At 44.1% G+C, this 144,179-nt stretch overlaps 2 protein-coding genes and 2 long non-coding RNA genes across 6 annotated transcripts in view; all 4 read right to left on the bottom strand.

Annotated features, from left to right (window-relative positions):
- Positions 1–37,781: 37,781 nt before the first annotated feature.
- Positions 37,782–46,461, bottom strand: LOC135051109 (uncharacterized). Of its 2 annotated transcripts, none has more exons than XR_010242042.1 (3): positions 46,294–46,461; positions 41,170–41,343; positions 37,782–37,988 (listed from the first exon to the last, which is right to left on the bottom strand). It is a non-coding gene; the product is annotated as an uncharacterized LOC135051109 (long non-coding RNA). The 2 variants fall into 2 exon arrangements; XR_010242041.1 differs by lacking the exon at positions 46,294–46,461 and adding an exon at positions 44,316–44,701.
- Positions 46,462–52,131: 5,670 nt separating this feature from the next.
- On the bottom strand, positions 52,132–56,704 carry LOC135051108 (uncharacterized). Its single transcript, XR_010242040.1, has 3 exons — positions 56,536–56,704; positions 53,109–53,282; positions 52,132–52,341 (listed from the first exon to the last, which is right to left on the bottom strand). It is a non-coding gene; the product is annotated as an uncharacterized LOC135051108 (long non-coding RNA).
- A 1,507-nt stretch (positions 56,705–58,211) lies between these two features.
- LOC135009370 (mucin-2-like) lies at positions 58,212–115,434 on the bottom strand. The gene is made up of 15 exons (XM_063952269.1): positions 115,410–115,434; positions 115,163–115,192; positions 110,646–110,847; positions 109,430–109,486; positions 109,176–109,341; positions 88,947–89,071; positions 87,472–87,595; positions 86,640–86,825; positions 85,090–85,209; positions 79,403–79,544; positions 78,736–79,086; positions 74,161–74,346; positions 69,600–73,634; positions 62,493–62,672; positions 58,212–59,269 (listed from the first exon to the last, which is right to left on the bottom strand). Exons 1-15 carry the CDS (start codon positions 115,432–115,434, stop codon positions 58,212–58,214), a joined length of 6,987 nt encoding a protein of 2,328 aa, XP_063808339.1.
- A 14,863-nt stretch (positions 115,435–130,297) lies between these two features.
- LOC135051107 (acidic mammalian chitinase-like) overlaps positions 130,298–144,179 on the bottom strand; it is a 16,839-nt gene continuing 2,957 nt past the window's right edge. For both annotated transcript variants that reach the window (XM_063957275.1, XM_063957274.1), the window contains 8 exons: positions 144,094–144,150; positions 143,793–143,964; positions 140,915–141,039; positions 139,446–139,569; positions 139,170–139,355; positions 138,290–138,406; positions 131,091–131,232; positions 130,298–130,553 (listed from right to left, as the gene is read on the bottom strand). In XM_063957275.1, the coding sequence (XP_063813345.1) occupies positions 130,306–130,553; positions 131,091–131,232; positions 138,290–138,406; positions 139,170–139,355; positions 139,446–139,569; positions 140,915–141,039; positions 143,793–143,964; positions 144,094–144,150 (1,171 nt within the window). In that variant the 3' untranslated portion in view covers positions 130,298–130,305. The remainder of the gene's footprint in view (positions 130,554–131,090; positions 131,233–138,289; positions 138,407–139,169; positions 139,356–139,445; positions 139,570–140,914; positions 141,040–143,792; positions 143,965–144,093; positions 144,151–144,179) is intronic.

Raw genomic sequence — 144,179 nt, 5'->3', positions numbered from 1 at the left:
GGTGGTCATTCCGAGTTGTTCGCTCGCTGCTATTTTTAGCAGAATTGCTAATAGGCTCAAATCCGGCAGTTCTGCGCATTCGTATGCACTGCAGGGCGCACGCGCTAAGCAATTTTACACAAAACTATGCTATTTTACTCACGGGCAAACTAAGCTTTTCAGTCACTCTGTTGATCGGAGAATGATTGACAGGAAGTGGGTGTTTCTGGGTGGTAACTGAGCGTTTTCTGTGAGTGTGCTAAAAAACGCAGGCGTGCCAGCAGAAAACAGGAGTGGCTGGAGAAACGGGGGAGTGGCTGGCCGGACGCTGGGCGTGTTTGTGACGTCAAACCAGGAACTAAACTGACTGAGGTGATCGCAATCTAAGAGTAGGTCTGGAGCTACTCAGAAACTGCAAGGAAATACTTAATAGCAGAATTGCTAATCTTTCGTTAGCAATTCTGCTATGCTAAGATACACTCCCAGAGGGCAGCGGCTTTATGTTTGCATTTCTGCTAAAAGTAGCTAGCGAGCGAACAACTCGGAATGACCACCATAGCCTGTAGCATGAAATTTAGGAGTTGGTTGGTTTGTAGTTTAATCACCGTGCTATTTATCACTCTCCAAGGCTTGATAAATGGGGGCCTAAAGGGGGGTACTCACGGAGAGATCCATGCTTAAAATCTAAGCAATCTGACTAGATTGCTTAGATTTTAGGCACAGATCACTCGTGTGTAGCCCCTACAGCGATAGCGATGCGCGGCCCCGCACATCACTATCGCCGGTGCTAGATTGGCCTGCATGCAGGCCAATCTAGCACGTCGCTCATTTTACCCGCTGGGTGAAATGAGCGGCCCCCTGTCCTCCCCCGCATCGCTCAGCACACATCGCGCTGTGCTGAGCGGCGGGAGAGATGTGTGCTGAGTGGTTCGTTCAGCACACATCTCTCCGTGTATATTGGCCTTAAAGGGGGGTACACACTCAGAGATGTGTGCTGAGCAGAGGGGCGGGTGGGGGGGCACTCACTTCACACAGCAGTGAAGTGAGCGACTTGACTAGATTGTCCCTGGCACAATCTAGAACCAGTGATAGCATACTCACGGAGAGATCCGTGTTTAATTTCTAAGCAATCTAGTCAGATTGCTTAGAAATTAAGCATAATCTCTCCATGTGTACCCCCACAGCGATAGCAATGTGAAGCCCCGCGCATAGGTATCGCTGATGCTAAATTGGCTAGATTGGCTCAATCAGGCTCAATCTAGCAGGTTGCTCGTTTCACACGTATTCTCAGCACACATCGTGCTGTGAATACGGGCCTTTAAGGTTTCTATTCATGAAGCAGTGAAAACAGTTGAGAAGTGAACCAGTGGAGAAGTTGCAAACCCTAAGGGCAAATGGGTAACTGTGGTGAGCTATTGAAGGCTTGTTAATGCTGTCCATATTGCCTACTCCATAGGTTCTCATACTCGGTCCTCATTACCCCACACAGTGCATGTTTTGCAGGTAACCCAGCAGGTGCACAGGTGTATTAATTACTCACAAACACATTTTAAAAGGTCCACAGGTGGAGCTAATTATTTCACTTGTGATTCTGTGAGGAGACCTGCAAAACATGCACTGTGTGGGGTCCTGAGGACCGAGTTTGAGAACCTATGGCCTACTCCATGCAGCCTTTTTCCTCAGCTATGTGCGTCCCATAGTGGATGACTGGAACTTCTGTGCTGGTGATGCTCACTGGTTGTAATGCCAGGGAGCATGCTCTCATCAGCCTACTAGTGATATTTTCCTTCACTTTCTGAGCAGATACACCTAATTGTAAGATAGCTGTCTCTTTTACTGGCAACTGCTCTCTGGTGCGGTGCACAGGTTGAGCACTTAGAGCAGGGGTGGGGAACCTTTGGCCCTGCAGCTGTTGTTGAACTACACATACCAGCATGCCTTGCTACAGTTTTGCTATTTGGCCATGCTAAAACTGTTGCAAGGCATGCTGGGATGTGTAGTTCAACAACAGCTGGAGTGCCAAAGGTTTCCCCATCCCTGACTTAGTGCCATACATACAGCATACCTGGTAGTAGAATCTTTTGCCACTGGGCATATCAGCAGCTCTGTTCTGTTCCTTATCAAGTTATACTGTATTTACTACTGCTTCTGTCATGTTTTGAGAGAATTCCCAGGCAGGGACCCACAAAAACTTTGTCTTAAGCCTGAAGTTTTTTACAATGGGCCTAATTCAGACCTGATCGCTCCCCTGCGATTTTGCAGAGGGCTGCGATCAGAGAGACGCCGCCCATAGAGAGTAAAAACCTGCCTCATGCAAGTGTGCGAATGCATGCATATGCCGTGTGAAAACTTCGCCATACAGCGGACATCTGCAAATCTGTTCGCAACTCACTCACCATCAAATGATTTTTCCATTCTGTGCAGTCTGTGCATAGTCAAGGACTAACTCCTACACTGTGATACAAACAGGCTGATGGGGGCTGGAGCTGACGTCACACACCCTCCATGAAAATGCTTGAGAATGCCTGCGTTTTTCCTGACACTCCCAGAAAATGGCCAGTTACCACCAGCAAATGTCCACTTCCTGTCAATCACCTTGCGTACGCCTAGCAATTGAAAAAAAAAATCACAGGATTCTTTTGTAGTTTGTCATTGCGCGTGTGCACTACAATGCATACGCTGGTGCTATCTATCGATAATCGCCCGCTATGCGAATTCGCACAACAGCGATTAGTTCTGAATTAGGCCCAAAGTGTGGAAGGCTTCACAAAGACTGGACATGTAATTATGTAGCACTTCTGTTATGTAAATTATTATGCTGAGCACTTAACTATAATGGGAGGAATGAAGTACATGTGTACTTTTTGTTTTAGATTGTCAGACAGCGGTATGCTTGTTATGTGTTACCTGTTTAGAGTTTGTATCTGTTCTGTTCCAATAGTTACAATATTGTTACATTCTATTCTCCAATAAAGTGATACACAAAGCTGATCCAGTGTTGTACCAGTCTAGGGGGAGATGTACTAAGCAGTGAAAAGAGTGAAGAAGTGAGCCTGTGGAGAAGTTGCCCATGGCAACCAATCAGCATTGAAGTAACATTTATAATTTGCATACTAAAAAATTATACAGAGCAGCTGATTGATTGCCATGGGCAACTTCTCCACTGGCTCACTTCTCCACTCTTATCACTGCTTAGTACATTTCACCGGGTATGGGTCGTTGGGTCGACTCAACTTGGGTCGACAGTCATTAGGTCGACCACTGAGGGTCGACATGGGAATTAGGTCGATATGTACTAGGTCGACAGGTGAAAAGGTCGACATATGTTTTTGGACTGTTTTTGGTTTCGTTTTCTTTGTAAAGTGACGGGGAACCCCAATTAGTGCACCGTGTCCCCTCGCATGGCTTACTTCGCTCACCATGCTTCGAGGAAGGTGCCTCGCTCTGCTGCCACTTCACTCGGCACAGGTTACCGTTCCAATCGTAGTCCACGTGGATCGTCAAGTATGGAAAAATCAAAAAAAGGAAAAAAAAATGTGAAAGACTAAGCACATAGACCTAGCACATGTTGACCTAATGACCATGTCGACCTAATGCATGTTGACATTCAGTGGTTGACCTAATGACTGTCGACCTAAGCTGTGTCGACCTAACGACTGTATCCTATCTCACCTTAATTTAGGCGGTGTCATTGTTTGAAAAAGTGGATGTAAAAGTTACCTATAAGTTTAGGGATATTGGCCCTCACTCCGAGTTGATCGCTCGCTAGCTACTTTTAGCAAACGCATAGTCGCCACCCATGGGAGAGTGTATTTTCGCTTTGCAAGAGTGCGAACGCCTGTGCAGCCGAGCGGTACAAAAACATTTTGTGCAAAACAAGACCAGCCCTGTAGTTACTTATTCTGTGTGATGATTGCTGCGACGAAGGTCCCAGAATTGACGTCAGATACCCGCTCTGGAAACGAATGGACACGCCTGCGCTTTTCCAAACACTCCCTGAAAACGGTCAGTTGACACCCATAAACTCCCACTTCCTGTCAATCTCCTTGCGATCGGCTGTGTGAATGGAATCGTCGCTAAAAGCAGTGCAAAACAACCATGCTCTTTGTACCCGTACACTGTGCGTGCGCATTGCGGCTTATACGCATGCATAGTTTTGCTGTTTTTTAAAATGATCGCTATGCAGCGAACAACGGCAGCTAGCGATCAACTCAGAATGACCCCCATTGGCAGCAAAAAGGAGGTCACAGAAGCTGACTGGGAAGGTCCCAGGTATTTGTGATTTTCCTATTGCATTTATAATTCTCCTTCAGCTGGGAGAGGATGTGTAGAAGGAAGCAAGATCTAAGTCCTGTCTGAAGTGATCTTAAATGGGCATTTCTGGGTGGTAAGAGAACATGCAAACTTAAGGCATGCTGACATTTTGTGGGAGTGTCATGGGCGGGTAATCCACTTAAAAGTATGATCACAGCATCAGACAGAGGGGGTCATTCCGACCCGATCGCTCGCTGCAGTTTATCGTAGGCGCAGCGATCGAGTTGGAACTGCACATTAGCTGGCGCCGCATTGCCGTCATTGCCTAGCGATCGCCTCTGAGGCAGAGGCGGTCGCTGGGTGGGAGGGGGCTGGACGGCGGCTTTAAGCCGCCATTTAGTGGGCACGGTCCGGCCAATGCAGGCATGGCTGGACCATTGGGAGGGGCGGGCTGCGGCGGCTGCGCAACGTCACATGCAACCGATGCGACCCGGGGCAGCAAAGAGGATCTCCCGGCCAGCCGCAGGAGCTGCGCTGGCCGGGAGTAACTCCTGAGATGCAAAAGCATTGCCGCTGTGCGATGCTTTCGCATTTCTGCGGGGGGGGGGGGGGTATTGGCACTACATATGGGGCGGACTAGCCCTGTGCTGGGAGTCCCCCCCGCATGTCTGAGTGCCTGATCGTAGCTGTGCTAAATTTAGCACAGCTACGATCAACTCGGAATGACCACCCAGAAATAGGAAGTATTTTCTGATGGATCTTTTGATCTTTTGCACCTAGGGGGTTATTCAGAGTTGTTAGCAAACTGAACAAAAAGCACTCTAATGGGCAAAACCATGCTGCACTGCAGGTGGGACAGATATAACATGTGCAGATAGAGTTAAATTTGAGTGGGGTGTGTTCAAACTGAAATCTAAGTGGGTAATACAGTACTGATCGTACTAAATTTAGCTTGTCTACGATCAGTTTCTCTGACATGTGGGGGAACGCCCAGCACAGGCATAGTCTGCCCCGCATGTCAAGCCCTGCCCCCCCCCCCGGCACAGGTACAAAAGTATTGCATGGCGGAGATGCTTTTGTACCTGACAAGTAGCTCCCTGCCAGTGCAGCTCCTGTGTGCTAGCAGGGGGCTAACCGCCGTGTCCCAGGTCACAGTGGCTGCATGTGACGTCATGCAGCCGCCGCGGCCTGCACCCCAACGGTCCGGACACACCTCCATTGTCCGGACTGTGCCCTGCCAACGGTGTTCTAATGCCATTGCCACGCACCCTCCCGCCCTGCGACCGCAGATGCGTACGACTCCAGAGGCAAACGCAGGATTTAGTCGGCGGGGTTTCCGTGTGTATGTGTGAGTGTATGTATATATATATATATATATATATATATATGTGTGTGTGTGTGTGTGTGTATATATATATATATATATATATACATACACAGACACACACACACGCGTATATATGTGTATATATATATATATACATACACACACACACACACACACATTTGTGTGTATATATATATATATATATATATATATACACTTATGTATATACATACATATATATATATATATATATATATATATATGCGTGTGTGTGTATGTACATATATATATATATGTATGTATATATATACTGCACACACATTCATTCATACAGACACACGTATATACATGCAAACATACATACACAAGCACACATAGAAACACACATACATATATACTGTACATTCACACAAGCTTCCCATGCTGTATAGTGTATACACTACATATTTAAATATACTGTGCAGTACTGTACCATCCATCAGGGGCTGGGAAGCGGAAGCAGACTGTTGGCACTGTCTGGACGGAGGAAGCTGCTATGGCTGAGCATGCGCAGCCAGCAGCTCCCCCGGGACACTCTACAGAGAGCTACGTAGCTCTCTGCTGCAGCGGCTCCCGCATCGCGATCGCGGCTTTTACTGAGACGGAGACACTGCTGTCTCCATCTCAAAACGTACATGTTGGCTCATGAGGGGGGGTTTCCAGGTACTCGGAAACCCCCCCTGCGTTCGCCACTGGACTCAGATCTAGCTCCAAAGACTGTACGTCTAGGCCGATAGTCTTAAACATAAAGTGAACATTTTAGAGATAACATTATACGGGTTGGGCATGTTTTTTCTGGCAGCCGGGATCCCGCCTGTAGAATGCCGGCAGGGGGGAGGGGGGGCGCAATGAAACCCCTTGCGGGCTATGCTTGCCACAGGTTCTATTACCACTCTATGGGTGTCGTGGACACACACAAGTGGGAATAGTCCTTTTTAGTCAGTATGTCAACTGTCAGGTTTGTGAGGCTTTGGGGTGTAGGGGGAGGTACTGTGACTGGCGGTCTCCTAACCACCGGTCACATAACTGCAGTACATCCCCATTATCCATATATATCCACTATATAAAAGCGAAAATGTGTCCTTCTGTCTGTCTTTCTATACAAAACCACAGTTTACAAACGAAGATCATGAAGTTTTACATAGAAGTGTATTAAAACACTGCGGAGGCAACTAAAATAATTACAAATCCCTACCACCCCTAAGGAGGGGGGAGACAGCAGCACAGAGTATATCAGGAGACAGCATAAATTCGGAATTGCCGGAGCAATGTACTCAAAAATTGGTACACATATGCCTTACACTCTGGAAACAAACACTGTGGGAGGAAGACACCCCTAGCACCCCTAGCGGTGGGACAGCAACAAATAGTATTTCAGGAGACAGCATAACTCCCGAATGCCTGGACCAATTTACAACAAACTTGGTACACATATGACTTACAAGCTGACAACAAACACTGTGGGGGTAAGACACCCCTAGCACCCTTAGGGGTGAGGCAGCAGCACAGAGTTTTTCAGCAGACAGCATAACTCTGGAATGCCTGCAGCAATTTACACCAAACTTGCTACACATATGACTTACACTCTGGTAACAAACACTGTGGAGGTAACACACCACTATCACCCCTAGGGGTGAGCCAGCAGCACAGACTATGGGGGTCATTCCGAGTTGTTCGCTAGCTGCCGATTTTCGCAACGGAGCGATTAAGGCAAAAATGCGCATGCGCATGGTACACAGTGCGCATGCGCTAAGTATTTTAGCACAAAACTTAGATTAGTAGATTTACTCACGTCCGAACAAAGAATTTTCATCGTTGAAGTGATCGGAGTGTGATTGACAGGAAGTGGGTGTTTCTGGGCGGAAACTGACCGTTTTCTGGGAGTGTGCAGAAAAACACAGGCGTGCCAGGATAAAACGCTGGAGTATCTGGAGAAACAGGAGAGTGGCTGGCCAAACACAGGGCGTGTTTGTGACGTCAAAGCAGGAACGAAACGGGCTGAGCTGATCGCAGTGTAGGAGTAAGTCTCGAGCTACTCAGAAACTGCTAAGAAATTTCTATTCGCAATTCTGCTAATCTTTCGTTTGCAATTCTGCTAAGCTAAAATACACTCCCAGAGGGCGGCGGCCTAGCGTGTGCAATGCTGCTAAAATCTGCTAGCGAGCGAACGACTCGGAATGACTCCCTATATCAGGACATGCATGATATGTCAGTGATGGCAGGGCTGCATGTGACAGTGCCAGTGACATGATGTGAGGAGGGGAATGCAAGTAGCACAAACCAATACACTGAGAGTTATATAGTGGATGTAGCATGGACCCCAGCAGCACAGAGTATATCAGGAGATACATAATGTGCTGCGCTATATGAGAAACTATAAAAAAAAAATGATAATTTCACAGGGGCACTGACATGATGTGAGGAGGGGAATGGAGGCAGCAGGAAGCCACAGACTGAGAGTTGTACAGTGGGAAGAGCAGGGTCCCTTGCGTACCAAAAACGGGTCCGGCCACTACACAAAGTGCATCAGGGAAGCAAGATATGCCTATATACTAGATCTCCAACCAAAGTAAATTGACAAACAACCATCATTCTAATTTACCATCCTCATCCCGTATCAAATCATGGGTATTCAGCTATCTACAATGTTATTTATACTGTGTGTTTAATATTAAAATGTATTTTGTAAACAGACATTCTTAAAATCCCTGGCAACACCGGGTACTCCAGCTAGTGATCTATAAACACAGAAGAAACTGTCAGAATCTTTAAAAAAAAAAAAAGTGATGAGGTTATCATTCATTTCCCTAAGCTTCAACTTCTCAGTAGCAGAAATGTGGAGCATGAGCTACCCCCATTGTATGGCCTTCTCTACAGTTAGTAAATCATTTGGACTGCAGAACACAATTCTTAGTAGAAAGGTATCAGCAGGGTGAGTGTAAGGAAAGGTGGCGTCAGTGGCGTAACTACTGCCCCCGCAGTCCTCGTGGTGGCTTGGGGGCGAGGGGCTGCGGGGGCGCCACTGACTTAGAACAGATTGACATGCGGACGAGCGTCCGCATGTCAATCTGCAGGTCTCCTTCCCTCCGCCGCTGTAAGGAGGGACATGGAGCGCACAGCGCGCGCCCCCCTGTGTCCCTCCCTGGCTCTCCGGCTGTCTAATACAGAAAGTGCCGTTCGTGAGCTCTGATTGGCTCACGAACCGGCACTTCCTTTATTAGACAGCCGGAAAGCCAGGAGGGACACAGGGGGGCGCGCGCTGTGCGCTCCGTGTCCCTCCAACACAAAGGAGGGGGAGGGGAGCAGGCACTGTGGGGGACTATCTGGCACTGGGGGCATATACCTGGCACCGTGGGGGACTATCTGGCACTGGGGGCATATACCTGGCACTGTGGGGGACTATCTGGCACTGGGGGCATATACCTGGCACTGTGGGGGAATATCTGGCACTGGGGGCATATACCTGGCACCGTGGGGAACTATCTGGCACTGGGGGCATATACCTGGCACCGTGGGGGACTATCTGGCACTGGGGGCATATACCTGGCACAGTGGGGGACTATCTGGCACTGGGGGCATATACCTGGCACCGTGGGGGACTATCTGGCACTGGGGGCATATACCTGGCACCGTGGGGGACTATCTGGCACTGGGGGCATATACCTGGCACCGTGGGGGACTATCTGGCACTGGGGGCATATACCTGGCACTGTGGGGGAATATCTGGCACTGGGGGCATATACCTGGCACTGTGGGGGACTATCTGGCACTGGGGGCATATACCTGGCACCGTGGGGGAATATCTGGCACTGGGGGCATATACCTGGCACTGTGGGGGACTATCTGGCACTGGGGGCATATACCTGGCACTGTGGGGGACTATCTGGCACTGGGGGCATATACCTGGCACGGTGGGGGAATATCTGGCACTGGGGGCATATACCTGGCACTGTGGGGCACTATCTGGCACTGGGGGCATATATCTGGCACTGGGGGCATATACCTGGCACTGTGGGGGACTATCTGGCACTGGGGGCATACACCTGGCACTGTGGGGGAATATCTGGCACTGGGGGCATATACCTGGCACTGTGGGGGAATATCTGGCACTGGGGGGAGCAGGCACTGAGGGGGCATATGTGGCACTGTGGGGGAATATCTGGCACTGGGGGCATATACCTGGCACTGTGGGGGACTATCTGGCACTGGGGGCATATACCTGGCACTGTGGGGGACTATCTGGCACTGGGGGCATATACCTGGCACTGTGGGGGACTATCTGGCACTGGGGGCATATACCTGGCACTGTGGGGGAATATCTGGCACTGGGGGCATATACCTGGCACTGTGGGGGACTATCTGGCACTGGGGGCATAAATCTGGCACTGGGGGCATATACCTGGCACTATGGGGGACTATCTGGCACTGGGGGCATATAGCTGGCACTGTGGGGGAATATCTGGCACTGGGGGGCATATACCTGGCACTGTGGGGGAATATCTGGCACTGGGGGGAGCAGGCACTGAGGGGGCATATGTGGCACTGTGGGGGAATATCTGGCACTGGGGGCATATACCTGGCACTGTGGGGGAATATCTGGCACTGGGGGGCATATACCTGGCACTGTGGGGGAATATCTGGCACTGGGGGGGAGCAGGCACTGAGGGGGCATATGTGGCACTGTGGGGGAATATCTGGCACTGGGGGCATATACCTGGCACTGTGGGGGAATATCTGGCACTGGGGGCATATGGGGCATATGTGGCACTGGGAGCACAGCCCTAGCAACAAGCACTACCCCCTAGCAATGAGCATGACACCCAGTGCATGAAACCCCTGGCAACAAGCATGACACCCAGTGCATGAAACCCCTGGCAACGAGCATGACACCCAGTGCATGAAACCCCTGGCAACGAGCATGACACCCAGTGCATGAAACCCCTGGCAACGAGCATGACACCCTGAGCATGAAAACCCCTGGCACCGTGCATGGAACAAAGAGCATGAAACCCCTGGCAACGAGCAGGTAATTTTAAAGTAATTAGAAGCCTTACTGTAGAACTTAATGTGTAATGGGCATTACGGTGTGTGGCATAATGTATCACGGACATTGCGGTGTGTGTCATAATGTGTCAGGCATTACGGTGTGTTGTATACTATATCACGGGCATTGTGGTATAATGTCTCGGGGTCATTGCGGTGTGGCATAATGTATAACGGGCATTGCGGTATGTGTCATACTGTGTCACAGATATGGTGTGTAGCATAATGTATAACGGGCATTGCGATTCCTGTCATAATGTGTCGGGGGCATTACGGTGTGTGGCATAATGTGTCGGGGGCATTACAGTGTGTGCATATTGTGTCATGTGCATTGTTGTGTGTGGCATAATGGCTAAGGCCATTGCAGTATGTGGAATAATGTATACTGGGCATTACTATAAGGAGGAAAAATGACAAATAATGTAAGGGGCATGAATCAGTATTATTTTTCTTTCCTGTGGTGGCTAACGTCTGGGCATGCAGGTTGCAAAACTGGGGTATAAGGTAGTCTTTTCCTGCAATGCCACGCCCCTTTACGAGAAGCCACGCCCATTCCAATGAAGCCACACCCCTTTTTGGCGGCGCGCGCATATTTCTCCCTTTACTAGTGCCAATTATGGGGGGGGGGGGGCGCCGAAGAATTTTTTGGCTTGGGGGAAAAAAAATTCTAGTTACGCCATTTGACACATTACATAATAGATTCTCAGCCTGTGGATAAAATAACATGTTATTTTTTTTATTTTATTTTTGCATAAAAGGCTGTATGTTTTATATCCATGTGTTCTTATATGGGAAACTGGGAAAATATGGGTGCTCCTTGGTGTCAAGGCTCCTAGTCAGGGCAGCCAACAGGGGGGGACTGCAGGGACTGGAGTCCTGGGCCCTTATAGAGAGGGGGCCCACCCCTGGCTCCTGCCGCCAATACCTGGAGAGCTGCACAGGCTGCACAATAACAATGGGCTGATGAACATGGAGGACTTAAAACAAAACTTTCCTGGGGTGGAGCAGTGTGGCAGAATCTTTTATTTTTATTTTGGTGGGGGGGCCTTGTCTGTTTTGCCAGTCCCGGGCCCCACAATTTCTGATGGCAGTCCTGCTCCTAGTTATGTACTACACACATGTATGATGAGGTGGAAAGCAATGCTTGTCCTTTCATGTTTAGATATTTTAATAGGAAGACTATTACCCTCTCTAGGTACACCTTACATATGAAAACTAGTTTCTATTTACAATTGGAAATTCAAACACACTAAATTGACATGTGTAATACATACATCTTTCTGTCTCTTCTCAAGATAAATTAAAACATACTGTAAGTGAGGTCATAGGCAAATGCAGGGGGGGGGGGGTGTTCCGGTTGCCTGGAAACCCCCCTCCTCTTGGCAAATGGCTCAAATTATGACAATAGCAATGATATATAATATGATTACTAGAGCTGCAGCCACATTATGCAGTGTGAGGGACAGATCACAGCTGCTGCACATGCCCAGTGGTAGCAGCTTCTTCTACCAAGTTTGCTATGTATGTGGATCTGAGTGACTGGACCAGAGAGTAGCTACCAGGAAGAAGAGAAAGGAACCTTACGATGAGGTGGGAGAATGTGTGCTTAGAAAGTGTAGTACTGGTTCTATTATGTTAGTGTATTTATTTATTATGGGATGTTTAACCTTTTCCTGACACTTATCTTATTTATATGATCTAAATATGCTTGATACAACCTATACTAGTGTAGACAGTATATAGTGTTAAATATTAATACTGTATTCAGTACAATATCCTGTGTATGAAAAGACCATTGTTTACATTAATTTCCAGGGTCATTACTGGGTTCTTCTGCCGCTCCCCCAGACTCCCACACTTGCTCCACTGTTCTGGAGAGTGGGAGATAGTGGATTGCATTTGGAAACCCCCCTCTAGAAATCCTGCGTTTGCCACTGAGTGAGATTACATCAAGCAATAATTTAGGAGAACAGAGTGGAGGTGTTCCTAAGGAAGAATTAGGCTGGAACTGGGTGCAGTGCTTCCACAATGTACATGTCTAGCCAGTCCTCCATACTCACTAAAGGTTATGTATGGCTACTGGAGCGGGAATCTGACAGCACTCCTTGTTATGTGCAAAGCAATTCAGCGCATCGGAACAGAATGACAAGTGCTGAATATCTGCATTTTGGTGGTCATTCCGAGTTGTTCGCTAGCTGTTTTTGGACGCCGTGCAGCGATCAGACAAAAAATCTGCAATTCTGCGCATGCGTATGCAGCGCAATGCGCACGCGCAATGTACTTTCACAACAGCCGATGCAGTTTTACACAAGGTCTAGCGACGCTTTCAATCGCACTGCTGGCCACAGAGTTATTGACAGGAAGTGGGTGTTTATGGGAGGTAACTGACTGTTTTCGGGGATTATGTGTAAAAACGCAGGCGTGACACATACAAATGAAGGCGTGCCTGGGGAAACGCAGGTGTGGCTGGGGAAACGCAGGTGTGGCTGGCTGAACACAGGGCATGCTCGTGACGTCAAAACAGGAACTAAACAGTCTGAAGTGATCGCAAGCTAGGAGTAGTTCTCGAGCTGTTCAGAAACTGCACAATCTTTTTTTGTAGCAGCGCTGCGATCCTTTCGTTCGCACTTCTGCTAAGCTAAGATACACTCCCAGAGGGCGGCGGCTTAGCATTTGCACAGCTGCTAAAAGCTGCTAGCGAGCGAACAACTCGGAATGAGGGCCATTCTGCGGTTTGTTAATGACCTTTTCTGTATCCTCTAAAGCAGGCATTCCCAACCACGGTCCTCAAGGCACACCAACAGTGCAGGTTTTAGTGATATCCAGGCTTCAGCACAGATGGTTAAATCAAAATAACTGAGCTACTAATTAAGTCACCTGTGCTGAAGCCTGGATATCACTAAATCCTGCACTGTTATAGGCCCTACACACTAGCCGACATCAGCCAAAGATATGTACGAATTCGTTCATAAATGAACGAGAACTCGTTCATATCTTTCAGTGTGGAGGCTCCAGCGATGAACGATGCACGGCCCCGTGCTCGTTCATTGCTGGTCCCCCGTCGGCTGTACATGCAGGCCAATATGGACGATCTCGTCCATATTTGCCTGCACTTCAATGGAGCCGTGTGACGGGGGAGTGAAGAAACTTCACTCTACCCGTCACTGCCCCCCCCGCTGCCGGGTCGCCCGTCGCCCGTATCCGCCGTCGGGCAGCTCGGCGGCGGATCAGCCAATGTGTAGGGCCCTTTAGTGTGCCTTGAGGACCGTGGTTGGGAATGCCTGCTCTAAAGGCTCAGCAAACTCTTATTCACTTTTATATCTACTTGATATGCACAATGCTCTCTTTGTGAGCAGAAGAATGTGCCATGTTACAGTCTGTGTTTGATAAATAACAGTTATGAGCTGATTGGTTGGTACTTTATCACCGTGCAAGTTATCACTCTCCAAGGCTTGATAAATATGGGCCTAAGTACAACATCTGTGGATGAGAAATCTCTTTACCTGGCTGTAAAATGTGCATGGAACCTTCACAAATAAGTACATCTAATTGTACTTACATCTACAGGTAGCCTAATATTACTACAGGTTGAGTATCCCTTATCCAAAATGCTTGGGACCAGAGGTATTTTGGATATGGGATTTTTCTGTATTTTGGAATAATTCCATACCATAATGAGATATCATGGTGATGGGACCTAAATCTAAGCACAGAATGCATTTATGTTACATATACACCTTATACACACAGCCTGAAGGTAATTTTAGCCAATATTTTTTATAACTTCGTGCATTAAACAAAGTGTGTCTACATTCACACAATTCAGTTATGTTTCATATAGACCTAATACACACAGCCTGAAGGTCATTTAATACAATATTATTAATAACTTTGTGTATTAAACAAGTTTGTGTACATTGAGCCATCAAAAAACAAAGGTTTCACTATCTCACTCTCACTCAAAAAAGTCCGTATTTCGGAATATTCCGTATTTCGGAATATTTGGATATGGGATACTCAACCTGTATTATTATCATGTTTTATTTATAACAGCTGAGAAATTAATAACAGTACCATAGAGGGAATTGTGACACAAGTACAGTAACACACAATGGCGCAATGTACCGATGTTCAGGACTTTGCGCATGTACCAGACCCGTACTTGCTTGTTTCATAAAAGGGTGGGAAAGGGAATGTGGAAAGGGGAATGAAACTCTGCCCCAGTCCAATAATTTCTAATATATTGTAGATAAAGATAACACCGATTAATAACTGTAGACAGATTATACCTATTCCAATGGATTCTCGGGGGTGCTACCAGAGACCAGATAGATAGACACATATAGAGATCCAGGGCCGTAACCAGGTGTGTGAGAGGGGCCTCGCACACAGCGCAGAGCCCTGGGGAGCGCACAGTCACGGCCCTGTTTAACACTGTACGGAGCATCAGAGCAGGGCCGTAACTACGTGTGTGCCAAGTGGGCTTGGCACACAGCGCAGTTGCCCTGAGGGCGCACGGCCAGCGGCATGTAATGAGTCAAATTGACTCATTACATGCCGCCTCTGAAGTCCGCGCCGTGCGCCGCAGCCGCGCTGGAGGAGAGAGAAGCGCCGGAGGCAGCTGAGAAGGAGGAGGAGGAAGGGGGACTGGAGCCGCAGCAGCTTTATTTCATTGGTAGTAAACGCCGCTGCAGCATCCCCCTCTCCTTCCGTATAGGCTGCCCGGCGCTGCTGTGGATGCTGGGATGCGGTTCCTCCATCCCAGCATCCACAGCAGCGCCAGCCAACCAATACGGAAGGAGAGGGGGATGCTGCAGCGGCGCTTACTACCAATGACATAGCGCTGCTGCGGCTCCAGTCCCCCTCCCTCCTCCTCCTTGTCCGATGCCTGCACACTGCACAGAGGGAGATGCCAGCACGAGGAGCCTGTCAGCGGGGAGAAGGTAAGTATATCCCTCTCTCTCTCTCTCTCTCTCTCTCTTTCTCTCTCTCTCTCTCGCTCTGGGGGACACCATCTGCCATAATGTGTAAAAAGGGGTCCTGGCTGCCGCAATGTGTAAAAAGGGGGCCTGGCTGCTGCAATGTGTAAAAAGGGGGACTGGCTGCTGCAATGTGTAAAAAGGGGGCCTGGCTGCTGCAATGTGTAAAAAGGGGGACTGGCTGCCGCAATGTGTAAAAAGGGGGACTGGCTGCCGCAATGTGTAAAAAGGGGGCCTGGCTGCTGCAATGTGTAAAAAGGGGGACTGGCTGCCGCAATGTGTTAAAAGGGCGACTGGCTGCCGCAATGTGTAAAAAGGGGGACTGGCTGCCGCAATGTGTAAAAAGGGGTCCTGGCTGCCGCAATGTGTAAAAAGGGGGCCTGGCTGCTGCAATGTGTAAAAAGGGGGACTGGCTGCCGCAATGTGTAAAAAGGGGGACTGTCTGCCGCAATGTGTAAAAAGGGGGACTGTCTGCCGCAATGTGTAAAAAGAGGGACTGTCTGCTGTAATGTGTAAAAAGGGGGACGCTGTCTGCTGTAATGTATAAAAGGGGCTCTACCTGGTGTAGTGGCGCTACTGTGCAGCGTAATTTGAATAATGGAGACTACTGTGCACCGTAGTATGAATTGCTATTATTTTGTGGCCACGCCCCTTCCCCATGAAGCCACGCCCCTATAAATTTTTCACTGCCCCTATCTTGCATGGGGGGGGGGCGCCAATGTCGTTTCTTGCACACAGCGCTAAAATGCCTAGTTACGGCACTGCATCAGAGCTCCGTACAGCTGCATTGCCCAGCCGCAGCCCGCCCCAGCACAGCAAGCCGCCTCAACTCCACTGTGCGGACACCGTACAGTGGAGCTGAGGCAGCGGGTCCTCCCCGCTCCCGTACTATGGAGCATGGGACCGGGGAGGACCCGCCAACATGCCCCAGCCACAAGCCTCAGCTTCACTCAGTGGCAGAACTTTCAGAGTCCCTGGAGTCGGCTTCCGCCGTGCGCTAGCCCTTAAGTGGCACCTCCTCCATTTCTCCGGTGTCAGGGATTACCTGCAGCATGAGCCCCGCAGTACCCGTACTGTACTGCTGTGCTGTCCGTACAGGAGGAGGAAGCGGGTGCTTAGGGGGGAGCAGCTCTGTGTGCTTGAGGGAGGAGAGGAAAGTGGGTGAGCTGTGCAGGGATCTGTCTGTGTGAGTTTGATGGGAGGGGAACTGAGTGACGGAGGAGATCTGTGTTTGTGGGGGGAAAGGGGTCTGTGAGAGTAATGGACAGCCATGTGGGGGAGGGAGTCTCTGTAAGGGTGGAGAGCTGTGTGTGGGCAGAGGTCTGTGTAAAGGACATCCATATGGGGGTGGGGAACTCGGGTCTGTGTGAGAGGGGAGAGATGTGTGTAGGGGGTTCTGTGTAACTAAGGGACCACTATGTGGTGGTGGGGGGTCTCTGAGTCAGGGGAGGGGGTGAGAGCATTAAGGGGAGTCTGTATGAGGGTGGGAAAATTAGTTAGGGGTGAGAGCTTTATGTATTTGTATTTCTATATTGATTTGGGCCCTGTTGGTCCAGTTTCCACAAAAACCTGTAACAGTAGCCTTCAGAGCGGGGAAGACCCGCCAGGCACCAGCATTTCCCCGCTACAAGCCGTCTCAGCTCCATTGCCCAGCCGCAGCCCGCCACAGCACAGCACAGCAGCACCAGCCAGTGTCACAGAGGACAGCAGGGAGAGATGGTAAGTTTCTGTCTGTCTCTCTCTTTCTCTATCGACGCTGTCTGCCGTAATGTGTAAAAAGGGGGACTGGCTGCCGTAATGTGTAAAATGGGGATGCTGTCTGCCGTAATGTGTAAGAAGGGGGACGCCGTCTGCCGTAATGTGTAAGAAGGGGGACGCCGTCTGCCGTAATGTGTAAGAAGGGGGACGCCGTCTGCCGTAATGTGTAAAAAGGGGGACGCCATCTGCCGTAATGTGTAAAAAGGGGGACGCTGTCTTCCGTATTGTGTAAAAAGGGGATGCTGTATGCCATAATGTGTAAAAAGGGGGACGCCGTCTGCCGTAATGTGTAAAAAGGGGGACGCTGTCTTCCGTAATGTGTATAAAGGGGACGCTGTCTGCCATAATGTGTAAAAAGGGGACGCTGTCTGCCGTAACGTGTAAAAAGGGGACGCTGTCTGCCGTAACGTGTAAAAAGGAGACGCTGTCTGCCGTAATGTGTATAAAGGGGACGCTGTCTGCCATAATGTGTAAAAAGGGGACGCTGTCTGCCGTAACGTGTAAAAAGGAGACGCTGTCTGCCGTAATGTGTAAAAAGGGGGACACTGTCGTAATGTGTAAAAAGGGGACTCTGACTGCCGTAATGTGTAAAAGGGGCCCTACCTGGTGTAGTGGCGCTACTGTGTGGTGTAATTTGAATAATGGAGACTACTGTGCACCGTAGTATGAATTGGTATTATTTTGTGGCCACACCCTTTCCCCATGAAGCCATGCCCCTAATTTTTTGCGCGCGTCTACGGCGCGCACTGCCCCTACTTTACCTAAGGTGGGTGGGGGCGCCAATGCCGTTTCTTGCACACAGCACTAAAATGCCTAGTTACGGCACTGTATAGATCATATATGTGAAGGTTAAAAAGAATGCTGAATTGAATATAGAACACGGAGGGGAGAGAGCAATATATAGTGTGGCTCAGAAGTGTATGCGTATGAGACACTATAAATAACTATACACATCAAATATATTATTAATGGATATGTTGTGCTGAAAATATGTATATGATGTCAAGCTGCATTATAATATAATATATGGATCTATAACAGACCTGCATATAGAGCGGCTACAAAAAGAAATTGTGCAGTTTTAGAGTAGCTCCAGACCTACTCAGTGCTTACGATCTCTTCAGACCATTCAGTTCCGGATTTGACGTCACAAACACGCCCTGCGTTTTTCTTGACACGCCTGTGTTTTTTCGAGAACTCCCGGAAGACGGTCAGTTGACACCCACAAACGCCCACTTCATGTCAATCACTCTGCGGCGGCCATTGCGACTGAAAGCTTCGCTAGACCTTGTGTAAAACTACATCGGCCGTTGTGAAAGTACGTCACGTTTGCGCACTGCGCCGCATACGCACATGCAGAAGTGCCGTTTTTTAACTTAATCGCAGCACAGCGAACATTTTCAGCTAGTGATCAACTCGGAATGACCCCCATTGAGCTGACTGATTAGAGCAGCTCCTCCATACTACCACAGATTGCTACAAATGTTACCAGCTATTAGCTCAAAACTATAAAATTATACAAATGTATCATTCAACAACTGCATTTTACTTATGAATCAGGAGCAATACTGAGCTGATTGAACAAACAGCCCTTCTTTACTAACATATGGTGAAACTGAAAGTCCTCTCTATTCAGGGGACATAAGAGTGTATATGAGGGAGAGCATTACTACAACAGAGATATATGAAAAATTATGTTCGCTCAGTGTTATAATTATGAAGAATAGATATGAGTATTTTTACAACTCACTTTACGAATATTAAGTAATGGGTGTATTTAATTTATGAGCTATAAAGAACATTTGATAAAATAATACTTATATCATCTCAATATTGATATATTGTATAAATATTGGCCTATTAAGCTCAGCTAACACAATGAATAAGAGTTATTATTATAGCCCACAAACAACTTTACTCAATAGGATGTCATTGTATAATAAACAGCAGCATACCATGGGAACATATTAACGCTGCTTTGATCACAATAAATCCTTGAGGAGGCATCGACAATATACTCGTACTCACCTGCTTTGAACATATACATACTCATTGTCATTGTAGAAAACAAAATTACTCAATAGACCATTATTACCAACTACAGCATATTACGTGGACATATAAATGCTGGTTAAATTATAACAATCCCTTAAAGGGATACTAATAATCTATTTGCACTTACCTGTTTCAAACATACATATATACTTGCCGTAAACTGAATATCTACTTACATATTTACCGCAAATAGATGGTCAGGAAGTACCATATCTGGAATATCCAAGAGGGGATCAGGTCTCATGTATATTTATCATAAGCTGGTTCATTAAAAATAACTTGAATACTTACTTGGACATATTGAATTTGAATACCCACACTGTTCTTCTCCATTTACACCAATTATTGAATTAGTTAATAGGAGGTGGCCTTGATTTTAATATCACTTAATTCACCCTTTATATATGTTTAAATGTATTGTCCTCAATTTGGGATGGAATTTTAATAATAAGAATATAATAAAAGGTATATTTTAAAATCTAACTTCTCAATGTGCACCAACAAAGAGACAATCTTTTCTTTCGATTTTCCTTACACACTTGTGCAGTACAGGTCTACAATGTCAGTCGCACTATGGCATCAGTCTGTCAGTGATTGACAGTCTGATGCTGTTTGGAGGCAGAGAGGGGGTTGTGACGGGCTCCATTTCTCCAAACTGAGGTGTGTCACCACCGTTGCAGAGGGAGGGACAAGGCAAAGGACAGAGATTTCCTGGCCTTTTGTGGTGATCGGCTTGTGCTAACCCATCGGTCACACAGCTGGCCAGTGATATCACAGATGATCCGATACTGCATCCTATAACGCAGCTCAGATCAGTAAAACATTGCCATATTAGTGCAATCACTGCTGTCTGAGGGTGGGTTAGGTTTAGGCTGCGGCTGGGGGGTAGATTTAGGCACCACCTGGAGGGTTAGGGTTAAGCTGCAGGCGGGGTTAGGTTTAGGTTGCGGGAAGGGAGGGTTAGGGTTAGGGGTGCATTGGGGAAAGGTAAGTATACTTACCATGCCCACATCGGAATTCTCACCATTGGGATGCAGTGGTCAGTATTTTGACCGCCGGCATCCCATGCGCCGGCATATCAAACCCAACCCATCAGAACACCTATCAGTGAAGAAACACCTAATGGAGTGCTGCACAGTCCCATGTCCTTGCCAAACATTGAGACTACACTATTCCTGCTTCCAACACTTGTTACACAGTCTTACACCCAGGCACCTGTTCATTGCTCTTTATGTTTGAAAAGGGTATGTACTGTAGATGTCTGCTGTGATGCTTTTATGTGGATGTCGGACGTTGCATCACCATACACTTGCTATTCAGGAAGTTCCTATGCAGCCATTGTTCAGCATGACTGCAGTTAGTAAAGTCACACTTCTGGAGCTCTCCATAGACCCATACTGATTTGCACACAGACAATACAATGACTGCGTACAGTGATTTTCTAATAACTGAGAGTTTGAATATTCTAATGCATTTTTTATATTTTCATTTTGGTCATTATTTACCTATGTTTCAACTGTTATTCCACTTCCAGGTATATTATACACTGGGTGCAAAAGTAATAATGATATGGTTTAAGAAAGTGAAAATTTGTGAGGAATTGTCTTTAAAAGTACATGGGTAGATAGCTAAGGAAGGTAGATCTATGGATTAGATGGGAGATAAACACTCAAAAAGCATTTTTTTTGCGCAGCTGCTTCTGCGTCTTTATGCTAATGCCGCAGCTGATGGTCATACTACTGTGACACCTCAGTAGTGTGCTGTGCTAATCCACTGCTGTGCCTAGACAGCAGCATCGGTTGCACCATCAGAGATTGCACCATCCTTATGTAGGTGCAATGGCCACCAGTGTCAGCATCTGGTTACCCATGCCACAAATAACCACCCAGAAACAACCATTGAAATTGGATGCGTCTGTGTGCAATGTCGACCTTAGTCTTTGTGCTGTAATCATTGGAATGCATGCATAGTGCCTCTAACATGCATGCTCAGACTGAAAACACTGTCTGCTTGCGTCTGATGCTGCCATAGTGTCCAAGTCGGAATCAGGCCCAATATATGCCCATTAACTACCAGGATGATAATGTGCATTGTTTCAGCCCTTGCTGACCCTAACCAAATGACAGTGAAACTAGCGCAGATGTGTGTCAATATTTATAGAAGCAGAATGGAAATATAGTTATGTGACCGGCGGTTCAATCTACCACCCTCTACATCCCACCCCCTCACAATCACGATGGTCAGTATGCCTACCAACAGAGAGTATTCCCAATTGTGGGTGTCCGCAAGGGGCTTGTTGCGCTTGCTCCCTCCCCTGCCGGCATTCCGTTGCCGGGATCCCGGTGTCAGTATGCTGACCTCCGGTCACGCATACCACACCCGCAGAATGCTGTTGGGAGTGTACACTGGGTGCTAATATCTGCACTTCAGAGAGAGAGAAAAGAAAGGCAGAAAATGTGACCAGGTCAAACATCATCCATAATAGAGTCGAGCTCACCGGAGGTTGAGTATCCCATATCCGGAATGCTCGGGAGAGGAGCATTCCGGATATGGGTTTCTTCCGGATAACAGAATACCTGTTATCTGGATGGTTCCTGGGAGTCCGCAATGGGTCCAGAGTGTTTGCAGGGAGGTCCTGGGGGTCCGCAGCGGTTCTGGCACATTGACGGGGGGTTCCGGGGGGCTGTTGCAGGTCTGATGCATCGGCGGGGGATGGGGGGGGGGGGGGGTTTGGACTAGGTCAGGCACATCAGCTGTGGGGTCTGGTGTATCTGCGGTAGGTCCTGGCAGCAGCGATGGTGAAGGAATGGCTGCAAAGCAACTCCCCCACCTGCCTGTGATTGGCCGTGAACCCCAGTGATGTCATGACACTGGCCACGACATGATGTCACTACAGGGCCGAAATATTCCAGTTTTCGGAATATTTTGGATTTCGGGTATCCGTATAATGTATACACAACCTGTACTGTAATGAATAAATTGCTAATTAAAAAAAATTGTAAAACATAGAATGCAAAGAATAATAAATGTGTAAACTTAGAATAATAATTTAATGCATAGAATTTTAAGAAATAATTAAAGTGTATTGTGGAATTGTGCTGCAAACTAACAATTGCTTAGACTTGCATTTTGATCTTTATGCCATTTATTTTATATTGCTTAGAAAGCAAAACTAAATTTGCATTGCACTTAAATACAGTAGCTCTATCATTTTTACATCTATATATTAAATTAAATATGCAAATAGAAGAATATCTCCTAGCGCTAATTTCATCAAGTGTTCACTATAATATCAATCTATATAAATAATAGGTAGCTGAATAATTCTAATACCAATGTTTCTTTAAATAAAAATATATTTATTTCCTTTATTCAAGACAAGGAAGAGTGTCCCTCTTATATTCCATTTATGCAAGACAAGGAAGAGTGGCCCTCTTATATTCCATTTATATAAAAACTATAGTAAAAATTACTACTCGTGAATCCTAATACTGGTATACTCAAAACAAACAAGACAAAAACATACAACATACTGTATAAGCCCCGTGATACGCTCAATTCGCGAATTACTCACTGGGGTAATGTATTAGTAATACTCAAGTAGGTTCTGGTTAATCCCAGGCAGTGGTGTAAGTAGAAAAAATTTCTTATAGGTACTGTGTGTGCGCGCCAAAAATTGGGTGTGGCCACATGCCATATGGGGCGTGGCCAATGAAAATGTGGGCGTGATACACATATGGGGGAGGGGCAGATACACATATGACCCCCACAGTGCTAGATACACGTTGCCCCACAGTGCCAGATACACGAAAGCCCCCCACAGTGCCAGATACACGAAAGCCCCCCACAGTGCCAGATACACAAATGCCCCCCACAGTGCCAGGTACACGAATGCCCCCCACAGTGCCAGGTACACGAATGCCCCCCACAGTGCCAGGTACACGAATGCCCCCCACAGTGCCAGGTACACATTGCCCCCCACAGTGCCAGGTATACATTGCCCCCCACAGTGCCAGGTATACATTGCCCCCCCACAGTGCCAGGTATACGTTGCCCCCCACAGTGCCAGGTATACGTTGCCCCCCACAGTGCCAGGTGTACATTGCCCCCCACAGTGCCAGGTATACATTGCCCCCCACAGTGCCAGGTATACATTGCCCCCCACAGTGCTGCCTCCCCCCCCTTCCCCAGCTCACCGCTGCTGCTGTTGTGTTGTCTCCCGTGTGTGAGGGGAGGAGAGCGCAGCCTGCGCCTCTCCTTCCCCTCAGTCTCCAACGGGTGAGTTCAATATTCAGCGCCGATCCGTGAGCCAATCAGAGCTCCGCGAGCTCTGATTGGCTCACGGGCAGCGCTGGTTTGAACGAAGACACTGAGGGCAGGAGAGGCGCAGGCTGTGCTCTCCTCCCCTCACATCAGCGGTAGCAAGCGGCGGCCCGTCGGTGTGGGTACGGCGTACCCACAGCAAAATCCTTAAGGGTACGCCGTACCCACCCGTACCCGCATACTTGCACCGCTGATCCCAGGATACTGGAACAGCTGCTGTAATGTAATCCTGTATCAAGCAGGAAATTGTCCCATCAAGTTCCCTGGTTTGTACAAGCCAAAAAGCAGTCCTTCTGATATTTGTTCACACAGACATCTCCTTATATTTAGACCATGTCCTTAATTCATATGACCATAGAGCTCAAAAGACACTTACTTCAATGCCACAGGAAGTATGGGAACGGGTGTCTGCCGGCAGATAGTTGCCGATACCTCCGCTATCAACTAGTTTCGCCTGTCTAAGCAGGCTTCCTCAGGATGGCCGAGTGTATCTATTACCCCGTTCTTTATACTTCCCTTCCGCGTCTGCAGTCATGGTAACCGGATCTCCATACGCGTTGCTGTCCTCACGTCATGTTGGTAACCATAGTAACCGGATCTCCGTCTACGCCGCCATCGTGTTATTCCTGTAGTCATAGTGACCGACGTTGCTTAGTGCGCTGCTCGCATGTCACGTCACTTCCCTCTTCTCCGGCTACACATCCTATCTGTAGCCATGGTAACTTTGTTCTCTGTATACGATGTTATTATCGCGTCATGTCACTTCCGCCTTCCCTGGCTATTCTCCTTGGCGTCCGTTGTCTCGGTTATTTGGTACAATAGCTTCCGCCCTCTTCCTGGTTAAATATATCTATTTATACTGGGTGTCATGATCTTAAATAGATTGTCATTTTTAATTAGAGTCATAATTCTGATTCATTTGTAAAAAAAGTCGGAAAGTCCATACATAAAACGAAAATATACATATAAAACAACATAGAACAGTGCCCCTAAATACATGATAAAAAAACTTTTTTCCTCTTCTCTCCCCCTTAAACTATAAGAGTAATATAAATATAATCCCCCCTAATATTCTCCGGCTTCTCTTGACTAAAAGCTTTTAATCCCTTATATCCCAATGGTTAAAATGTATTCCTTTAAAAAAGGAAAGAGGTCCCAATCTATATTTAGGCCCTTTGGTAGCATGGTCTCCAATTCAAAGATTGTCCTCGCTTCCTCTTTCAACAATGCGTTATCCCAATCCCCTCCTCTCCATGATTTCTGCACTAATTTTATTCCAATAAATTCTAGAGCCGTCGGATCACTATTATGAACCTTAGTGAAGTGTTCTGGGATACTATATTTATCTTTATTTATCCGGATATTAATCAAATGTTCGTTTATTCTGGTATGTAAACAACGGTAGGTCTTCCCTACGTATTGGAGCCCACAAGGGCATGTTAACAAATAAATGACTCCTTTTGAGTTACAGGTAATTTTACCTTTTATTTTATATTCTTTCCCTGTACAGTTCGATTTGTATTTCTCAATATGTTTTGTTGAAATTCTTTTTGTTTTTCTACACACTACACAGTTGTTGCATCTGTAAAATCCAGACTCCATATACTTCAACCAAGTTGTTCCTCTTTTCTTGTCATTCTTACAATAACTCCTGACTAAACTAGTCTTTATAGTAGGTGCTCTTTTGTATATTATTCTGGGTTTTTCAGGTAGAATTTCTTTAAGATCATCGTCTGTAGTGAGGATATGCCAATGCTTGTATATGCTTTCTTCTAGAAGCCTCCGTTGGTTTGAGAAACCCGTCAGGAACATCACATCTTGTTTTCTCCCTTTGTTCTTCTCTTTATATTGGAGGAGGTTGATTCTATCCACTTCATCCACCTCATCTTTATTCTTCTCAAGGTCACTTTTTCTATAATTCTTTTCTTCAAATTGTTCCATTAGGTCTATAACTTGTGCATCATAGTCTACTTTCTTTGAACAATTTCTTCTTAATCTTTTCATCTGACCTTTAGGGATGTTGGACAGCCACTTAGGGTGATGATTACTTTTAAAGTCCAAAAAGCAGTTGCAGTCTACCTCCTTTCTATATGTTCTTGTTTCGATCTTATTATCTTCAATAAAGATGGTTTGATCCAAAAAATTGATGCTCCTATCACTCACCTCACTTGGCTAACAAATAGCCTTCTTTCCATGTCATCCTATTCAGTGTATCCAAAATTTGTATTGTGTCTTTGATATAGCTCTGTTGTGTACTAACCAGCTTCTTTAAAAAGACATTAATATAACATGATAGATGTGATGTTAATGATTGTATCCCTGCAACAATTGGAAGGCCAATTGGACAGTATCCATTGTGTTAAGTTTTGGAAGATTGTATAAAAGAGCCAGCTGCATGCCTGGTCACACACAGACTCTAAAGGTCATCTACCCTGATGACTGAGGACCAGACTGGGAAGCACAGGCGAAATCAAACAAGTATGTACCATTGATTGTAGCCATTATTCTATTGTATTGTATTGTTTATATTGTTACCCCCTGCAAGTAAAGAACTGTTGGTGGGTTAGACCCCAACCTAGTTTTGAATTACAATTGGTGTCGTGTTCCATTTCCTTGCTAAGGTTTAAAGTGTATTTACAGCCACTCGGGCTGCTGCATTGTGCTAACAGCGTATAGGCCTGTGTACACAACCTGTGTAGTCCCTACGCCCTTTCAGCGTACATATGCAGAGTGCGTACACTGTGCGATTTTGTGTATGTAAGGTTTGTAAATAATATAAAGGTGAAAGGTTAATTACTGCGGCCACAGCTGCTCAATAGTAAAGTGTATCAAGTGTGTTTAAGGTATATGCTTTTTAGTCCTGTAAGTAAACCAGCGTTTACAATTGGGGGCATCATCCAGTTTTCACATGCTCACAGCCTAACAGGTCATAGCAGACTTAATCTATCAGCAAAGGGTGGAAAGTTATCCTATGTAACCTTTTCCTGGTCGGTGGATATGCTGAAAACCCTATTTGTGTGCTGTTAGATTACATCTGCTCTGTAAGGTCTGCAGAGGTGCTGGTAGAACCCGTAAAACAGGAAAAAAGCTATTTACAAATTTGAATTTTTTTTGGCACCAAAAGCGTACACAAAGGGCACCGATACTTTGCATACCCTCTCACATTGTTGCCGCAAGACTCAGATTGCTAGATTCATTTAGATCTGTGTGAAATCGGATACATTTGTTGCTATATAGTTAAAACTGAAATAACATTGTTTAAGGAAGTAAATATAAAGCACAACAAGCAGGTCTGGCCCGGTCGTTAAAGGTTACACAGAACAAGCGGTTGTGCTTGTGAGCGAGAATAGTTAGTATTGCTCACATTTATAGAGTTGTGTGATTTGTTTTATTGCGTACGCACATTGGTACACGTGGTACGGAACGTGAGGACAGTGTACAAAAACATGCACGTGGCGCAAGGCCGCACACGTGGCATAGAGGTACGCATGGTTGCATAATTACGCAAGCTTGCATAGGGTTGTGTGCGCATAATAAAACCACACGATAGTTTCATTCAGTTAAAAGGTGGGACAGTAGCCATGCTACAATAGCACATAACTATCCGGATTCTAAAGCAGATTAGTATAAAACTTTTGTTTAAACTGTATTGCCTCTGGGGGTAAAGCTGCCAATCAGAACGAGTGAAAATTTTCTGTACAGAAAAACAAAGTATATTTGGATGAGTGAAAGCAAGAGCGAGTGAGTTGAACCCCGTGGAATTCGGGATCCCGTCATGTGGTACACCAAGTAAGTAGAGGCTTGGTGGCATGAGGCGGCTGACTCACGTTAGTATAGATTGAAATACGCAAATCGGGAGGAGATTTGCAAAGGAGCGTAATAGGGAATTGTGCATTGTGTAGCATTTGAAGAAAAAAGTTTTTTTTGTTACGCTCCGGCTGAGGGTCGCTGAAGACTTTTTGTCTGAATGGGTACGTATGACTGACAAAGATAGGGTACCATTCCCTAGGGTGGGCAGCTTTGAACCAGAGGTATTGCTGAGCTTAAGGATGAGGCTATGTCTGATAAAATCCAGAAAACTAAGGATTAGACATATGGATTGTTTAAATCTATGGCAGCAAGAGGGGGATGTGCAAAGGGAATAAGCTCGCGCAGCAGGTTCCAAACCTAGTGGGAAAACAATGGTGACCGCACCACCACCACCATATATTGATGGGGATAAAGTGGCTACAAGCAATGGTGCATTGGTACAGGATAGGAATGTGATTGATAAATGTACTAACGCTAACCCTTGCCAGCTGTATCCCATTTTAAATTTTTCCCAGGATTGTGAGCAGGAAGATGAGCCCAGCACGATATCGGCACTCTCTATAACAGCCACCATACAGGACACCCAGGTGGGCACGGCCCAACCACCAAGAGTTGTAGCAAGGCCCCATAGTGGAGGGATAAGTGAGGTCGTGTCCACAGATAAGTACGGTACCATACACTATGCAGAAACAATAGCCCCTCAAATCAGAGAGTCAAACCAGAATGACATAATTGAATTAAATCATGTCAGGGTGATTGCAGTTCCCAATGGGAGAACTGACAATCAGGGAGTAACTCCCATCAGGAACATTGCCATGCATTGTCCTTGGTCCCGAGCAGAGTTAAGGTCAATTATGTCTGAATTTCCCGATCCCAGAAAAGATCTAGTCGGATGCCAGAGGTTCATTAAAGAGTTAAATAACGCCCATGAGCCCACAAATAAAGATTGGTGAACAGTGCTATGAGTGTGTTTACCCTCAAATATTGACACCACGAAATTCATAACAGATTGTAAGTTAGACGCAGAGGTACCTCTCACTGATGAATACAATCAGGAGAACGCAAAGCAAATTAATCTGCAATTAGAAGTGTATTTCCCTACTGTTGTCAAATGGAATAAAATCTTCTCCATAAGGCAAAAGGAAGGTGAAATGGCATCCGAATATTTCCACCGAGCACTGCAGGAAATGGCTAGATACACTGGGATCGAGGACATTAAAGATAATGCACACCACAGGAGGTAGCTGTTACTGTATTAATGGATGGGTTAAAGGAGGCATTAACAACCAGAGTACAAACCTCTCTACCTAACTGGAGAGGTATCTCGGTGGCTGCATTGAGAGAGTCCGCTATCGAGCACGACCGGAACATCAGTAAGCACAGGGAGTCTCAGGGGGATAAGCTGATGACAGTAAGTATAAATGCTCTGACAACAAAACCACATCAGCCAAAACCCCAGACCCCTGATGGTAAGCCACGTGTAGTAGTATGTTATAATTGTCGGAAGGAAGGACATTACTCAAGGGAATGTAGGAATAAAGGTGCACATAACGTATACCGACCCCCTAGACCAGGATACGAACCACACTACAATTCACACAATTGGGATCAGGGACCACCTAGGAGGAATTACGAGCCACATGCAGGGGAAACAAGGAGGTACCCACCAAGGAAAGATTGGCTGACCTCTGAAAATTCTCAGCTACCCCACTCACATATTGTAGCTGCCAGTGCACTGCGGGAGGGTCCCAATACACAATAGGGGTTGGGCCACACCTGTAGTCTGCAGCCAGTGAAGTTGATTGCTAGCCTTGGTAGTGAACCTGAGGTCACGGTTGATGTAGCTGGTGTACCATTATCATTTCTTGTAGATACAGGGACGGCCAGGTCAGTGTTGAATTCCACATCACGTGTAAAGACCATGGGAAAAATGATTTCGGCAATGGGAGTAACAGGAACGGTGCAACAATACCCTTTGAGTAGACCTGCAGAGATTACGATAGGGCCCTTGCAAACCAAACATTCTTTGTGTTTGCATCAAAGGTAGAGGAAATTATCTCACAGATACCGGGTTCCCTTTGGACCAAAGATGGACAAGACACTGGATTGATGGCGAATGTAGCTCCAGTAGTAGTACAAGTAAAAGATGGTAGGATAGCTCCAAAAATCCCTCAGTATCCTCTGAAGCCAGAGGTAGAGTTAGGAGTGTACCCTGTCATAGAGCGGCTGCTACAGCAGTGCATCCTAGTTAGAACGTCCAGCACCGCCAATAGTCCCATCTTCCCTGTGAAAAAGAGTGGGGGGAGGGGTTACAGGCTAGTGCAGGATCTAAGGGGGATAAACAAAATAGCTGAGAGCCAATTCCCCGTAGTGCCCAATCCAGCTGTCATCCTCATGCAAATTCCCTCTACTGCAAAATGATTCACTGTCATTGACCTCTGTTCTGCTTTCTTTTCTGTCTCTCTTCACCCTGACAGCCAGTACCTTTTTGCCTTTACATACAGGGGAGTACAGTACACCTGGACTTGTCTTCCCCAAGGTTTCATTGACAACCCGAGTATTTTCTCCCAGGCTTTGCATGACTGTTTATAATCCTTTCAACCTGAGAGTGGATCAGTACTAATACAGTATGTTGATGACTTATTGTTGTGTTCTGACTCACTCGAATCGTCCTTGAAAGACATGAAACAGCTTCTGTTTCATCTTTCCCATACAAGACACAAGGTTTCAAAGGATAAGTTGCAGTTGTGCTGGACCAGGGTCAAATATTTGGGACATTGCTTGACTCAAGGACTTAGACACCTCACTGCTGATAGAATACAGGCGATTCGCGACATGACTCTGCCACAAACTCAGCAACAGATTCGCACTTTCCTTGGAATGTGTGGGTACTGTCAAAATTGGATTCGAGGGTTCTCTATACTCGCTTTACCTTTGCAAGAAATGGTCTCTTCGAATAAACCGGAACAGATCTCTCACACAGATGAGTCCGAACTGGCGTTTGAGAGACTCATACAGTGCCTATCACAGGCACCTGCATTAGGTATACCAGATTATGAGAAGCCTTTTGAATTGTACGGTACTGAAAGCGCTGGGTGCGCGGCAGGGGTCTTAACTCAGAGACATGGTGATGCCAGCAGACCGGTAGCTTACTACAGTGCACAGTTGGACACTGTAGCGCGGTCTCTCCCCACTTGCTTGCGAAGTGTTGCAGTGATAGCTTTCCTGGTAAGTAAAAGCGAGGACGTAGTGTTAGGACATGACCTGACCATTCATACACCTCATAAAGTATCAGCCTTACTAAACTCCGCCCAAACCAGACATGTCTCATCTGCTCGGTTTACAAAGTGGGAATTATCACTGATGGCCCTGGTAAACATCACCATTAAGAGATGCAGCTCACTAAATCCTGCAACTTACTTGCCAAGTGTGCCTGGACAGGCACAAAGGGTGGAGGATGAGAATGATGGTGAAGGAGGATTTAGTGCAGATACTGATACGCATGATTGTATGAAATACCTGAATCAGACTTTCACAGCGAGACCTGACATCAGTGACAACCCACTGGAAGGAGTAGCCTTTACCTTCTACACTGACGATAGTTGCCACAGACAGACAGAATCGGGAGACTTGTGCACTGGCTATGCAGTTGTAGATGACAACGGTATCATAGAAGCTGAACCCCTGGGCCCAAGTTGCTGAGTTGGTCTCCCTAACCAGAGCGTGTGAATTGGCCAAGGGTAAATCAGCTAATATATATACAGATTCTAGGTACGCCTTTGGAGTGGTGCATAATTTTGGGGCCCTATGGCGCCTCAGAAATTTCATGACGGCAGCTGGCACACCTGTAGCGCATGCGTCCCACATAAAAAGGCTTTTGACAGCAATACAGGAACCAGACAGAGTGGCTGTTATCAAGTGCAAAGCACACTCTTACAACCAAGACCCAATTTCACTTGGTAACAGCCGGGCAGACGAAGCTGCTAAATCAGCAGCAAGCACCCCCATACAAACAAACATCACATCACTGATGACCTTTAACATGATCAACACAAAACAATTAATTGAAATGCAAAATTTGTTCTCCCTACAGGAAAAGGCAGTCTGGAGGGCAAAGGGATATGGCCAGGAGTCCTCAGGACTTTGGACAGGTGGACACGGTAAGCCGATGGCCGCCAGAGCATATCTTCCAAGTCTAGCTGAGGCGGTACATGGTCTGACTCATCTGGGCAAAGAGGGTATGTACAAGTTGGTAAGAGCCTACGGGTCTGTGCCAGGATTCTCTTCTCATGCAGGTAAGAGAGCAATGACATGTTTTACTTGCTTGAGGAAGAATATTGGGAAGACAATACCAACAGAGCCATCCCATATCCCTCTGATAGACGGGCCTTTTCAGGTAATACAAATCGATTTCATACAGTTACCACCCTGTAGGAATTTAAAATATGTGTTACTTTGTATTGATGTATTTTCCATTTGGGTAGAAGCGTTCCCTGTTGCCACAAATACTGCTACATTCACTGCAAAGAAAATTGTACAGGAATGTGTGTGTAGATATGGTATCCCTAGAGTAATTGAAAGTGATAGGGGTACCCATTTTACAGGTGATGTCTTTCAGGTCATGTGCAAACTGATCGGAATTAATAGCAAGCAGCATACTCCGTACCATCCACAGGCGAGTGCAAAGGTAGAGAGAGTGAACAGCACTATTAAGAACAAGCTGAGCAAATTAATGGCTGAAACTGGATTGTTGTGGCCAGAAGCTTTGCCACTAGTGTTGTACAGCATCAGAACCACTCCCAGGTCTCCACTTAACTTATCACCCTTTGAAATTATTTTTGGTCGACAACCTCATGTAATGATAGACCCCCAGGATGATTTGAAATGTAATAATGAAGCGACTGTGAAATATTTGGTTGGCATGAGCTAGCAGCTGAGAAATCAACAAATAAATTTAAAGCTGGTGATTCCTGACCTACCGAACAGTAATTGTCATGACATTGAGCCTTGGGATTATGTGATGATTCAAAATTTCTTACGCTCAGGTTGCCTCATAGACATGTGGGAAGGACCATATCAGGTCTTGTTAACCAGCAAGAAGGTCGCTGACCCGGAGAGAACTCGTGACAAAGAGAAGAGTGTAGAGAATCTGGTATCACTGGAGTGTTTATTCCGGGAAAGTTGAGAGGCAGGACTGTTGAAGGGCATCTGAGCACAGAGAGCAACAAGATCTAGAACGGTTGTCGCACCATTTTCTTTTTCACTTCCCCCTGCATTTTCCTTTCTTTTCTCCTTCTTATTTTCCTTCTTTCCCCTAACGAAATGGATCGATCACAAGAGACTGCGTTTCGGGTTCTACTAGTAATTATGTATTTGATCAGGACAATTTGTTTTGGTGAGGGTCCCAGAGAGGTCGAGCGGGGATCTGGAATGAGTTCTGATGGCGAGTACGAATTTGTAGGATCTCAGGAGCAGCACATCACTCGAGTAAAGGCTGGTATCAGTAAGCGCTCTGGTAGTCATGGAGCTCGGAGGCACTGTGAAGGGTTATTGTCTGATGAATATTGTATTTGTAGGAATTGTGAGAACATAGTCGAGGATGGGTGCATCCAGAGATGTCAGTCCAACCTTAATATCGACATGGACCGCCATCCGTTGAGTGATTATCACTTACTAGTGGGTAAGGTCTTAAACCAGACAGAATGCTGGGTGTGCTCACAAGTACCTCAAGGTCAGAGTAAGCCAGGATTAGTACCATACCCTTTAGCAATAGATGAGGTACTCGAATTGCGGGGTGGGAGACCGGTGGACAAGAAATTCAGTATCTCTAGGCCCCCTAGTTTGAAGCTCCACTAGTATCATGTAGACAGGTCCTTATTGTGTTTTAATATTTCCAATTACCGAAAACCGGGAAATTGGGAAGTGACGTGGAACAACCAGACAATGACCTTTTCACACAGAGCTGATAGGATACCCATAGACTCTGAACTTGTACGCCAAATAGCCAACAGTGGGAGGTATTTTCGGTATAGGTATACCCGTGGAAGCAAGACCATGTGGGTTGGAAAAGTATCATCACGGTATTGTGCTCATATAATCCAGCCCGATACTTGTACTGAGCAGATGGGAGAACTAGGGATTGGTTTCTTTACTTGGAAAATTTGTAATATGGTGATGTTAGATTTTGTCCCCTATGTTCTCCCAGATGATGCCTATTTCATATGTGGGAGGAAAGCGTACAAGTGGCTTTCCCTGAGCTCAGAGGGATTGTGTTATATTGGGAGAGTACTACCGGAGGTCATGACCATAACCCATGATAAAATGAAAGACGTTCACTGCAGTGTTCAGGCTCCTTATACGCATACTCACTATGAACACATCATCAAGAGACACCTCATAGATAGGGCAGAGCACGCAGCCTCTGATTTGATCCACGAATCCACCGGGATTCAGTTCCTTCTCGCATTAGACATCACCCGTACTGCCAGAGGAACTATAAATTATAAGTATATCCATGCGCTAGCAAACTTGATAGATAATATCACTGAGATGTATGATGACACCTTCAGGTATACGGGAAGGGAGTTACAAGCCTACAAGAAGGAACTGATTCAGCACAGGATGGTCCTTAATTATGTCACAGCCATGACAGGTGGGTACTGTGTTACTCTGGCAACTCAATATGGTGTGAAGTGCTGTACGTATATTACAAACAGCACTGATGACCCAACGGAGATCATCAATCAGAAGATGGACGAGATCTTGCAGTTGAAGTGGAAGTTCAGGAGGAAGCACAACCTTACCTTAGCGACTGTGAGTAATGAACTGACCGGCTGGGTCTCATGGTTGAACCCACGCAAATGGTTCTCAGGTTTAGGAGAGTGGGCTCAAAATGTCATTATGAGTGTGGGGAAGTTTCTCCTTTGTATCCTGGGAGTCATCATAATTATTGGTTTGATATTTAGGTGTGTTCAAATTCTAACGCGGTGCAAGCACGGCACAAATTTGATGAGTCTAAGGAGTGAGGGCGCTGTTACAGCAGCAGATTTAATTTATGATCCATCCTTAGAGACAGCGTTATGATAATGATTGCAAATGAATTTCATGGACTGTTTCTTTCACCCGTTTTTCTTTGTCTCCCCCTCTGCCCAGATACATCCAACCGGAAAATATGTCAGCCCTACCCAAAATGTTTATGTGAATGTATTTTTATATATGTGTCTTATCTTCATCTCTTCAACCTCCAGTTAATGGCACACATAGTCGAAAGGTGATATCCACATATACTAGCACTCACTTATGTTCCCCCTCCATGTATCATCAACTAAATGTGCACCCCATTTGTTGGAACAAAAAGCTGAAATGAGCTCGGTATTGTTTGTTGGCCCATTTACAGACCCTTAATACGGGATGAGAAGGATTTAATGTATACTTCGTAATACCTCGAAGCTTATTTAGAACATATACGGCACGATGATACATGCCCCTCAGACATGGATTCATACATACATGCTTTTACTATCCCACTAGGTCATATATTTCCCACCTACAACTCTCCCCCGATCATTCAAGCATCTGTATATATATATATATTGTATAGATATTTTTCTGTTTATTGATTAGGTAGTGGCAGTTATTGGTGACTGCCAAATGGTGGACTGTCGAAGTCGAAAAATATTGCAATACACACATCACGTACAAACTACACACATATGGCCTCCGAGCGTGTACTTGTTCTGCTGTGCGTGCGCATATTCACAATTTGCGTATGGTCGCTCCCGCGGTCCTGCGCATTAGCGCGTGGTATGAGTATTTATGGTAGAGTTTGTGAACACATGGAAAAGCCATCAAAACACATTACATATTTAATCCAAATAGTGCACAATGTACACATAGTCTCCCTACATCACACCAGTAAGTTACAACAGTTTAAATGGTATCAGAACAAAGGGATTCACCTTTACAGGATAGGAGGTGACAGAACAAGGTTATAAGGTGGTGTTTGGTATCCAGCTGTAGGGTATTTTAAGGGTAATATTCCGGTGTTGGTTTGCAGAAGATCGCACGCTCCTGCGAATAGTTATGCGCAGGAGCAGAATATAAATATAATCTGTATTTACTGTACATTTGGTATGCAGCAGGAACCCAGAGGAGACCACCCACAAGTGCATCTGGAACAGACATCGCCCACCTATTCAAACCAACCTATGACCTCTCCTGTACTGCAAATGACCATCCCTGTGTCCAATGGACAAAGAGATTACAGTATCCATTGTGTTAAGTTTTGGAAAATTGTATAAAAGAGCCAGCTGCATGCCTGGTCACACACAGACTCTAAAGGTCATCTACCCTGATGACTGAGGACCAGACTGGGAAGCGCAGGCGAAATCAAACAAGTATGTACCATTGACTGTAGCCATTATTCTATTGTATTGTATTGTTTATATTGTTACCCCCTGCAAGTAAAGAACCGTTGGTGGGTTAGACCCCAACCTAGTTTTGAATTACAATTGGTGTCGTGTTCCATTTCCTTGCTAAGGTTTAAAGTGTATTTACAGCCACTCGGGCTGCTGCATTGTGCTAACAGCGTATAAGCCTGTGTACGCAAACTGTGTAGTCCCTACGCCCTTTCGGCGTACATACGCAGAGTGCATACACTGTGCGACTTTGTGTACGTAAGGTTTGTAAATAATATAAAGGTGAAAGGTTAATTACTGTGGCCACAGCAGCTCAATAGTAAAGTGTATCAAGTGTGTTTAAGGTATATGCTTTTTAGTCCTGTAAGTAAACCAGCGTTTACAAACGTGACGTGAGAACAGCAGCGTGTATGAAGATCAGTTTACCATGACTGCAGACGCGGAAGGGTAGTATAAAGAACGGGGTAATGGATACACTCGGCCAACCTGAGGAAGCCGGCTTAGACAGGCGAAACTAGTTGATAGCGGAGGTATCAGCAACTATCTGCCGGCAGACACCCGTTCCCATACATCCTGTGGCATTGAAGTAAGTGTCTTTTGAGCTCTATGGTCATCTGAATTAAGGACATGGCCTAAAATAAGGAGATGTCTGTGTGAACAAATATCAGAAGGACTGCTTTTTGGCTTGTATAAACCAGGGAACTTGATGGGACAATTTCCTGCTTGATACAGGATTACATTACAGCACCTGTTCCAGTATCCTGGGATTAACCAGAACCTACTTGAGGATTACTAATACATTACCCCAGTGAGTAATCCGCGAATTGAGCGTATCACGGGGCTTATATGTTGTATGTTTTTGTCTTGTTTGTTTTGAGTATACCAGTATTAGGATTGGGTCTGGGACTGAGTGTCGACAGCACAAAGGTCGACACACCTTAGGTCGACGCCAATTGGTCGACACACCTTAGGTCAACATGGACAAAAGGTCGACAGGAACAAGGTCGACATGGAAAAAGGTCTACATGAGTTTTTTATGTTTTTTTGGTGTTGTTTTCTTCGTAGAGTGACCGGGAACCCCAATGCACCGCGTCCCCTCGCATGGCTCGCTTCGCTCACCATGCTTTGGGCATGGTGCCTTCGCTCCGCTACCGCTTCGCTCGGCACACTTTACCGTTCCAATTATAGTCCACGTGGATCGTTAAGTATGAAAAGGTTCAAAAAAAGAAAAAAATCGTGAAAAACTCTTGTCGACCTTTTTCCATGCCGACCTTGATCCTGTCGACCTTTTGTCCATGTCGACCTAAGGTGTGTCGACCAATTGGCATCGACCTAAGGTGTGTCGACCTTTGTGCTGTCGACCTGGAGTCCGGATACCTTAGGATTCACGAGTAGTAATTTTTACTATAGTTTTTATATAAATGGAATATAAGAGGGCCACTCTTCCACAGGTTATTTTAGTACCTTGTCTTGAATAAAGGAAATAAATATATTTTTATTTAAAGAAACATTGGTATTAGAATTATTCAGCTACCTATTATTTATATAGATTGATATTATAGTGAACACTTGATGAAATTAGCGCTGGGAGATATTCTTCTATTTGCATTAACTGTGAGGATAGTGGAAATCCTTGTTACTTTTCCATAGCAGCATAAGTCTATCAAGTGATGCATACAAGCGCAATCCTCAACTCTTCCCTTCATTAAATTAAATATACTTAGATGCATTAATAAAAAAGACAACACATATCCATCTTATATTGATTAACTTTTTAATTCTTAAATTACTGTGGTAGCTGGGTTAATGCTGTAGTAGGAATAGCTCAGAGTTAATAAAGTCAATAGATTAAACAATATAAAGAGATTTGTAGGTGATTCCACTCCTTTGCACTTGGCCTATCAGTCTTGTTTCTGGCCAATCAATACAGGCCACAGGTTTTGCCAACTTAAAATACAAAATCACCTTCACCCCTACCATAGTCACTGGCTGGAGGGTAGTTGCCTGCAAAAGATAAAAATAATAATGTTTCAGGCACATTTTTCCTGGAATCCTTGGGGTATATTTACTAAGCTCCCGGTTTTGACCGAGATGCCGTTTTTTCTTCAAAGTGTCATGTCGGTAATTTACTAAGCAAAAATCTCGGCAGTGATGAGGGCATTCGTAATATTTTGGAAGTCCTAGGAAAAAATCACGAATCAATACACCATCGGTCAAATACGCCTGCAATTTGGTAGAAATCGGGAATTTACTAAAAAGTGCAAATTACAAACACTGCCGACAATAGCCAAACACTGCCGTGCAGAAATACAATTCGTGAAAAAGTGCTAAAAAAAAACAGACCTGCTTTTTTTTACCGTGTTTGATAGGCATGCACGGATCCATGAGATCCGTGCATGTTTATCAGTGGGAAGGGGATGGGAAAGTGTGTATTTTTTGAAAAAAAATTGCGTGGGGTCCCCCCTCCTAAGCAAAACCAGCCTCGGGCTCTTTGAGCCGGTCCTGGTTGCAAAAATATGGGGAAAAAAATGATAGAGGTTGGTCCTGGTTCCAAAAATATGGGGGACAAAAAGCGTAGGGGTCCCCCGTATTTCTGAAACCAGCACCAGGCTCCACTAGCCAGATACATAATGCCACAGCCGGGGGACACTTTTTTATGTAATCCATTTGTAATCCAGGTACTTGTCAAAATAAAAAAACGGACACCCGACCTCGCACTGAAAGGGGCCCCATGTTTTCACATGGGACCCCTTTCCCCTAATGCCAGAAACCCCCTCTGACTTATGTCTAAGTGGGTTCCATCAGCCAATCAGGGAACGCCACGTTGTGGCATCCTCTTGATCGGCTGTGTGCTCCTGTACTGTATGACAGGCGGCACCCGGCAGTGTTACAATGTAGCGCCTATGCGCTCCATTATAACCAATGGTGGGAACTTTGTGGTCAGCGGTGAGGTTACTTTCGGTCAGAGGGGGTTTCTGGCATTCGGGGAAAGGGGTCCCATGTGAAAACATGGGGCCCCTTTCAGTGCGAGGTCGGGTGTCCGTTTTTTTATTTTGACAAGTACCTGGATTACAAATGGATTACAAGAAGAAGAGGCTTCTACACTGGAGTATGTGAGTATAATTTTTTCCACAGGTACACCATGGATTCTACATGGAGAAGAGGACCGACCCTCGTGTGAACATAAGGTAAGTATGTGTATATGGAGGTGTGTATGTATGTATTAAAGTTATACTTTCAAGGTGTGTGTCTTATGTTTTTATTGGGGTATTTTTTAGTAGTAGTACTACAGGTACCAGCGGGCCCGGTTTTCCTCCGCATGCTGGTACTTGTGGTTCTCCAAGTACCAGCTTGCGGGGGAGGCTTGCTGGGACTTGTAGTACTGCTACTAAAAACAATATTCATTTTTTTACACAACGGCTATCAGCCTCCCATCCGCAGCCCATGGATGGGGGGGACAGCCTCGGGCTTCACCCCTGGTCCTTGGGTGGCTGGAGGGGGGGGACCCCTTGATGGAAGGGGTCCCCACTCCTCCAGGGTACCCCGGCCAGGGGTGACTGGTTGGTTATGTAATGCCAGGGCCGCCGGGAGCTATATAAAAGTGTCCCCCGGCTGTGGCATTATGTATCTGGCTAGTGGAGCCCGGTGCTGGTTTCAGAAATACGGGGGACCCCTACGCTTTTTGTCCCCCGTATTTTTGGAACCAGGACCAGGCGCAGAGCCCGGTGCTGGTTGTTGAAATATGGGGGAACCTCTATAATTTTTTCCCCTATATTTTTGCAACCAGGATCGGCTCAAAGAGCCCGAGGCTGGTTTTGCTTAGGAGGGGGGACCCCACGCATTTTTTTTTTGTAATTTAACACTGATTATTTTATTTTTTAAAAAGTGCACAATGAAGCCCAGCACGGATCTCTCAGATCCGGCCGAGATTCATTGTATTAAAGTCGGCAGTGTTTTACAAGTCACTCACGTAAAACACTGCCAAAAAAACCGAATGACATCGACATCGGAAAAACGGAAAATGCAGAATACGACAGCTTATTAAATTAGCCGTAATAAACTCAAAAAGTTGCAAATTTACACTTGCGATGTCATTCGTGATTGAACTTTGACCTCAAACCGGAAAATACGAATCTTAGTAAATTTACCCCCTTGAATGACAAACTTCATTATAGAGCAAGGCAATCTTATTATCATTATTTATTGTTATAACACCCTTGTTTTTTTCACTAGACAGTGAACCCTTACAACTGAAAAAACTAAACAAGAACAGGATGAGAGAAGATTTATATGGCTGCTGTGGCAACCACAGTCACATGGCATATAAAGTACAGTGCTAAACAGGGAAGCTTTAGAGTGTTCCTACAAACGCTCTCTTTTCACTGTGACATTCTCCCCTTCTTTCTTCTCCTTCTACTTAGAGCTGTGACCCTATGGTAGCTATGACTACAGTAGTTGAACTCTAGAGATGTATTGAATAGGAGATAATGATTTGTTTGCAATATAGCTAAGACAAAATCATATTTATATTTAAAAGGTTGTTAACTTTCTGTTTAAATACAACCAGAAACCTCCTGTGTCATTCTTGTTCTAAGCTGACTACACACAGGCTAAATGAGTTGCTTACCCCGTCTAGCTACAATAAAACTGTTCCCCACACATATGTATACCACATGTAGGTATGTCATTTTTTACCAAATTTTCCATCAATTGAAAAATGTATTGGCTCCCATGGAATAATATACAAGGGGAAAAAAGTTGCAGGTGCACTATCTCACACCAGCTCAACCTGTAATAACCAAAGGCATTTAGCATAATCCTGGCCAGGGCTATGAGCTTACCCACCGCGCCAAGGTAGCCTCTCATTGGGTAAGTCCCTAACACTAACTATAGGGGTTCAGGTCTGGGGGCAGGACACCCCAGAGCCACCCAGCCAGACAATCCCAGGGCACCGCAAGAGTGATACAAATAAAGGGTTAAAGAGGTAGGAGCAGCTGCTGCTGCATGTGTGAGTGATGTGAGGAGTGAAAGAAAATTATGTGAAAATGTCACATATATATAAAACAAACTATAAGGGCACTTTAAAATTAAATTTAAAATTAAAAAAAGAATTGCATCCCCCATCCATTTTTCATTTTTAAACGAGCATCCGACAGCCAAAAAGTCTAGAGTTTAAATTACGTACAGCATTCACAGTTCACATCAAAGAAAAGGTCGGCAGAGCAATATTGTTTGTAGGTGATTCCATTGTAGCAGTTCCAGTAAGCATTCTGTTCACCAGTCACTGGGTATAGGCCACTGGCTCTCCCGGCACAGAATCCTTTTAGGGTTTTGGCTGGAGATGCAGGAGGGTAGTTGCCTACAACAGTAAAATGCATATAATAATATTTTAGTTGATTACATCCTTAACGCGTAATAGAGGATTCAATACTTAAAATAAAAATATAGCTGAGGTTTCAATAATACAAATGCAGATACAAAGCCAGATTAAGGGCCACGTGGGCCTGTGACTGGAAATGAGTGAGAAGCAGAAGAACTATTACCAGTGCAGTGTGGGTGTGGCCAAAATCATGTGGGTGTATGTATACCCCCTACACTATCAGCCCCATTTTCTCGCCCTAAGGGAGTTATTCAGAGATGAACACAGATGGATGCATACATAGCCAGATCTGCGTTCATCTCGGCACATGCTGGGTGCTGTCCAACATGTGTGAGGCCGCCCCCTGATGCATCTGAAATTAGATTGCGGAAGCATTGGATCTAAGGTTGACCCCTGGCAGCACAGCCTGGCTGCGCTGTCAGGCGGTCAGCGAGCACTTTTTTTTCCGGAGCAGCTGCCTGTGACGTCAAAACACAGTCCTGTCTCCCAGTTTTTCCGGCAATGCCACCGTAACACCGTAAAACACCACTGCGATGCCGTAATTTCTCCCCGCAACAACATCGCCTATCAATCACATTGCAGTTGCATCCTTCAGGGATGCAACCACAATTTTTATGGCGGTGCAGACACTGTGCGGCCACTGCGCATGCGCAGTTTTCCGCCACATGCAAACGTCGCTGCGGGCCTCTAAATACATCAAAGCAGAAACACTGCATAATACTGTGAGGAAAATAGAAATACAATGTTAACATTATGATTTCTGCCCAACAGTATGGCCAGCTGGGTGGCTAATCATCATCTTGCCACCATAATGATGGGCATATCTTTATGTGGAGCCCATTGTTAATACGGCCCTCTGCAGATACATTTCCTGGGTAAACATAATGCTGTGTTAGATAATTTGATGCGCATGTGCAGTAGGAAAAAGTGAAAGTTACACCTGAAAATGGTGCAAAATGCTTTTGCACTAACTCTACCTGAGCAATTTTACTGTAAGTACAATACTCAAGATGTCTAGGTAATGCAGAATTATGTGGCAGCATAGTGTTATTGGAACCTCTCTTCTGTTTGTAACAATATCTGCCTTTTTATGCCACCTTGTCTGATTTCATTGGATCACACAAGAAATAATTCATTTTACCACGAGTGATTAGTTGCCCATGAGAGCGTATAGACCTAGTCAGAGAGGAACAAGGTGTTTTACTCACCAATGAAATTAGATTTTATTTTGCAACGTGATATACCTTAATGTTTTTCCCGATGACTGTATATTTTATTGTAAGATCCGTTTACAGTATCTGGAGTATGCAGAGCGTTTGAAGCGGCACAGAATGCAGAGGCTGCTATACTAAACCATCGTTACTGTAGATCATACTTGCCTACCTGACCCCCTCCATGAGGGAGAAAATACTCTGTTCCTGGACTTTCCTGGTAATGTATGATTGCCATCACCTGTGGTGAGCTAGTTAATTGATAAGAAAGGTGTTTCACCACAGGTGATGGCAATCATACATTACCAGGAAAGTCCAGGAACAGAGCTTTTTCTCCCTCATGGAGAGGGTCAGGTAGGCAAGTATGCTGTAGATAGTAGATACTACTATTGATGGGATATCTTTTGCACAGGCCAGTTTTTTCTTTTATATAGAATGCACATTAATATATGTTGGCAAAGCAATATAATAAAGAGTCAAATGGGCTATTTTATTTAAGCCTCACATTTTTTGCCTTGATAAATTAAACATTTTTATTGCAGCATATAGGGCAATTTATCAATACTTTCTTGCATGGATACATACCCAGACAAGAGGCAGATTAAAAAGTAAAGTGATCATTATGTGATCGTTTGACTTCCAGGTTTAGATAGACCCTGCCAAGCTATTTTGCATGTGCAAGTGTTAGTTAGTGAAGGGGGGTCTGATAATGCTGTTAACCTAAAATTGCAATTGCGTATCTTAGGCTACACAGCTACTGCCATATAATGGTGTTAGCTATCTGGGGTCTAGCTCTGGAAAGCTAAGCTTGATAAATTTGGCAATTTTGCAGTCCCCACAGAAAATGGAGGGACCACAGTAGATGTGTCTGCAGGGCCGAAACTAGGGTTGCTCTCACCCGGGGCAAGATAGTAAATTTGCGCCCCCCCCGCAAAGTAAAAAAAAAAAAGAAAAAAGTATAATTAAAATACAATTTTATATATATATATATATATATATATAAAATCCCACACGTTACACCACAGAGGAGCCTCTGCCACACTACAGCCGCTTATGCACGTTACACCACAGAGGAGCTGCGTATACACATTAGATAGATTATATAGGGGGCACACTATCACACATATGGTGCAGGTCCCAGGGGAACTCTGACACCCACACACAGACCAGGGGCACCCTGACACAAAAACAGATTGTATATGACCACATTGACACACACACGGTATAGGGACCAGATGTACACTGACACACACACAAAATATATAGGGACCAGATGTACACACACACACACACACACACACACACACACACACACACACACACACACACACACACACTGTATAGGGACCAGATGCACACTGACACACTGTATAGGGACAAGATGCACACTGACACACACACACACTGTATGGGGACCAGACGCACACTGACACACACTGTATAGGGACAAGATGTACACTGACACACACAAAATGTGTAGGGACCAGATACACACTGACACAACACACACACACACACACACACACACAAACACTGTATAGGGAATCGGATCAGACGCACACTAACACACACACACTGTATAGGGACCACAGGAACACTGACACACACACACACACACACACACACACACACACACACACACACACACACACACTGTATAGGGACCACAGGAACAATGACACACACACAAACACATACACATTGTAGAGGGGGAGCTGTCTGCCAGGTAGAGAAACATACCTCATAATAAATCTCTCTCTGTCACAGCTGCCCCTCGTTCACAGTCCACGCTGCTGCGTTGTGTGCCTCCCCCTGTTCCCAGGCATGGGGGAGGGCTGTGGGCTCAGGGCTGCTGGAGACATGCTGTCTCCGTGAAAGCTCCCCTGTCAGAGGAGCCTGCAGAGTCCAGTGCGGAATGCTGCAGCGTCAGTGACAGTGACTCATTCACTGTCACTGACTGACTGCAGCCGCCAGCCAGTGTGCTCTCATCAGTCCCAGGCTCGGCTCTGCTCAACCGCGCCGGCCAGACTACTGTCTCCGTCCTATCTCCCTCACCTCCGCGGCAACCAGAGATTTTGGCTGCAGAAACAGCCTCCCTAGCGCCCCCACATTCCAGCGCCCGGGGCGCGTGACCCCCTAGCCCCCCCTTAGTTACGGCCCTGGTGTCTGATATCTGCTACAGTGCCTAATTCAGATCTGATCGCAGCAGCAAATTTGTTAGCTAATGGGCAAAACCATGTGCACTGCAGGGAGGGGGGGGGGAGATATAACATGTGTAGAAAGAGTTAAATTTGGGTGTGGTGTGTTCAAACTGAAATCTAAATTGCAGTGTAAAAATAAAGCAGCCAGTATTTACCCTGCACAGAAACAAAATAACCCACCCAAATCTAACTCTCTCTACACATGTTATATCTGCCTCCCCTGCAGTGTAAAAATAAAGCAGCCAGTATTTACCCTGAACTGCTGAGTTGATCGCAGCAGGATTTTTGTTAGCAGTTGGGCAAAACCATGTGCACTGCAGGGGAGGCAGATATAACATGTGCAGAGAGAGTTAGATTTGGGTGGGTTATTTTGTTTCTGTGCAGGGTAAATACTGGCTGCTTTATTTTACACTGCAATTTTAGATTGCAGATTGAACACACCACACCCAAATCTAACTCTCTCTGCACATGTTATATCTGCCTCCCCTGCAGTGCACATGGTTTTGCCCAACTGCTAACAAAGATCCTGCTGCGATCAACTCAGAATTACCCCCTTGATCAGATCTGAATTAGGCCTAGGGTACCATCTCATTACATTTAGGGGAAACTTAATTAATGCAGACATATCCAGAAATACTGTCGTTTTTGGCTGTTTTTCACTAAAAGACTGTTTAATAAATATCCTCCCAAAAATTATTTTGCCTCAAATATATAAAGATGTTTATGATTTAATTGTTATTCCAAAAGGCAAGTAGTAATTTGTTTTATAATAAAAAAAATGTGCTCAAATTAATCAATCAATTGAAAAGTGATTGTAGGCAGTGGATTTACCACTAGGCATGTGAGCAATGGTATCAGGAGTGGGATGCGGGTGGTGCGGGCCGCACCCAGATGTCACTCTGGGAAGGGGTGACACCAAAATACCAGCTTCTCCATAGTGACAGGAGCCTGGTGCTGCAGTGTGACACTCTCCTGCAGCACCTGGCTTCTGTCATAGAAGAGGAGCCGATACTAGAGGCACTGGTCTCTGGCGGCAGCTCAGCATCTCCATGGGATACTGGGCTGCCCCTGAATGATGTCACCAGGATTCCAGGCTGACACCACACCCCTTAAATTTAGGCCAGCCTCCTTTTCAGATGCGCGCGCCTGAGGAGCATGAGGGGGGTATTAGGGTGCACACCTGGTGTTTAAAGACAACCAGAAACCTCCTGTATGATTGCGGCTCTGAGCTGACTACACACAGGCTAATTGAGTTGATTAGCAAATCTAGTTACAATAAAAACTGTTCCCCACACATATGTATACCATATGTATGTATGTATGTATGTATGTATGTATGTATGTATGTATGTATATATGTATGTATGACTTTTTGTTTTTGCACAAATGTCCATCAAAAGAAAAAGTTATTGGCTTCCATGGAATAATCCAATAATTAAACAAAAAGAATTGCATCCCTCTTCCATTTTTTAAATGAGCATACTACACACAGAAAGTCTATAAATCAAATTACGTACAGCATTCACAGTTCACGTCAAAGATAAGGTCGGCTGAGCAATATTGTTTGTAGGTGATTCCATTGTAGCAGTTCCAGTAAGCATTCTTTTCACCAGTCACTGGATATAGGCCACTGGCTCTCCCGGCACAGAATCCTTTGAGGGTTTTGGCTGGCGATGCAGGAGGGTAGTTGCCTACAACAGTAAAATGCAAATAATATGTTTTAGGATTCAATAGTTATCAAATCAAGAAGATTAGATTATTTCTAATGATTACATAATGATCCATAGTAAAGCATATGGAATATAGGATACTAGTACTTCCAAACTCTTAATGAAATAGGCTATATAAAAATACAGCACAATTAGTATGTTTCTATATACCACCCACTTCACTGGAGAAGTGAACGTGGCAGGGCCATGTTAGCGTGATTTGTTGTGCATCATATTATCATGCCCCTGTCCCTTGCTGCGTAACTCTGGAAATTACCCACCACCTCCCACCTGGACCTGCTGGCACCAATAAACTATAGCCAAGTATGCCCATCTGGGTGATCTTGGAGGGTAGTTTGTCGCAAGTGCAGGGCTCCAAACTTGCTACAGGCAGCTTATGATCATATCACATGCAAATATGTTTATGATTTCATTGTTAGTCCAAAAGGCAAGTAGTATTTAACAATAAAAAAGTGGTTCAAATTAATTAAAGGGACAATTGATTTGTGACTGTACAGTAGGTACAGTAGTGCATTGATGTGATATTTTCATTTCTGCTGGACAGGGGCATTTCAGTTACAGTATAAAGGTATATGGGCCTAATTCAAGGTTGATAGCAAAACAACATTTTCCTCTAATGGGCAAAACCATGTGCACTGCAGGTGGTGCAGATATAACGTGCAGAGAGTTACACTTGGGTGGGTTATATTGTTTCTGTGCAGGGTAAATACTGGCTGCTTTATTTGTACACTGTAATTTAGATTTCAGTTTGAACACACTCCATCCAAATCTAACTCTCTCTGCACATGTTATATCTGCTCCACCTGCAGTTCACATGGTTTTGTCCATTAGAGGAAAATGTTGTTTTGCAATCAACCTTGAATTAGGCCCTATATGTTGTGCAAAGTGTCCTTTCAGATGGTTATGAAAATTTTAAATGGATATACTGTATATACCTATGCACAACATAGTAAAACAGGTGCTATTATCCATGCAAAAATGTCTGGCAGCAACGCTTTCATTTATATGGCAAGTTGTACTAGATCAGCTAAAGGGGTATACACACATTGAGATTTGTGCTTAACTTTTGTGCTAGGCGATTTAGACTAGGCAAATTCCATTAAACTTCCTGGTGTCTAGATCGCCAATACACACATAGTGATGTGTATAAAGCGATATGTGCTAAGCCCCCCCCCCCCCCAAACAAAAGGTTATTTTAAAATGGTTCGGGTGATGTAGATAGCGATTGCTATCACTCATTCTATACACACAAAGCGATTTGAACTCACCTGCTAATCAATCTGACTAGATTTTGACTGCATGCACACAAGGTCTAAGTCTGCGATGGCAACGCATATCACCATTGCTACGAGGTGCCCAGATCGATTTGTGCTTAATTTCTAAGCGATCTGGAGAGATCACTTAGAAAAGAGGGACAAAATTGCACTGTGTGAATGCCTCTTTAGACTGATTGATATCGCAAACAGACAACAACCACTTCAAACTTCACTTTCTCTCCAGCCGTTAAGCCAGAGTAATGCAAGGTCAAAACACTAATTAGCTGTCCATCTAAATTCTCCCAACTTTTCAATGAAGAGACTCGGGACCCTTGCGACCAGGAAGGGGGACGTGGCCTTGTGTGAGAGGGGCGTGGCTGCTGCCTAGTGGGTGTAGCAATGCGGACCAATTTCCGTCATTTTGGTGGCATGCCCAGCAGCCGGGCAGCCCGCTGCTCACCTCCAGCAGCCGGGTAGCCCCCTGCTCACCTCCCAGAACTGAATACATGCCGCGGGCATGTGCACGGCATGTATTCAGAGATCACTCACTGCTTTGAAAAGCAGAGCAGTGGGTTATCAAATGTTCCCCCAACTGCCTCCCCACCCGCGGGACACTGCGACCCACAGGTGGGACAGCCAGATAGTGTCCATATAGCGGGACTTTCCGGCTGGAATCGGGACAGTAAGGAGGTATGGCTTGGGGATGATATCTCTGGGAAGAGACAAATATTGTTGGTGCTTCTAGAATTCTTAAACATTTGCATTAGGTCATGAGAGGTGTAGTTTACTACCATGACATACAAATTACAGATAGATTCAAAACTAATGCATCCCATACATTAGCTGGGCAGTTCCCTGATGCCAATCCAATCTGATGATCAGCGTTCAAAAATGCTGATTAGCGAACATCGGCAATCCATTGGGGAAAACACGGTTAAAAATCCCTAACTCGATTATAGCGATTATTATTTGGTTGGAATCATTGAATGAAGAATTTCCAACAAGTTAGATTTCCCCAGTCCCCCTGACACAGGCATTGGGAGAGCAGGAAACTGTCCCAATTCTCTCTTGATGTATGGGCCCCTTAAAACATAAAGAAAGATTCAGTTTGCAGCATCCAAACTTTTGATGGCTTTCAGATTTTCTCAACATTACTGTAACTCACAGGTTCTCAAACTCGGTCCTCAGGACCCCACACGGTCCATGTTTTGCAGGTCACCTGTAGATTTATAAAATATGACAGTTGGTGATATACAGTGCATTTGCTGGGTGACATGGAAAACGTGAACCCTGTGTGGTCCTGAGGACTGAGTTTGAGAACCACTGCTGTAACTGAATCATACCTGACTACAATCCCGGACCACAGGAGGCTCCTGAATTTTGGAGAGCTGTCCTAGGAGAGCAGGATACTCTCTCACATCCCACCAACGACCTAGTAATATGAGTGGGTTTGTGGCACAATGAGTCTCAGCAAATAATGTCTTCATTGTCCAACCTGCCATTCCCTTCCAGGATCTCTCCCAGAGGAAGTAGAAATATTGTAAATATGTACGGGCTAGACACAGACCAATTGCTACATTTTATTTTAGGTAAATTCACATTAAAAAAATATTTATCTTGATAATATTAATTTATCTTGATAATATTTTTTTTAACCTACATTCTACATAAAGACCAATTTAATTACTTAATAATATTAATTACTTATTTAGAAGGTACTGTGTGTGCAAAAAAAGCATGTTGTACATAGTACTACATGTTACAAAACACAAAGTCTTAACTCTGCATCCTCGGCTCGGGAGACAGTATATTGTATCAGTGCTCAAAATATATGTTTAATGTTATTTTTCCTCTTTGTTGGCTTTCTCCTCCATCACAACTTTCCTGTCTAGTGAGCACATAGAAACTATAAGAGGAAGCTCCCTGCCCTGGAGCTATTATTACATTGAAGCCAGGATGTAAAAAAATGATTGGACTTATTGCACTATGTAAAACTTTTCTTAGTCTTACAACCCCGATTGGTTCTGTTTTTTTCAAATGCTCAAGATGGTTCTGCTTTATGGAGGAAAACAGTCATCCCTGTTTTACTGAATTGTAGTTGAAATATAGGGTTTAGTTGAATGTTTATATACAGTGACAGTGGCAAACGCTGGATTTTTAGATGGGGTATCCAAATGAAGTCCACAATCTCCTACTCTACGGAACACTAGAGCAAGTGGAGGAGTCTTGGGGAGCAGTAGAAGAACCTAGTAACGGCCCTGGACATTAATTGGTCTTTTATACACTGGATACTGCATGGAAAACAGTATTAATATTTAAACGTATGGATGGTCTGCAGTATAGGCTGTATCTAACATTTAAATAATATAAATAAGTGGTCATGAATAGGTTAAACATACCATAATAAATAAATAAATACACAAACATACTAGAACCAGTACTGCACTTTCTAAGCACACATGCTCCCAGCTCATGGTAAGGCTCCTGACTCTTCTTCCTAGTAGCTACTCTCTGGTCCGGAGCACTGATTGAGGGCTCAGAACCACACACACCAAAATTGTTAGAAAAGGATGCTACCACTGGGCATGTCCAACAACTCTGCTCTGTCCAATAAACTTCAGGTCGTGGCAGCTGCTCTAGTAATCATATTACATACCATTACTATTGTTGTCGTAATTTGAGCCATTTCACAAGAGAAGAGGGGTTTCCGGGCAACCGGAACCCCCCCCCCCCCCCCCCCCCCCGCGCATATGCCTATGAGTGAATATGTTTTGAATTAGATTATTACATTTAGCATTCAAGATCACAATTACTTACAGCATTCACAGCTCACATCAAAGACAAGGCCAGCAGAGCAATACTGTTTGTAGGTGATTCCATCAGAGCAGTGCCAGAAAGCATTCTTGTCACTGGCCACAGGATACATTCCACTGGCTTTACCAATGCAAAAAGTATAGGTAATAGTTTTTGGACCAGTTTTTTTAGGACTGGTGCCAGACGGACTAATCTTAGGACGGATGCCAGAGGGGCTACTTTTAGGACTTGTGCTAGAAGGGCTACTCTTAGGACTGGTGTCAGGGCTACTGGCAGTGGATCCTCTCTTAGGGTTGCTACCAGTTGGGCTGCTGCCAGCAGGCCCACTCTTTTGGCTGTTTCCAGATGGGCTTATATTAGGGCTGCTATCAGAGTTACTAGATTTGTGGTCAGTACTGTGGGCAATTCCAGACTCTTTGCTCTTGGAATGGTTGTCAGAGCCACTGTGAGTATTAACTGTACTGTGAGAAGCAGATGAAGAACCTGTAATAAAAAAGGACTCCCATTACATCCCACTGCATATGTCGTTGCTGCAGTCACATTTGCAGGGTTTGGAAAACAAACAAAAGACAAATGGTTTTGTTGATGCTGAGATGCTAATACAACAAAGTGTTTGTAATTCTGAATGTTTACAAGCAGAAGTCAAAGTTAAAAATAACAGTGAGGAAATAACTCATATACTCGGAAACTCTGACATAAAGTTTTGGTTGTGTGTGAAAAATGAGTATAAGCAAGTGCACATTTTTTTTTTTTTTGCTCTCTTGTTCCTAAATGTATAATCATGTGTACAGGTTGAGTATCGGGACCAGGAGCATTCCGGATATGGTTCCGCAACGAGTCTGGAGCATCAGCAGGGGGGTCCTGGGGGTTCGAGGTAGGTCTGGTGTGTTGACGGGGCTGGGTGGTTCCGGGGTCTGCTGCAGGTCTGGTGCAACCAACGGCCGGAAGGGGGGTGGGGTGGGAAAGGGGTTTGGGAGATCAGGTCCAGCACATCAGCTGTGGGATCTGGTGAGTCTGCGGCGGGTCCTGGCAGCATAGACGGCGAGAGAATGGCTGCAGAGCCACTCCCCCAACTCTCTGTGATTGGCCGCAGACCCCAGTGATGTCAAGATGCTGGCCACATCATGATGTCACTACAGGGACGAAATATTCCGGTGTTTGGAATATCTCGGTTTTTGGGTATCTGGATAACGGATACCCAACCTTTACTGTAATAAATAGATTGCAGAGAAAAAAAATAGTAAAAGATAGGATTTTTAAAAAAAATTGCATAGAATTTTAAGAAATAATTAAAAAGTATTGTGGATTTTTGCAGCAAACTAACAATTGCTTTAACTTTGACTTGCATTTTGACCTTTATACCATTTACTGTATTTTATCTTGCTTAGAAAGCAAAACTAAATATGCATTGGACTTAAATACAGTAGCTCTATCATTTTTACATCTACATTTTAAATGAAATTAAATTAAATATACTTAGATGCATTAATAAAAAAGACAACACATATCCATCTTATATTGATGAACTTTTTAATTCTTAAATTACTGTGGTAGCTGGGTTACTGTAATGCTGTAGTGGAAATAGCTCAGAGTTAATAAAGTCAATTGGGTCAACAATATAAAGAGATTTGTAGATAATTCCACTCCTTTGCACTTGGCCTATCAGTCTTGTTTCTGGCCAATCAATACAGGCCACAGGTTTTGGCAACTTAAAATACAAAATCACCTTCACCCCTACCATAGTCACTGGCCGGAGGGTAGTTGCCTGCAAAAGATAAAAATAATAATGTGTCAGGCACATTTTTCTTGGAATCCTTGAATGACAAATTTCATTATAGAGCAAGGCAATCTTATTATCATTATTTATTATTATAACACCCTTGTTTTCTCACTAGACAGTGAACCCTTACAACTGAGAAAAACTAAACAAGAACAGGATGAGAGAAGATTTTTCACAGCTTTATATGGCTGCTATGGCAACCACAGTCACATGGCATATAAAGTACAGTGCTAAACAGGGAAGCTTTAGAGTGTTCCTACAAGCTCTCTTTTCACTGTGACATTCTCCCCTTCTTTCTTCTCCTTCTACTTAGAGCTGTGACCCTATGGTAGCTATGACTACAGTAGTTGAACTCTAGAGATGTATTGAATAGGAGATAATGATTTGTTTGCAAGATAGCTAAGACAAAATCATACATATACAGTATTTAAAAGGTTGTTAACTTGCTGTTTAAATACAACCAGAAACCTCCTGTGTCATTGCTGTTCTAAGCTGACAACACACAGGCCAAATGAGTTGCTTGGCCCAATTAGCTACAATAAAACTGTTCCCCACACATATGTATACCACATGTACAGTAGGTATGACATTTTTACTCATTTCTCCATCAAAAGAAAAATGTATTGGCTCCCATGGAATAATCTAATAATTAAAAAAAAGTCTTGCATCCCCCATCCATTTTTCATTTTTAAACCAGCATCTATTTTTCATTTTTAAATGAACATCCTACATTCAAAATTTAGATTACGCACAGCATTCACAGTTCACGTCAAAGATAAGGTCGGCAGAGCAATATTGTTTGTAGGTGATTCCATTGTAGCAGTTCCAGTAAGCATTCTGTTCACCAGTCACTGGGTATAGGCCACTGGCTCTCCCGGCACAGAATCCTTTTAGGGTTTTGGCTGGAGATGCAGGAGGGTAGTTGCCTACAACAGTAAAATGCAAATAATAATGTTTTAGTTGATTACATCCTTAGGGGTCTATTCATGAAGCAGAGAAAAGCCCTGTTTTGCGTTAAACAGGGCTTTTCTCTGCTTACCGCAATTCACAGAGCCGGTTACCGTGGAGAAGTCTCTGACTTCTCCAGCGGTACCCCCGCTCTGTGCCTGAATCGCATCACCATACCTTTGTATGGTGAGTGCGATTCATGAAGGTGCGGAAAGCTCTGCTTTCCGCTTCTCCATGGAGTTCAGGTTCGCCATCTCAGGACGGCGTAACCTGAACTGCGGTGCGGAGACATCAGGGAAGCTCAATGCTTCCCTGATCGCTGCTCTGCACCTCGCGCTGGCTCCGCCCCCCGACCTCCCAGCAACCACTGCGGCCTGCCGGGAGGTCATCATGCTGCGCATGCGCAAAGGGACCCGTCACTGGACCCCGCGCATCGCAGAGAGGGACCGCCGGAGAAGACGTCACCGTGGGAGCCCCAGACACCGCAGCGCATCGTCGGAAGGGTAAGTATACATGAATTGCTACTTATCACGGCTATACATCGCATCGAAGCGATGCGATGTATAGTGATAAGTAGCAATTCTGATTTCGTTTTCTACATGAATAGACCCCTTAATGCGTAATAGAGGATTCAATAGTTAAAAATAAAAATATACTGAGGTTTCAATAATACAAATGCAGATACAAAGCCAGATTAAGGGCCACGTGAGCCTGTGACTGGAAATGAGTGAGAAGCAGAAGAACTATTACCAGTGCAGTGTGGGTGTGGCCAAAATCATGTGGGTGTGTGTATACCCCCTACACTATCAGCCCCATTGTCTCGCCCTAAGGGAGTTATTCAGAGATGAACACAGATGACTGCATACACAGCCAGATCTGCGTTTAACTCTGCATATGCTGGGGGCTGTCCAACATGTGTGAGGCTGCCCCCTGATGCATCCGAGGCATTGTATCTAAGGTTGACCCTGGCAGCACAGCCTAGCTGCGCTGTCAGGTGGTCAGCGGACAGTTTTTTCCCTGAGCGGCTGCCTGTGACGTTTTGCAGCCGCCCTGAAAAAACAGTCCTGTCTCTGAGGTTTTCTGGTGCCGCCACCGTAAGACCATAACTTCTCGCCCGCAAAGACGTCGCCTGTCAATCACATTGCAGTTGCATCCATCGAGGATATAACCACAATTTGTATGGCCGCGTAGCCCCTTGCACCACTGGCAAACTGCGCTGCGGGCCTCTAAATACCAGGAAAATAGAAATACAATGTTAACATTATGATTTCTGCCCAACAGTATGGCCAGCTGGGTGACTAATCATCATCTTGCCACCATAATGATGGGCATATCTTTATGTGGAGCCCATTGTTAATATGGCCCTCTACAGATACATTTCCTGGGTAAACATAATGCTGTGTTAGGTAATTTGGTGCGCATGTGTAGTAGGAAAAAGTGAAAGTTACACCTGAAAATGGTGCAAAATGCTTTTGCCTCCAACTCTTCCTGAGCAATTTTACTGTAAGTAAGATGTCTAGGTAATGCAGAATTATGTGGCAGCATAGTGTTATTGGAACCTCTCTTCTGTTTGTAACATTATCTGCCTTTTTATGCCACTCTGATTTCATTGGATCACACAAGAAATAATTCATTTTACCACGAGTGATTAGTTGTTCATGAGAGCGTATAGCCCTAGTCAGAGAGGAACAAGGTGTTTTATTCACCAATGAAATTAGATTTTATCTTGCAATGCGAGATGCCTTAATGTTTTTCCCGGTGACTGTGTATTTTATTGTAAGATCCGTTTACATTATCTGGAGTATGCAGAGCATTTGGAGCGACACAGAATGCAGAGGCTGCTAAACCAGACCATCGTTACTGTAGATACTACTATTGATGGGATATCTTTTGCACAGGCCAGTTTTTACTATTATACAGAATGCACATTAATATGTGTTGGCAGAGCGATATAATAAAGGGTCAAATGGGCTATTTTATTTAAGCCTCACATTTGTTGCATTGATAAGTGCAAATTTTTTGTTGCAGCATATAGGGTAATTTATCAATACTTTCCTACACGGACACATGCCCAGACAAGAGGCAGATTAAAAAGTAAAGTGATCATTATGTGATCGTTTGACTCCCAGACCCTGCCAAGCTATTGTGCATGTGCAAGTGTTAGTTAGTGAAGGAGGGTCTGATAATGCCGTTAACCTAAAATTGCATTCATGTATCTTACAGGCTACACAGCTACTGCCATCTAATGGCGTTAGCTATCTGGGGACTAGCTCTGGAAAGCTAAGCTTGATACAATTGGCAATTTTGCAGTCTCCACAGAAAATGGAGGGACCACAGCTACAGTACCATTTTATTACATTCAAGGGAAACTTTAATTAATGCAGACATAGCCAGATATATTGTAGTTTTTGACTGTTTTTCCATAAAAGACTTTAATAAATATCCTCCCAAAAATTATTTTGCCTCAAATATATAAAGATGTTTATGATTTCATTGTTATTCCAAAAGGCAAGGAGTAATTTGTTTTATAATAAAAAAAAAATGTGCTCAAATTAATCAATCAATTGAAAAGTGATTGTAGGCAGTGGATTTACCACTAGGCATGTGAGCAATGGCTTCAGGAGTGGGATGCGGGTGGTGCGGCCCGCCCCCAGATGTCACCCTGGGAGGGGGTGACACCAAAATACCAGCTTCTCCATAGTGACAGGAGCCTGGTGCTGCAGTGTGACATTCTCCTGCAGCACCTGGCTTCTGTCATAGAAGAGGAGCCGATACTAGAGGCATTGGTCTCTGGGGGCAGCTCAGCATCTCCAGGGATACTGGGCTGCCCCTGAATGATGTCACCAGGATTCCCGCCGATTACACATCTCTTAAATTTAGGCCAGCCCCCTTTTCAGATGCGCGTGCCTGAGGAGCATGAGGGGGGTATTAGGGTGCACACCTGGTGTTCAAAGACAACCAGAAACCTAATGTATGATTGCGGCTCTAAGCTGACTACACACAGGCTAATTGAGTTGATTAGCAAATCTAGTTACAATAAAAACTGTTCCCCACACATATGTATACCATATGTATGTATGTATGACTCTTTTTTGCACAATTGTCCATCAATATAAAAAATGATTGGCTTCCATGGAATAATCCAATAATAAAACAAATAGAATAGCATCCCTCTTCCATTTTTTAAATGAGCATACTACACACAGAAAGTCTATAAATCAAATTACGTACAGCATTCACAGTTCACGTCAAAGATAAGGTCGGCTGAGCAATATTGTTTGTAGGTGATTCCATTGTAGCAGTTCCAGTAAGCATTCTTTTCACCAGTCACTGGGTATAGGCCACTGGCTCTCCCGGCACAGAATCCTTTGAGGGTTTTGGTTGGAGATGCAGGAGGGTAGTTGCCTACAACAGTAAAATGCAAATAATAATGTTTTAGAATTAAATAGTTATCAAATCAAGAAGATTAGATTATTTCTAATGATTACATAATGATCCATAGTAAAGCATATGGAATATAGGAGACTAGTACTTCCAAACTCTTAATGAAATAGGCTATATAAAAATACAGCACAATTAGTATGTTTCTCTATACCACCCACTTCACTGGAGAAGTGAACGTGGCAGGGCCATGTTAGCGTGATTTGCTGTGCATCATGTTATTACGGCCCTGTCCCTTGCTGCGTATCTCTGGAATTTGCGTTCATGTGATATTTTCATTTCTGCTGGACAGGGGCATTTCACTTACAGTATAAAGGTCTATATGTTGTGCAAAGTGTCTTTTCAGATGGTTATGAAAATGTTAATATATATAATGTATATGTTAATGTATATACTGTATATACCTATTTATGCAACAGGTGCTATTATTAACGCAAAAATGTCTTGTAGCAATGCTTTCATTTATACTGCAAGTTGTACTAGATCAGCTAAAACTGACTGCTAGATTTTTTATACATTCGCAATTTTTATATTATACAACTCGCAAACAGACAACAGCCACTTCAAACTTCACTTTCTCTACAGCCGTTAAGCTAGAGTAATGCAATGTTAAAACACTAATTAGCTGTCCATCCATGTTTCAGGCAGCTTGGTTATACCTCCCAATTTTTCAATGAAGAGACTCGGGACCCTTGAGACCCGGGAAGGGGCATGGTCTTGCATGGAAGGGTGCGGCTTTTGTGTAGTGGACGTGGCAATTCAGACCCATTTTCCATCATTTTGGGGGCATGCCCAGCGCTACCATAGCAGTATTCTTAGTTTTACAAACCCAACTAGTACTGTTTTTCCAAACTCTCAAGATTGTGCTACTTTATGGAGGAAATCAGTCAGCTCTGTTTTACTAACTTTTAGTTGACTGTTAGGGTTAAGGGCCTAATTCAGACTTGATCGTAGCCCTGCAAAATTTTGCACGGCTACGATCGGGCACACTGACATGCGGGGGGGGGCGGGGATGCCCAGCACAGGGCTAGTCCGTCCCGCATGTCAGACCCCCCCCTCCCCAAATGAAGTACAAAAGCATCGCGCAGCGGCGATGCTTTTGCACTTCAAGAGTAGCTCCCAACCAGTGCAGCTTTTGCGTGCTGGTCGGGAGCTACTCATCGCTGCCCGAGTCGCAGCGGCTGCGTGTGAAGTCACGCAGCCGCTGCGGCTGCCTCCCCGCACAGTTCGGCTACGCCTGCATTGGCCGAACCACGCCCACAAGACGCTGGCCTGTCAATCAGGCAGAGGCGATTGCTAGGCAACGACAGCTGTCCGCTGTCAGCCATGCTCTGCACTGCGATGAATGGCAGCGTGCGATCAGGTCTGAATGACACCCTAAGTCCAATGTTTGTGTATAATGATTTTTTTTTTTTAGATTGGCCGAAATTATTACAAATGATTACATTTAGCATTCAAGATCTCAACTACTTACAGCATTCACAGCTCACATCAAAGACAAGGCCAGCAGAGCAATATTGTTTGTAGGTGATTCCATCAGAGCAGTGCCAGAAAGCATTCTTGTCACTGGCCACAGGATACAATCCACTGGCTTTACCAATGCAAAAATTAGAGGTAATAGTTTTTGGACCAGTTTTTTTAGGACTGGTGCCAGACGGACTAATCTTAGGACTGCTACTAGAGGGACCACTCTTAGGACTGGTGTCAGAGGGGCTACTTTTAGGACTGCTGCCAGAGGTGCTACTCTTAGGACTTTTGCCAGAGGGACTACTTTCAGGACTGGTGCCAGAGGGACTTCTTTTAGGACTAGTGTCAGAGGGGCTACTTTTAGGACTGCTGCCAGAGGTGCTACTCTTAGGACTAGTGTCAGAGGGACTACTTTCAGGACTGGTGCCAGAGGGACTTCTTTTAGGACTGATGCCAGAGGGGCTACTCTTGGGACTGGTGCCAGAGGGGCTACTTTTAGGACTGGTTTCAGAGGGGCTTCTCTTAGGACTGGTGCCAGAGGGGCTACCTTTAGGACTGGTGCCAGAGGGGCTACTTTTAGGACTTGTGCTAGAAGGGCTACTCTTAGGACTAGTGTCAGTGGGTCTACTCTTAGGATTGATATCAGAGGGACCACTCTTAGGACTGGTGTCTGAGGGAGTTCTCTCAGAGTGACTTGCCTTATGGGTGCTACCAGAAGGACTGGCCTTGGGTCTGATACCAGAATGACTCATCTTAGGGCTGTTTCCTGACGGGCCCTTTTTTGTGCTGCTCTTGGGGATGCTGTCAGAGGGAATGCTCTCAGGGTGATTGGTCTTGGAGCTACTGTCAGAGGATCCACTCTTAGGGTTGCTGCCAGTTGGGCTGCTGCCAGCAGGCCCACTCTTTTGGCTGCTTCCAGATGGGCTGATCTTAGGGCTGCTATCAGAGTTACTAGCTTTGTGGTCAGTACTGTGGGCAATTCCAGACTCTTTGCTCTTAGAATGGTTGTCAGAGCCACTGCGAGTATTAACTGTACTGTGAGAAGTAGATGATGAACCTGTAATTAAAAAGGAACATATGAAGGGTTAATTATTAATGTTAAGCACCTACAGAATTTATAAGGAACCAACATTTTATTTAGTGCTGTACATTTTTTTATTTTACTTTGCGTAGTTACCCACCTCCTGCTCTGTAGAACAATTATAACCTTCTAAGTCTCTGTACTGTAAACATTAGCGTATTGGGGTTAACTGCAGGGAACTTCACAGTGTGGAAACACTCATAACAGAGAACAATAAAAGATAACGAATTGTGGAGCAAATATAACTAAATGTCATATATCTTTCAAGGTATGAAAAATTTCCATAAATGTATATGTATGTCAGTAGATGCCTCTCCATACCAAATCAACATGTGTTTCAGCTGCAGATACGGGTTGGGTTGGGAGGCAGGTACATTGTTGGTGTTTGGGCAGCAGCTAACTATACTTGTGCATAGCTTGTGGCAGGTGGGCAAGCAGAGTTTGTTCCAAGCCACTCTGATCCTTACTCTCACAGCCACTCTAAGGGTGGCCTCAGATGCAGAGATTCGGGGGCAGAGCAGTCAATTAAGAGTCACAGGTCTCTGATCTATTCAGCCACTGTCCGGGATATTGGGGCCAGACCCTTTTAGCTAGTGCTATGCTTTATTGGTGGTCGGTCCCTCCTCTAGGACCAGCAACCAATGGCATTAGCTCTTTTTCATGTTGGCCCCTCCTCTTCTGTCTTCCCTCCTGCTCCCTCCTGTTGTCCGTGGGATGAATAAACCCATTGTCATGCCTGGGCAAAATACCAAAAAAGCCTCCTCTTCAGTGTGGAATTATTTCCCCACAAATCCGGACAACATGTGTCAAGCCGTGTGTTGCCTTTGTCAATCCATAATAAGTAGGGGTAAGGACGTTAACCACCTAGGAACATCCTCCCTTATACGTCACCTGCAGCGCATTCATCAGAAGTCATTGTCAAGTTCAGAAACTTTGGGTAAGAGCGTAAGCAGTCCACTGACACCTAAATCCCTTCTTCCTCTTGTACCCAAGCTCCTGCAAGCCACACCACCAACTCCCTCAACGTCAATTTCCTCCTCAGTCAGGAACGTCAGTAGTCCTGCAGGCCATGTCACTGGCATGACTGACGAGTCCTCTCCTAACCGGGATTCCTCCGGAGGATCCTTGAGTGGTACGCCTACTACTGCCGCTGCCGCTGCTGTTGTTGCTGCCGTGAGTCGATCCTCATCCCAGAGGGGAAGTCGGTAGACCACTTGCACTTCTTTAACTAACCAAATGAATGTCCAACAGTCCTTTTCGAGGAAGATGAAATATGACAGCAGTCATCCTGTTGCAAAGCGGATAACTGAGGCCTAGACAGCTATGTTGGTGTTAGACATGCATCCAGTATCCGCCATTGGTACAGTGGGATTTAGATAATTGATGGAGGTAGTGTGTTCCCAGTACCAAATCCCATTTAGATTCCACTTCACTAGGAAAGCGATTCCCGGACTGTACAGGTCCATTAAGGGCCATTGGCAGGTCCAGACTGAAGGACCTGCCAACAATTACTGACATGTCTACTGTCACTGCATATGATGCTGTCACCATTGAATGAATGGTGGAGGATTATATGGGTGACAGCATCCAAGCAGGCATTTCAGACAGTCTGTATGTAAACTGGAATGAAAAAGAGGCAATTTTGATGCCCTTGCACAATCTGGCTTTATTTTACCTAGGTTGCCCCCCCTCCAGTGTGTACTCTGAAAGAGTGTTTAGTGCAGCCGGTCACCTTGTCAGCGATCGGCATAGGAGGTTACTTCCACAAAATGTGGAGAAGATGATGTTCATCAAAATGAATGATAAATTCCTCCAGTAAAATCTTGACCTCCAGAAAGTACACAGGAACCTGTGATGGTGGATTCCAGTGGGGACGAATTAATACTCTGTGAGGATAAGGATGTACACGCTAAAAGGGGTGAGAAATCGGAGGATGAGGACATATTGCCTCTGTAGACATTTTGTGCAAGGGGAGATGAATTGCTTCTTTTTTGGTGGAGGGAATAATTGCTTCTTTTTTTGTGGGGGCCCAAACAGACCAATAATTTCAGCCACAGTTGTGTGGCAGACCCTGTCACTAAAATGATTGGTTTGTTAAAGTGTGCATGTACTGATTATACATCATAAGGGTGGGTGGGAGTACCAAGGACAATTCCATCTTGCACCTCTTTTTCTTCTTTGCATTATGTGCTCTTTGGGGCCTAGTTTTTAATAGTGCCATCCTGTCTGCCACTGCAGTGCCACTCCTAGATGGGCCAGGTGTTTGTGCCACCCACTTGGGTTGCTTAGCTTAGTCATCCAGCGACCTCATTGCACCTTTTTTTCTTCTTTGCATGATGTGCTCTTTGGGGCCTAGTTGTTAAAACTGCCATCCTGTCTGACACTGCATTGCTACTCCTAGATGGGCCAGGTGTTTATGTCACCTACTTGGGTCGCTTAGCTTAGACATCCAGCTACCTTATTGCACATCTTTTTCTTCTTTGCATTATGTGCTCTTTGGGGCCTAGTTTTTAATAGTGCCATCCTGTCTGCCACTGCAGTGCCACTCCTAGATGGGCCAGGTGTTTGTGCCACCCACTTGGGTTGCTTAGCTTAGTCATCCAGCGACCTCATTGCACCTTTTTTTCTTCTTTGCATGATGTGCTCTTTGGGGCCTAGTTGTTAAAACTGCCATCCTGTCTGACACTGCATTGCTACTCCTAGATGGGCCAGGTGTTTATGTCACCTACTTGGGTCGCTTAGCTTAGACATCCAGCTACCTTATTGCACATCTTTTTCTTCTTTGCATTATGTGCTCTTTGGGCCTAGTTTTTAAAAGTGCCATCCTGTCTGCCACTGCAGTGCCACTCCTAGATGGGACAGATGTTTGTGCCGCCCTCTTGGGTCGCTTAGCTTAGTCATCCAGCGACCTCGGTGCAACCTTTTGGCCTAAAAACAATATTGTGAGGTGTGAGGTGTTCAGAATAGACTGGAAATGAATGCTATTGAGGTTAATAATACCGTAAGATCAAAATTACCCCCAAATTCTGTGATTTTAGCTGTTTTCATGTTTTTTTCAAAAATCATCCAGATCCAAAACCAAAACCAAAACCCGAAAGGGTGGTTTGGCAAAACCAATTCAGATCCAAAATACGAGCGTGGATCCAGATCCAAAACACTAAAAGTGCCCGCAACACATCTCTACTTTATAGTTACTTACAACACTGACAGCTCTGATCAAATATTAGGCCAATGGGGCAATCTTGCTCATAGGTGAGTCCTTTCCAACAATTCCAGAAGGCATTTTTGTTACCAGGCACTGGGTAAAGACCACTTGCCTTGCCGACACAAAACCCATTGTCAGCTGTGCTGCTCTTTGTTGAAGGAGCAGAAACGATGCCTGAAAAACAAATCAGATAAACAGCATTATTAGCCATGCACCTTTACTATGGTTGCTGCTGCATTCTATCTTTCTATCTATCTATCTATCTATCTATCTATCTATCTATCTATCTATCTATCTATCTATCTATCGTATCTATCTATCAATTTATCCATTCCATTGATCAGTCATCGTGCAGGTCATAGATGGCCGTGAGAGTGACCAATTTGTGGTGCATCATTTTGAGAGTTTAAACATCCTTTGTTAACCCTCAGGTACAAAATCATAGATGGGGTTTCCCCATCCATTAGAGGTGTGGACAGAGCTAAAAGTTTATGACAATTGTAAATCAAATGCATTTTCCGTCTAATTACAGATCATCTAACGGGTCTAAATAAAGTATTGTACTTTAATTGTTTTCTTTTATTTAGTAAGAATGTATTGTGATGGCTTAATAAATCTAACAGGTAAAAAATTCCCTAAGATTGCCATAATTTTTTGGAATACATTTTTAGAGAATTAAGTAATATTAAGTCTCTCTATCTGTCTGCTTCAGATACTATTAAGATAGGGCATCTATGTACGTAGTTTGTTTCCAGTATCTAAGTTCAGTAATTGTGGTTTTGTTTATTGCTTTGGATCTCTATGGTCTATGGATCCCCAATCTCTATATTTTGTTGATTAAGCTCCACCCAGTGAGATAAATGCTGAGATACAATGTTGTGACATAACAGACCAGTGCAATGAGAGCTATGGTCAGTGTCAGACTCAGACATGAACGAACCACTGGGGGAATGCAGTGGTAGGGGCTCCACATGGAATATGTCTCCTCATATCATCTGTCTGTCACCCCTTCCTACTAGATTGTAAGCTCCTCAGAGCAGGGCCCTCTTTCCTCTTGTTGTCAAAACCCTCTTCTCGACACATTTCACTCATAGCCCTCTCCTTCTCCGTGACCATATTTACCCGCTTTCTCTCCTGCTGGTAATGGCTCATCTCTATCTATGGCCACCAGCTCCTAGTAGTAAGCTGATCACTCACTCGCTACTTACATCTAAGCTGTATTATGTTTTGATAATTGTGGTGCTCTTTGTTACCTGTACTCTATTTTTGTTATTTATTTACTGTAATGTTAAGTTTTGTCTCCCTGTGCTGTCCTTTGTATGGCGCTGCAAAACACTTGTGGCGCCTTATAAATAAAATGTACTAATAATAATAATAATAATAATAATAATAATAATAATAATAATAATATGTATGCACTGTATAAATAATAAATATCTGGTACAGGTTGAGTATCCAATATCCAAAATAAAAAATCCCAAATTTGTGGGTCCCCTACTGAGATAATAACATAAATATTATATATATATATATATATATATATATATATATATATATTCTATATTTTATAAATATACATATTTAAAGATAATATATAATACATATGTCATTATCTCAGCAAGGGATCCAAAAATGTGGGATTTTGAATTTTGGATAAGGGATACTCAAACTGTAATAAGTTAATAAATAATAATGGCTCTTTGTAAACTAGTCATATGTGTGTCATAAGCTGCACATTAGTTCCCAAACTTTACACAACCTTATTTTGGCCTTATCAAGGCATGCAACAATTGTAGCAGAACCGTGCTGTAGCAGGGCAATAATGCGCCCCGGGCCAGCCACAGGCACTCAGCAAGCCAAATTCTGGTGTCATCATGAGGCAGCAAATGCCCATTTTTTTTTTAAAGAAGCAGTCATTTAAAAGGCAAAACCAGGTTGATTATGCACTGTAAATAATTGCTGCTTTAAAAAAACAGGCAAATTCACACAAAGTCCCTACCCCTCCGGAAACTTGGAGGCTATTACATTTAGCATGCTGTGCATGTACCAAATATATTGCACACAGTTCATGTGCTGGGGTTTTGGAATTGCAGAGAGAAAGTCCAATGAGCTGCAAAACAAAAGATACAGAAGAGTAATTCCACAGATGACATTCTTTCTGTTACAGCTACTCTCTCTCTACTTTTTGGTCCCGGAATTGACATGAGAGACCTGCACTGCAAACGCTTGGACACACCTGCATTTTCCCAAACACTCCCAGTTGACACCATAAATGCCCTCTTTCTGTCAATCACCTTGCAATCGACTCTGTGAATGGATTTTTCGTTAAATCCATCGCCCAGCGCCGACCCTCTTTGTACCTGTATGACATGCCTGCGCATTGCGGTGCATATGTATACACAGTTTTGCCGAGTTTTAACCTGATCGCAGCGCTGCAAAAAATTGCTAGTAAGCAATCAACTCGGAATGATCCCCCATGTGCAATTTTATTTGCCACAGGTACTTTGCAAATAGATCAGTAGTGATTCCCCGCTCATTCAGCCCAGTGTTTTCCCCTCCTACTGCTATCTCACTGCCCCCTTCCCATCCTGCCCAGTGCCCCACCATTCACAAAGTGTTTCCCCCACCCAGCCCAGTGTTTCCCACCATCTCACTGACCCCCCATCCCAGTTTCCAGCCCAGTGTCTCCTCCTTCCCTCTCCCAACTGGGTGTAGTATGGTATGCCGGCGGCCGTCTGTCAGGATTCCGGCGCCGGTATACTGTGCGCTGGGATCCCGACAGCCGGCAACTGAAGACCACCCCCACAATCAGACCACTGTTCCCATCTAACTGCCCCTCCGCAAGAACTCCCCACAGCTAGTCCAGTCACAGTCCCCCCCATCTACAGCCTATTGTGTCCCCCACCACCATTTTACTGCCCCCTTCCCATCCAGCCCAGTGTGCCCTCCTATATATTACCCACTCCATCACCATCACCCTCTCCCTGTCACCCTCTGCCTTTCACTCTCTCACTGGCATCACCCACTGTATCTAGTTGGCATCACCCACTGTATCTTCAAATCACCCTGTCCCTGTCACCCACTGCCTCTCCCTGTTGCCCTCTCCCACTGCCTTTCCCCATCAGCCTCTGCCTCACCATCTGCCTCTCCCCTGTGCCACTATCTCCCCATTACTCTCTCTCCTGTCACCCTCTGCCTCTCCAAGGCATCACGCTCTCCACTTCACCCTTTTCTTCTTCATCACCCACTGCCTCTCCCCGTCACCACTTCCTTGTTACTGCCTCTCCCTTTCCCCCACTGCCTCTCCCCATCATCCTTTCCTATGACCCCTTGCCTCTCCCTGTCACCCTGTCCTGTGACCCACTGCCTCTCCCTTTCACTGTCCTGTGACCCACTGCCTCTCCATCTCTCACTATCTCTCCCAGTCACATATTTCTCCTGCCACCCTTTCCCTGTCAAACAAACAACAATATGCAATATTAAAGCACTTCATGTAATCATTGTGGTTAAACAAAAAAGTAAAGGAAGAAATTGATAAAAAGAGGCGAGCATTCAAAGCCTTCAAATCAGATGGGAAGGCGGAGTAATTCCAGTACTACAAGGAATGTAACAAAAAAATGCAAAAAGGAAATCAGAGCAGCTACTGTAAATTCGAAAACGAGATGCAGATTGCTAAGGAGAGTAAAACATAACCATACAAAAATATTTAAGTACATAAATGGTATGAGGCTAAAAAAAGAGAATATAGGACCATTAAAAAGAAAACGGGGATTCCTGATAAATGATGACAAAGAAAAAGCTGAAATATTGAACAAATTCTTCTCGAGAGTTTACTATAGAGAACAAGATTGTGGGATTAGTGAGTAACAATAACAATAGCATTGATAAAGGCCCATTGCTTAATACCTATCTGTCTGAGGAAGTAGTCCATGAATGATTTAAAAAAAATTAAGACTAATAAATCTCCTGGTCTAGATGGCCTACATCCTAGGGTTTTGATGGAGCTAAATGCTGAAATAGCAAGGCCACTGTATCTGATTTTCACTGAGTCACTTAGATCAAGCATGGTACTAAAGGACTGGCGTATAGCAGATGTAGTACCAATATTTAAAAAGGGTATTAAACTTCATCCTGGTAACTATAGACCAGTTAGTCTGACATCAATAGTGAGGAAACTATTGGAAAGTATACTAAGGGATAGCATACAGGACTACTTGGAGAACTCCCATGCTATTAATAAGAACCAGCATGGTTTTGTGAGAAATAGATCATGCCAAACTAATTTGATTAGCTTCTATGAGATAGTAAGCAACAATCTCGACCAGGGTAATGCAGTAGATGTGGTTTATCTGGATTTTGTAAAAGCTTTCGACACAGTACCTCACAGGCGGCTGATTTTCAAATTAAGGGAGCTCGGTATAGGAAACACTATTTGTACATGGGTGAGTAATTGGCTTGATAACAGGGAACAGCGACTGGTGATTAATGGGATGTTTTCCACCTGGGCTAAAGTAATTAGTTGAATACTGCAGGGTTCTGTGCTGGAGCCACTATTGTTTAATATATTTATTAATGATTTAGGAGAAGGACTAGAAAGCACAGTGTAACTTTTTACAGATGATACTAAAATATGTAGGGTAATCAAGTCAGATGTGGATGTGGAGTCTCTTCAGAGCGATTTATTTAAACTGGAAGTTTGGGCCATTAAATGGTGTATGAGGTTTAATGTGGAAAAATTTAAAGTTATGCACTTTGGGACTACGAATAAACATGCAAACTACCAATTAAATGGGGGGGGGGGTAAAAGGGGAAACTGTATTAGAAAAGGATTTGGAGGTGTTCATTAATAGTATATTTAGCAGCAACACACAATGTCAAAGTGCAGCAACAAAGGCAAATAAGGTGTTAGCATGCATTAAAAGCGGAATTGAGACAAGGGATGAGAGGATAATCCTGCCACTGTACAAATCATTGGTACGGCCACATCTTGAGTATTATGTACAGTTTTGGGCACCACACTATAAAAGACACATATTAGAACTTCAAAAGGTTCAGAGGCGAGCTGCCAAATTGATTAAGGGGTTGGAGACACTGGACTATGAGGAGAGGCTTTCTAGGTTAGATATGTTTACACTAGAAATGAGACGACTAAGAGGAGATATGATTAATATTTACAAATATACTGTATAAAGGGGCAATATGTGGAGCTATCATGTGAGTTGTTTACTAAGAGACCTCTTCACAAAATGCGCGGACACCAGCTAAGGCATGAGGAGAGGAAATTTCATTCTCAGCGCAGAAGGGATTCTTCACTGTAAAGGCAATACGAATATGGAATACACTGCTGTAATGGCGGACTCAGTCAATGCGTTTAAAAATAGGTTAGACAAATTTCTAATGGAAAAAGATACACGAGGATGTAGCCTTTAACCTAAATAGAATAGGGAATGCAATATAATTCAGGTTGAACTCAACTATGTTACTATGTTACTATGTTCATAAAGGAAGCGCTTTAATATTGCAAATTGTTGGTTGGCTGTTCGATATATTCTGGTGTACCTGGATGAACATCTATTTATGCAAAGTTTTAGTTGCACACCTGTATTTCCCTCCGCACTATTTCTTAGACACCTTATCTTGTATCACCCACTGCCTCCCCCTGTCACAGATTTCCTGGCATCACCCGCTGCCTCTCCCTGTTGTCACCTACTACCTCTCCAACAAAGATGTGGCTCGTGGATACGACATTCCCTTTGAGGCCATGCCTCATGTTGTAAGGCTACACCCACTTTCCCAGGAGCGTGCACCAAAAAAAAGCACCCCTTCCCCTGTCATTTTGTTTTGGATTTACCCGATATATTGACACATGTAATAAAAACAGTTCTTTATTATTATGATTTATATAAGAGATATAAACAAATAATGATACTTTTTTTTAACTGAGTCATTAAAAATATTACATACAGTATTACATATTTGCCTTGATTTCATCACTGCATATGACTCAAAAACAACCTTTGATGTAATTTTCTAAAGTAAATTTTAAAATATTACGATACATATTCCACAAATGTATGAAGGATTGGTCACTGCAGATATACTGTATCTGATATCTGCTGTAGTCCCTCCAATTGTTGACAGCAGCCACAGCCCCCATAGGTTTCTAAAGGGGCTACAAAGCTGTAACATTCATTAAAAAGGTAGGAAGTGCATTTTTCAGTACACCTCCAGGCCAAATTAATTTTCAGTTTGCAGAAACTGCTTCCAAGTTTGAAGACGAAGTATGGATCTTGATGTATTCTGGGCAGAGCATCAGTGAATTCTGGGGCAAAACGAAGATGTTTTGTGAAGCTTTTGGGGTAAAAGACAGTGCCACTATGGTCCCAGTCTAAGTAAGGAAAACTATTCATACTAGTACACTCAATGTAGAAAAGTTGGATAAATGATGCAATGGACTTTAAAGGTCACCATACCTCTCAACTGTCCCGATTTTGGTAGGGCAGTCCCATTTTTTATGGTCTGTCCCACAGTTCCACACACGGGTCGCAGTGTCCCGTGGTGGGGGGGGCAATTTGGAGATCCCCCCCCTGCGCACAATGTCTATTCACGGCAGAGAGGGACAGGGGGCATGACCAGCAGCTCTCTGAGTGCTGTTTATGCCCCCATAATGACGAAAATGGAGGCGTAGCTTGCTATTGCGGCACTTGCCGTGAGGCCACACCCCCTTTATGATAGGCCACTCCTCCTAATTTTGGGTGTCCCTCCCTGGCCCGGACCAAAGTTGGGAGGTATGGGATACTTTTAAATTTAATTGGTGCAGCTACAATGGTTTCTCTATCAAACTAAACAATTACATCTACCCAATATAAGTTCAGCAGTTAAAGGTTGATCTACTGCAAAGAGTTGTTTTTCAGCCAATGCAGAAAAGGATGAGAATGAATGCCAATTGTCTTATTACTAATCGTGAATGATATACTGGAACATAAGTAAGAAATTTAACATTATATGACACCTTGCATCAAATATCTTAGTTCCACTGTACACATCATTTTAATTATTGATAGAACTGTAAATAAAATAAAACATTTTAGAATTACTTACAGCACTGGCAGCTCTGGCTGAAAATCAGACCAACAGGACAATCTTGCTGATAGGTGAGTCCTTTCCAACAGTTCCAAAAGGCATTTTTCTTCCCTGTTACAGGATACAAGCCACTTGTTTTGCCCACACAAAATCCAGAAATACTTTTAGAATGACTGTTTTTAGAGTCAATGTGTTTTGGTTGACTGCTAGACTTATTGTTGTTAGGATGGTATCCAGTGTCACTACTCTTTGATTTGTCACTGCTGCTTGGCTGCTCCTTAGAGCCACTACTCTTTCTGTGGTTGTCAGAATCACTGTTCTTTGTAGGGTCCTTACTTTCACTGCTCTTGGAGTGGTCCTTAGAGTCACTGCTTTTGGAGTGATTGTCAGAAACGATACTCTTTGGGTGGTCCTTAGAGTCACTGCCTTTGGGGTGATTGTCAGACACAGTACTCTTAGGGTGGTCCATAGATTCACTGCTCTTGGGGTGATTATCAGAGACAGTATTCTTTGGGTGGTCCTTAGATTCACTGCTCTTGGGTTGTTCCTTAGAGTCACTGCCTTTGGGATGATTGTCAGAGACAGTATTCTTTGGGTGGTCCTTAGATTCACTGCTCTTGGGTTGTTCCTTAGTGTCACTGCCTTTGGGGTGATTGTCAGACACAGTACTCTTAGGGTGGTCCTTAGAGTCACTGCTTTTGGGGTGATTGTCAGAGACAGTAGTCTTGGGGTGGTCCTTAGAGTCACTGCTTTTGGAGTGATTGTCAGAGACAGTATTCTTTGGATGTTCTGTGGATTCACTGCTCTTGGGTTGTTCCTTAGAGTCACTGCCTTTGGGATGATTGTTAGAGACAATACTCTTGGGGTGGTCTTTAGAGTTAATGCTTTTGGGGTGATTGTCAGACACAGTACTCTTAGGGTGGTCCGTAGATTCACTGCTCTTGGGTTGTTCCTTAGAGTCACTGCTTTTGGGATGATTGTCAGACACAGTACTTTTTGGGTGTTCCTTAGTGTCACTGCTTTTGGGGTGATTGTCAGACACAGTACTCTTAGGGTGGTCCTTAGACTCACTGCTTTTGGGGTGATTGTCAGAGACAGTAGTCTTAGGGTGGTCCTTAGAGTCACTGCTTTTGGAGTGATTGTCAGAGACAGTAGTCTTGGAGTGGTCCTTAGACTCACTGCTTTTGGAGTGATTGTCAGAGACAGTAGTCTTGGAGTGGTCCTTAGACTCACTGCTTTTGGGGTGATTGTCAGAGACACTGATCTTAGGGTGGTCCTTAGGTTCAATGCTCTTGGGTTGTTCCTTAGAGTCACTGCCTTTGAGATGATTGTCAGAGACAGTAGTTTTGGAATGGTCATTAGACTCACTGCTTTTGGGGTGATTATCAGAGACTGTAGTCTTGGAGTGGTCCTTAGAGTCACTGCTTTTGGGGTGATTGTCAGAGTTAATACTCTGGGGGTGGTCCTTAGAGTCACTGCTTTTGGGGTGATTGTCAGAGACAGTATTCTTTGGGTGGTCCTTAGATTCACTGCTCTTGGGTTGTTCTTTAGAGTCACTGCTTTTGGGATGATTGTCAGAGACAGTATTCTTTGGGTGGTCCTTAGATTCAATGCTCTTGGGTTGTTCTTTAGAGTCACTGCTTTTGGGGTGATTGTCAGAGACAGTACTCTTTGGGTGGTTATTAGATCCACTGCTCTTGGGTTGTTCTTTAGAGTCACTGCTTTTGGGGTGATTGTCAGAGCCAGTACTCTTTGGGTGGTCCTTAGAGTCACTGCTTTTGGAGTGATTGTCAGAGACAGTAGTCTTGGAGTGGTCCTTAGACTCACTGCTTTTGGGGTGATTGTCAGAGACACTGATCTTAGGGTGGTCCTTAGGTTCACTGCTCTTGGGTTGTTCCTTAGAGTCACTGCCTTTGGGATGATTGTCAGACACAGTAGTTTTGGAATGGTCAGTAGACTCACTGCTTTTGGGGTGATTGTCAGAGACTGTAGTCTTGGGGTGATCCTTAGAGTCACTGCTTTTGGGGTGATTGTCAGAGTTAATACTCTGGGGTTGGTCCTTAGAGTCACTGCTTTTGGGGTGATTGTCAGAGACAGTATTCTTTGGGTGGTCCTTAGATTCACTGCTCTTGGGTTGTTCTTTAGAGTCACTGCTTTTGGGATGATTGTCAGAGTCAGTATTCTTTGGGTGGTCCTTAGATTCACTGCTCTTGGGTTGTTCTTTAGAGTCACTGCTTTTGGGGTGATTGTCAGAGACAGTATTTTTTGGGTGGTCCTTAGAGTCACTGCTTTTGGAGTGATTGTCAGAGACAGTAGTCTTGGAGTGGTCCTTAGACTCACTGCTTTTGGGGTGATTGTCAGAGACACTGATCTTAGGGTGGTCCTTAGATTCACTGCTCTTGGGTTGTTCCTTAGAGTCAGTGCTTTTGGGGTGATTGTCAGAGACAGTATTCTTTGGGTGGTCCTTAGATTCGCTGCTCTTGGGTTGTTCTTTAGAGTCACTGCTTTTGGGATGATTGTCAGAGACAGTATTCTTTGGGTGGTCCTTAGATTCACTGCTCTTGGGTTGTTCTTTAGAGTCACTGCTTTTGGGGTGATTGTCAGAGACAGTACTCTTTGGGTGGCCCTTAGATTCACTGCTCTTGGGTTGTTCTTTAGAGTCACTACTTTTGGGGTGATTGTCAGAGACAGTACTCTTTGGGTGGTCCTTAGAGGCACTGCTTTTGGAGTGATTGTCAGAGACAATAGTCTTGGAGTGGTCCTTAGACTCACTGCTTTTGGGGTGATTGTCAGAGACACTGATCTTAGGGTGGTCCTTAGATTCACTGCTCTTGGGTTGTTCTTTAGAGTCACTGCTTTTGGGGTGATTGTCAGAGACAGTACTCTTTGGGTGGCCCTTAGATTCACTGCTCTTGGGTTGTTCTTTAGAGTCACTACTTTTGGGGTGATTGTCAGAGCCAGTACTCTTTGGGTGGTCCTTAGAGGCACTGCTTTTGGAGTGATTGTCAGAGACAGTAGTCTTGGAGTGGTCCTTAGACTCACTGCTTTTGGGGTGATTGTCAGAGACACCGATCTTAGGGTGTTCCTTAGATTCACTGCTCTTGGGTTGTTCCTTAGAGTCAGTGCTTTTGGGGTGATTATCAGAGATAGTATTCTTTGGGTGGTCCTTAGATTCACTGCTCTTGGGTTGTTCTTTAGAGTCACTGCTTTTGGGATGATTGTCAGAGACAGTATTCTTTGGGTGGTCCTTAGATTCACTGCTCTTGGGTTGTTCTTTAGAGTCACTGCTTTTGGAGTGATTGTCAGAGACAGTAGTCTTGGAGTGGTCCTTAGACTCACTGCTTTTGGGGTGATTGTCAGAGACACTGATCTTAGGGTGGTCCTTAGATTCACTGCTCCTGGGTTGTTCCTTAGAGTCACTGCTTTTGGAGTGATTGTCAGAGACAGTACTCTTGGTGTGATCCTTAGACTCACTGCTTTTGGGGTGATTGTCAGAGACAGTAGTCTTGGGGTGGTCCTTAGAGGCACTGCTTTTGGGGTGATTGTCAGAGACACTGATCTTAGGGTGGTCCTTAGATTCACTGCTCTTGGGTTGTTCCTTAGAGTCACTGCTTTTGGGGTGATTGTCAGAGACAATACTCTTGGTGTGGTCCTTAGACTCACTGTTTTTGGGGTGATTGTCAGAGATACTGATCTTAGGATGGTCCTTAGATTCACTGCTCTTGGGTTGTTCTTTAGAGTCGCTGCTTTTGGGGTGATTGTCAGAAACCGTACTCTTTGGGTGGTCCTTAGAGTCACTACTTTTATGATGACTATCAGAAACACTACTCTTGTGATTGTCAGAGCTAGTATTTTTTGAGTCACCTTTAGCTTCAGAAGTTTTACTCTTAGGGTGTGTATCTGAATCACTAGACTTGGGGTGCTCATCTGAGTGAGTGATCTTTGGGTGATCTTTAGAGTCAGTGTTCTTAGGATGATTTTTGGAGTCGCTGTGGCTGTGAATTTTAGATGGAGCTACTGTGACAGGAACATTAGAAGGAGGTGGCAAGGTACCTGTAGAAAAAATAAGTAAATATATATCTAAATCAGTAAAATACTATAGTAATATTCATTATTCACTTTTCAATATTTGTTTTTATTTGAAAAGAACTGTGATTTTCTCGCCATTTGGTATAAATGGGGAGTACAGACCAGGCCCCTATCCAGGGTTATGTGAGATGGGCAGCTGCTCTACACACAAAGCAGATTGGGGGTGCCCGGAATATAATAGTTTCAATTAATATTATTGCATCTGAAGACTTGCGCTAGGCAAGAATTAAGTAGCCACATCTATCAACTCATAAGGGTTTATCTCCGAAGCAAAACACATCTAGCAAAAGCTTTGCCCTTTTAAATATTGGACATAAAAACCATCAGAAGCGCTGGGTTTTTACAACCTGGCGCCTCGTGTATAGTCTGTACTGCAGGATCATAGGCTGGAAAATAAATATGCATTTCAAATATCATTATAAATATCATTATAAATAACAAAACACTGTTTTAAACTAAGTGATGAGTGAATATCTTTATAGCTACTTACAACACTGACAGTTCTGATCAAATATTAGGTCAATGGGGCAATCTTGCTCATAGGTGAGCCCTTTCCAACAGTTCCAGAAGGCATTTTTGTTTCCAGGCACTGGGTACAGACCACTTGCTTTGCCGACACAAAACGCATTACCACCTGAACTGCTGCTGCTCTTTGTTGTAGGAGCAGAACGAATGCCTAAAAGAGGGTCAGGTAAACAGCTTATTAGAAAGAAATCTACACTATGGCTGCTCTTATACATACAAATAAACAAAGCTCAGCACTCAGCATAACATACTTGTCAGTGTGACTACAAAATTTCATGTAATGACACACTGGGACTTGAATCAATGAAAGCTACACATTTCGGTCCCAGAATGGGATGTAATGTGCCATAAATAAAGTCCTCAATAAGACCGAATTGTTGGTTGTTCCCTTTTCTGGGATATGGTACTTATGGATTAAAGTATTGTCTCTTTTGATGATGACAATCTGGTGAGTGCGCTGTTTTCAAATCTATCTATCTATCTATCTATCTATCTATCTATCTATCTATCTATCTATCTATCTATCATATGAATATATATATATATATATATATATATATAAGGTGCACTCACCAGGGACTTCTTATTGCTGATGGAAAAATAGTTTATTACTTACAAATCACCACAATGTATCTACCAATAAATATTTAAGTTAGATTTGGTCTCTCTTTCCTACTGCTACTTGATGCATGGCTGCATTTGGACTTTTTCACTGTGAGTGCTGTAAATAAATTGTTGTATGTTCCATGGTTGAAGTGATGGTGCAACTTTGAAGGTCCTATGCATCTTGGCCACACATCTTTCTTGCTCAAAATATACATCTTATTTGCATAAAACATCTGGAAGCAACAAAACTACTTTGCTAGAATGTACTGATCCGTTTGATGTGTGACACTTGTACATCTGTGTACGTATGAGTAGTATGAGTAGTATGAGTAGAATCTGTATACAAAGTGCTGCAAAGCAGCGGCCAGGGCCGTATTAACAATGGGGCTGATGGAGCTGCAGCTCCAGGCCCACTGTCCAAATAGGCCCACAGCATCCACACATTGTTGTGCTGCATTAGACAGGTAAAAAAAATTCCTTCTACTACAGCACAGTCTCTCAGTGGCAGTCCGAGAACTCTCCCCCCCCCCCCCCCCCCCCCAACCGCAGCACAACCCACCCCTCCACCAGGCCATAGAATCAAACGCCGCTGCTGGCACTGCACTGGAATTTTATCTATAATGGTGGTGCAAGAAATAGCCCTCCCTCCGCCGAATATACACAGTACCTCAGCGTCTCCTCCAAGTCAGAGAGGTGCCGCCCCCAGGAGCGTCCCGGCCGTGGCTAAGTGTACTGCAGGTGCCACAGTGATACAGCGCAGCCAAGGCACTGTCGATCAGTGCACTGACCACAGCTCCCTGAAGGCAGGCCGGCAGGGGTGGCAGCAGGGTGCTTGATCTTCCGTCTAAGGTGAAGGGACAGACCTGCTAGCTGCTGATGTTATAATGGCCAGCACTCCTCCTTAAATTATACTGTCTGGGTGCACATGCTGGGATGGCTGGCAAGCCCCCTCACACAAGATACGTCTAATGGTGGCACTCCAAGGGCTTCAAAATATAGACTATAGATACAGCAAGATGCTTCCAACATTTCAGTTTACTGCAACTGATTCTTTCAAAAAGTTGGAGTAAACAACTGAAACATTGGAAGCATCATGCTGTGTCTATAGTCTATTTTTTGAAGCCCTTGGAGTGTCGCCATTAGGTGTATCTTGTGTGTGTAAATATATATTTATATAAGCATATTTATAGCTGTATGTATTATGAATATTATATTTTGACCCAGCATGTATAAAAATGTGTTGTTTGTGCAGAATATAACAGCAAACAAACAAGCAAAGGTACTGGAAGACTAAAAAATTCTTGTGTTAAAATGTCACTTACAAAGACCAACGGTTCGGGGGTATAGTAGGGTGTGCCGGCGGCCGGGCTCCCGGCGGCCAGCATACCGGCACCGGAATCCCGACTGCTGGGCGTACCGACGTTATCTATTCTCCCTCCAGGGGGGTCGTGGACCCCCAAGAGGGAGAAAAAGTGTCGGTATGCTGGGTGTCGGGATTCCCGCACCGGTATACTGTGCGTTGGGATCCCGACAGCCGGCAAATGGAAGACCACCCACGTTTCGGGGCTAACCTGCAACTTTTTCAAGGTTAAAACCTTTTCAGTATTTCAGTCCGACTGCCTGTTTGTTTGGATTTTGCAGGCAGCAGAGTCCTGCAGTGTTATTAATGAAAGCGCAGTATTTTTATCAGGGTGCTTACAGACATACTTACCAAGCTAAATACCCACACTGGACTGCCATGGTGCCGCAGGGTCTCAATCACATTCTTTATTTACAGTTCAGTTGTGGTGTGAATGCTCCGTAACGCTGAATCCTGCGAGACCTGTGATGTCATCATGTACGGTGAAGCGGCGCCATAGATGGTCCAATGTGTGTAATTACCTTCATAAGGATTATGTCCTTATGTACCATTTTGAAATGTTTATCTCGTACCTGCCCACACATATACTGCATACATATGGGTGTACAAGGTGTGGCTATTACATAATAAGAGTAATGCTTTAATTTACGTTTATTTATATTAAGAATGTTTTAACTCCCCTCCCTTTCTATGTACTCCCCTCCTGCATCAGCACACCGCTGCATTCTTATTTTCCATTGGTCAAAGCTGTACTGTAGCTCAACTGTCAGCTGTCTCAGCAGCACCGTCATTTTCTTCTTTACCTCAGTAACTGATGTAAACGTGTTCTTTGAGTACATTTTTGATATTAGGGAAAAGAAAGAAGTCACACGGTGCTAGGTCTGGCGAGTGTGGAGGGTGTTCTAGCACTGCAATCTGTTTTACAGCCAAAAACTGCTTCACAGAGAGAGCTATGTGGGCTGGTGCGCTGTTCTGATGGAGGATGGAACCATTTTTACACAACTTTGCCCACTTTCTTCTGATTCTTTCCCAAAAAGGTTTTAGAACATTTTGTAGTAATGTTGATTCAATGTTGCGCCCTCTGGGTGGTGGAAGGTGAGTAGCTATGCTGCCCATGGTGCTAGCCACACCCCAAAGCATAGACCACACCCCCACATCAATAGCCACACCATATATCAGTAGTCACACACCCACCATGCTGGTCATATCCCTTGCGGCGGCACATAATAGGCCCTTCATAAATTTCAGCTCCAGGCCCATGACGACCTTAATATGGCACTGGCAGCGGCTTCAGCTTTTTCTCACACCAAGTTCCATGCTTTACCTGTGACTCTGTATGTTTTTAAAACTAATTCCTATGTGGTTAAAGTCACAGCCCAGTATCTAGAACACTTTGTGTAGTGTTTTGCTGCATCTACGGTGCGAATAAGATGCAAAATGAAAAAGACTTTACACCTGTCGGAGCAGCTCAGTCACGTCAAGTGTCTCACAGTGTATGGCATATTGAGGCTAGATGTATGAGGACACATCTGAATACACAAACACACAGACACACAAACACTCACACAGACACACACGCACACACACTAATGTCGCTCATGCTGCCTGGGTTTTTATTTTTTATTTTATTTCTCTTTCCATCAGTCTCTTTCTTTCCGAATCTCTCTCTTTAGCACTCCCCCCTCTCTTTTCATCATCCTTTTTCTTCCTCTAACTCTTTTTTTCTCTGTTTCCCCTCCACCTGTCTACCTCTCTTATCAGCGCTTGATTTTATTAAAATAAATATATTATCATTAAGATTACCCTTTTTTCATCTTTGCTATAGTACTTTTTGGGCATGTTGTGGCTTTTTCTTCTCTGTATGTCTACATTATGATGTATACTGTACATGTCTGAGCATTTTTATATTTAGTGAGTTACAGTTGGTAATGATGATAGTTGCGGCACTCTATATATAAATACATTACTGTGATGCATACTGTGATATGGAGACTGTGTTGTGCAGTAGTAAGTGTAGCGTGTTTATTATACAGGGACAGCAGTGGTGTTACACATACTGGGAAGTGGTGGTGTTTGTATAGTATAAAGTTCATCAAGTAGGGGTTGTTCTACTGCAAAAAAAAGTATTTAAGCATATATTCCTAAGTAAAACTGCAATACCACCTAATAATTAGAGATGAGTGGGTACTGATTTACTCAGTTCTTTACGCCAGAATTATCGCCATTTCTTATTTTCTGGATTTTTCTTATTGGCTAACCAAAACACGTGACGTCCAATAGCCAATAAGGAGATTCAGGTAAATCCGAGTAAAACTGAACCCACTCATCTCTACTAATAATATATTTTATTAATGAACCACAACCCCTACCAAAACCTTGATCTAGCTATTGTTAATACTTACCTATTATACCGAAACAACTTGGAGACTCTCGAATTTTGGATAGTTGGTATCCTTCTGCACTCCATCCACTGTGTAACAATGTATGCCACCTTACATCAAATAGCTTAGTTCTATTCTACACATCATTTTGAATAAATATAAAATATAAATATATTGTTTCATAATTACTTACAGCACTGGCAGCTCTGGCTGAAAATCAGACCAAGAGGACAATCTTCCTGATAGGTGAGTCCTTTCCAACAGTTCCAAAAGGCATCTGTGTTCCCTATCACAGGGTACAAGCCACTTGCTTTGCCCACACAGAATCCAGAAATACTGTTAGAATGACTGCTTTTAGAGTCACTGTGTTTTGGATGGCTCGTAGATTCACTGCTCTTTGGGTTGCTATCAGAATTACTGTTCTTTGGGTGTTCATTGCTCTTTATATGGTCCTTTGAATCAATGGTCTTTTGATGGTCACTGCTTTTCGGAGAGTCAATGCTCTTTGGATTACTAGATGTGTGTGGATGTGAAGAAGTGCAATCTATAAGACAAAGCAAAAATATGATGCTCATATTTATGATAAATAGACAGACAGACAGACAGACAGATAGATAGATAGATAGATAGATAGATAGATAGATAGATAGATAGATAGCATATTTTCTTTTTGTTTTTAATTAAACTGTGGACAAATTAAAATATGATGTGTCTGTTACATGGCTGCTATTAGTTTTCACATTTTCTATAGTTGCCCTTTAAACCTTTCTTAAGAAATCACTGTAGTCTGTTTCAATTGTGTCTGTTTCAGGAGTGACCTGTATTTTATTTCTGCCTGCTCAATACAGAGAATGACTCACCAATGGACTGAATGCCAAGTGTTCTCTTCAATGTAGAGATCAGAGGGAATTTGCCCTGGTTACAGAATGTACCAGTAAAATCATCCATATCTAATGACCAAACCATAACACCTCCAAAGTCATTCTGCATCAGCCATTCAGCCTGCATTTAAGAAAAAGGACACAACCAAATAAGAAAACAAATAAGTGTAAATAGACTGGTACTTAGAACCACAATATTTTCTCTACCAAGAGACACACGCAGACCCCAACAAAGACAAAGTAAAACTGCTCTAACAATAATATATTTTTGTTCCCCATGGAGCAGCACCAGCGCCAGTCAGTGACCAAATGATTTAAAAAAAATGAATGGATCTATAGCACATACTGTTATGCATTACAGCACAGATCTGACATGGATTAAAGGGGGAAACACACGGGAGATTTCTCCTGGTGATGTGTTCTGAGCGATCTATCGCAGACAGCTCAGTACACATCTCTCCCCCCGCAATGTGTGCTGAGCAAGAGGGGGGGGGCGATCTCACTAGATTGGGCCTTCATGCATGCCCAATCTAGGGCCGGCTATAGCGACCCGCGGGGCCGCGCATCGCTGTAGCCGGCACCCCTGCACATGGAGCGATGTGTTGTTAAATTCTAAGCAATCTGGTCAGATTGCTTAGAAATGAAGTGATCATTGCTCGGTGTGTACCCCACTTTACTATTGCATTATTGTGGCTAATGAGAATCTAGGTCAGGTGTAACTGTTGTTCATGGTTGAGAAGCAGTTAATTACAGGCATCCGTAAGAGTGTGGTTAAAGGGTTTCAGACACAAGGGAACAATGTTTCTGATGGTGACTAGAATCCGGAAGGGAGTGCACTGGACCTGTACTAAGGGTGACCCTGTATCGCTATGAACTGGTACTGATGTGATCCTGTACTGCTATGAACTAGTACTGATGTGACCCTGTACTGCTATGAACTGGTACTGATGTGATCCTGTACTGCTATGAACTAGTACTGATGTGATCCTGTACTGCTATGAACTGGTACTGATGTGATCCTGTACTGCTATGAACTGGTACTGATGTGATCCTGTACTGCTATGAACTGGTACTAATGTGATCCTGTACTGCTATGAACTGGTACTAATGTGATCCTGTACTGCTATGAACTGGTACTGATGTGATCCTGTACTGCTATGAACTGGTACTGATGTGATCCTGTACTGCTATGAACTGGTACTGATGTGATCCTGTACTGCTATGAACTGGTACTGATGTGATCCTGTACTGCTATGAACTGGTATTGATGTGACCCTGTACTGCTATGAACTGGTACTGATGTGACCCTGTACTGCTATGAACTGGTACTGATGTGATCCTGTACTGCTATGAACTGGTACTGATGTGATCCTGTACTGCTATGAACTAGTACTGATGTGATCCTGTACTGCTATGAACTGGTACTGATGTGATCCTGTACTGCTATGAACTGGTACTGATGTGACCCTGTACTGCTATGAACTGGTACTGATGTGATCCTGTACTGCTATGAACTGGTACTGATGTGATCCTGTACTGCTATGAACTGGTATTGATGTGACCCTGTACTGCTATGAACTGGTACTGATGTGATCCTGTACTGCTATGAACTGGTACTGATGTGATCCTGTACTGCTATGAACTGGTACTGATGTGATCCTGTACTGCTATGAACTGGTACTGATGTGACCCTGTACTGCTATGAACTGGTATTGATGTGACCCTGTACTGCTATGAACTGGTACTAATGTGATCCTGTACTGCTATGAACTGGTACTGATGTGATCCTGTACTGCTATGAACTGGTACTGATGTGACCCTGTACTGCTATGAACTGGTACTGATGTGATCCTGTACTGCTATGAACTGGTACTGATGTGATCCTGTACTGCTATGAACTGGTACTGATGTGACCCTGTACTGCTATGAACTGGTATTGATGTGACCCTGTACTGCTATGAACTGGTACTAATGTGATCCTGTACTGCTATGAACTGGTACTAATGTGATCCTGTACTGCTATGAACTGGTACTGATGTGATCCTGTACTGCTATGAACTGGTATTGATGTGACCCTGTACTGCTATGAACTGGTACTGATGTGATCCTGTACTGCTATGAACTGGTACTGATGTGATCCTGTACTGCTATGAACTGGTACTGATGTGATCCTGTACTGCTATGAACTGGTACTGATGTGATCCTGTACTGCTATGAACTGGTACTGATGTGATCCTGTACTGCTATGAACTGGTACTGATGTGATCCTGTACTGCTATGAACTGGTACTGATGTGATCCTGTACTGCTATGAACTGGTACTGATGTGATCCTGTACTGCTATGAACTGGTACTGATGTGATCCTGTACTGCTATGAACTGGTACTGATGTGATCCTGTACTGCTATGAACTGGTACTGATGTGATCCTGTACTGCTATGAACTGGTACTGATGTGATCCTGTACTGCTATGAACTGGTACTGATGTGATCCTGTACTGCTATGAACTGGTACTGATGTGATCCTGTACTGCTATGAACTGGTACTGATGTGATCCTGTACTGCTATGAACTGGTACTGATGTGATCCTGTACTGCTATGAACTGGTACTGATGTGATCCTGTACTGCTATGAACTGGTACTGATGTGACCCTGTACTGCTATGAACTGGTATTGATGTGACCCTGTACTGCTATGAACTGGTACTAATGTGATCCTGTACTGCTATGAACTGGTACTGATGTGATCCTGTACTGCTATGAACTGGTACTGATGTGACCCTGTACTGCTATGAACTGGTACTGATGTGATCCTGTACTGCTATGAACTGGTACTGATGTGATCCTGTACTGCTATGAACTGGTACTGATGTGACCCTGTACTGCTATGAACTGGTACTGATGTGATCCTGTACTGCTATGAACTGGTACTGATGTGATCCTGTACTGCTATGAACTGGTACTGATGTGACCCTGTACTGCTATGAACTGGTATTGATGTGACCCTGTACTGCTATGAACTGGTACTAATGTGATCCTGTACTGCTATGAACTGGTACTAATGTGATCCTGTACTGCTATGAACTGGTACTGATGTGATCCTGTACTGCTATGAACTGGTATTGATGTGACCCTGTACTGCTATGAACTGGTACTGATGTGATCCTGTACTGCTATGAACTGGTACTGATGTGATCCTGTACTGCTATGAACTGGTACTGATGTGATCCTGTACTGCTATGAACTGGTACTGATGTGATCCTGTACTGCTATGAACTGGTACTGATGTGATCCTGTACTGCTATGAACTGGTACTGATGTGATCCTGTACTGCTATGAACTGGTACTGATGTGATCCTGTACTGCTATGAACTGGTACTGATGTGATCCTGTACTGCTATGAACTGGTACTGATGTGATCCTGTACTGCTATGAACTGGTACTGATGTGATCCTGTACTGCTATGAACTGGTACTGATGTGATCCTGTACTGCTATGAACTGGTACTGATGTGATCCTGTACTGCTATGAACTGGTACTGATGTGATCCTGTACTGCTATGAACTGGTACTGATGTGATCCTGTACTGCTATGAACTGGTACTGATGTGATCCTGTACTGCTATGAACTGGTACTGATGTGATCCTGTACTGCTATGAACTGGTACTGATGTGATCCTGTACTGCTATGAACTGGTACTGATGTGACCCTGTACTGCTATGAACTGGTATTGATGAGACCCTGTACTGCTATGAACTGGTACTAATGTGATCCTGTACTGCTATGAACTGGTACTGATGTGATCCTGTACTGCTATGAACTGGTACTGATGTGACCCTGTACTGCTATGAACTGGTACTGATGTGATCCTGTACTGCTATGAACTGGTACTGATGTGATCCTGTACTGCTATGAACTGGTACTGATGTGACCCTGTACTGCTATGAACTGGTATTGATGTGACCCTGTACTGCTATGAACTGGTACTAATGTGATCCTGTACTGCTATGAACTGGTACTAATGTGATCCTGTACTGCTATGAACTGGTACTGATGTGATCCTGTACTGCTATGAACTGGTATTGATGTGACCCTGTACTGCTATGAACTGGTACTGATGTGATCCTGTACTGCTATGAACTGGTACTGATGTGATCCTGTACTGCTATGAACTGGTACTGATGTGATCCTGTACTGCTATGAACTGGTACTGATGTGATCCTGTACTGCTATGAACTGGTACTGATGTGATCCTGTACTGCTATGAACTGGTACTGATGTGATCCTGTACTGCTATGAACTGGTACTGATGTGATCCTGTACTGCTATGAACTGGTACTGATGTGACCCTGTACTGCTATGAACTGGTACTAATGTGATCCTGTACTGCTATGAACTGGTACTAATGTGATCCTGTACTGCTATGAACTGGTACTGATGTGATCCTGTACTGCTATGAACTGGTATTGATGTGACCCTGTACTGCTATGAACTGGTACTGATGTGATCCTGTACTGCTATGAACTGGTACTGATGTGATCCTGTACTGCTATGAACTGGTACTGATGTGATCCTGTACTGCTATGAACTGGTACTGATGTGATCCTGTACTGCTATGAACTGGTACTGATGTGATCCTGTACTGCTATGAACTGGTACTGATGTGATCCTGTACTGCTATGAACTGGTACTGATGTGATCCTGTACTGCTATGAACTGGTACTGATGTGATCCTGTACTGCTATGAACTGGTACTGATGTGATCCTGTACTGCTATGAACTGGTACTGATGTGATCCTGTACTGCTATGAACTGGTACTGATGTGATCCTGTACTGCTATGAACTGGTATTGATGTGACCCTGTACTGCTATGCTAAAATATCCCTGTGCTGTTCTGCCTAACAAAGAAATAAAGAAACTGGTGATGTATATCCGGACTATGTGATTCCTGTCATATTAAGCATAAATACATTAACATCTCACCTATTATTTCTGCAGTTTATACAGTGTTCTCCTTCTTTCTCTTTCATTTCAAAATACTACTCAACCTCATACGTTATAAGAGACATATCGCTAGACAAAAGTTTTGGGGAGTGTTTGATACCAGATTCTTTCACCAACTATTCTTTTGAAGCATAACCCAGAAAGGGAGAGTCAAAACATACAAGTTTTATAGTCTAGAATCACCAATAGCAGCTTGTCTTTGATTGTGTTAAACTTAGGACATCCGTTTTGGAGGCCAAGAATAGTCAATAAAATGTGGCACTTACTTTGTGCACTATATAAACTGGCCAATACAGCATTTTTATGTTCTGCGCTTCATGACATGAAAACACGCAGCCTCTATGTGTCAAACATGTGTCACACCCCAGGAAAAGTATCATAAAGGTATTGAGCCCAGCATTTATGTTAACCATAACTTGTTAGTAGACAATTAAAAGCTGTTTCTATAAAGCAAAAGGCTCAATTTAGCATTTCACCAACTTTGAACAGAGCGTCAATAAATATCGTAGTGCATCTGTTCGCTGGGAAGAGCCATACAAAAGATCCATTTTTTAGGGATCTTTTTCCAGTTAAATTCACTAAAAAAACAATAAAAACTTACATGAACAAACAATAGTAATTTGAACTCATTGTTTGTTGTATAATTGTAATATTGAAATGTACCTTAATTTGGAAGCTGTTGGCATTGTCATATCCCACCCAATCACTGCCCTGGTAGGCATAAGGGACATCCTCCGCAAATGACCATTCACTAGTGGCTCCATTTTTCAGAAAAGTGCAAATCTGTTTATATGGGATAAAATATGTAAAAATAGATGAAATAGATAACAATATTGGTTTTACAAATGTGTCAGAAACCGATGTTTTCATACATTTTCATATGGAATTGATGTCATACCTATGTATATTTCCGTGGTATTAAATCCACACCATGCACACATATCAGAATAGTAATATTATATATGGTAATCAGTGGCGGTTCTTGCCACGGGCAAGCGGTACTTTTGCCCGGGGCGCCGCCTTCCGGAGGGCGCTGGCGCCATCCGGAGGGCGCCGCACCAGGGCAAGAACCGCCACTGTGCCCCCCGCAGTGCCCTGCTGTGCCCCCCGCTTGGAAGGGAACCAGACGCGTAGCGTCTAGTTTCCCTTCATTGAGAGGACCTTAGTTGTGCGGTGCGCGATGACGTCATCGCGCACCGCACAGCAAAGGTCCTCTCCATGAAGGGAAACTAGACGCTACGGTCTAGTTTCCCTTCGTCTAGCACAGTGGCACAGACACTAGGGGTCATAATTGACCTCTAGTGTCTATGCTGTTCTATGGGAGAGACGTAATAACGTCTCTCCCATAGATCGAAGAGGAGAGCAGAAGAGCGCCGCCGCCGGCGGAGGGGGTCTGGATCAGGAACGGGGATGGTAAGTATACTTTTTATTTCTTTTTCTTTTTTCTTTCAGAGCGTTGACCACGCCCCCAATTGAAGCCACGCCCCCCATATTTTGCCCGGGGCGCCACAAAACATAGAACCGGCCCTGATGGTAATAGTACTATTTAAAATAATGTCTTTTTATTCTTGATGTATATTGTATTGTAATTTGTGTAAAAGGGGCACATTAGTGAACTGGAGATGGAACAGCTATTTTGGGAGCAGTAAGTAAAGCTTCTTGAGTCCTGTTGGAGAAAGAGCGCTATATAAATACAATTATTATTAGTATTATTATTAAGCATGCAATCTGATGGCCTAATTCAGTAAGGATTGCTAATGAGACTGATATAGCTATTGTCTCAAAACTGGAAGGAAAAAGATGTCCACTGCTGAATTCGCAAATTTGAAATGGCCATGAAATGCCTGCGTTTTCCCAACCACTCCCAACAAACGCCATGTTGCCTCCCACAAATGGTCACTTCCTGTCAATCACTTTGTGGTCACATTTTACTGGGCATGCAATTGCAGAGTGATCGCACTTTGTTCTACTCACACACGCACTGCGTTCGCAGCGCATGCGCAGTCTGCCGATAATCTGTTGATTCGCATTTTTGCAATTTAGCGATCCTTACTGAATAAGGCCCTGAATTTACAATCCTAAATTTACTTCTGTGCCTAGCTAGCACAGAGCATATCTGATTGATGCACTAAATGTTTAAGATAGAATTAGGGCTATTGACAGAACTAGATGGGAGAGACCAACAAATGTCTTAAAATGATGTTGCCACCTACCTCATAATAAGCCCATAAACCAGGTTGCCCGGTATAAGGTCCAGCTGGTCCTGGCCCTGATGTTGGGGCACCAAGACCAGTATCAGATAGGTTTTTTAGATGAAAGGTACGTCCATAGGTTGGGAAACCAATAAGAAGTTTTGAAGCTGGTGCACCATGATTCCTCCAGTAGTTCATGGCATAATACTAGAAGAAAAGAACTTAACTGTCATTTGCTCAATACTATTGCCCATACTGTAAAGCCAAACAGCTGTATGGACAGACAGACAGACTGTTAGATAGACAGGAATCATGGTTATTTGTATCCCTAACCAATAACTGCAAATTTGCCCCATTAAATATAATTTCCTATCGCCGCATATTGCGGCAATAACAAATGATAAAAATATTGAATTTGCCAAATTATTCTAGCTTGAAAATTGACTCTGAAAAGAGCCCATCCTGGTAAAGCGTTAGAAGCAAAGACATAGATGTGTATTATTACTGGGGGAGTGTATTGTGCAGCCATTTGTATCATAAAAACTTGTGCTACAGTAGCTCCTCAGCTACTATGGGCTAATGCCATCTGAAGACAGCTTTAGCTACCGTGGCCAACCTCACATTTGGTAAATTCACAGTTTAGCCGTCCTCATGGAAGCTATTGAAAATGGGGACCTACTGTGCATTAATTCTGGGGATACTTAACATTTGTGCTTTGTCATGAAAATGTTTGTTTTCTGCGTCCCCGAAAATGTCCCAATAATGATTTTGATAAAAATGTCTCCTGGTTTGTCATTTACAATTGGAATGTTCCTCAGACATACAGTTTCGCCATATTTGTTTTAATACTCACAACATTAAGGTAGGAGCTGTATCTTGTTTCTCCAGGCCTGGCAAACAGAGGGCTATTCTCTCCAGTGTATCCTTCCCAAGAACCATGCAGGTCATAGGTCATAACATGGATGTAATCCAAAGCACTGTATAGTATGGAATGTTACCATTATATTTGCACTTTTAGATTTTGGATTTACACAAATAAACATTAAGAGGCTGATACAGAGTAAGGACTGCAGTTTGTGTTTCACAAATCACATAAAATCTTTCTGTATATGCCTATGTACACCTGTGCATGCACCAATTCTCTGTCAGGTTGGTTGGTCTCAGGTAGGCTAATTACAGTAAGTGACAGTTCATACACTTGCAAAACAGCTATAGACGCATACTGTATATGTCTGTGACAGGAATTATTATTTTATGGGTGTTTGAAGACAGGTGCAAATACACGCTAATAATGACAGTCATCATCACTAGCACAGCACTTCTGATTGGCTGATTCTGAATAGAAGTATACAGTAGAAACACAGAATTTGACGTAAGATAAAAACCTATATAGTCTGCCCCTTTGTCTTTTTTCCTTATGGTAACTTCAACCCTATTTGATCCTTAGTTCTTTGTAAAGATATTCTTATGTCTATCTCAAGCATGTTTAAATTGCTCCTCTGTCTTAGCCTCTACCACCTTTGATGAGAGGCTATCCATTTATCCACTACCCTTTCTGTGAAGTCATTTTTCCTCGAATTTCCCTTCCTCGAGTTCTGCACCATTGACACTGATAGGTGCTTCTGCGTGTCACTGATACATATATACTGTAGAGATGTGCGCCGACCCCCATGTTTTGATTTTGGATCTGGAACCATCTGCATGTTTTGGTTTGGTAAAACCACTCTCAAGTACTCTGGTTCAGATTGGGATTTCAGTTCAATTTAAAATCGATTACAACAACCTGCTAATCATTGTTAAAAAAAATTCAATAAAAATCAATAAAAACATCTAAAATAATGTAATTTTTGCAATCCAAAACCCCAAAAATGGATTTTAAATCCAAATTCCGAACGGCAGGTAAAATCGAAACCGGGTCTCAGTTCGGATTAGATCTCAGGGAGATCTGAACCTGGTTTTGGTTCAGTTTCACAAACTTAGGGTGAATTTGGATTTCTGGAGAACTAAACCGCACATCTCTACTATAAAGTTTGCTTACTTTAGCACTTTATTTTTTTCGTACACATATAGAGAATTGTACCTGCTGAAGTGAATATGCATATATATTGTAAGCAACATATATGGTTAAGTTTATGTCACGTATGCCCAACACAACCCTAGCACATATGCTACTAGTTTGCAAAACTGTATGTGTATGTAAGTGCAACTTTCTTAATGAACACAATTTAGCCCTGCAATTTGGGACAACACTGTATAGTATATATATGACGTGGTTGTGGAAATGAAGCTAAATAGATTGGGCAGATAGAGTAAATAAACTTTTCTTACTTAGCAAGTTGAGGAATCTCATAACTTGACTGGATTTTGGAGATGCTTGAAGCCACTGCAGCAGTCACCATGAGTCTTGGTCTTTTAGTTATTAAAGCTTCGGTTTCAAAAGCTGCTTTAATTTCCTGGAGTAACACAAAATGGTAAATAAGTCATGAATTTAGTAGCCTATTTATGTGGGCTTAATTGCACCTCCAGATGGAACCAATGAAGGAAATTAGTAAATACCAAAATTCTTCATGCATCCTGCCTGAGGGAGTTGCAAAAACATACCTCATTTTTTTTATATGATTGGTGCATTAGGATTTCTTTTCCCTAAATCTGGGTATATTCCTGCAGCAGATAATCGTCAGCCTGTTCTTTCGATTCTGAGCCGCTCAGTTAATATTGGAAAAATGTATATGCACACCCAATCATGTTTTGAAGAAAAAGGGTCGAACTCAGGGGCGCATCAGAGGAGGAGGCCCACGTGCAGTCTCTGTCTGGGCCCCCTCCTCTCTATCCGGCAGAGCAATAGACTCTGGGCACTAGGGTCACTAGGGGACCTAACGCTGTCTAGTGGCAGCCATTTTCCCAATGATTTTACTGCTGCATATGTGCAAAATTCTGGGAAAATGGCCACCGCACAATTTTCCCAGTGGTATCTGCTGCACTGCTTCTGCTGACACGGGACTCCGGAGGGTAATTATTGAAAAAAATGGGTGCAGGGTGTGTGGTGGGAGCACCCTTGGACCTTGGGGGCCCATGTGCACTGCATAGACTGCACTCATTATAGATATGCCAGTGGTTGAATTGAAGGATTGCATCTTTTATACTGTTTAATATTCGGCTGATTCAACAGGGTCAGGTTCGACCAAAAGTGCAGTGTGTTTGAACCTTCAGCCATTCTTGCGAACGCTGAAAGCAGGGCCACCTCTGTGGGTGAGCATAATGTGGCTTGCTGCATACTCTCGTGTAAACTGGTGCTCCAATTCATGTAAATATTTGCCCTTTTTTAATTTGCCTATCACTGTATTTGGCCCACAGACCCTTTCACCATAAACCTTTCCCCAGCACATGTACTCAAGTTCTGTTTATCCTATTGGCACACACTGTATGAGGGCTTGCTGGCATGTGTAGTCCCACAACTTGCTGGGATGCAAAGCTCAACAACAGCTGGCTGCCCTCTTATTTCCCAGCCCTACTCTGTTCTATAAAACCTATGCATACTCTAATAAATATATATATATATATATATATATATACTGTATATATATATATATATATATATATATATATACTGTATATACACTGCTCAAAAAATAAAGGGAACACTAAAATAACACATCCTAGATCTGAATGAATGAAATATTCTTATTAAATACTTTGTTCTTTACATAGTTGAATGCGCTGACAACAAAATCACACAAAAAATATCAATGGAAATCAAATTTATTAACCCATGGAGGTCTGGATTTGGAATCACCCTCAAAATTAAAGTGGAAAAACACACTACAGGCTGATCCAAACTTGATGTGATGTCCTTAAAACAAGTCAAAATGAGGCTCAGTAGTGTGTGTGGCCTCCACGTGCCTGTATGACCTCCCTACAACCCACACAAGTGGCTCAGGTAGTGCAGCTCATCCAGGATGGCACATCAATGCGAGCTGTGGCAAGAAGGTTTGCTGTGTCTGTCAGCGTAGTGTCCAGAGCATGGAGGCGCTACCAGGAGACAGGCCAGTACATCAGGAGACGTGGAGGAGGCTGTAGGAGGGCAACAACCCAGTAGCAGGACCACTACCTCCGCCTTTGTGCAAGGAGGAACAGGAGGAGCACTGCCAGAGCCCTGCAAAATGACCTCCAGCAAGCCACAAATGTGCATGTGTCTACTCAAACGATCAGAAACAGACTCCATGAGGGTGGTATGAGGGCCCGACGCCCACAGGTGGGGGTTGTGCTTACAGCCCAACACCGTGAAGGACGTTTGTCAATTGCCAGAGAACACCAAGATTGGCAAATTCGCCACTGGCGCCCTGTGCTCTTCACAGATGAAAGCAGGTTTTCACTGAGCATGTGACAGACGTGACAGAGTCTGGAGACGCCAAGGAGAACATTCTGCTGCCTGCAACATCCTCCAGCATGACCGGTTTGGCAGTGGGTCAGTAATGGTGTGGGGTGGCATTTCTTTGGGGGGCCGCACAGCCCTCCATGTGCTTGCCAGAGGTAGCCTGACTGAGATGAGATCCTCAGACCCCTTGTGAGACCATATGCTGGTGCGGTTGGCCCTGGGTTTCTCCTAATGCAAGACCATGCTAGACCTCATGTGGCTGGAGTGTGTCAGCAGTTCCTGCAAGACAAAGGCACTGATGCTATGGACTGGCCCGCCCGTTCCCCAGACCTGAATCCAATTGAGCACATCTGGGACATCATGTCTCGCTCCATCCACCAATGCCACGTTGCACCACAGACTGTCCAGGAGTTGGTGGATGCTTTAGTCCAGGTCTGGGAGGAGATCCCTCAGGAGACCATCCGCCACCTCATCAGAAGCATGCCCAGGCGTTGTAGGGAGGTCATACAGGCACAAGGAGGCCACACACACTACTGAGCCTCATTTTGACTTGTTTTAAGGACATTACATCAAAGTTGGATCAGCCTGTAGTGTGTTTTTCCACTTTAATTTTGAGGGTGACTCCAAATCCAGACCTCCATGGGTTAATTAATTTGATTTCCATTGATAATTTTTGTGTGATTTTGTTGTCAGCACATTCAACTATGTAAAGAACAAAGTATTTAATAAGAATATTTCATTCATTCAGATCTAGGATGTGTTATTTTAGTGTTCCCTTTATTTTTTTGAGCAGTGTATATATATATATCTATCCCAAGTCCGTCACTCAGATATTGTCCTATATAAGTTTACCTGCTGTTCTTGATAAAAGCGCTCATAGCACTGAAACGCTGACAAGCGAGATGCTGTTTTGAGTTTTCTTATTTAGAAGCTTCATAATAATTTACAACTTTTGTTGCTACATGAGCCAAATAACAATGAAAACTCCAGCCTATGGTGGTCATTCCGAGTTGATCGCTAGCTAAAAATGTTCGCCCTGTGCAGCAATGATACAAAAAAACGGCACTTCTGCGCATGCGTATGCGGCACAGTGCGCACGCGCGATGTAGTTTCACAACAGCCGATGTAGTTTTACACAAGGTCTAGCGAAGCATTTCTGTCGCACTGCTGGCCGCAGAGTGATTGACAGAAAGAGGGCGTTTCTGGGTGTCAACTGACCATTTTCAGGGAGTGTTCGAAAAAACGCAGGCGTGCCAGGAAAAATGCAGGCGTGGCTGGGAGTACGCAGGGCGTGTTTGTGACGTCAAAACAGGAACTGAACAGTCTGGAGTGCTCGCAAGTGCTGAGTAGGTCTGGAGTTACTCTAAAAATGCTAAAAAAAAATTTTTGTAGCCGCTCTGCGATCCTTTCGCTCGCACTTCTGCTAAGCTAAAATACAACCCAGTGGGAGGCGGCATAGTATTTGTACGGCTGCTAAAAACTGCTAGCGAGTGAACAAATCGGAATGCCCACCTGTGGGGGCTATTCAGCGTCCTTCTGTCTGCACATGCGCACTTGCATCACACACATGTTGGGCGGCCTTGTGCTTGGTGGCCCCCAGCATGTGAGTAGATGGACACAGATTTTGCTGTGGAAGCAAGATCTGCGTCTACATGCCTGTACACAATGCCATGTAAGAACCTGTGAACTTATAGTGGTATATAATACAAAACAAATGCAATACAAAAGCAATACAAAAAATATACGTCACAATCAGTGGCGGCTCCAGAGGTGGGGCTGCAGCACAAAAAAAAATTCAAACAGGGGAGCCACATTGCAGTAAGAGGATAAATGTCATCAGTAGAGATGTGCGGTGGGCACTTTTCGTGTTTTGTGTTTTGGATCTGGATTGGTTTTGCCAAAACCACCCTTTCGGGTTTTGGTTTTGGATCTGGATGATTTTTAAAAAAAACACAAAAACAGCTAAAAGCACATAATTTGGGGGTAATTTTGATTCTATGGTATTATTAACCTCAATAACATTAATTTCCACTCATTTCCAGTCTATTCTGAACACCTCACACCTCACAATATTATTTTTAGGTCAAAAGGTTGCACCGAGGTCACTGGATGACTAAGCTAAGCGACACAAGTGGGCGGCACAAACACCTGGCCCATCTAGGAATCACACTGCAGTGGCAGACAGGATGGCACTTTTAAAAAGTAGGCACCAAACAGCACATCATGCTAAGAAAAAAAGAGGTGCACCGAAGTGGCTGGGTGACTAAGCTAAGCAACACAAGTGTGCGGCACAAACACCTGGCCCATCTTAGGAGTGGCACTGCAGTGGCAGACAGGATGGCACTTTTAAAAAGTAGGCCCCAAACCGCACATCATGCATAGAAAAAATAGGAGGTGCAAGATGGAATTGTCCTTGGGCCCTCCCACCCACCCTTATGTTGTATAAACAGAACATGCACACTTTAACAAACCCATCATTTCAGCGACAGGGTCTGCCACACGACTGAGGCTGAAATGATTGGTTTGTTTGTGTCCCCACCAAAAAAGAAGCAATTAATCTCTACTTGCACAAACTGGCTCTACAGAGGCAAAATGTCGTCCTCATCCTCATCCTCCGATTCCTCACCCCTTTCAGTGTGCACATCCTCCTCCTCACAGAGTATTAATTCGACCCCACTGGAATCCACCACCACAGGTCCCTGTGTACTTTCTGGAGGCAATTGCTGGTAAATGTCTTCCTGGAGGAATTTATCATTTATTTTGATGAACATCATCTTCTTCACATTTTGTGGAAGTAACCTCCTACGCCAATCACTGACAAGGTTACCGGCTGCACTAAACACTCTTTCGGAGTACACACTATAGGGGGGGCAACTTAGGTAAAATAAAGCCAGTTTGTGCAAGGGCCTCCAAATTGCCTCTTTATCCTGCCAGTATACATATGGACTGTCTGACGTGCCTACTTGGATGCTGTCACCGATATAATCCTCCACCATTCTTTCAATGGTGACAGCATCATATGCAGTGACAGTAGACATGTCAGTAATCGTTGGCAGGTCCTTCAGTCTGGACCAGATGTCAGCACTTGCTCCTGACTGCCCTGCATCACCACCAGCGGGTGGGCTAGGAAATGTTATACTTTTCCTTGCAGCCCCAGTTGCGGGAGAAAATGAAGGAGGATTTGTTAACGGGTCATGTTCTGCATGAGTTGACAATTTTCTCACCAGCAGGTCTTTGCACCTCTGCAGACATGTGTCTGCCGGAAAGAGAGATTCAACATAGGGGGTCATTCCGAGTTGTTCGCTCGTTGCTGATTTTCGCAACGGAGCGATTAAGGCAAAAATGCGCATGCGCATGGTACGCAGCGCGCATGCGCTAAGTATTTTAGCACAAAACTTAGTAGATCTACTCACGACCGAACAAAGATTTTTCATTGTTGAAGTGATCGGAGTGTGATTGACAGGAAGTAGGTGTTTCTGGGCGGAAACTGACTGTTTTCTGGGAGTGTGCGGAAAAACGCAGGCGTGCCAGGATAAAATGCGGGAGTGTCTGGAGAAACGGGGGAGTGGCTGGCCGAATGCAGGGCGTGTTTGTGACGTCAAACCAGGAACGAAACAGGCTGAGCTGATCGCAGTATAGGAGTAAGTCTCGAGCTACTCAGAAACTGCTAAGAATTATTTATTCGCAATTCTGCTAATCTTTCGTTCGCTATTCTGCTATGCTAAGATCCACTCCCAGAGGGCGGCGGCCTAGCGTGTGCAATGCTGCTAAAAGCAGCTAGCGAGCGAACAACTCGGAATGACCCCCCATAGGCTTTAATCCTAGAGCACGGTGGCAAAAATGTAGTGCTCTGATTTCAACAGATTGACCACCCTTGAATCCTGGCAAAGCGAATGAAGGGCTCCATCCACAAGTCCCACATACTTAGCGGAATCGCTCCATCTTAGCTCCTCCTTCAATTTCTCCAGCTGCTTCTGAAAAAGCCTGATGAGGGGAATGACCTGACTCAAGAACCCTACACAACACGGAAATCATTCTCCACTGTGCTTGAGTCAGGTGCATTCCCCCTCCTTTGCCTATATAGTAGGTAGATGTATAGGCTTGAATGGCCTTTTGTTGCTCCTCCATCCTCTGAAGGATATAGAGTGTTGAATTCCACCTCATTACCACCTCTTTCTTCAGGTGATGGCAGGGCAGGTTCAGGAGTCTTTACTGGTGCTCCAGTCTTCAGCACGCAGTGTCTAAATGCTGAAAGTGGCCCGCAATTTTTCAGGCCACGACAGCATTTCCTGCATGCCCCTGTCATTTTTCAAAAAATTCTGCACCACCAAATTAATTGTATGTGCAAAACATGGGACGTGTTGAAATTTGCCCAGATGTAATGCACGCACACTATTGGTGGCGTTGTCCGATATCACAAAACCCCAGGAGAGTCCAAGTGGTGTAAGCCATTGTGCGATGATGTCCCTCAGTTTCCATAAGAGGTTGTCAGCAGTGTGCCTCTTACGGAAACCGGTGATACTGCCTAGGAATGAGCTGGTGTTTTTGAGATGCTGCTACTGGTGCCACTGCTGTTGTTGCTGCGGGAGGCAATATATCCACCCAGAGGGCTATCACAGTCATGTAGTTCTTAGTTTCCCCTGCTCCACTTGTCCACATGTCCGTGGTTAAGTGGACACTGGGTACAAACCGCATTTTTCAGGACACTGAGGACACTTTTCTTAATGTCCCTGTACAGGCCGGGAATCGCTTTCCTAGTGAAGTAGAATCTAGATGGGATTTGGTACTGGGGACACACTACCTCCATCAATTGTCTAAATCCCACTGCACCAATGGCGGATACCGGACGCACGTCTAACACCAACATAGCTGTCAAGGCCTCAGTTATCCGCAGTGCAACAGGATGACTGCTGTCATATTTCATCTTCCTCGCAAAGGACTGTTGGACAGTCAATTGCTTAGTTGAAGTAGTACAAGTGGTCTTCCGACTTCCCCTCTGGGATGACGGTCGACTCCCAGAAGCAACAACAGCAGCGACAGCAGCAACAGCAGTAGGCGTACCACTCAAGGATCCTCCGGAGGAATCCCAGTTAGGAGAGAACTCGTCAGTCATGCCAGTGACATGGCCTGCAGGACTACTGACGTTCCTGACTGAGGAAGAAATTGACGTTGAGGGAGTTGGTGGTGTGGCTTGCAATAGCTTGGGTACAAGCGGAAGAAGGGATTTAGGTGTCAGTGGACTGCTTACACTCTTCATCAAGTTCAGAAACTTTGGGTAATGCACTGCAGGTGACGTATAAGGGAGGATGTTCCTAGGTGGTTATCATCCTTACCCCTACTTATTACGGATTGACAAAGGCAACACATGGCTTGACACCTGTCGTCCGGATTTGTGGATAAATAATTCCACACAGAAGAGGTGGCTTTTTTGGTATTTTGCCCAGGCATGACAATAAGCTTTCTCATCCCACGGACAACAACTGTCTCCCCCAGTGCCTGATTTAAACAAACCACATCACCATCAGAATCCTCCTCGTCAACTTCCTCCTCATTGTCAGCAACACCCATATCCTCATCCTGGTGTACTTCAACAGTGACATCTTCAATTTGAATATCACAAACTGAACCGTTTGTACTCCTTCCAGCACTTGCAGAGGGCATGCAAATGGTGGAAGGAGCCACCTCTTCCCGTCTAGTGTTGGGAAGGTCAGGCCTAGACATCATAACCGTGGACACACTTGGACTCTCCTTGGGGATTTGTGATATCTCTGAACGCACAGTTGTTTTTTTTCCTGTGCTATAACAAGCTTAATTTTTTTTATTTTTTGAGAGGGAGTAGGGCTTACATCCTCATGAGAAGCTGAGCCACCAGTCATGAACATAGGCCAAGGCCTTAGCCTTTCCTTGCCATTTTGTGATGTGAATGGCATATTGCCAATATTACGTTTCTCATCAGATAATTTCTTTTTTTTCCCTGATTATTAATTTTTGCTTCTTGGATTTTACACACCCTCTATGACATTGGGCATTGGCCTTAGCAGATGACGTTGATAGAATTGCATTGTCAATGTCATGACTGGTGGCAGCAGCAGCAGCAGCAGCAGCAGCTTCAGCACTAGTACTAGGAACTGGAAGTGGTTTCTGATCTTCCATTATTTTTTCCTCCAAATTGTTGTTCTCTATTTCACAGGACAGCACCCCTTTTTATTACAGCACAGAGAACAGTGACCCTTTATTTTCACAGCGCCCCTGTATTCTTACAGCATACAGGAGCAGTGTGCTTTTAATTTTTAACTGCACCCAAACTTTTATAGCAGACAGGGTCAGTGTAATGTTATTAAGACATCAGCACCCCTATATTTCACAGCATACAGGAACAGTGTGCTTTTAATTTTTAACTGCACCCAAACTTTTATAGCAGACAGGGCCAGTGTAATGTTATTAAGACATCAGCACCCATATATATCACAGCATACAGGAACAGTGTGCTTTTAATTTTTAACTGCACCCAAACTTTTATAGCAGACAGGGTCAGTGTAATGTTATTAAGACATCAGCACCCCTATATTTCACAGCATACAGGAACAGTGTGCTTTTAATTTTTAACTGCACCCAAACTTTTATAGCAGACAGGGCCAGTGTAATGTTATTAAGACATCAGCACCCATATATTTCACAGCATACAGGAACAGTGTGCTTTTCATTTTTAACTGCACCCAAACTTTTATAGCAAATAGGGCCAGTGTAATGTTATTAAGACATCAGCAGCACCCCTATATTTCACAGCATACAGGAATAGTGTGCTATTAATTTGTAAGAAAGCACAACATTTTTTATAGCAGACAGGGCCAGTCTAATGTTATTAAGACATCAGTACCCCTATATTTCACAGTGCCCCTGCCCACTGTACAACACAGTGACAGCCAGGATAGCAACACACATGTACAGCAGCAGCACCCGGCAGAAACACCAGTGACAGCCAGGACAGCAGGGACAGCCCGGACAGCACCCTTAACACAGCACAGATAAACCACAGTGACTGCAGCAGCACCCCAACAGAGCACACACAAACCCCACACCAGCACCCACAGAGAGACAAAGGTCTGTCTCCCTCACTCTCCAAGTCTGGAGTGAAAATGGCGGCAATGCGTGGCTGTTTATATGGAATCCAAAGCCCACGAGAATCCAACAGTGTGATGATGACATTTTGCCTCGTTCTGGTTTCCAAGTCTGGTGGGAAAACCCAAGCCGGGCTCGGATCCGGGCTCAGGATGAGAATTTCGGGGGAATTCAGTTCTCAGGGAACCAAACCCGCTCATCTCTAGTCATCAGGTGGATAAATGTGGGACAAGCACTTCAGATATTTGAAATTGCTGGTTTTCAATCTTTCTATGTTGAGCAAATGCTGAGTCATTTATCTACAATGAATGAGACATGCCATTCTACACTATACCATACTATTCTATTCTACACCATACTATACTACAGGGGTAGGTAACATGCAGCACTCCAGCTGTTGTGGAACTACACATTCCAGCATGCTCTGCCACAGTTTTCCTTTTAGGGCATGCTAAAACTGTGGCAGAGCAGGCAAGGATGTGTAGTTCTTTGTCAGCTGGAGTGCCGGACGTTGCCTACCCCATCTATGCTACATTCATGCCAACATTGGATAGTCCCTCTCTAGGAGAGTGAGGTCCAAGTGGGCAGGCTGAGGGTGTGGTGCAGCAAATAGTATAATCACACCCCTGTAACAATGTGCTGAAAAGTTCTGCAAAATGGCCCTGGGGGTAGGCCGCTATGTTGTGATTCATAGCAAATCGTGTTATCAGTAGAGATGAGCGCCTGAAATTTTTCGGGTTTTGTGTTTTGGTTTTGGGTTCGGTTCCGCGGCCGTGTTTTGGGTTCGAACGCGTTTTGGCAAAACCTCACCGAATTTTTTTTGTCGGATTCGGGTGTGTTTTGGATTCGGGTGTTTTTTTCAAAAAACACTAAAAAACAGCTTAAATCATAGAATTTGGGGGTAATTTTGATCCCAAAGTATTATTAACCTCAAAAAACATAATTTACACTCATTTTCAGCCTATTCTGAACACATCACACCTCACAATATTATTTTTAGTCCTAAAATTTGCACCGAGGTCGCTGTGTGAGTAAGATAAGCGACCCTAGTGGCCGACACAAACACCGGGCCCATCTAGGAGTGGCACTGCAGTGTCACGCAGGATGGCCCTTCCAAAAAACCCTCCCCAAACAGCACATGACGCAAAGAAAAAAAGAGGCGCAATGAGGTAGCTGACTGTGTGAGTAAGATTAGCGACCCTAGTGGCCGACACAAACACCGGGCACATCTAGGAGTGGCACTGCAGTGTCACGCAGGATGTCCCTTCCAAAAAACCCTCCCCAAACAGCACATGACGCAAAGAAAAAAAGAGGCGCAATGAGGTAGCTGTGTGAGTAAGATTAGCGACCCTAGTGGCCGACACAAACACCGGGCCCATCTAGGAGTGGCACTGCAGTGTCACGCAGGATGTCCCTTCCAAAAAACCCTCCCCAATCAGCACATGATGCAAAGAAAAAGAAAAGAAAAAAGAGGTGCAAGATGGAATTATCCTTGGGCCCTCCCACCCACCCTTATGTTGTATAAACAAAACAGGACATGCACACTTTAACCAACCCATCATTTCAGTGACAGGGTCTGCCACACGACTGTGACTGATATGACGGGTTGGTTTGGACCCCCCCCAAAAAAGAAGCAATTAATCTCTCCTTGCACAAACTGGCTCTACAGAGGCAAGATGTCCACCTCATCTTCACCCTCCGATATATCACCGTGTACATCCCCCTCCTCACAGATTATCAATTCGTCCCCACTGGAATCCACCATCTCAGCTCCCTGTGTACTTTGTGGAGGCAATTGCTGCTGGTCAATGTCTCCGCGGAGGAATTGATTATAATTCATTTTAATGAACATCATCTTCTCCACATTTTCTGGATGTAACCTCGTACGCCGATTGCTGACAAGGTGAGCGGCGGCACTAAACACTCTTTCGGAGTACACACTTGTGGGAGGGCAACTTAGGTAGAATAAAGCCAGTTTGTGCAAGGGCCTCCAAATTGCCTCTTTTTCCTGCCAGTATAAGTACGGACTGTGTGACGTGCCTACTTGGATGCGGTCACTCATATAATCCTCCACCATTCTATCAATGTTGAGAGAATCATATGCAGTGACAGTAGACGACATGTCCGTAATCGTTGTCAGGTCCTTCAGTCCGGACCAGATGTCAGCATCAGCAGTCGCTCCAGACTGCCCTGCATCACCGCCAGCGGGTGGGCTCGGAATTCTGAGCCTTTTCCTCGCACCCCCAGTTGCGGGAGAATGTGAAGGAGGAGATGTTGACAGGTCGCGTTCCGCTTGACTTGACAATTTTGTCACCAGCAGGTCTTTCAACCCCAGCAGACCTGTGTCTGCCGGAAAGAGAGATCCAAGGTAGGCTTTAAATCTAGGATCGAGCACGGTGGCCAAAATGTAGTGCTCTGATTTCAACAGATTGACCACCCGTGAATCCTTGTTAAGCGAATTAAGGGCTGCATCCACAAGTCCCACATGCCTAGCGGAATCGCTCCGTGTTAGCTCCTTCTTCAATGCCTCCAGCTTCTTCTGCAAAAGCCTGATGAGGGGAATGACCTGACTCAGGCTGGCAGTGTCTGAACTGACTTCACGTGTGGCAAGTTCAAAGGGCATCAGAACCTTGCACAACGTTGAAATCATTCTCCACTGCACTTGAGACAGGTGCATTCCATCTCCTATATCGTGCTCAATTGTATAGGCTTGAATGGCCTTTTGCTGCTCCTCCAACCTCTGAAGCATATAGAGGGTTGAATTCCACCTCGTTACCACTTCTTGCTTCAGATGATGGCAGGGCAGGTTCAGTAGTTTTTGGTGGTGCTCCAGTCTTCTGTACGTGGTGCCTGTACGCCGAAAGTGTCCCGCAATTTTTCTGGCCACCGACAGCATCTCTTGCACGCCCCTGTCGTTTTTTAAAAAATTCTGCACCACCAAATTCAAGGTATGTGCAAAACATGGGACGTGCTGGAATTTGCCCATATTTAATGCACACACAATATTGCTGGCGTTGTCCGATGCCACAAATCCACAGGAGAGTCCAATTGGGGTAAGCCATTCCGCGATGATCTTCCTCAGTTGCCGTAAGAGGTTTTCAGCTGTGTGCGTATTCTGGAAAGCGGTGATACAAAGCGTAGCCTGCCTAGGAAAGAGTTGGCGTTTGCGAGATGCTGCTACTGGTGCCGCCGCTGCTGTTCTTGCGGCGGGAGTCCATACATCTACCCAGTGGGCTGTCACAGTCATATAGTCCTGACCCTGCCCTGCTCCACTTGTCCACATGTCCGTGGTTAAGTGGACATTGGGTACAACTGCATTTTTTAGGACACTGGTGAGTCTTTTTCTGACGTCCGTGTACATTCTCGGTATCGCCTGCCTAGAGAAGTGGAACCTAGATGGTATTTGGTAACGGGGGCACACTGCCTCAATAAATTGTCTAGTTCCCTGTGAACTAACGGCGGATACCGGACGCACGTCTAACACCAACATAGTTGTCAAGGACTCAGTTATCCGCTTTGCAGTAGGATGACTGCTGTGATATTTCATCTTCCTCGCAAAGGACTGTTGAACAGTCAATTGCTTACTGGAAGTAGTACAAGTGGGCTTACGACTTCCCCTCTGGGATGACCATCGACTCCCAGCGGCAACAACAGCAGCGCCAGCAGCAGTAGGCGTTACACGCAAGGATGCATCGGAGGAATCCCAGGCAGGAAAGGACTCGTCAGACTTGCCAGTGACATGGCCTGCAGGACTATTGGCATTCCTGGGGAAGGAGGAAATTGACACTGAGGGAGTTGGTGGGGTGGTTTGCGTGAGCTTGGTTACAAGAGGAAGGGATTTACTGGTCAGTGGACTGCTTCCGCTGTCACCCAAAGTTTTTGAACTTGTCACTGACTTATTATGAATGCGCTGCAGGTGACGTATAAGGGAGGATGTTCCGAGGTGGTTAACGTCCTTACCCCTACTTATTACAGCTTGACAAAGGGAACACACGGCTTGACACCTGTTGTCCGCATTTCTGGTGAAATACCTCCACACCGAAGAGCTGATTTTTTTGGTATTTTCACCTGGCATGTCAACGGCCATATTCCTCCCACGGACAACAGGTGTCTCCCCGGGTGCCTGACTTAAACAAACCACCTCACCATCAGAATCCTCCTGGTCAATTTCCTCCCCAGCGCCAGCAACACCCATATCCTCCTCATCCTGGTGTACTTCAACACTGACATCTTCAATCTGACTATCAGGAACTGGACTGCGGGTGCTCCTTCCAGCACTTGCAGGGGGCATGCAAATAGTGGAAGGCGCATGCTCTTCACGTCCAGTGTTGGGAAGGTCAGGCATCGCAAACGACACAATTGGACTCTCCTTGTGGATTTGGGATTTCAAAGAACGCACAGTTCTTTGCGGTGCTTTTGCCAGCTTGAGTCTTTTCAGTTTTCTAGCGAGAGGCTGAGTGCTTCCATCCTCATGTGAAGCTGAACCACTAGCCATGAACATAGGCCAGGGCCTCAGCCGTTCCTTGCCACTCCGTGTGGTAAATGGCATATTGGCAAGTTTACGCTTCTCCTCCGACAATTTTATTTTAGGTTTTGGAGTCCTTTTTTTTCTGATATTTGGTGTTTTGGATTTGACATGCTCTGTACTATGACATTGGGCATCGGCCTTGGCAGACGACGTTGCTGGCATTTCATCGTCTCGGCCATGACTAGTGGCAGCAGCTTCAGCACGAGGTGGAAGTGGATCTTGATCTTTCCCTAATTTTGGAACCTCAACTTTTTTGTTCTCCATATTTTATAGGCAGAACTAAAAGGCACCTCAGGTAAACAATGGAGATGGATGGATTGGATACTAGTATACAATTATGGACGGACTGCCACGGTTAGGTGGTATAAAAAAACCACGGTTAGGTGGTATATATTATAATAATAATACAATTATGGATGGACGGACTGCCTGCCGACTGCCGACACAGAGGTAGCCACAGCCGTGAACTACCGCACTGTACACTGGTTGATAAAGAGATAGTAGTATACTCGTAACAACTAGTATGACACTATGACGACGGTATAAAGAATGAAAAAAAAACCACGGTTAGGTGGTATATATTATAATAATAATACAATTATGGATGGACGGACTGCCTGCCGACTGCCGACACAGAGGTAGCCACAGCCGTGAACTACCGCACTGTACACTGGTTGATAAAGAGATAGTAGTATACTCGTAACAACTAGTATGACACTATGACGACGGTATAAAGAATGAAAAAAAAACCACGGTTAGGTGGTATATATTATAATAATAATACAATTATGGATGGACGGACTGCCTGCCGACTGCCGACACAGAGGTAGCCACAGCCGTGAACTACCGCACTGTACACTGGTTGATAAAGAGATAGTAGTATACTCGTAACAACTAGTATGACACTATGACGACGGTATAAAGAATGAAAAAAAAACCACGGTTAGGTGGTATATATTATAATAATAATACAATTATGGATGGACGGACTGCCTGCCGACTGCCGACACAGAGGTAGCCACAGCCGTGAACTACCGCACTGTACACTGGTTGATAAAGAGATAGTAGTATACTCGTAACAACTAGTATGACACTATGACGGTATAAAGAATGAAAAAAAAACCACGGTTAGGTGGTATATATTATAATAATAATACAATTATGGATGGACGGACTGCCTGCCGACTGCCGACACAGAGGTAGCCACAGCCGTGAACTACCGCACTGTACACTGGTTGATAAAGAGATAGTAGTATACTCGTAACAATTAGGATGACACTATGACGGTATAAAGAATGAAAAAAAAACCACGGTTAGGTGGTAGGTATATAATAATAAATAATACAATTCTGGTCGGACGGACTGCCTGCCGTGTGCCGACACAGAGGTAGCCACAGCCGTGAACTACCGCACTGTACACTGGTTGATAAAGAGATAGTAGTATACTCGTAACAATTAGGATGACACTATGACGGTATAAAGAATGAAAAAAAAACCACGGTTAGGTGGTAGGTATATAATAATAAATAATACAATTCTGGTCGGACGGACTGCCTGCCGTGTGCCGACACAGAGGTAGCCACAGCCGTGAACTACCGCACTGTACACTGGTTGATAAAGAGATAGTAGTATACTCGTAACAATTAGGATGACACTATGACGGTATAAAGAATGAAAAAAAAACCACGGTTAGGTGGTAGGTATATAATAATAAATAATACAATTCTGGTCGGACGGACTGCCTGCCGTGTGCCGACACAGAGGTAGCCACAGCCGTGAACTACCGCACTGTACACTGGTTGATAAAGAGATAGTAGTATACTCGTAACAATTAGGATGACACTATGACGGTATAAAGAATGAAAAAAAAACCACGGTTAGGTGGTAGGTATATAATAATAAATAATACAATTCTGGTCGGACGGACTGCCTGCCGTGTGCCGACACAGAGGTAGCCACAGCCGTGAACTACCGCACTGTACTGTGTCTGCTGCTAATATAGACTGGTTGATATTTAAAGAGATATTAGTAGTATACAACAATACTATACTGGTGGTCAGGCACTGGTCACCACTCCTGCAGCAAAAGGGTGCACTGTTAATTAATATAATTGTACTCCTGGCTCCTGCTAACAACCTGCAGTGCTCCCCAGTCTCCCCCACAATTAATTATAAGCTTTTAATTTATACATTGATGACTGTGCAGCACACTGGGCTGAGCTGAGTGCACACAGACTGAGTCACACTGTGTGACTGACTGTGCTGTGTATCGTTTTTTTTTTCAGGCAGAGAACGGATATAGCAGAGAGAAGTGAACGGATATATTATATTAAATAAAAGTTAACTAGCAACTGCACTGGTCACTGACTGTGGTAAACTAACTCTGTCTGCGACTCTGCACAATCTCTCTCTATCTAATCTATCTATCTCTATTCTAATGGAGAGGACGCCAGACACGTCCTCTCCCTATCAATCTCAATGCACGAGTGAAAATGGCGGCGACGCGCGGCTCCTTATATAGAATCCGAGTCTCGCGATAGAATCCGAGCCTCGCGAGAATCCGACAGCGTCATGATGACGTTCGGGCGCGCTCGGGTTAACCGAGCAAGGCGGGAAGATCCGAGTCGCTCGGACCCGTGGAAAAAAAAGTGAAGTTCGTGCGGGTTCGGATTCAAAGAAACCGAACCCGCTCATCTCTAGTTATCAGGCCCCTTTACCTACCCACTTTACTCAGAAAGTCCTAGGATGAGGCAGAATTGTCCACTTTAATGGGGATTCTAGACTCTCCTACAAATTTGGGAGTCTCCTGAAGAATGCTATAATTCCCTTGCACATGACCTATTCAGAATGAAAATTGCTCCATATTTCACAGCTGTTAATGGTAGGATCACTATGGCTAAATACCAAGTACATTCACCTTGTAGTCAGTCTGATCACTGTGTGTGCCAGTATAATAATAGAAAACAAAATGAAAACAAAATTATACACCTTGAACTCGCTTCAAATTGTAAGTGTTTCCTTACCAAGTTAATCTCCACTCTCCTTCCTTTCCCCACCTATCCATTCCTAGCAGGTCTTATACCTTTTATATATTTATGATTTTATCTACTACGGGCTAGAGTCTGTATCCCTGGTCATTGGATTATGGGCCTAATTCAGACCTGATCGTAGAGGTGCTAAATTTAGCACATCCTCGATCAGTCACAAAGACATGTGGGGGGACTCACAGCACAGGGCTAGTCCGCCCCGCATGTCAGCCCCGACCCCCGCCGCACAAGTACAAAAGCATCGCACAGCGGCGATGCTGTCATACTTTAGGAGTAGCTCCCTGTCAGCGAAGCTCCTGCACGCTGGCAGGAGCTACTCATTTCTGTGAGGGTCACAGCAGCTACGTGTAACGTCACGCAGCCGCCGCGGCCCACCACCCCAACGATCCGGGCATGCCTAAATGGCGGCCAAACGCCGCGTGCCCGTCCCCTCCCAGCGACCACCTCTGCCTGTCAATCAGACAGAGACGATGGCAGGGCTGAGACAGCCGTCGGCTGTCTGGCATGTAGCGGTGCACTGCGGCACCGGCGCATGCGCAGTTCAGACCTGATCGCTGCTGTGCAAAAATGTACAGCACCGATCGGGTCTGAATTAGGCCCATTGTCCTGTTTACAAACCCAACCTGCTTAAAAAAACACTATCGTTCCAGAAAATTTGGGACCCCTGGTATTCCTTCCCCGCTGCTTTAAATCCACATATTAAATCCATGGCCTCTCTCCACAATTTATATGAGTCACACAAGAAGATTTCCTTTCTCCTCCCCCCTCTTATTCTCATGGCCAGATTAACAATGGAGTGGATGGAGCTACAAAAAAATAGGCCTATCGTCATGGCAGCTTGATGATGACCAGCCATCAACTGGCCACATAGATGGCCATAAATCATAACTATTAAGATTATATCTCTATTTTTCTCACAAAATAATGGAATTTTTATATTTTGACATAATTAGGGAAACATTGGGGCTCATATTATAAGGGATATACACGCCCATGTGGCTCTGGCCACACCCACATAGCCTTTGTCACACCTGCCCGATTCTCACAATAGGCCCTTGAATTTTTTCAGCCCATGTGGCCCTTATTATGGCCCTGCATATTCTGTTCCTCTTCCCTTGTGTAATTGTTTTTTTTTGCATAATGTGTACTTATCATTCTACCATATGTGAATTGTATTTTAATCTGTGTTTGAATAAAACCATTCTTGAAAAGTAAAAATAAATAAATGCAAGAGGCTCCTTAAAAGAAAAAGAAAAAAAGACAAAGCACAACCTATATTGTGGTCTGATACGCTATAAGAGGGGTGGCCAACCAGTCAGAGACAAAGAGCCAAAAAATTCTAGTTAGGCACGTCACAGAGCCGACATTGAACCGAAAGCGTGCTTGCAAAAATGGGGTGTGGCCTTCTGCCTGCTAGACCACACACCTAACATAAAATAATTGATAAAGCAATATTCACATAATACACTTCAGCTGCAACATGTGTCACTCCAACCAACACCCTCCTGTCACTCCAGCTGGCTCCCCATGAGTCACTCCTGCCAGAAGCCTCCTGTGTTACTCTAGCTAGCTCTCCCATGTGTCACTCCCGCTACAGCCCTCCTATGTAACTCTAGCCAGATTCCCATGAGTCACTCCTGCCAGTACCCTCCTGTGTCACTCCAGTTAGCTCTCCCATGTCTCGCTACTGCCAGCACCCTCCTGTGTTACTCCAGCTAGCTCTGCCATGTGTCACTCCCGCTACAGCCCTCCTATGTAACTGTAGCCAGATTCCCATGATTCACTCCTGCCAGCACCCTCCTGTGTCACTCCAGTCAGCTCTCCCATGTCTCGCTACTGCCAGAACCCTCCTGTGTCACTACAGTCAGCTCTCCCATGTCTCACTACTGCCAGTACCCTCCTGTGTCACTCCAGTCAGCTCTCCCATGTCTCGCTACTGCCAGCACCCTCCTGTGTCATTCCAGTCAACTCTCCCATGTCTCGCTACTGCCAGGACCCTCCTGTGTCACTCCAGTCATCTCTCCTATGTCTCACTACTGCCAGCACCCTCCTGTGTCACTCCAGTCAACTCTCCCGTGTCTCGCTACTGCCAGCACCCTCCTGTGTCACTCCAGTCAGCTCTCCCGTGTCTCGCTACTGCCAGCACCCTCCTGTGTCACTCCAGTCAGCTCTCCCGTGTCTTGCTACTGCCAGCACCCTCCTGTGTCACTCCAGTCAGCTCTCCCATGTCTCGCTACTGCCAGGACCCTCCTGTGTCACTCCAGTCAGCTCTCCCGTGTCTCGCTACTGCCAGCACCCTCCTGTGTCACTCCAGTCAGCTCTCCCGTGTCTCGCTACTGCCAGCACCCTCCTGTGTCACTCCAGTCAGCTCTCCCGTGTCTCGCTACTGCCAGCACCCTCCTGTGTCACTCCAGTCAGCTCTCCCGTGTCTCGCTACTGCCAGCACCCTCCTGTGTCACTCCAGTCAGCTCTCCCGTGTCTCGCTACTGCCAGCACCCTCCTGTGTCACTCCAGTCAGTTCTCCCATGTCTCGCTACTGCCAGCACCCTCCTGTGTCACTCCAGTCAGCTCTCCCATGTCTCGCTACTGCCAGGACCCTCCTGTGTCACTCCAGTCAGCTCTCCTATGTCTCACTACTGCCAGCACTCTCCTGTGTCACTCCAGTCAGCTCTCCCATGTCTCGCTACTGCCAGCACCCTCCTGTGTCACTCCAGTCAGCTCTCCTATGTCTCACTACTGCCAATACCCTCCTGTGTCACTCCAGTCAGCTCTCCTATGTCTCACTACTGCCAGCACTCTCCTGTGTCACTCCAGTCAGCTCTCCCATGTCTCGCTACTGCCAGCACCCTCCTGTGTCACTCCAGTCAGCTCTCCCGTGTCTCGCTACTGCCAGCACCCTCCTGTGTCACTCCAGTCAGCTCTCCCGTGTCTCGCTACTGCCAGCACCCTCCTGTGTCACTCCAGTCAGCTCTCCCATGTCTCACTACTGCCAGCACTCTCCTGTGTCACTCCATTCAGCTCTCCCATGTCTCGCTACTGCCAGCACCCTCCTGTGTCACTCCAGTCAGCTCTCCCATGTGTCACTACTGCCAGCACCCTCCTGTGTCACTCCAGTCAGCTACCCCATGTGTCACTCCTGCCAGGACCCTCCTGTGTCACTCCAGCTAGCTCCCCCTTGTCACTCCAGCCTCCAGCCCATCCTCATGTGTCGCTAAAGCCCCCACAACTCATGCCATTGCAGCAGCCCCTTATGTGTCCTATGTTTGCCAGTGGGTGTCTCACCTCTAGTATCTGGCTTCCTCAGTTCTCAGTGCCTGTAGTGCTGCTGCATGTCTGGCTGAAGTGCAGAGTTTTCTGGATCTATTGTGGTCACGTGATTTTGAGTGTTGGGGAGCCACATTTGAATAAAGAAAGAGTCTCATGCGGCTCAAGAGCCACTGGTTGGTATTGCTGTAATAACTTAAAGGTCTCATAGCAAATGTTGTTTACCTGCACTAAGATGGTAAACAGATGCCTGTCCCTTGGGGGGTTTCCTCTGGCACCAGGATACTCCCAGTCAATATCAAGCCCATCAAAGTCATACTGCCGCAAGAATTTAATCACTGATGTTATAAATGTTTGACGGTTCTTGAGTGATGAGACCATGACAGTAAAGCTGCAGAGAGTAAGGACAGTGCATCATTTTAAAAAGCTATAGCAAAAGCAAAATGGCCTTGAGATATTTCTTAAAAAAACGTACTTACGGCTTGGTGCCAAAGTTCCATCCTCCAATGGATATTAGTGTTTTTAAGTTGCTATTCCTAAAAAAGTGACAATGGATGCTCTATTCAGTCATAACATGCAATAAATGTACATACATTCTGTAACTATTCTAACCTGTTCTGTTTTTTAGCCTCAAAGATCTAAGCTTAAAACAAAAATGACATGTAGTATGTACAACTACTTCTTTTTATTTGTATAATATAAAAATGACGTTGATAAAAACAATATGATAAATGTTTGTGCTCATTTCTCAGCTATGCGTGAGAAGTAACATTTTCCCTTCAGTATTCAGGTGTGAATAAAGGTGCATACACACTGGGCGTTTTTTCCCAGCGTGTATGTATAGCGATGATCGCTGACATAGCTGGGCTGAAAAGCACTCAGTGCATAAACACTGAGCGCTTTTCCCCACCGCACAGCGATGTCAGCGGGGGTGAGTGGCTTTTCATAGCAGAACGCTATGGAAAGCCGCTAACCCCGCCGCTCATCTACTGGTAATACCAGTAGATGAACGGCGGCCGCCAGCGATGAAGCGGGAGCGCACATCAGCGCTCATCGCCGGGGCATACACACTGGGCGGCTTTGAGCTGAAAGCAGCTCAATACACCAAAAGTGAGATGCTTGCAGCTCAAAATCGCCCAGTGTGTATGGGCCTTAACTATTTTATCTGTAACAGATGTTTGAAGCAAATGATATGTACTGTAGCTCTTATAACTCTGTGGCTGACAAGCAGTGTCGGTCTGGGGCATAAAGGGCCCACCGGGGAAATGCAGTGGTAGTGGCCCATGCTTACGGGTGTGGCCAGGCAATAGTGGAGGTGTGGCCAACCACCACAGAGGCTTGGCTAGACTTTATGACAATGTAACAGATTAATAACAGCAATGCACTGTAGAAAATACACCATAGTCCTGTGCAGTATAATGTAACATACAGTATGTATAATGTATAATTAAAGTATACTAGGATAGAGTTTGGAACCTAATCCCAAGTGGAGGTGGGCACACAGGTAGAGGAGGCGGGCCCCCAGGCAGTGGGGCCTACCGGTGGTTTCACCTGTTCCCCTATGGGCCAGTCCAAGCCTGCTGACAAGTAATGGCAAAAGCAAGTTTCCATACAGAGTTATGAGCCACAGACAATAAGGGCTATTGTTTTACATTTCATTACCCATGATGTGAACATTGTAGTAATGCTACATACTGTTTTTTTAGGTCCTGCAGAGCTTTGTATTGATGGACATCATTCCATTCTAAGGTGGAGATTTGGTTGTTAGACATTCCGGCAAAGGCATAGATCAGGTGAGTACACAGGCATGGGTCAATGTTATCAGGCTTAAATTTTCCGAGTCCATTTCTGTACTGGGCAGAGTTGCTGAAGTAACATGTCAGCTCATAGGCAGAGACTGTGTGCGACATCAGGAAAAAAGATCGTAACTATCATCTCTAGAGGTGGCATACTTTCATATCTATGGATATAACTGTAATCATACCTCCCTACTCAGACAGTACTTATGGGAGCTGTCATTTGGGGGAGTTTTTCTGTGATCTTAACAGAGTAGTTATTAACAGTTATTTATATATTTATTTATTATCAACATTTATTTATATAGTACCATCATATTTGTCCCTCTTTATAACTATGTGTATAGAGGGAGATGTACTAAGTATTGAGAGAGATAAAGTGGAGAGAGATAAACTACCAACCAATCAGCTCCTGTCATTTTTCAAACACATCCTGTAACATGGCAGGAAGAAGCTGATTGGCTGGTACTTTTAGGTAGATGTATGTTTATGGGGGTCATTCCAACCTGATTGGTGCTGTGCGTTTTCACACAGCAGCCGATCAGGTCGGAACTGCGCATGTGCCAGTGCACTGCGGTGCCGGCGCATGCGAGACAGCCGACGGCTGTTGTAGCTCAGCGATTGCCTCTGCCTGATTGACAGGCAGAGGCGTTTGCTGGGCGGGAGAGGGTGGCAAGGCGGCGTTTGGCCGCTGTTTTGTGGGCATGGTCCAGCCAATGCAGGCGTGGCTGGACCGTGTGGAGGCGCGGGCCGCAGCGGCTGCGTGACATCACAGGCAGCCGCTGCAACGTGGCCAGCGACGACTAAATCCCTGCCAACCACAGGAGCTGCGCTGGGTGGGAGTTACTCTAAAAGTACAAAAGCATCGCCGCTGTGCGATGCTTTTGTACTTGTGCGAGGGGGGGCGACCTGACATGCGGGGCTGACTATGACCGTAACTGTGCTAAATTTAGCACGACTACGATCAAGTCGGAATGACCCCCAATGTGCATTAATTTACGTTATTTGTCTGGACCTGCTATACCCATTTAGCATGGAAAAGCAGGTCCATAAACTAGTATAATGTATTAATAGTTGTTTTACAGAAGAGGGTGAGTGTTAACTCACCTCTTTGGCAAAGTGCACTCTTCCTCTTGTGGCTGTACCTGCTGTTGGGGACCGGCACTTGCATAGACTGTGCACATGCGCCAGTCAGTGAAACCCCAGCGGCACAAGTGTTTTTTTGAAAGAAAAAGTTATTATTTTTAGTGTGCACAATCTGTGGCTATTGGAGCCAACAGCCAGAGACAGTACTGTAGTGGAGCAACGACAGCTGCTGAAATCGATAGCTGCAACTGTCGGAACAGTCAGTGCCACTGACCATTCATACATTTGCTTGCAGATAGAAGTGCCGATCATGATGGGAGTGCATAGCCTCTTTATCACTCTCGAAGGCTTGCTTCATCTTCCCCATAGTAATAAAACAAAACTGGATTCATAGACAGAAAGAGGATCCTGCTTACAAGATTACATTCGACATGTAATTTGATGCATGAGGTAAAGTTTTTTTACCGTCTGCAGTACGGATGTTAAATGTGTGAGTGTATTATTTTTATGTGTTTTTTACGTATTTTATGATTTGTGCTGTTTGCTATTGGGTGCTATGTACTTTGTAATTTTGTCTGTCAGTTTGTTTTGTCTGATGACAATAAATGAAACTTTGAACTTTGAACTTAAAGTAGACTGTGAGAGGTTGCTGGAACACACAGAGGAAATTCACGTAAAAACAGAAAGAACATACAAAATCCACAAAGATTGGCCTTTGTTGGAATCAAACCTATGACCCCAGTGTGAGCGCGAGCAAGCTAACCATTGCACCACCATGTTGATCCACAGATGGTAGGCAACCCTCCGTAACCTTGCCCACTTCTGGTGTGGAGCAGAGGCAATGGTCACGCAGTTGATGTGATGCTGCATCTTTGGAAGCAGCAGCGGATCAAAGTAAGCTGGCAGTGGGCGACTTTTTCTATACGATGCCTCTTGTGGCATTTGCTAAATTTCTCTTGTTGTTGCAAAAACATTTATCCCTGAATCAGGCTCTAAGTGCATTTGTTGTTTACAGTATCATTAATAATGTGTGGACTAAAGGCCTTGTAGATGTGTTGGTGGGATTTGTTTTGGCTCCTTTGAAATTTGCACCAAGTTACACTATTAACTCAAATAGCCAGTGAAACTGTCTGAAAAATAGTATGCCCACTTCCCTATACAATTGTACATGCAAAATATAAAAAGTGTTCAATGCTGCTAAGTCCCCGATCACTAGACATTGGAAAGATCACAGCCCACCAGTGGCGGCTCCTACCTTTTAATTTGAGGGGGGCTGCAATATCATTGTTATAGTGTTATAAATATATTTCCTTTTCATATACTCATATAATCATAGTGGGTTACTATTCTAAAATTATTTTCCTTACCAATGCTATAGGATTTTCCACCTGTCGGCAACTGAACCTGAACATTATAAAAGGCTTAATTTATAATAATTATAAGCCTCTTATAGTGTTCAAAAGATAAAGCTTGGTCTCAGTTGCTGACAAGTGGAATATTAATACTAGAACATTAGTAAGGATAATCATTTTAGAACACTAACCCACTATGATTATATAAAAAATGAATGCATTTATAACACTACAATTTGCATTTTAATTGGATTTTACCATTTTGAATGTACTTGGTCGACAGTGTATGTCACTGACTGAGGCTACAGCTGACATTATACTATTTCCGGCATCTAAGACCGCTGCCATCATGCGCCTGCCAATCAATTATTGCACATGTGCAGCAGCACCAAAGGAGCTTCAAGGCAGGGACTGCACAGTCTGCAGCCCATAAAAAAACGGTAAGGCCAGAGAGTCAGCACATTGTGTGCTCCCTATTGGAAGCTCTTATTTCTTATCACACTTTGGATTGGTAGTCCCAGGGGGAGGAGTTTTCTCCCCCTGGATCTGCTAGCCCGGTGAAAGATTAGAATTAAGAGCTTATAACAGGAAGCTGTAAAGTCAGTACATGACCCCTCCTCCTCAGTTAGGAGTGGGCCAGTCTTTGCTCAGCTGCATGGTTGGGGATTGTCTCCTGCTGTACCTGTTGAGACGAGTAGTGTAACTGAGTGTGATCGTACACACTGGTGAGAACTCAGGAGTAGTGCTGTGGCTCAGTGTTGGTGGTGAGCGGTGGCGGATTTTACTGGGGAAGGGGGGGGGGCTACAGTCCTGCAGTCCCAAGCTAAAATCCGACACTGCCGCTAACCTTCGTTGTCCACCCTTGTAGTGAAAGTTAATTACACTGCTTCCACAGAATAAATCTTTAGTTTGCAAACTGATAGGGTTGCTAAATTTCAGACTATATGGTCCCCTTGGAGCCAACTGCAATTACTCTTCACTCCCGTTTTCTACTGACTTGAATTCCCTCCTCGCCCCCCTATCCCCCTTCTGAATCTTCTCATTTGTTTTCTTCTTCTTTTGTTCTTTTTATTTTTGTTAATAATAAAATGGGTGTAAGCTGCTAGTTTCTTATTTCCCCCTCAGTTGCACCTTCTTTTTTAATGTCTTAATAGAATTATTTTGGTAGAAACATTTGAACATTTGTATAGCGGAGATGTCATTGGCTTTGTTCCTAACTAAGACTAGCAATTATCTGTGTATTTCTGTTGTTTTTTTGCAAAACTCTGTAATTTACACTCAAATTTTATTCTTATATATTTGTTGGTTCATCCCAATAAAATACTATGTTTAGAAAAAAAAGGTGCACTAAACGGAATCAACCAATTACCAATTAGCTTACTATATTTCTTCTTTCTAATGCAAGTTTTAAATATCACATTGATGTGCTACAAATTAGCATCTAAATTAAATATTAGTAAAAAAAAAATGCTTCCACATTTCTAGGCAACAAGGGTTTTTTTTTTAACAGCAACTGGAAAAATATCGCAAAAATCATTTAGCAGCTTGATGTTGTTTCACGAGGATACGGTATGTTATCTTAATTGCTAATCTTAATAATTAATTGGTAGAGACAATATTGAAAAGTCAAAATTCAAAATGCTATTCAGTTTAATGGATATGGCTATGTAAACAGCAATGTCTGTTCAAGGTGCAAAATGTATTGAGGTTTTATAATATAACAAACATTGATGAAAAATGAATGAAAAATAAATTCTAACTTCATAGTAAAAATGCCAAGTTACAGTAGTTGTCATTTACAAATAGAATTGCCTGGGATATTAAATTAATTAAATTTGCTCCTACATTTATTGTCATTGAATGTTGCCAGCAGTTAAGAGTAAAACAATCTGTCTTGCTTTATTACATAAACCTGAAGGAAGTATAATATTTAAATGTAATGCTAGAAAAGATATACATAACTGTACCCATAACTCACCCAGCTGAGAGCCCAGAACCAGTGACAACCCTAAATAAAACAGAAATGAAATATTATTCCGCTATTCCTATAGATTATAACTTCTATAGAGCATTTTGTAAGAACGTTATAAGGTTGAAGGTTATGTTTCATTCAGATTTGTTCTCACTTTACATCATTTGGACTTTCATAACAGACCCATAAATACAAAGCTGCAATTGTTATTGGTAATATCAGTTATTTGTTGTTTTCTGTAATATGCACCTACCGATGAGGAGGAGAACCTTGGCCATCTCTGCCTCCACACTAAAGACAATGCACAACTCTTGCCTTTTTATACCTCATTCACTGCAAGGCACAAGCTATTTACGTGATACCAAATATGACAAATGCTGCATAATCTACTCATTACCTAACAAAGAGTACTGTTCCATATAGTAGCAGCTATCTATTGGTTTACTCACTAGTAAGGCATGACGGCTACTTTGAGCATGTCTACATAGACATAAGATATGATGTGTTCAATCGCACAACATGCATGGAAATATTTCTCTACACTTTTTTCTGGGGACGAAGAAGGACTGACTTATGTAATTCAGTCTGATAATTATGGTAACTTTTCTTTTTTTTAATCAAAACTGATAGTCAGTTTAGAATTGTTTTAAAGTGCAGCCAAATACAATATTAAACTATGAAAATCAAATAAGTAAATCAAATGTAGCAGATAAGTCATGGAAATCTGATACCATTAAGGTCACCTAGAGAACGGAAACACACATAGAACTCAGACCAGAAACATTCAGAAGATTCAACAGAGATGGAGAGACTGACAAATGTATTCTAGATTTCAAATCAATTATTTGAAGCAGATTTGTTAAAATGGTGGCTCACATATCAAATTCCATATCTGGCTTTCCCAAGGTCCTAAAAAAAGGCAATTACAAGCATTTATAAATAGGGTATAATCGTGTAAGTAACATCAATACATATGGCTTTCTTTATAGACTTCAAAAGTATGCCAAAGCACCTTGCATCTTGGATATCACACTATCACTATTGCTAAAGTGGAGGTACATTTTTTTTAAAGCTACTAATAGGAATATGCTACAAATCGCCCGATATTGGTGTGATTGAGCAACTCTTACAAATAGAAAAGGCTACAGGAATTGGGGAAGTGTTAGTTTTGGGGGATTCCAATTATCCCGAAATAAACTGGAGACACGAGTCATGTGATACAGCTAGAGGTTATAGGTTTTTAAAATATCACTACTTTTCCCAAGTAATTGAGGAACCAACCAGAAATAGGAATATACTGGACCTAGTAATAACAAATAATGTGGAGGTAATATCAAATATCCAGGTAATGGAGGCATTGGGTAACAGCAATCATAATATGGTCTCATTCAAAATAAGTTTCCAAAAGCAGCAAAGTAAGAGCTCAACTAAGACTTTTAATTTTAGAAAGGCAAATTTTAACAAGCTTAAGAATGCTCTAAAGGACATAGATTGGGATACTTTGTTTAAGGGCAAGAACACTGTTGAAATGTAGGACGTTTTTAAAAAGTTGGTAGAAAAATATGCACACAAGTTCATACCCATGGGCAACAAAGCAAGTGTACAAAGTATAAACCAATGTGGCTTAACAAGAAGTTAAGGGTAGAAATGGAAAATAAGAGGCGCGCTTTCAATGCATTCAAGTCTGTTGGGAAGGAGGGGTCATTCGTCTACTATAAATAAAATCAGAACTGCTAAAATAAATAGTTAAAAGCAAATAGCAAAGGAAAGCAAAACAAACCCCAAAAAGTTATTTAAGTATATCTATGGAAAAAGGCTGAAAAAGGATAATATGCTGTAGGAACATTAAAGAGCGAGTAATTGTTGGCGATAAGGAAATAGCAGAGAAATTGAATTCATTTTTTATGTTGGTATTTACTAGAGAGGACCAAATGGTGGGAATACTATTTAATAACGTAAATACCAATGCCCCGTTACTCAGTACTTGGTTGAGTGTAGTAGTAGTCCGTGAGAGACTTAATAAAATTAGACTAATAAATCTCCTGGCCCGGATGGAGTTTACCCTAGGGTTTTTAATGGAGCTAAATTCAGAAAAAGCAATGCCTTTATACTTAATCTTCAGTGATTCAATTAATTTTGGACTGGTACCAAGGGAAAATACAGAACAGAGAGTTGTGTTCTTTATTTCCCCAAGGGTCTGTAGTAGAGCCTTTTCTATTTAATATATATTTATAAATGACCTGGGGAACGGTCTTGAGAGCAAAGTGTCCATTTTCACAGATGACAGTAAACTGTGTAAAATAATAAAAACAGATAGAGATGTTGACTGTCTACAGAATGACTTAATTAAATTGGAAGTTTGGGCTGAGGTTTAATATAGAGAAAGTTATGCATTTTGGGACAAAGGACAAACATGCTATTTACAAATTAAATGCGGAAATGGTAGGCGGATCGGTGATGGAGAAGGATTTGGGGGTACTTATCGACAATAGACTTAGCACTAGTGCCCAGTGTGAGTGTGCAGTAGCAAAGGCAAATAAGGTATTAGCATGCATTTAACAGGGGATGGATACAAGACAAGAAATTGTAAACCTGCCGCTGTATAAATCGTTGGTACGGCCACATTTGGAATACTGTGTACAGCTCTGGGCTCCGCACTATAAAAAATACATATTGGATCTCGAAAAAGTTCAGAGAAGAGCTACTAAATTGATTAAGAGCATAGAGTAATTGGACTATAGTGAAAGGTTAACCAGGTTAGATACTGTATGTTTACATTACAAAAGAGACGACTAAGAGGAGATATGATTTATATTTGTAAATATAGTGTGATTTGTTTATCATGTGATCTGTACACAGAACATGTGGCCATCCCCTAAGGTTAGAAGAGAGGACTTTTCAAACCCAGCAAAGAAGGGTTTCTTCACAGAGAGGGCGGTAGAGATATGGAATTCTCTGCCGGCGAAGGTGGTCTTGGCTGACTCAATTGATACATTTTAAAAAGTGTTGGACAGAAAACGAAATCCAAGCATACAACATCTAATTAGATTAAATATAGGTTGAACTCGATGGACAAGCTGTCTTTTTTCAACCTTAACTATGTTACTATGTATGCTATCACTACTAACCAATTTGTGTAAGTTTGCTTCTTTCCTTGCTCCCTAAGGCAGTAGGTCCCAAACTTTCTTGAACCAATGCCCTAGTGTATCAACACTTTTTTAACAACACCCCTAGGCCAAAAGTTTATTATTGAGAAATTCAGAAAATATTATTAAGTAAATTGTGCTTACCCGCTATGCTGCTTAGGTGCAGTTATGTGGTGGCAGAAAGGTTTGCTCTTCTGTTTGACCACACATTTTATGATTGGCAGCTGCCAGAACTGGTTTTGCCTATCACATTGACCATAAATGATTTGATTTGGTACTGGACTACCAATCCTTGCCAGCATGCAAGTGCCTGGCAGCACCCAGTTTGGGAACCACTGCCATAAGGAGATTGATTGTCCCAATGAATTAGTATCCTTTGTCCTTCCTCATTTCAGAGAATGGATAGCTTATAATACCTATGGGCCATTTAAGGTTTGTCCATTCCATCATTGGGACACTTCAAATACACTTCAATATGTCATCCCTAATTTCAATGTGTATCTGAAAAAATGCTAACAAAATAGTGGATGTTGATTTCTGTCATGGAAAGTGATGCCCAAATAATTTCTCATGCCATTTTTGGAAATATATATAATATGATAAAAAAGTAGGGTCTTTTTGTTGAAAGTGGGGAGAGCTACAACACAGACTCCAAATTGTTCCTCCAGAGAGTCTTTATTACTGTACTAAGATGGCCACTGACTTAAGTACTGACCATTCACAGGACCATCTTTACACTGTGTTAGATTACCTGTCTTCCAACATGTTTCCAGTGATCCTGTACTGCTATCTGGCATCCGCATACACTCAGCGGCTGGTGAGCTGTTTGACACCCTGCTCTGCTCAAGCTGTACTCTTCCAGTGTGTATAACAATGAGTACAGCAATAACTGTTTAACCTTCAATAAAACCACTTCACTGGTTAAGCAATTGGACTATTCTTTATCTCAGCGCTCAGAAACTGCCATATCCCCAAACCTGTACACACATATTTCCAAAATATTATCTCTGGAGATTGCAAGGAAGGTGAATTTGGAAGCAGACAGGTACAACAGGTACAGCCAGGGATACTCCAGGGAATGGACACATACACGCAGGTCAGGCAATGGAGAAGGCAAATCCAGTAAACAATCCAAGGTATAAGCAGGAAGTGGGCAAGACATGTCAGGTAAACAATTTGAGGTAGGGCAGGCACCAGGCAAGGTACGTCAAATAAACAACATGTGCAAAACATTCTTGCATGTCTGGTGTTAGTTAGCTGTATTGATCCCTGGAACTCTAAGGTTAAGGTCAAGAGGCCACTGTCAGACTGAGGCATGAAGCGCCCACTGGTTGCATCCATGCTTAATGGTGCGGCCATCCACCATAGAGGCTTGGCTAACTATTAGAGAGTGTATAATCTGGGCCCCATTTATAAATACGTATATATGACGATTTTCGCAACGGAGCGATTAAGGCAAAAATGCGCATGCGCATGGTTCGCAGTGCGCATGCGGTTAGTATTTTAACACAAAACTTAGTAGATTTACTCACGCCCGAACGAAGATTTTTCATCGTTGAAGTGATCGTACTGTGATTGACAGGAAGTGGGTGTTTCTAGGCGGAAACTGGCCGTTTTCTGGGAGTGTGCGGAAAAACGCAGGCGTGCCAGGGAGAAACGCGGGAGTGTCTGGAGAAACGGGGGAGTGGCTGGCCGAACGCTGGGCGTGTGTGACGTCAAACCAGGAACGAAACTGACTGAACTGATCGCTATTTGTGAGTAAGTCTCGAGCTACTCAGAAACTGCTAAGAATTTTCTATTCGCAATTCTGCTAATCTTTCGTTCGCAATTCTGCTAAGCTAAGATACACTCCCAGAGGGTGGCGGCTTAGCGTGTGCAATGCTGCTAAAAGTAGCTAGCGAGCGAACAACCCGGAATCACCCCCTGTATAGTATTCAAATTATAAATGTTACTTCAATGCTGATTGGTTGCCATGGGCAACTTCTCCACTGGCTCACTTCTCCACTCTTTTCACTGCTTCATGAATAGTCCTCTAAGTCCACACTGGAATGGAGACTATAACTTGGACTGAATCAGAATCAGAATGTCTTGGCACAATGAGTAGCTTAGTATAATTGATCTGGGCTGGACCAGAATGGCTTAGTGCAATGCATCTGGGCTTGAACTGGAATTGCATGGCACTAAGGATATCTTGGAACAATGGATCTGGGCTGGACTGTAATAGCTTGGCAGAGTGAATAAGGGCTTGTACCCGAATGGCTCAGCACAATGAATAGCTTGGTACTATGGATCCGGGCTTGACTGGAATAGCTTAGTACAATCAGTTGCAGTAGCTGGAAAAATGCACTGGTAATATATGCAGATACACAGGGTGATCTGGTAAGAGACACAGGGGGTCATTCCGAGTTTATCGCTAGCTGAAAATGTTCGCTGCGCTGCGATTAACTAAAAAAATGGCACTTCTGCACATGCGTATGCGGCGCAGTGCGCACGCGTGACGTACTTTCACAACGACCGATGTAATTTTACACAAGGTCTAGCGAAGCTTTTCAGTCGCAATAGCCGCCGCAGAGTGATTGACCTGAAGTGGGCGTTTTTGGGTGTCAACTCACCGTTTTCAGGGAGTGCTAAAAAAAACGCAGGCGTGCCAAGAAAAATGCAGGCGTGGCTAGCCGAATGCAGGGCGTGTTTGTGACGTCAAATCCGGAACTGAATGGTCTGAAGAGATCGCAAGTGCTGAGTAGGTCTGGAGCTACTCTAAAACTGCACAATTTTTTTTTCTAGCCGCTCTGCGATCCTTTTGTTCGCACTTCTGCTAAGCTAAAATACACTCCCAGAGGGCGGCGGCTTAGCGTTTGCACGACTGCTAAAAACTGCTAGCAAGCGATCAACTCGGAATGACCCCCACAGTACTACAATATAGGAGCAAGGGTGCAGGTGCACTTCTATCCCTTTTCTGTGTGATGCCCTGGGGTGGTATGGCTGGGGTAGTTTGGGGGTTCTATGCGCCCCGGAGGCAAATCCCTATAGTGTTAGAGACCTGTCCTGCGACGTCACCATGAAGTAGGTGAGCAGGCTCATATACTGGCCAATATATGCCAAGAACCTTGAATATTACGGTTGTTATAGCTTTAATGGTGTATGGTGCACCTGCACCCTTGTTCCTGTATTGTAGTACTAAGTCCCAGCAAGGTATCACATCCCATTATAAGAAGCTAGGGTGTGCAGTCCAGGCCCCCTCTCCACAAGAGACACAGTACACCTGAAGACAACCATTGCTCTGGTGCCTTTTGATCATCAGAAGTCATCTTCTAACCCCCTGGCTCCTCAGCCGTTAGTGGATGTGGTCAGCTGGACTGGAAGAGCCGTTCGATTGGTCTGTCCGTGGTCAGCTGACTGGGACCAAGATGGCAGTGCCCAGAGACCAGAGCTGGCAGGATCTCCACGTGTGGACGCCGGGATGGGAGACAGACAGGAGCACTTGGGGGAGACATGACAGACACTGCTAAGTGGTGACAGAGGGACATGATGCTGAAATCTAGAAACCACCACTGTGCCCTTCGGGCTGGTAAGTGTTTACCACGCTGAATCCTGACAAATGTTAGTTATCATTCCATGTTATCAGTCTATTTGTGATAAATGTTGCCAAAAAGTACGACTGCAGTTATACCCATTTTGCTGGAAAATGGATTATCACTGCTTTTCCCTATTAACAGATTTCTCCTGAAATCCTTCCATTTTTCGTATTGTATTTCAGTCCCATAGCCTGCTCTGGTGAGTGAGGATTAGGGATCAATTTATCAAACTGTAGTTTGAGATAGTAACATAACCCCATCTCAGGGTTATATTATGCATATGTACTGTGCAGTAGGGTGTACAAAGTGTATGCAGAACCTTACTGCTTGCACATGCGCAGTACAGAGTAACTGTAAAGCAGTCAGATAGGTGGACCTATAATTGAAGATTCTGCTGTTATTTGCTGTGAATGTGTGACTTTTTCAATGCGTGCATGAGCAGTGCCTCAGTCAAGAAACCTTGGCTTGAAGACTTCACAGTCGCATTAGACAGACTACAGAAGCTAAAACTACGCTGTGCCAATTAAGTCATTTTTCACACCACCTTTCTGGAAGGTGTAACATTGAATTGCAGCTGTAAAATATTCTGCATCGCTGCAATATGCATACGTACAGAATGTTAAGTAACACAGCTAAAGATAAAAAAATAAATAAATAGACCCCTTTAACTGGTTTGTGTCTTAGATTGGAAGCATACCTACCTACCAGTCAAGGCCCAGACAGATTCTTAACACAAGGTCATCAATGACAAATAGCACATTATTGAGTAAAGACACACAATCAGATTTATAAAGTGAAATAGACAGCAGACAGCAATTTATTTAAAGAATAGCGTCTATTAAATATATACTCAGTTTTAGGTATTCTTCAAAGAAGTTCAAAGCAAAATCAACTTCTTAAGGTGCAATTCGGTGCACTCACTGACTGACTGACTGACTGACTGACTCAGCACTAATTCTTTTACTTCCCGATATGTTAGGAAGCTGAACTTTAACATAGGTTAATTTTAATAACCATAGAATTTTAATAAACCTCCCCTAAGGGGCTGAAAATGGTGCTGACGTCATTACCGATGCGTGGCTTGCGTTGTATGAACGATAATGCCCAAATGGACAAGCGGATCAAAATTTGGATTTTACCTCCAGTGTGTAGAATTTAATAAACTACAAAAATGGTCCTGTCACTTTTTACTGTATCTTCTATGGGTGCTCCTCGGGTAACTCCAAGAACCATGGATTAATATTTACTTGCATTAAGACATCTCAAATTTACAGCTCTATAGATTTACTATATTTTTTAACACATTTATATTTACAACTGAGAAAATCAGAAACTCCTGTGCGAAGAACGGGTAAAACAGCTAGTCTATATATAATACATAAAATTGTGCTTTGTTAGTTATTAACAGGGGCAGATATAGGGGTGAAGGCACCCCCAGGCACAACAGTAACGGCTGATCCCTGCCTGCCTAATTTTATTATTTTTGTTGATTTATTATAAGCCCTCATTTAATGATAGACAATTTAATAGAATAATTAAAAAAGTAGCAACAAACGATGACTTTTTATTTTTAATTATATATACAGTACATATTTACTAAGTTGGACAGCTTACAGGAGAAGTATGCGCATGTCCTACCCATTTACACTCCATTCAAGATGGCATATTGTCAGTACAGTGGAAGTATTTTGCAGTTACTGGTACTTTCTGTGCTGACAGTACCAACACAAGCATCCAAGTGCCGCTCCTAGGCATGTGCCTCACGTGCCTAATGGGAAATTCACCACTGACTATTAACAATTGGGAGGCGCATTGCCTAAGTTAATCATTATTAAATAAGAGATGCTGTTTCTTGTAAGGAAGCTACATAATTAGCAGCATCAGCGGATAACTCATATTAGTGTAATACAATGTATTATATTCCATGGCCTTCTGGCTTATGAGGGATCAACAGCACATTGGTCTTCAGTTACAAGTGGTTGGTCAACATGTGGTACAAATATCACATTAGAATATCCTTATCCCATACTGGTTACATTCGGTTTCACACATGTGTGAAAGGCATTCTTCTAATATGTAATAATGATATGTGAAAGACAGTACAAAATGGCTGAAATGTTCGATAATAGTCACATACTGTAACAGTTATTAACCCCTACTAAAACAAGGGTCTTAGATACAGTACCTACTGTACCTGCCAGTCGAGAGTTTGGGCTCACTGTAGTGAGCAGTATGTGGGGGATAGTCTTGTATGCTCTGTTGGGAAATCCTTGTTACATTTTTATGAATCATCTTAGAATATACATGGAACTCCATCAGTGCAACATTTGCCGTGGCATTACAGAAACTTTGCAAGTGAAGTGTCAGTCTGCCTGCTTTCTCTTATGTTATAGGAAAAGTCTCCATCTTGTAGTCCACGTATTTTGTATGATGCGATTATTAAATGGTTTGCATTGTATATTTCTACTCCAGAATAGGTCAAATATATTCCAAATTAAGCAGTATAAAAAAATAACAAAAATATGTTTTATAAAAAAGCTTATCTTTGCTGTAATGTGCAGTGATATGCAGTCAGGGTAGGCAGGGAAGGCAGTGCCCAACCTGTCATATACCAGTATACTCCAGAGTTTTGACTATAAAAATGGTTAGATCGATACAAAGAGGATATTTATAGCTTATATAGACAAAACTCACCAAATATTCAGCTCTCTGCTGGAAATGCATAGACTGTCAGGGAGAGAGACCAGATGTGAGGCAGCTCCAAGCTCAGCCTCCCCTCTATCATATTCAGAAACTGTCTGAAGCTGGGGCTGCACTGTGGCCCATTATACTGCAAAAAAGCACAATGCTCAGACTAGTCTGTCTCTTTTCATAAATTATAGGAAAAAAACCAATTGATTTATGTTCATACAGCAAGGTGTCTGCAATTTACTGCTTATTTACAATGGTCCCTGGGGCCCATTGTTCAGTTTGCATAAGGTATGAACTGTAGTTTCACCTTATCCCAGAAGTAATAAGGATTATCTCCATTGCAGAGCTTAGAAAGATCTTACTGGCTTCAGCATAGAAGGGCAGGGATGTACCTATAATGAGTACATTGTGTGCAGTGCATATGGGCCCCTGGGTCCAGGGAACTCACACTGCACACCCTGCACCTATTTCTGCCTGCATGACAGAGCTGCCTGTAATTCTGAGCTGGGAGTGTTTCACCCGAACGGCACACGGCACCCAGCGAAGAAGAAATCACAAGAGCCCACGGCACTATGCGGGTGTCACCCATCTAGTGTCATTCAGACAATGAGCGCCCGCACTCACCCAGTCCTGTACCCTGCTAGAGCTTTCTGAAGTGCAGATTCTGGCACTGCCACTAAATCCTGTGGAGCTCCCTCAGTCCCCAGCCAGAAGTCAGGGCGAAGCCGCAGACTCAACAGGTCGACCCCCACAGCCGCGCATGGTAACATTATAGCTTACTCATCCACTGTCACTGCTTGAGATCTGTCCCTCGGCCGCTGTTTCCTGCTCGCAGGCTCTGCAGTTAACAAGACTGTACACCCTTCTGAGGCCACGATACGGAACTCTGGAACTGCAGATGCTTCAGCCCGCTGTTTGGTATAAGCTCCAGAGCTAACTGCATATTCTCTCTCAGCAGGTACACCTAAGCAGTTACCTTTTCAGAATCCTATTTTTGCTCTTATGGATCACAGTCCCCGGATCATTTACAAAGGCAGTATTAAGAGGACTATTATTATTGAATGTCCCTATGACAAACATCTGTGCTGCAGCACTTACACTTCTGTAAGCTGTAAACAATCCATAATATATTTTTTTCAGCTCTTTATCTATCCTTTCCTGTGAATTAAATCAGTCTCACCTTATTGGTAGTGTAACGAGAGGTGTGTACTGGGACTTTGTGTTTTCTTTTGTTTTTTTCTCCACCATATTGTGAACCACTTGATAATGCTGCTCTAAATACCATTTTTCTGACCCAGAGCTTAAATTTTTACAAGTGGATACCACTATAATTTTTATCTGCAACCTGCGAATACTGCATACAAAAATTAACCTATGGTACTATGAGCCAAATTTCAACTAAAGTTAAGAAGAAAGGTCCTCAGGAAATATCCCATCACTTTCTTCGCCATGGTAAAAAACTTTCGCCTCATTCTCCTAAGTCCTTCATTGTCGTCCGAAATGGATCAAACATCGTCACCTGCCACTAAGGGTGATATTCAAAATTTACAGGCTCTTATAACTGACCTTAAGGACTCCTTTACTACTGCACTTCAAAAAGCTGTAGGTAAGCTTAAAGCAGATATGAAGGAACTCTCCTCTCACACCACATCACTCGAAACTCACATGGCTAAAGTCCAAGAGGACTTTGATAACTTTTCTAAGGACATGAATTACTATTACAGTGAATTAGATCTTAAGGGGAAAAAAATAAAGATTTAGATAACCGGGAAAAACATAACAACCTCCATATACGCAGTGTCGCTGAAACAAAAGCACCCAATGAAATAGAGCTCTATCTTATTCGACTTTTCACACACCTTCTCCCTTCAGAGGACCCTTCTAATTTTCAAACTGAAAGGGCTCGTAGAGCCCTAATGTCTAGACTTATGGACATTGACCCTCCCAGAGACGTAATTCTAAAGTTACTCTTTTTCAAAACCAAGAACATGATTACTACTGTATGGCTAGTAGATCCTCCTGTTGCATTATGTTTAAAGGGTCTAAACTTCAGATTTTTCAGGACCTAGCTCCCTCAGCTATTGCCAAAAAAGAGAACTACACACAGTGGCTGTGTTAATGAGAGAAAATGGATACAAATACAAGTGGGGTTTTCAGTTTCACCTACTGGTACATGTCAAAGGGAAACCACACTCTGTGAGGATATTAGAAGAGGGTAAAGGTTTCCTTTGCATCATTAAACTTCATCCTTCCACTGGCTTCCCCCGTCCGGATGACCAGGCTCAAGATCTCCCGACCTGAAAAATCCACTACATAGTCGTATATATCTCATGTTTGATGTTTAACATTATGGGCTCTGGTTCATTTCTTTTCTTGATATAAGTATAGTATATATTTCTGATTATAGTATCTGATTATTGAGTTGTTAGGTACTTGTACCTGAGTTATGTTTTTAACATACTATACATTTGTCACAATTTGTAGAATATGTTTAAGTAACTATGTAAGTTGAAGTTTGGCTTACCCGTTCTTAATATCCACAGAATTGCTTTTTGCCTATTATTGCATTCTTGTTCTTGGTGGGAATTGTTTGTATGCCACCACACCTCATCACCCCCATTTTTAGGGATTACTGCATCTAAAACCATATAGTTTATTTTGTGGCAAAAGCTACAAATCATTCTGTTCAAACATGTAAAAGGCCAATTCACCCCGGCCACATTTGCCAACCCCCAAACTAAGTACTAAGTCTCTGCCTCTCACCAATTTCAATATACTCAAATTGTGAGGTTTGTTAACTCTCAGTTTCCCACCAGTAAATGTCGAATAATATCTCAATTTGAGTGTCTATGCTTATACTCAATAGGCAGAAAAGGCAACATCTCTTTAATTTATCGCTCTATTCTGGTCCCAACTCCCCCTGACCGAGAATATAATGAGCTAGCATGGGAGGTAGAACTCACGAACCCTATTGATGATGAGAAGTGGTCAGTTATTAGGTCTAGAATAGCTAAAGCTTCTATCAGTGTTGCCATTAGAGAGACATGTTTTAAGGTATACTGTACACCAGTTAATACTTTGTAAAGTCTAAATTTCACACCAAGTTTCCATCATCCTCAAATCTATGTTGGAGAAACTGAGGAGTAGTAGGCATATTTTTTTCACATATGGTGGATGTGTCCAATAATACAAGGCTTCTGGACAGAGGTGTGGGCAATGCTGTCATGGATTTTGAGTACACCCATATTGAGCGATGTCACAGTGGCATTATTAAACGCCCCAGTTCGTACTGTTAATAAACACCAAGAAAAGTTAATTGTCCACATATGGAATGCTGCTAAATCCCTGATCGGCAAAAACTGGAAATCTTTGGCGGCAACATCAATATCTGCCCTTCATGCTCTTGTCCATTTTGTGGCCTCTATGGAGAACATTATGAGTTTACAAAATGACTCATTGACTAACTTTCATAATATATGGTCTCCTTGGTATCTCTTTCACTCTTCCCCTCTCCTTGGACTCTGCTAGTGACACATCTGTATGGCATCTAGATATATCAAGGGTTTAAACAAAGTACAGGGGGAAAACATTCTTCAAATGAAGAGAAGTATTGGAACACGAGGACATGCACTGAAACTGGAGGGAGGTAGGTTCAGGGGAAATTTTAGGAAAAATGTCTTCACAGAAAGAGAAGTGGACAAGTAGAATATCCACCCATCAGAGGTGGTAGAGGCTAAGGGGGTAATTCAGACCCGATCATAGCAGCAAACTTGTTAGCAGTTGGGCAAAACCATGTGCACTGCAGGTGTGGCAGATATAACATTTGCAGAGAGAGTTAGATATGGGTGGGTTATTCTATTTCCGTGCAGAGTAAATATGGGCTGCTTTATTTTTACACTGCAATTTAGATTTCAGTTTGAACACACCACACCCAAATCTCTCTCTACACAATACTACACAATACTTTCTCTACACATGTTATATCTGCCCCCCTTGCAGTGCACATGGTTTTGCCCAACTGCTAACAAATTTGCTGCTACGATCAGGTCTGAATTACCCCCACAGACAGAAGAGCAATTTAAAGATGCATGGGATAGACATAAGGATATCCTTACAAAGAAATAAGGATCAAATAAGGTTTGAGGTAAAAATATGGTAAAAAAGGGAGAGACTAGATGGGCCAAGTGGTTCTTATCTGCCATCACATTATATGTTTCTATGTCTTGCATCGGGGTATATACACAGCCTAAGTATATGCCTCGTATCAGTGTATATACAGTTATCTGTCTGCATTTTCTCTAATTACAAGTTTTCCCACTTACTGCAAGAACTTTACTACTAGGCTGATTTATTTGTGAATCATGAACTTTTATATACCACGTACTATCTTAGGGTTAGGGAGACTATATAATTTAAAAAAATGCATGTATATTTTTTTATTTACAATACTTGCTGTGTGCTGGTTCACCATTCACCATTAATTTGATCTTGTATGTCAGTTGGGCGGGTGTAATCAGTACAACTAGGGGGTAAGGGTACTGTTGTTGCCCATGTGAGGCCACTTCTACAAATCTTTCCTGAAGGGCATTGTAGCGACATTAACACCACAGATGCAACTGCAGCAAAAGATGCAAAGAAGGCGGCAGCTGCATCCAATTCAGGAAAACTGAGGCGTGATCCCGCCCTCTTGAAAGACCACACCCCCTTGACAGACCCCGTCCCCCATTAGGACTGCTTCCATAAATTTCCAGTGCTGGTTTTCAATCCAAACTGCCCCTGGGCACACTGTTGTGAATTCTGGCATAAAACATTGTGGTTCACCTCACAGCTCATTGCCTAGCAACAATAATGCGCATTGTCAGCCCTGAACGTCCTACTTGAAATAGCACATCAGATAAGTGTAGCTCACTAGTGAAGGGACTTTTGAGTGTAGGGTCCAGGTGCAAAAATCTAATTTGGGCCCCACTCCTCCACCCCAACCCAAATTCACATTAAGCCACATGGCAGTGGGTGATAGCGTAAGGTAGAGGTAGGCAGATGTTGACGTAGAGAGGCAGGGTGCAGAGTGCAGGGTGAGGCAGAGAGTGACAGCAAAAGGCAGGGGCAGGCAGAGGGTGACAGGGGGGGAGGCAGTGGGTGACAGGTGTGCAAGCACAATGTCCTGTGTGGTGTGAAGAACAGGAGGCATGTACTGCACTTTCCTTAGTTTGGCACTCAGTCAGACAGTCTCTGACAGCACTAGCTACACGGGCTATGAGCTGTCTTTAATTCACACACAGCAGTAAATCAAAATAATGTACTGCCGTCTGTTATTTAGATGCAGTAAGTGGCTGTGATTATTAGCGCTGATAAGTGGCAGGACTCCTCTATCAGTCCGGCACATACAAGGTCAGCACTGCCTCTCTAAAGTAAAGGGCAGGCCCCTTAGGCAGTGGGGCCCACTCATCTGATATTGCTCAAAATAGTCTGAGGGGGGGAAGCCAGAGGATAACTTATTGCTGGTCTGGAAAGCAGTGGGCCCCCTAGTCCTCAAAGGCCCCTGGTGCAATGCACCTGACAGTTCCGCCACTGCAGATCACCATAGAAAGTCATGCATTTACTTCATTGAATATTTTTAGGTTTTAATTATGTTACAAAATAGTTCATTATCTGGTACACAACATCATTTTATGTTAGTATGTTTATTGAATTTATCACTGACAAGTGGTTTACTGACATAGACTGCTCCTTCTTCTGTTTATGCCCAGTTACAGCAATTGCAGCTGGTATCAAACACTAAGCCTGATTGGCAGGCCTGCTGGTATGTTTTCCCATTCAGACAGTTATAGAAACCATTTTTGCTTGTTGGGTTTGGGTAAAGACCATTTGATTTTCCAGCACAGAAACTGCTGCTGCCACTTCCAGCACCACTGGCAGGGGTTGTAATTGAAGTCGTTAGACCTGCTGATGTATTTGGTGCTGCTGTTACTGTTGGTGAATTACAATCTGCATGAGGACAAATTAAATATTAATACATGCATATATCATTCTTAGAAAAATACTTTTATACATTACAACAGCATTCCATAAATGGCATATATATATATATATATATTTTTTTTTTTATATATATATATATATATATATATATATATTTGAAATACATCCTAAAGTACTTGAGCATAACATTTACTAGAACACTAAAGGCATTATGTGGCAACTTGACAACTGCAGCACCATTATAGGGCATCTCTTGAATAGTAGGCCATAAATCAAGCTAACAAATAGCATTTTTTTTGTATAGCTTTAACGGTGACTATTTTGACCCCCGACGATAAAAGTTAGAATACAGGATTTCCTATAGTGGCTCCATTACTAGCATACTTACTGATGCATCTCATATCCTGGCTTGTTCGGCCAAACGCCCTCTTTACCCCACACTTTTAAACAGTACTCGTGGGCTACTGGACTTAAAATTCAGAGCACATCTAAATAAAATGTGTTTGCAGACGCAATACATATACATAGATTTTTAACACTTACTTGGGAAAGAAATTCCCAGAGCTGATTTCAGTGTGTTCATTAAAGGGTATTTCCCTTGGCCACAGAAAGTCCCACTAAAGTCATCCAAGGGAAGAGCCCATACCATAGCACCTCCAAAGTTATTCTTCAGCAGCCACTCTGCCTAGTGTGAGAGAGAAGACATATGACATTCATTACTGGGCAAGCAACTCTCCTCAGCCTTCTTTGCCCATTTATCATACTTTATGCAGTTCTTCAACAAGTGTTGTAATTTAATGGACATTTAAAAACATGAATTTGTTTACTTATGCATCCTCTGATGGGGTCAGATTTATAACTGAATGCTTGTTTCACATTAAGGGGTCAATTTACTAAGCCTTGGATGGAGATAAAGTCGCTGGAGATAAAGGGGGTCATTCCGAGTTGATCGCTCGCTAGCTGTTTTTTAGCAGCCGTGCAAACGCTAAGCCGCCGCCCTCTGGGAGTGTATCTTAGCTTAGCAGCAGTGCAAACGAAAGGTTAGCAGAACAGTGCTGACATTTTTTCAAGCAGTTTCAGAGTAGCTGCAGACCTACTCCTTCCTTGCGATCACTTCAGTCTGTTTAGTTCCTGCTTTGATGTCACAAATACGCCCTGCGTTCGGTCAGCCATTCCCCCGTTTCCCCAGGCACGCCTGCGTTTTTATCTGGCATGTCTGCGTTTTTTAGCACACTCCCAGAAAACGGTCAGTTACCTCCCAGAAACGGTATCCGTTCACATGGTCGACCATGTTATGGTCGACAGTCATTATGTCGACGACTATTGGTCGACATTGACATGGTCGACATGGACACATGGTCGACACGTGAAAATGGTCGACACATGAAAGGTCGACATATGAAAAGGTCGACATGAGTTTTTTAACTTTTTTTCTTTTGGGGAACTTTTCCATACTTTACGATCCACATGGACTACGATTGGAACGGTAAAGTGTGCCAAGCGAAGCGGTAGCGGAGCGAAGGCACCATGCCCGAAGCATGGCGAGCGAAGCATGCCATGCGAGGGGACGCGGTGCACTAATTGGGGTTCCCAGTCACTTTACGCAAAAAACGACACAAAAAAAAAGTTAAAAAACTCATGTCGACCTTTTCATATGTCGACCTTTCATGTGTTTACCATTTTCATGTGTCGACCATGTGTCCATGTCGACCATGTCAATGTCGACCAATAGTGGTCGACCTAATGACTGTCGACCATAACATGGTCGACCATTCATACCGGAACCCCCAGAAACGCCCCATTCCTGTCAATCACTCACCGATCAACACAGCGACTGAAAAGAGTCGCTCGGCCTTGTGTGAAACTGCATAGTTTTTTGTGAAAGTACGTCACGCGTGCGCACTGCGGCCCATACGCATGCGCAAAAATTTTGATTTTTAGCCTGATCGCTGCGCTGCGAACAATGGCAGCTAGCGATCAACTCAGAATGACCCCCATGGTCATAATAAGCATAAGAACAATGTTTCCCCATAGTTATTGTTTGCTCTCAAAATTAAGTTCAAACCAAGGGGTCTATGGGGATTACTCAGGTTTATTTGAAAACCAGAAAGTAAGCAGATGGGCCAAACCATGGGGGTAATTAAGAGTTGATTGCAGCAGCAAATTTGTTAGCAGTTGGGCAAAACCTTGGGGGTCATTCCGAGTTGATCGCTAGCTGCTGTTGTTCGCAGCACAGCGATCAGGCTAAAGAACTGCATTTCTGCGCATGCTCCGCAATGCGCACGCGCGACGTACGGGTACAAAGCCCGTTGTGGTTGTGCACAGGTACTAGCGAAGTTTTCAGTCGCACTGACGGTCGCAAGAAGGTTGACAAAAAGGAGGCGTTTCTGGGTGTTAACTGACCGTTTTCAGGGAGGGTTTGCAAAAACGCAGGCGTGGCTGGGCGTTCGCTGGGCGGGTGTATGACATCAAATCCGGACACGAATAGGCTGAAGTGATCGCAAGCGCTGAGTAGGTTCAGAGCTACTCAGAAACCGCACAAACAGTTTTTGCAGAGCTCGGCTGCACATGCGTTCACACTTCTGCTAAGCTAAAATACACTCCCCAGTAGGCGGCGGCATAGCGTTTGCACGGTTGCTAAAACTAGCTAGCGAGCGGTCAACTCGGAATGACCCCCCCATGTGCACTGCAGGTGTGACTGATATAACATTTGCAGAGAGAGTTAGATTTGGATGGGTTATTTTGTTTCTGTGCAGGGTCAATACTGGCTGCTTTATTTTTACACTGCAATTAAGATTTCAGTTTGAACACACCACACCCAAATCTGACTCACTCTGCACATGTTATATCGCCCCCCCCCCCCCCCAGCAGTGCACATGGTTTTGTCCAACTGCTAACAAACTGCGATCTACTCTGAATTACCCCCCATGTGCACTGCAGGGGGGGGGGGGGGGGTGGCAGATGTAACATGTGCAGAGAGAATTAGATTTGGGTGGGATGTGTTTAAGCTAACACCTAAATTGCAGTGTAAAAGTAAAGCAGCCAGTATTTACCCTGCACAGAAACTATATAACCCACCCAAATCTGACTCTCTCTACACATGAGATATCAGCCCCACCTGCAGTGCACATGGTTTTGTCCATATGCCTCCTTTTTATGTATGCAGCGGGATGTAGTTATGCTTAGTTGCGTTGGTCACCCCCACCGGGCATCTAAAAGCCGAAATCTCTGCATCGGTTTGATGACTGCCGGTCTCTTGACTGTCGGTCACACGAACCCAACCCTGCTAAGCCTTGGACAGCTATAAAGTACCAGCCAATCAACTTTTAGCTGCCATGTTACAGGCTGTGTTTGAAAAATTACAGTTAGGAGCTGGTTAGCTGGTACTTTACCTCTGTCCACTTTATCACTCTCCAAGGCTTAGTACATAGAACATTTAAGCTCTTAACAACCAGCTCCATTACAAAGTCCCAGACCCTATAAATTTCATACAGTTACCACTCATTGGGGTAAATTTACTAAGATGGGAGTTCTATTTAAAATGAGATGTTGCCCATAGCAACCAATCAGCTTCCAGGCATTATCTTCTAGAAGGTGCTACATAAATGAGAAGTAGAATCTGATTGGTTGCTATAGGCAACATCCCATCTTAAAATGAACTCCCATCTTATTACATTTACTCCTTTGTATTGCTTAGGAGGAGTACCTGTAATGTATCCTAGAGGTTCCCAAACTCCGCCATTACAGTACAGGTTTTAAAGATATCAGTGCTTGAGCACAGCTGATTTAAATAGTACCTCAGTCAATTTGATTTAACTATCTGGATTCAAGTACGGATAGCCTTAAAACCTGTACTGTAATGGTAGAGTTTGGGCACTGTTTTAGCCTTTAGGTGCTGTGATTTGGTTCTCTCTGTTCACCTGTTGTAATTACATGTTAACAAGGTCAAATGAAATGCATTCCTATTCATGAATGTTTGTGCATTTTCTAGTATTGTCCTTGCCTGTTCCTATGTTTCTATGGGCCTGTTCCTATGTTTCTAGGGTGAGACTTCTCCATAGAAGTATTTTTTTTACAGGTTACGCTGAATTCTACTGAAGAAGGAGACTGAAGGGCTACAGTATGTGTCAGAATGAGTGTGAGTGTGCCAGTGTTTTCAATAAACTTTTACTTTGTATTTTAATATTTCTTTTACAGGGGGTCTACAGGTACCAACAGACCCTTTAATGCCTTGCATGCTAGTGCTTGTGGTTCTCCAAGTTCCAGCATGTGGGGGAGGATTGCTAGGAACTATTGTTCTACCTGTAAAAGACAATATTAATTCTAATTCTTACATTTAAAAGTTATCAACTCAGCACCCACTGCCCAGGGGGGCTGGGGATAGCCCTTTATTGTGGGGGTCATCACTCCCCCAGGAATCCCTGGCCAGGTCTGATTAGTTGGGGGTAATGCTAAGTATCAATATATATGTGTTTCTCGGCTTGGCATTATCTCCCTGACTAGTGGAACTCGGTGCTGGTTTCACAAATATGGGAGACATCTTTTTCCCAGCCATATTTTTTAAACCAGGACCAGTCCAAGAGCCTGGTCCTAGTTCTTTAAATACAAGGGGATCTCAGTAATATTTCCCCCTGTATTTTTAGAAACAGGACCTGCTCAAAGAGTCCAGGGCTGCTTATGCTTATGGGGGAGAACCTCACACAGTTTTGTTTTTCTATTTTAAAACATTTTTAACACAGAAGTACTGCACAGTACGCGCTGATCTGTGCAGGCTTCTCTAACACGCTGGTGAGAGGGACGTCTATTTGAAAAGTGCATTTTGATCCGAGTTTGCTCTATTCACGGGTGTGTTTGCAGAAATTATTCTAGATAAATTCCTGTGTTTCAGTGTTGTCTATGGAAAGTACACCTGAGTTTGGTTAATGGTGTATTTGGTCGTATGTCCCTATACACCCATGTTTTGCACATCTGTGTTTGGTCTTTGGTAAATTTCCACATTTGTAAAAATGGCCAAATACACAGAGCTCAGTAAATTTACCCCTTCATGTCTAAAGGGTATTATACAATTGCAGATGGCAAAAAGTGAATATAGATGTTGTGGCAACTTTTGCAGAAACAGTAAAATATAGCAAAGCATTACATCCATATGTGTTACTGTATGTTATAGAGGTACGTGCTAACTTAAAAACACATTGTAGTTCCCATAGTATATACCTGTAAAGACAAAACCACCTATTTCTTTCAGTCTGAAAGCAAGCTATCCATAAGTAGCAGTGTTTCAGTTACAGAAATGAATTCTCAAAGCTGACTTGTGCATCTGTTAGGTCTATAGCAAAGAGCACCGTCAGAAAGAAGCAGAATTGGTATTCATTCAGAAATTTTTTACTTTACTTTTGTTATCCCTTTTCTATTTACAGAGCTTTCAAAGTTTCGAAAAATCCCCTATGTCAGGAGACTAAAATTTACTGTGAAATAATAAAGTGTTTGATCCATGAATGCAGACATGTTTAAAGACAAATATACTGGGGTGCAGATAAAGAAATATGTAAAGAACTTGCATAAGCAATGCCAGCCTTCTAAGTTCTACCAAAGGCTGCATAGCAATGATCCTGATTCAAAGTGAGTACTACACCAATAATAATAATTGTAGCTTTTGTAGTATGAAATGGCTCTAAGAACAACTAATTCTGATACTTCTCCTGGAGAGGTAAGACTGGGGGAGGGAAGGAGCATTTTGAGGTAGACTGAGGGGGTAATTTAGATCTGACCGTAGATGTGCTAAATTTAGCACATCTACGATCAGTTTCTCTGACATGCGGGGGGACACCCAGCACAGGGCTAGTCCACCCCGCAAGTCAGGCCCCCCCCTGCAAGGGTGCAAAGGCGTCGCACGGCGGCAATGCTTTTGCACCCAGCGAGTAGCTCCCTGCCTGGGCAGCACGCAGCTTCCCGCTGTGTTCCGGGTCGCACCTGCAATGGTCAGGACGCACCTGCATTGTCCGAACCGTGCCCCGCCAATGGCGTTCTAACGCCATTGGCACGCCCCCTCCCACCCGCGTCCACCACTGCTTGTCAATCAGGCAGAGGCAATCGCAGCCCTGAGATGCTGTCAGCATCTCACCGGGCTCCCAGGGTGCGCACACACAGTGCGCCTGCAGCGTGAGCGCACTCCACAAAGAGATTCAGACTGCGATCGCTGCCACTGCAGCAATTCAGTCTGAATTACCCCCTGACCTGAGTACAGTAAGGACATGTTTTCACACTTGTAGAATGGGATACAGATGCTTATACTTAAAAAACATAATTTATTCACTTGTAAAAAAGTGCTGCTGTGTTTTCTTTTATCTGAAATAGATAGATAGCTGTTTCTGATACATTAATAATCAATACATATTTTGCCAACATAAATGGCTATAAACACAGGTGTAAATGTATGCGATGTGTGTCTGACATAAACCAGCATCATGTGCTACTAGTGCCAACCTGCCCGTATTTTGCGATAGTTGCAGCATTACATAGTGAAAGCAAACTGCGGCCAACTCTGCAACAGCCACAATGTTTCCCTATCTCTCTATACTCTGCACAGGTGCCGATTCTGTGGGTGCTCGGGCCCGGGATGATGAGCACCCACGGGACCATAGGCAGATAGTAAATAGTCGGTAGATAGTCACTGCCGGCCGGGCCGTTTTTTCCTGCTGCCGCCTCGAAGCCTATTATAGCCTGCACTCACACTGCACAAGCAGCAGGGCTGGGGAGCCACCCATACACAGTCCCCAGGTCAGGGCACAAGGGGCGGGGGGAGGGGGGAAGAGTACAGGGTGCCCAGTGTGTGAATGAGCCGCCATCACGTCACAAGCAGATCCCTGCACTGGCCACCATCCCAGTGAGTAGGCTGACTGTTAGTTGGGTGTGGAGCCGCGTGCCGGAAATTCCTTAGCCCGCGGTTCCACCCCTAGCTCACAGACAGACTCCTGGTCTCTTGCGTGTGCGGCTGCGGCATAATGCAATTACGTCATGCGGCACTGCAGCAGCCATGTACATGCCCGGCCGCCCTTGAGAGGATGCAGTGTCTGCCAAATATAATACATTATACAGTAATAAAAAATTCCTTATTATTCTAGGAGGAATGACAACTAGCATTACACACCCCTGGAAACTAGCATTACACACCCCTGGTAATTAGTATTACACACCCCTAGTAATGAGCATTACACACCCCTGGCGATGAGTATTACCCCTGGCAATGAGCATTAACCCTGGCAACAAGCATGACACCCATCAGAGCATGAAACCTCTGGCAACGAGCAAGAAACCCAGCCAATGAAACCCCTGGCAATGAGCATGACACCCAGCAAGTAAAACCCTTGACAATGAGCAGGTAATTTAAAAGTAATTAGAAGATTTACTGTAGGGCTAAATGTATCACAGGCATTGCGGTGTGTCATAATATGGTGCAAGGGGCATTACTGTGTGGGGATTAATATGGTGGAATTTTTTTTTTTCCCTGTGCTGGCCGAGGTCTGTTGGTGCAGGGTCAAAATCTGGGTAGTCTTTTCCTGTGGGGCCATGCCCATTTAGCGAGAGCATGCCCATTTTAGTGAGGCCACGCCCCTCAACAGTGGACGTCACAGGCTTAAGCACCCACCAGCAATAACATAAATCGGCACCTCTGCTGCACTAGGCCAATTTGTTTTTTGATTACTGACTGCCTCTTCCTTATTTGAGTAAGAACATGTATGTACCTTGATCTGGAAACTCTTCTGGTTGTCATATCCAACCCATTGACTTCCCTTATACGCATAGGGTACATCTTGTGGACTGTTCCATACTTCTGTAGCACCATTCAAGAAACTACAGATCTGTTTGAAAATAGAAAGACAAGTTAAGAATGGTTGGTGCTGGTAGAATACTACAGTACATCAGGTCTTTCTTCTCCCATGTCACTGGCATGCACTCTGTTAGCCAAAGAGAGTCAAACATTCCAGTGCATGCTAGGCTCCAATGGCCACGAGAATGTTTTTCAGGTACTTTGTGCTAGAACAAAAAGAAGCTTCCAATCCATGAACATGGCTCATTTAATGTTCTATTTGCACTAAAGTAAGGGTGTGTACACACGGTGAGATCCTTGCTATGGCTGATTTTCACTTACGATTTCCCTTGAACTCCCCGGAGCCCAGCACCACCGATTTTGACTAACTTTTCTTGAGATATGGACTATGTGTGCTTACGATTTTGGCTTATGTGAGATTTTGGCTTATGTGAGATGTCATTGACATGTGAGATGAACTAGATAGTACACAGATCTAGCAAGGATTGACTTGCTGCACAGTCTATCTTTTCTTGCGATGCCGACCAGGCGGGACCGCGCATCAGGATCGAATCGGGATCGCAAGGTGACTTTCACCTTGCGATCTGCACTAACTTTTCTTGCGATTTTGACTATATAGTCAAAATCGAAAGAAAATATCTCACCGTGTGTACACACCCTAAGTAATACACACCAGCATAATGTTTTTGATTATAGCAACATTTTGGGGTTTATAGATCCAATTTAACTTTGATAGAACCAAAAGCAAGAAATGCAACGCAGAAAAACAAACAGTATAGTCACTATGAGGATACCTCAAAGTATGCCATTAATCCAGCCTCCTGTGTGTATGGAGCAGAAGGACCATCACCAGTGGTTGGGGCACCAAGGCCATTGTTGGAAGGGTTAGTGAGTGTGTAGGATCGTCCATATGCTGGGAATCCAACCATGAGCTTTTCTGGTGCAGCTCCATTATTTTTCCAGTAGTTCATAGCATAATCCTAAACAATAAAAGGAGTGACAAATTTCATCGCAAGTTACCAATGACACAAGGAGAATGTACCGACCATGATGGACAATGGACAACATACCACATTGAAGTATATGTAATCTCCCTGATCAGCTGGGCCCTGGTAAAGGGGACTATCCTCTCCTGTGAATCCTTCCCATGAACCACGCAAGTCATATGTCATCACATTGATAAGGTCCAAGTACCTACAGATGAAACAGACACCATTGCAATTTCTGCACTAAAATTTGCAATTAAATCATTAGCTACTAAATGTTTCCTTGACTGATAAATCAGTTTGGTAGCTTGTATATTAATTAATTAGCATGTAAAAAAAAAAAGGTTCCCTGTAAAGGATAATGTTACCCAGGACTGTATTTACCATGAATCTACCACAATGGTTTTGTTATTTTCAATTATTTACTTTGTCTTTTGAGTAATTTTTTTACATTTCATCAAAACATTTATTTCTTTATTTTAAAAGTTGTCACGTGTATGGTGCCATGAGAGTGGGCAATCTTGTCTGCAGATGACTGTATTCGTCATTTACTGGCATTGTTTGTGCAGTTACCTGCTGACAAATAACACAAGCAGTAGCGGCTCTTGCCACAGGCAAGCAGGCTTTTTCCCCGGTGGCGCCGCTGTCCTGGTGCTGTGTGGTGCACCTGACATCATCGCGCACCGCACGGCATTGTGGGAGCAGATGCTAGAGGTCATAATTGACCTCTAGTGTCTGTGCAGTGTGCGGCGCTATGGGAGAAACGTAATGACATCTCTGTCATAGATCTGAGGAGCGGCGGCCGGAGGTGGAGGACATCAGAGCAGCGGTCGGGAATCAGGAGCGGGGCTGGTGATTTTTTTGTTTTGTTAAGTAAGCGTCTACTAGGGGCACAGCTACAGGGGGCAAAGCTACTTGGGGCACAACTACTGAGGGCACAGCTACAGGGGCAAAAACTACTCTGCTGGGGGAACAGCTACTGGGGGAAAAACTACTGGGGGCACAACCACTGAGGGCACAGCTACAGGGGGCAAAACTACTGGGGGCACAGCTACCGGGGGCAAAACTACTGAGAGCACAGCTACAGGGGGCAAAACTACTGGGGGCACAGCTAATGGGGGCAAAACTACTGGGAGCACAGCTACTGAGGGCACAGCTGCTGGGGACAAAGCTACTGGGGTCACAGCTACTGGGGGCACAACTACTGGGGGCACAGCTACAAGACACACAATGCTACAGGGGGCACAACTACAGGGGGCATAACTGTGACCACGCCCCTTCCCTATGGAGCCACGCGCCTATTTTTTGGCACACGCCTACAACGCGTGCTTAACATTTTTTCCCTATTAGGGGTGTGTGCCAATGGAAACTTTCGCCCTGGGTGCCACAAGGTCTAGAACCGGCCCTTAACACAAGTAAACCCATTTGGCTGGCTCAAAGAAACCAGATAAACCCAGTTTGCCTATAATTTATGTGGCTATTTGGCCAGATATTCATACTTTTGAGAACCAGAATCCTTGACAAGTAACCACATTCTTCTAGAAGATGCTTACTGAGATAACTGTGGAATCTGGTATGCATTTTCTATGGTGGGCTTCCCAGCAGACACTGCCGCAGACATGAGCAGACGAGGTTTGTTGGTCTGACTGGCTTCCTGCACAAATGCCGCATACATTTCCTGCAATACAATAATGTGGTATAATTGACATTGTTCCCCCTAGAGCAGATATAACAAAATAAAATGTGTGATAGTATAATTCGAATGTGGATTATACATTTGCACTCTCATTTATGTGCCCACTTATTATAGGCTACATTTATTTAACTTTTTTTATTTTTTTTGTCAGTGCAGGTGTTACCATAATGCAGGCATTCCCAACCGCGGCCCTCAAGGCACACCAACAGTGCAGGTTTTAGTGATATCAAGGCTGCAGCACAGATGGTTAAATCAAAATTACTGAGGTACTAATTAAGTCACCCGTGTTCAAGCCTGGATATCACTAAAACCAGGACTGTTAGTGTGCCTTGAGGACCGTGGTTGGGAAACACTGCCATAATGGAATCTAAGAGTCATATACAGTCTGAGTCTCCCATATCCACGATTGGGACCAGAAGTATTTTTTATTTCGTCTTTTTCCCATATTTTGGAATATTTAGGGATTTTGATAATATGTGTCTCATTTTAGATGTGATGCACAATGTAGCAGGATAAGTTGAAAAAACTTTGCTCACCTCTCTTCCATGTGTCCTATCTGCTATCGATCCTGGCGGTCGGTATCCCAGCTGTCAAAATGCAGACGCTGGAGTCCCGACATGCCTCAGAATGCCGACGCCAGCATCCCGACAATGGGGGTCATTCCGAGTTGATCGCACGTAGCAACTTTTTGCTGCTCATGCGATCAACTAGGCGGTGCCTATGGGGGAGTGTATATTAGCATAGCAAGGCTGCGATCGCTTGTGCAGCCCTGCTATGCTAAAAAAGTTTTGTGTAAAACAAGACCAGCCCTTCAGTTACTTACTCTGTGCGATGGATCCAGCAATGAAGATCCCGGAATTGACATCAGACATCCGCCCTTCAAATGCCTGGACATGCCTGCGTTCGCTGCTCCACTCCCAGAAAACAGTTAGTTGACGCCCCGGAACACCTTCCATCTGTCACTCTTATTGCGATAGCGGCATCGATCGCTTTCTTTGTTATTCTTGTCATTGCCCAGCGACGGCCATCTCTGGGCAACAACACGCGTGCACATTGCGGCTGACGCACATGTGCAGAACCGACCTGTTCGCTCCGCTGCAAAGAACCGCAACGTGCAAATGGGTCGGAATGACCCCCAATGTACACAGCATCGGTGCTGGAATCCCAATCGATAGTATGCTGGCCACCAGAGAGGTAAGCCACAGGTGGGAAGGATAGGGATAGGCTAAGGGTTAGTGTTTGGCTGTGGGGAAGGGGGGTTAGGTATAGGCTGCGGGAAGGGATGGTTAGGTTTATTCAACTGCGGGGAGGGATAGGGTAGGCTGCAGGGGAGGAAGGGTTAGATTTAGGCTGTGGGAAGGGGGGGTTAGTTTCAGGCACCACCATGGAGGGTAGAGTTAGGCTGCAGGGGAAGGGTTAGATTTAGACTGCGGGAATGGAGGGTTAGGGGGCAATAGTATTCAGCAACCCCTCCTGTCTTTTCTGTTTCCTTTGTCTGTCACTCTCATGTGTCAATATCTTCATCCTAGGTAACACGCTTATTCCCTATTTACTCTTTAGTGTCTGATCACCTGCATCTTTCTCTCCTTTATTTGCCCCAATACCTCTCTCTTCCTGCTACCCCTTAAGCACCTGCTTCTATCTCACCCTTACGACTCTCACTCCCCTATCTCACCCATTGAGTCTCTCAATCCCCTATGTCACCCCCTGCATCTCTCATTCCCCTCTCTCACCCCCTTCACCTCTCATTCCCCTCTCTCACCCCTGAAACTTCTCAATGCCTGTGCCTGCTTCCCACGATCTGATTACCTTTGTCACCCCCTACCTCTCTCTCTGATTCCCTCTCACACCCCGTCCCCTTCTTCTATCTGCAATGGGAGAGGCGGAGCTGGGAGCATTAGGTCCTGGCTGCACTGCAGTTTTAAGTTGGCACCAGATGCCAGCCAATCCCAGCTCGTGGACGGAAAGCCAATCAAAATAAGGGGCCGCTTTTTGAACCTGGCACCGATTGCAAGCCAATCGCCAATTGCGGACTGCTAGCCAATGTTTCTGTATTTTGGAATATTCCATATTCCATAAAGTCTGATGAAAAAGAGTCTTCTGCCTGGAGGAGAGGTTGCATGCCCGGCTGATCTCATTGGTAAGATTAAGCAGAAGAATGCCTGTTGTGTTCAATAGACCAGTCCTGACTGTTAATATGGATACAAATATCAATCTGTGTCATTTGCTATGAATGAGTGGCTGAAAACAAGAGACTGAGGCTGAATATAAAGATAAGTCTTTAAACATAAGTCTGTTTTTAATCCCTTAAAAGTAAGTTGGGTTCTGCCCCCATCCTTGCACAGAGTCTTTTCTGCACATACCCATGATGCTAAGCAAAAGGGTAACGCGAAGCCTGTACTACTAGTACACAAGAATGTTGTTACTGTAAAGCACAGGAGTGACTGTCAGTAAATCACTACATCAAAGTAAATCTGCCTTGAACTTTATGAATAATGGTAGATTTTGTAGCAAAGAAAGCATTATGTTCTAGGTCTTACTCAATAGTGCTAGTCAGTAAATAAGAATGATATTAAACACTGTTGTTTTACTTAGGAAACAAGATATGTTTTGTTGGTTCTGTCCTCCTATTGGGTACCTTGCATCTTTGTTTTATGGAACCATATTAACAGGCTATCTCGCTTACAGAAAAGCTTTTAGAGCTGTGGCTATGACTGTAAAATGGAGTCTGTTACCTGTAGCAGAACAGAGTACTGCTGCTGAGTCTGAGGGGGACTGCCTCTGTCTGAATCCCCGGGATACTCCCAGTCAATATCCAAACCATCAAAGCCATACTGCCTCAGAAATTTAATAACAGAATTGATGAAGGTCTGACGGTTCTGGGAATTGGATACCATGGTGTTAAATCTGTGTAAAACAAGATATAATTTTTGTAAACTAACAAAAAATTATATTGCAGTAAAATGTGTTAAATTGAACAGATAAGAATAGAGGGTAAGATAGAAAGAAATAAGAGAAGAATTGTGTTGTTATTACCCAGAGGTTCCATAGTTAAAGCCTCCGACAGAGAGAAGTGTTTTCAGTTCACTGTTGCTGTACGTGAACAAGATGAGTATGTAAGT

Source organism: Pseudophryne corroboree, chromosome 2, assembly GCF_028390025.1.
Source record: "Pseudophryne corroboree isolate aPseCor3 chromosome 2, aPseCor3.hap2, whole genome shotgun sequence".
Classification (NCBI taxonomy): domain Eukaryota; kingdom Metazoa; phylum Chordata; class Amphibia; order Anura; family Myobatrachidae; genus Pseudophryne; species Pseudophryne corroboree.
The sequence above is the reverse complement of the archived record's forward strand: the minus strand, read 5'-3'. Positions and strand labels throughout refer to the sequence as shown.

Excerpts from the sequence above, each read along its gene's own strand:
- LOC135009370 (XM_063952269.1), bottom strand. The coding sequence starts at position 115,434 with ATGGCCAAGGTTCTCCTCCTCATCG. Across the intron at positions 115,193-115,409 it reads CAAGGTTCTCCTCCTCATCG|GGTTGTCACTGGTTCTGGGC; the intron begins GTAGGTGCATAT and ends TGTTTTATTTAG. Across the intron at positions 59,270-62,492 it reads TGATCAGAGCTGTCAGTGTT|GTTCATCATCTACTTCTCAC; the intron begins GTAAGTAACTAT and ends TTTTAATTACAG.